The 144179-nt window shown below is 32.9% G+C and overlaps 9 protein-coding genes and 1 non-coding gene across 20 annotated transcripts; 9 read left to right on the top strand and 1 right to left on the bottom strand.

The window, feature by feature from the left end:
* Positions 1 to 18966: 18966 nt before the first annotated feature.
* Positions 18967 to 20319, top strand: LOC115699975 (uncharacterized). The gene is made up of 3 exons (XM_030627520.2): positions 18967 to 19352; positions 19449 to 19539; positions 19615 to 20319. Exons 1-3 carry the CDS (start codon positions 18967 to 18969, stop codon positions 20317 to 20319), a joined length of 1182 nt encoding a protein of 393 aa, XP_030483380.2.
* Positions 20320 to 49735: 29416 nt separating this feature from the next.
* On the top strand, positions 49736 to 52347 carry LOC115700593 (two-component response regulator ARR9). Its single transcript, XM_030628188.2, has 5 exons — positions 49736 to 50706; positions 50924 to 51024; positions 51156 to 51233; positions 51605 to 51675; positions 51793 to 52347. Exons 1-5 carry the CDS (start codon positions 50601 to 50603, stop codon positions 52097 to 52099), a joined length of 663 nt encoding a protein of 220 aa, XP_030484048.1. The 5' UTR covers positions 49736 to 50600; the 3' UTR covers positions 52100 to 52347.
* A 22131-nt stretch (positions 52348 to 74478) lies between these two features.
* LOC133030487 (uncharacterized) lies at positions 74479 to 76710 on the bottom strand. Its single transcript, XM_061103244.1, has one exon. The coding sequence runs from the start codon at positions 76708 to 76710 to the stop codon at positions 74479 to 74481; it is 2232 nt and encodes a 743-aa protein (XP_060959227.1).
* LOC115701773 (small nucleolar RNA R71) lies at positions 76031 to 76137 on the top strand. The gene has a single exon (XR_004008754.2). It is a non-coding gene; the product is annotated as a small nucleolar RNA R71 (small nucleolar RNA).
* Positions 76711 to 91596: 14886 nt separating the features above from the next.
* On the top strand, positions 91597 to 97747 carry LOC115700591 (uncharacterized). Of its 8 annotated transcripts, none has more exons than XM_030628187.2 (8): positions 91597 to 91806; positions 92326 to 92500; positions 92638 to 92743; positions 93532 to 93711; positions 95802 to 96338; positions 96809 to 96892; positions 97055 to 97135; positions 97379 to 97747. In XM_030628187.2, the coding sequence occupies exons 2-7, from the start codon at positions 92453 to 92455 to the stop codon at positions 97117 to 97119; spliced, it is 1020 nt and encodes a 339-aa protein (XP_030484047.1). In that variant the 5' UTR covers positions 91597 to 91806; positions 92326 to 92452; the 3' UTR covers positions 97120 to 97135; positions 97379 to 97747. The 8 variants fall into 8 exon arrangements, with proteins under 8 accessions (XP_030484047.1, XP_030484046.1, XP_030484043.1 ...); XM_030628186.2 differs by having other exon boundaries at positions 91600 to 91806; positions 92632 to 92743; XM_030628183.2 differs by having other exon boundaries at positions 91600 to 91806; positions 92632 to 92743; positions 96987 to 97135.
* A 14202-nt stretch (positions 97748 to 111949) lies between these two features.
* Positions 111950 to 116911, top strand: LOC115700737 (cystathionine beta-lyase, chloroplastic). The gene is made up of 13 exons (XM_030628370.2): positions 111950 to 112385; positions 112758 to 112935; positions 113037 to 113149; positions 113250 to 113320; positions 113441 to 113532; positions 113871 to 113958; positions 114042 to 114153; positions 114635 to 114731; positions 114830 to 114911; positions 114998 to 115115; positions 115507 to 115614; positions 115700 to 115802; positions 116446 to 116911. Exons 1-13 carry the CDS (start codon positions 112320 to 112322, stop codon positions 116619 to 116621), a joined length of 1404 nt encoding a protein of 467 aa, XP_030484230.2. The 5' UTR covers positions 111950 to 112319; the 3' UTR covers positions 116622 to 116911.
* Positions 116912 to 121240: 4329 nt separating this feature from the next.
* On the top strand, positions 121241 to 126297 carry LOC115701175 (tubulin-folding cofactor B). Its single transcript, XM_061102602.1, has 9 exons — positions 121241 to 121397; positions 122941 to 123088; positions 123180 to 123331; positions 123421 to 123539; positions 123994 to 124055; positions 124525 to 124566; positions 124677 to 124810; positions 125271 to 125340; positions 126067 to 126297. Exons 2-9 carry the CDS (start codon positions 122984 to 122986, stop codon positions 126112 to 126114), a joined length of 732 nt encoding a protein of 243 aa, XP_060958585.1. The 5' UTR covers positions 121241 to 121397; positions 122941 to 122983; the 3' UTR covers positions 126115 to 126297.
* A 6603-nt stretch (positions 126298 to 132900) lies between these two features.
* Positions 132901 to 135266, top strand: LOC133030486 (uncharacterized). The gene is made up of 2 exons (XM_061103243.1): positions 132901 to 133281; positions 133693 to 135266. Exon 2 carries the CDS (start codon positions 133944 to 133946, stop codon positions 135264 to 135266), a length of 1323 nt encoding a protein of 440 aa, XP_060959226.1. The 5' UTR covers positions 132901 to 133281; positions 133693 to 133943.
* A 139-nt stretch (positions 135267 to 135405) lies between these two features.
* Positions 135406 to 136860, top strand: LOC133030485 (uncharacterized). Its single transcript, XM_061103242.1, has 3 exons — positions 135406 to 136196; positions 136241 to 136764; positions 136814 to 136860. The coding sequence occupies exons 1-3, from the start codon at positions 135406 to 135408 to the stop codon at positions 136858 to 136860; spliced, it is 1362 nt and encodes a 453-aa protein (XP_060959225.1).
* A 3339-nt stretch (positions 136861 to 140199) lies between these two features.
* LOC115701388 (uncharacterized) lies at positions 140200 to 142488 on the top strand. Of its 4 annotated transcripts, none has more exons than XM_030629174.2 (3): positions 140200 to 140602; positions 141966 to 142057; positions 142165 to 142488. In XM_030629174.2, the coding sequence occupies exon 1, from the start codon at positions 140405 to 140407 to the stop codon at positions 140549 to 140551; it is 147 nt and encodes a 48-aa protein (XP_030485034.1). In that variant the 5' UTR covers positions 140200 to 140404; the 3' UTR covers positions 140552 to 140602; positions 141966 to 142057; positions 142165 to 142488. The 4 variants fall into 4 exon arrangements, with proteins under 4 accessions (XP_030485034.1, XP_060958583.1, XP_030485036.1 ...); XM_061102600.1 differs by having other exon boundaries at positions 141703 to 142057; XM_030629176.2 differs by lacking the exon at positions 141966 to 142057 and having other exon boundaries at positions 142160 to 142488.
* Positions 142489 to 144179: the final 1691 nt, after the last annotated feature.

The following is a 144179-nucleotide window of genomic DNA, read 5'->3' as shown; positions in this document are numbered from 1 at the left end:
AATTGGCATCCAAAACTATGAAAAATATATTTTTTTTTCAAAAAAAAAACCTTACCTTTGAATGCAATTCGTGGTGGTGGCGACGGGTCCTGCTCGTGGTGGTGGCGATGGCCTCTGTTCGGTGTCGACGACCACGGGTAGTGGTGGTGGCGACGGTTCGTGGTGGTTCGTGGTGGTTCGTGGTAGTTCGTGGTGGTTTCGACGGGCACGAGTGGTCGTCGGGTCGTCGTCGTGGGGCAGAGGCGAAGTCGAAGAGGGAACGACAGAGAGAGAGAGGGAACGACAGAGAGAGAGAGGGAAAGAGAGGGAAAGACGGAAAGAGAGAGAGAGAATAGGAAAATTAAATTTGAGGGGTATTTTGGGTAGAAATGAGTAATAGTGGAATTGTTTTGTATAAATTAGTGGAGGGTATAAATTTTGATATGAGGTGTTTTATTAGGGTCAAATAGTGAAATTTCCCTTATAGAATTATAATCCAACATACATGTTGGTAAATATAGATCATGGTAAAATATTTCCAACAGATACACAGATTTGTTACCCAAAATAATAAGGAAATTATCAGGAAACTAATACTAATTCCCATCAATTTCACAGCTATATAAAATCAATCCCACAAATATAGGATTTCTAAAATAACTATAATTATGGTGATATTTAAGGGAAATATCTTAGGAAATCTCTTAATGACGTATCCTTATGTGCGGATAGTGATGCTTTACTGGATACAAGCGTTTTTCTCGGAACAGTGCGAGGTATAGGACCTATTCGGATACTTTCTGCTGAAGAACTAGACTTTGTCAATTTAACCCTAAATTGTTCTGGACGAAAATTTTAGAGAGTATATCCTATCTAGGTCTTAAAATGAACTCAACGTGTCACCCTCTACGGAAAATATTATAACAATATCAATCAAATTATATACAGTATCTTTACTAAATGTCTATTTACATATTTGACATGAATCAAAATCACATGTCAGTCTAATAATCTCATGAATACCGACCAATCCAATATAACTTCTTCTAGCAAAAAGTAAGACTAAATTGATCATTATATCAAGAAAAGTTGAAAGAAAAATCAACTCCATCATCTTTTGGCTTTTTTTTTTTAAAAAAAAAAAATCAACTTGATCCATCTTGATAATAAGTGAAAGAGAATTTAAAAGAAACAACTTTTAGTGAAAATTTTTGTAGTCACAACATAATTTTTTTTATTAAATGTGAATTTTAGTTACAAAAAAAAAAAATTACTTGTGACTAAAACATAATATTTAAATACAAATTGTCACTAATTTAGTATTGTTACTAAAAAAATACATTTAGTCATAATAAATTATAATTTTTTTACTAATAACTTTAGTCACAGACTTTTTAGTCACATCAATCATATTTTTTTTCAAGAATTAGAACATAAGTCATCTGGTAGCTTTATTTTAGAAAGGGTAAATATTATTTTGGATCTTGTGATTTGTAAAAGTTTTAGATTAGATTCTATGTTTTGTTAAAATACAAAATAGATCCTGTATTTTCTAAAATGGTAAAAATAAGATCATGAACTTAATTTCAACAACTTTTTTTTTAATATAACCAACTTGAAGATAATTTCTAACACGAACAGATACAGAAAATGTAAACAGTTTTATCATAACACATTTAGATCGGATTATTATTAAATTTTATTATGACAAAAAATTTCAGGGTCCTATTTGTACGATTTAAGAAAATATAGAATCTATTTTGTCATTTAACTTAACAAATGATCCAATTAATAACTTTTACAAAATAATATTTACCCTTTTAAAAATTGAAAAAACTGCTGCCTCTAGGGGTTAACCTCTAAAGTGCGTGTAACTTTTTAACTTTTTGTTCTCATCGTCGTAAATTCACGACTTTGTATGATCCCGTGAAAGTTTTTCTTCTAGTAGTGAGGTGAGACGTGGCTCCACAATTAATGTAACTTGCAATAAATTTAATTGCATGAAGTATATATAACTTGCAAGTTACAACGATTAGTTAAAAAAATAATAGAATGTAATAATAATAATAATAATAATAATAATAATAATAATAATAGATGTTTTGATTGGGAGTGCCCACTTATCCATATGATGATGTATAGTGATAGCCAAAATCGACTTTTAGCCCACGTCGTTTGTATATTAGCCGGACAGGAGGGGTACATTAATAAGGGTCGTATGGGGACCAATATTTGAAGGCAAAAAAATTAGGAAGAAAAGCCTCATTAATAAAGCGAATTTGAGAAGGGGACCATATATCGTATATATGTAATGTACAATGAATATATATCACTATACTAAATTATTTTTCAACTCATAAGTTATATCAACCCAGCTAGCTAGGGGTCATGACAAGCCATGTGGTGCCAGGGCAACGATGCCTCTTTAACAAGATCAAATATATATATGCATTTCCATGACAATAAACAACATGAAATCCCACCATGTTACATGTTTTTTAATTAATTTCTCACAAGGGCCACAAAAGCAAAATTTGCAAGGCCAGCCAGCTAGTTTGATCACTATTGCTTTTTCCTTAAAATACGGCTTTGTCTTCACGAGTACATTGCTTTTGTTCAATTGATCAATACAACTTAAAAGAGAATAAAACTTTTTAGTTGATATTTGTGACGGGAGAAAAATAATTTAGTATTACTAAAATCTTAAGGAGTGGTACGTGGAACAAAATATACAGGACAAATAACTTTTTGCCCTTCTATAGTTTGTAAAGGAGTTATTATATTTTGTTACATTTTATTCCGTTTACAAGCTTGGTCATAAGGTACCCACTAGGACAAAGATAGAAATAAATGAGAGGGACAATTATTTATTTTTATAATGAAATGCTAAGGGACCTAGCACCTTTTATAATTTCACAAACTATTAGTGCAATTTAATATCGAATCCAATTTATTTTAACTTTTAATAATGATTATAGAAAACAAATAGCTATTATAAAGCGTCACCTCATAGTGGTACTAAAGATCATAATGCTTAATAATAATGCTTATTGTTATATTATGTGCTAATATTTAATAAAAATTATAAAATTGACCATAATAAAATATAAAATAACAAACAATTATGTTATAATATATTTTAGTGCAATCACATTTTAAATTAATTGCTAAGTTCAAATCTTAACAATAATACAAAAAGTAAAGTAAAAGGTGTGGATTTATACTTGTGACATCCTTAAACTTTAAATATAGATTTACTAATACATCAAACAATATAATTTAATAATATTTGTATAAAGGCTAAAAAAAATAATATTTAAGTTTAAGCCTCAAATAATTAAGAATCGAGTCAAATTTCACGTGGGGCCACCGCCCCACTTAGTATGTGACCAGGGTCGGCCCTATGTTAATTTGGACCTTAAGTAAAAATAAAAATTGGGGCCTAGTGAAAAAGTAAAACTATTAGAATTTGAACTCTCAACCTCTTAGGTGGCGTTTGGTTGCAAAATAAAAATAGTATAGAAATGGAAATGGTAATAAGAATAGGAATAGAATTTCTATTATTTTGTTTGGTAAAGACTATGGAATCAATAACTGAATATGAATTGCAATGATTGGTATAGTATAAAATGAAATAGAATTTTTATTATTTTGACCAAAATGTCCTTTACTCTTTTAAAATTTATTTTTATTTTTATAAAATTACCATTATGGTACAAAAAAATTATATATATTTATGAATCACTCTCAAATTGTATTTTTTTAGATCTAATTATCAAATAATAAAATATAAATAAATATCTAATTTAATAGTCTATTTAATATTTAAGTATCAACATAAATGTTATTCATATAATTAAATCATCACACATTGTTTATCCATATGATTATAATAATATTGATTTCCTATAATTATATACAAAAAAAAATATAATAAACACATTATTGTAATATTAAATGTTGTAGATATATATTTCAAAATAAAAAATGTTACCCATATATAATTATAACTTTAATCATTTATTTATGAGAAGGGTAGATAAGAAAAAATAATTTTTAGTTGGTATGGAATGGCTTTTCAAGTAATTTTATTTAGGAAAAGTAATTCCTTAGTTTACATGAATTACAATTCCTATGGAATGAGTTATCTAATGACAATAAACAAACCAAGCACTATAATCTTTCTTTAGGAATAGCAATTCCATTCCTACACTCATTCATGTAAACCAAACACTACCTTAATTGTTAAACTATAATCAAATTACTACTATGCTACAACATATTTAGCATTGAAATTATTATTATTTATTTTATTGCTAACTATATTTTAATTTTTTTTTTCGAAATGGGGCCTTGAGCGGTAGGGGGCCTAAGGCGACCGTCTCCTTCGTCTTAGCTTAGGACTAGCCCTGTATGTGACTTCGCTCATGGGTACACATGCATACAGTCGTATTTAATTAATGAGTAATGATATGTGCACACACAATTTACACCCAAACTTGACAAACACTTATGTGACAAGTAATTTCAACTAATTATTCTTATTTAGGATGAGTCTCACTTATTAAAAGTGACCTACCACATAAGAATATATTATGTTTGTGTGTAATTTATATGTAAACATCAATAATTGTTGAAGTTATTGAAATCAAATTTGCTAGCTCTAAATATACATAAATATCATATCCAATCAAAAAATATATTTTTAAAATTTACCATTAGATCATAATTTTTTTATGTATTTTTTACTATTTACTCTTAAATTCTTGTTGGGAAAAATGATAAACTTCAAGCACAACAAAATAATAAAAACAAATAAAAGTAATTGTATTCGGTCTGATAAAACTACGAAACCCACAAAGAGAGATATATTTTACTTATCACTTCAAAATTACATATATTTTCTATCTCAATCTCTCCACCTAAATTCTAATACACTCCTTTGCTTCTTTTTTAGTCTCACCACACAACAAACTCACACTCACTTTTATTTTTACAACTCACTCTTTCTCTCTACACACACCACACTTCTTCTCTCACACTATTGCGGATGAAAGAAAAACAAACTAAAAGTCTTATTGATTAAAAATGGTATGTACAAAGGGACATATATATACAGTGGGAATAAGCTGTAACAGACAGCCAAGAAGCCAGGAACCCAAGTAACAAACATAACCAAAATAACTACCCTAACTGCCAACTAACATAACAGAATACCAATTAACTAGGAGCAGTAAACAGAGTAAAAATAGCAGAGTAGTGTAATTCTTGTTACCCCCCCCCCCCCCCCTCAAGATGGAGCATATATGTCATGTATGGCCATCTTGGAAAAATGAGAATTGAGAGTAGTAGAGGGTAATGGTTTGGTGAAGGCATCTGCTAATTGAAGATTCCTACTCACTGGAATGAGACGAATGGTAGAATTGGCAATCTTTTCACGAATGAAATGGAAATCAAGCTCAATGTGTTTAGTTCGTTCGTGAAAAGGGGGGTTGTTAGCAATGTGGATGGCAGATTGGTTGTCGCAGTAGATGAAAGTCGGTGTGGGTTGTTTGATGTGAAGATCTTTGAGGAGATATTGGCTCCAAGTCATCTCACTAGTAGTGGCTGCCAGTGCTCGATATTCTGCCTCAGCAGAACTTTTAGAAACAGTGGGTTGTTTCTTGGTTTTCCATGAAATGAGGCAGTCGCCTATGAAGATGCAGAACCCGGTTTTGAGGGGTCCTAAGGTTTTGAGTTTGAATCTTGCTTGAAGAGAGTCTTGTAAATTGTGCAATGTGTGAAGGTTGGGGCCAGCAATTATAATGTCGTCAACATAGACGAGAAGAACTATAAATGTGTCATTAGATCCTTTTGTGAAGAGGGTGTAATCGGCTTGGGACTGAGTAAACCCTTCTTGTAAAAGTGCATCAGTAAGCTTTTTATACCACTGCCGTGAGGATTGTCGAAGGCCGTAAATGGATTTGTGGAGCTTGCAAACAAGGTTGGTCCCAGTGATAGTAGATGGGATTTTGAGGCCTTGTGGAATTTGCATATATACCTCCTCGTCTAAGTCTCCATTTAAAAAAGCGTTGTTGATGTCGAGTTGGAGAGTGTGCCATTGTTTAATAGTGACAATAGCAAGAAGAAGCTTGAAAGTAACCATCTTGGCCACGGGGGAGAATGTGTCAAAAAAATCAAATCCTTCTTGTTGTGTGTAACCTTGGGCAACTAAACGGGCTTTGAGACGTTTAACACTTCCATCACTGTTATATTTGATCTTGTAAACCCAACGGCACCCTATAGCACGTTTGTTTGGTGGAAGAGGCACCACGGTCCAAGTGTTGTTAGTGATAAGAGCCAAGAGTTCATTATCCATATCTTGTAACCAACGCTTGAATTGAATTGCTTGCTTGTAATTTTGTGGTTCGAATTCGGCTGTAACAGCAAGAATAAAGGCTTTGTAAGTTTTTGAAAGTTTAGAATAAGACATAAACTTGGATATGGGATAAGTAGTAGTAGTTTTATCCTGAATTAAATTGTAGCACTCAAAATCTTTTAAGTAGCTAGGTGGACGAGGGACTCGAGTAGATCTTCTCGGTATAGCAATAGGTGGTGTGTCAAGATCCTGCTGGTTGGCAGGTGCAGGATTGGCTGCATCATTCGATCTGCTTGATGTTGCAGCAGGTTGCGATTCGAGATCCTGCTGCTGGTGTAAAATGTCAGTATCTTCAGCCTCATTAGTTTCTTGCCTTTCATCAAATTCTTCCTGCAAAGTCGGGTTAGGAGAAAAAATGCAAGAGTCTTGTGTAGGATAATCATTAATATGAGTGTGAGTGACATGTGTATTTGGAAGGACAAGAAGAGAAAAAGGATCAACAGTATTGTGATCAGTGTTAAGTTTGTGAAAGGGGTAAACATTCTCATGAAAAATTACATTTCGTGAAATGAAGATTTGTTTGGATTGTAAATCATACAATTTATAACCCTTTATACCTCTCGGATAACCAAGGAAAACACATGCTCTTGCCCTTGGTTCGAATTTGGTTCTGTGTGAAGCAATAGTAGAGGCAAATGCTAGACAGCCGAAGCACATTAAATTGTCATATTCTGGGGGCTTACCAAACAACACTTCGTAAGGGGTCTGCTTTTGTAGATTTGGTGTGGGGATTCGATTAATCAAGAAAACTGCAGTGAGAAGACATTCGGTCCAGTATTGAATAGGTACTTTGGATTGAAAAAATGGAGCTCTAGCAACGTTAAGGAGATGTTGATGCTTTCTCTCAGCAACCGTGTTTTGTTCGGGCATTTCTATGCAAGTGAAATCATGTAAAATACCATGTTTTGCAAATAAATCTTTGAAGGAGAGCTCAGGTGCATTGTCAGACCTGAATCGTTTGAAAATGCAATGGTATTGAGTTTGAATATAAGCAATAAATTCAGGTATTATGAAAAGAACATCAGATTTTTGTTTGAGAAGATAAACCCAAGTAAATCTTGAGTGATCATCAACCAAAGTTAAAAAATATCTATGGTTAGAATGAGAAGTAATATGATAAGGGCCCCAAACATCACAATGTATAAGATCAAAACAATGAGAAGTAAAATTTGCATTATTTGGAAAGGGGAACCTTTTTTGTTTGGCTAAAGGGCAGATGTAACAAGGTTCATCATTATGTAGATTCTTAGTGTTACAATGCAAAGAATCTTGAAGTAAATCTAAGTATTTATTAGACAAATGGCCTAATCGCTTGTGCCATATTTCAGCAGAAGCAAAAGCATTGATAGAGACGGGTGTGGTATCCAAGATGTAGAGACCATTTTCCGAATCACCTTTGCCAATCATCCTCTTAGTGCGTGTTTCCTGTATGTAAAATTTATCAGTGAAGAACTTTATGATGTAATCATTATCCTTAGTTAGGCAACTAACAGATATGATGTTGAATTTGAAGTTAGGAACATACAATACATCATGAAGTATGAGATGATTATTAAGAGAAACATTACCACTTTTATACACCATGAGATGTTAATTATTTGGCAAAATTAGTTTGGTAGGGCAAACAGCATGTACATTTTGGAAAGAATTGATATCCGAACAAATGTGTCTAGTGGCACCCGAATCAATTATCCAAGAATTAGTTTTAGGCAAAGGAGAACAGTTTGTAAGAACCATACCTGACTTACCTGTTGATGTACCAGGATCGGCAGGAGGCAGATTGCTGGTTTGAGCAGCAAGAAGAGTTAACAGCTGCTGGTACTGAGTTGGAGTCAGCTGAGGTAATAAGGTGTTATTTTCACCTGTGTTGCTGGAACCGATTTCATTAGAAGTCTGTAGCTGGTTTGTTGCAGCTTCTTTGGGTTTATTATTTTTGTTGTACCCCGGTGGATAGCCGTGTATTTTGTAGCATTTTTTGATGGTGTGCCCATGCATATTGCAATGTTTGCAGAATGGTCTGCCTCGTTTTGGTGGCTGAGTTTTCGTTGGTTCAGATTTTCCCGAGGTTCTTTCTCTTTGAAAGGCAAAGGCTAAGTTGCCATTTGGATCTGCAGAAGTATTATGCCTTCCCCTTTGATTTTCTTCTTGTGAAACTAGATGAAAAACACGATTAATCTCAGGTAAAGGTTCCATCACAAGAATATTACCTCGCACTTGAGCATAAAGATCGGACAGCCCCATGAGGAAAGACATGATGTATTCCATAGTATAATGGTCTTGCAATTTCTTGACCCCTCCACATGAGCATCCATTGCAAGTACAACTTGGTCTGAAATTGGACAATTGCTCCCAAACAGTTTTGAGCTTTGTGAAATACATGCTCACTGTTTGATTCTCTTGCCTTAAGTTCATCAGATCTTTCCTGAGATTATAAATGTGAGCCCCATTTCTCTGTTGGAATCTAACCCTGAGGTCATTCCAAATTGCAGCAGCCGATTCATCATACAAAATACTAGATGAAATTTCTTTAGAAACCGAATTAATGATCCAAGAAATAACAATGTTATTGTTACGAATCCAGGCATTTAAAGAATATGATTGGATATAGAGGTTTAGAAATTGAACCGTTCAAGAAGCCCAATTTGTTTTTGACAGAAATGGCAAGTTCCATTGCTCTACTCCAAGCAACATAGTTATCCTGTCCAGTGAGTGGCTGAGACACCAAGACATTCCCAGGATTATCACCATGGTGCAAGAAGTACGGATCCGAAGGATCTTCAATTTGGTTTCTTGATCTTATCAGCTGCGTATTGACTCCTTCGTCAGCCATCAGACTTTGATTTTCGCCATCGTTGGTCTGATTCGAAGCTTGGTCTACCGCTGCTATGGTTTCTTGATCATTTGTCGACATGATCGAGGATGATAAAGGAGGATAGAAGAAATAGGGAAGTAGTAGTCAAAAGAGGAAGATGTCGATGAAGAATTCGGTGAAGAAACGAATTCTTCAATACAGACCTTTGATCGTCGACGGAGAAGAAAGATACACGGCAAGAGGACAAGAGAGGGTTTAGGATCGAAAGGAAGCATAGCTTCCTTGCTCTGATACCATATTGCGGATGAAAGAAAAACAAACTAAAAGTCTTATTGATTAAAAATGGTATGTACAAAGGGACATATATATATACAGTGGGAATAAGCTGTAATAGACAGCCAAGAAGCCAGGAACCCAAGTAACAAACATAACCAAAATAACTACCCTAACTGCCAACTAACATAACAGAATACCAATTAACTAGGAGCAGTAAACAGAGTAAAAATAGCAGAGTAGTGTAATTCTTGTTACACACACAATACATTATACATATTGTTAGAGATTTTATAATAATGGAAGAAAATCAAGATATTACAACTCTATTGCAATATAATACAAGGACCAACAAAGAGATTAAATAAATGTTACAACACATAATATATAATATATATACACTATATAAATATTATATATATATAAAAGGTAGAAGAGAAGATTACAACACATGTAATATAATATATGTATATATATAACAAGAGAATAATATATATAAACACTCACTCACAACTAGGGGTGGGCATCCGATCCAATCCAACCTTTTTTTCCTCATCCGATCCAATCCAATTAGTAATTGGATTTGGAAAATCATCATCCGATCCAATCCAATTAGACCTCAAAATCCAATCCAATCCAATCCAATTACTAATTGGATTAGATCGGTTTTTTAATTGGATATCCAATTACACACCTAAATTTTAATATTAGCTTAAAAATATAAAGAAAATTACGTAAAAACTAAGTATCACTTTTTATTTAAGTTTAATACTTCATAAATATACTATTCTTACAAGTGTATTGTAGCTAAAAGTTTTAAATAATTAAAATAATAACATTTCTATGTAATAAAATAGAACAAAACATCATGAAAATAAAGACACTAATAACAATCAAGTGTAACAAATTCAACATACAAAAAAATCTAATAAAAATATAATAAATATTTATTATATTTTTCATTATTTTTTATTATATAAATAATTTTTTGATATATAAATGTAATTGGATTGGATCGGTTTTTAATTGGATTTTGAGATTGACATCCAATAACCGATCCAATCCAATTAGAATCCAACTTTTAGCATCCAATCCAATCCAATTGTAATTGGATATCCAACTTTTTGTAATTGGATTGGATTGGATCGGTTCGGTTCAATTGGATTGGATTGGATGATGCCCACCCCTACTCACAACCTTGAGTGTAGATTAGTGGGGATCACCATGACTTGAACAAGGTATTACACCTTTGTCCAAAAGCTTATTTCCCATATCTTTAAGCACTAAGGGAACTCTCTAGGAAATAGCTTTGGGAATTATCAAGCCTTTTAGGGTTTTCTAGCAAATTGCTTTCTTGATTGAAAACTTCTCTTCCAAATGAGCACATTAGACTCCTTTATATAGTGTTTAGGATATCACCATTTGAAATTTAAATTCATAAGTTATAACCTCCATGGATGTTATGGACTCAATAAAGAGATGTAACTCATGCACATCATAACTCCTATAGTGTTATGAATTTCAAATTAAGATGTGTAACACCTTTTACACTCTTAATGTTGGTGATAATGGTGGAAGTTACTCATAGTAACAAGTAACTCTCCTATATGTTATAAAATAATGACAAATAATATAAATTGTCATATGTTACATATTATTAATTTATTACACATATTTAATCTATATATTATATTATTTAATAATAATATAACACATATATCCAGAGAAAAAAACATAAACTTGGGCACTAAGACATTCTAATGCTTCCTCCAGAGGCCTCTTCAAAATAGCCACAAGAATACTTTTCACATATTATCCAAAATTAATAAAATAAAATTAATTTGAGTCAAATATCTAACAATCTCCACCTTAACTCAAATTCTCTACTCACAACTCAAACCATCAATAAGAGTTATATATGCATTGAGTTCATACTTTTACTTGAGAACTTGTCTTCACATTCTTCAATTTTCACTGATATCTTTTTTCTTCAAATAACTTATAGCTGAAATTGGAGTTTCCTCCACCTTGTTAGATTCCTTTACTCTAACTGAATGTCTTTTGTGATTTGAATCCACCTTCACAACTCCACCTAAAATAGTCTTCCCGACTAATTAATAAAAAATTTGCTCTTTATTTTTACAATTACCAAGCAATCTTTCTTGATAGTTATTTCACCATCTTTTGCAAAATAGCCACAACCACGAGTATCCAAAGCTCCCAAAGAGATTAAGCTCCTCCTTAATATTAGAACATGTATCACATCAATTAATATTCTCACAATACCATCAAACATCTTAACCTTAACAATTCCTACTAGAACATCTTTAGAGCTAGAATCATAGTTTAAAATAGGATAACCATCATATGCCTTATAAGTGTCAAATCACTCCTTATATGGGCACATGAGGAATGAACAACGAGAATCCAAAATCTAAGAGAGAAAAATTTTCATCAACTATGACAGAGAGAACATCAGTCACATTCAAAACATTCACCAACAACATTTGTTGAATCTGATGTGTCTTCGCATTCTTGATTCCTCATTGCTTCAAGGTGTTTGGTCAACTCTTCACAATTTCGCCTAACATGTGCTTTTTTGGAACAATAGTTGAACTCCACTTGCCTCCAAGAGCGTGAATGAGACTGATTATCTCTTCTGTTATCATATCTTTATCTCAATGTACTCCTACCATGACTTGATTCTGACACTGTCACAAGAGATTGATAAATATGAGACATACCACTTGGTTACTTGATCATATTATCTGTCTCCAAAAGAGTAAAGCAGTCTTTCCAACTAAAAGTGTAGTCATTAGTGTCTCATATGATTTTGCTAATGAAGCCAAAAAATAATAATTTTATCTTCTTCATCAAATTTGACCTCTACACTTAGCAATTGAGTTATGAACTTATTAAATCTATTTATATGATCCCTACAATCATCTCCTTCAATCATTTTCAACTCATATAACTGCTTCTTTAAATATAATCTATTGTTAATTAAGAATTTTGACATATAAAATTTTTCTAACTTTTTCCATTACTCAAATAGAAATGTTTCATTTCATACACTATACTTTTATTCAAAATTCAAACTTAAATGAATAGTAATTATCGCTTTTTGCCTGTAACTCCTCACAATCTTCATCAGTCATACACTCATGCTTTTTTTCCTACAATGCCTTTTGGAGTTCTTGTTGTACCAACACGTCTTTTACTATGCTCTGTAATAAACTAAAATTGTTATTCCCATTAAAAATAAACTCGATCTCAAATATTTTGGAAGATACCATCTTCGATATTTTCAGTGTAGATCTGAACCTTGGCTCTGATATACCACTTGTTGAGAAAATTGATAAACTTCAAGCGCAGTAAAATAATAAAAAAAATGAAGCAAAGTAATTTTACTCCGTCTTTTAAAACTACTACACACAAAAAGAGATATATTTTACTTATCAATTCAAAATTACATATAATCTCTATCTCAATCTCTCCACCAAAATTCCAATACACCCTCTACTTCTTCCTCACTCTCACCACACAACAAACTCACACTCACTTCTCTTTTCACAACTTTTTTTCTCCACACACACCACACTTCTTCTCTCACATACAACACACATATATATATATAGAAAAAAATATATATATATAAACTTGGGCACATATTAATTATCCAAAATTAATAAAATAAAATAAATTAGAATTAAATATTTAACAATTCTAACATATTAATTAATACTACACCAATGTTACATTATTAAATTTCTTCAAAAAGAAAAAGAAGAGAACATATTAGAATGGACACATTTTCAAGATTTGTTATAGTTAATAGGCACTACTAGGGAAAAAAAAAAACCCTTTTAAGTTCATCAACAATGGACTAGATAAAAAGACATAGAAAGAGTTATTTTTTGCTACCTAAAAATTAGAAAAACCACATATAGGGCATTAGTTCGTGTGGAAAAGTGAAAATTAATTACATATTTATGGGATTTTCTTTTTATCTTTCAAAAAGTTGAATTTTCTTTTAATTAAATTTTATATGGTCTTTTTAAAAATTTAATTTTTTATGAGATTTTTTCACTTTAGTTTTTATACTATATGTTTAGTTTTTTTTCCTTCAAGAAATCAGTTTCTCAATATTTATGAATGCATAATAGTAACTTGATTCTTTTTTTGGTGATATAAGTGTATTTTATTTGTGTTGTTTTTCAATTGATTTTTTATTTAATTATTTTAGGAATTGGTTCTTGATTTAATTAATTCAAGAAATCGTTTGTTTTTCCTTGTAACTTGTTTTTGTGGGTTAGTCTTAATTTAGTTACTTTATGTAATCAGTTCTTTGTATCATATTTTTCATTTAGCTAATACATGTAACTAGTTTTTGTATTTTTCTTTATTTAACCAGTTTTTTGTTTTAATTTATCCTTTAATTATTTAGTATTTTTCATTTCAGTTTTTACTTTATTGTATTAAATAACTAGTTTGTGTGTTTAATTATTGGCTTTTTTTAACATAAGTTAGTTTTAAGTTTCAGATTTTGATTTTGTTATTTTAGATGACTGGTTTTTGTATATTAGTTTTTATTTTGGTTGTTTTACAGAACTAATTTTTTTTGTCTCTGATAACGTACGTCCAACTTCAATATCTAATTCTGCTGATTTTTCAGTAGCGATGACAGCTCCGGTGATTTTTCTAGCCATGATGATAATGTTGATGACTTTTTCAACAACAATGTCAAATTCATATGACTTTTTCAGGAACAATAACAACTCCAACGATTTTTCTAACTATATTTATTCTTAGAAATCTTGTTAACATTATTTTTGATATCTTGTTTGGATTTCCACACTACAAGAATTATAGTCTTTAGCGGCGGCCATATTAGCGGCGGAGCTCCTCCGCCGCTAATAATGGTCGTATTAGCGGCGGAGGCCATGTGTGGCCGCTATTGGGGGGCTGAATTATTTTTTTAAAAAAAAAAATTATTAGCGGCGGGCTCTCCGCCGCTAATGCCCACCGCTAATAGTAATAGCGGCGGGGTCCGCCGCTAATATCCCGCCGCTAAAGAGTGGGCGGGAAAATTCCCGCCCGTTACATTTAAATGTATTAGCGGCGGGGTATTAGCGGCGGACCCCGCCGCTAATAGTAGTTTGTTTTTTAAAAAAAAATAAAATTAATTAATTATTATTAGCGGCGGGGTCCGCCGCTAATACCCCGCCGCTAATAGGCCTATAAAAACCCCATCAGCCCCAACTTTACCATTTTTCTTTTCTTCTTCAAAAATCAAAAAATCAAACCCTAATCCCCTTTCAAACCCCACTCCGACCACTCCCAAACTATCTACCCCACTCCGAACCGTCAGCCCCCACCGCCTCCGCCTCCGCCACCGCCCACCGCCTCTGCTCGTATTTTGGTGACAATCGCACACTGCCCTTCAATACAGGTATTCATCTAAACTTTTTTATTTTTATTTGTGTTTGAATTTTTTTTTGGATTGGTTGTGATTTATTGTTACTGTGGTATGTATATTGGTTTTTTTTTTATTTTGTGTTAGAAGAGTATAATATTGTTGATTGTAGTATATATATAATATAATGTGTGTATATAGATATATAATTCATTGGGGTATATATATAAATTTTGTGTATTAGTTTGCTAAAAAAAAAATATATAATAATGATAATTTTGACAATAATTGGTTATATATTACACTGCTATAATTTTCGGGTATATATATTACACTGCTATAATTTTTTTCTTATTTTTAGAAAAAGGAACATTTTGGTCATGAACATAATTGGTTAATTTTGACGAAAATTGATAAAAAATAAGTATTATATATTATTTTGTGTATATATATAAGATTTAGGTATTATATAATATCATACGTGTATATATATTATATATGAGTATTTATTACTAAAAATAGTTTATATATATAATTTATTAACTGTTCATATAACATATATATATAATATAATGTGTATTTATACATATATATTTATACATATATATTTTATTAGGGTATAATGTAATGTGTATATTTATACATATAATACAATGTGTATTTATACATATATATTTTATTAGGGTATATATATATTATTTTGTATATATATAAGATTTAGGTATTATATAATATAATATGTGTATTGTTTGTATATTATATATAATAATGTTACTTTTGTTTATGTAAGTGTATATTATATATATATATATTATTTTGGTAATATTATATATGCTAAAAGATTATATTTTGTATAGTTTATATAAATATTTTATTAATGTTTTTTTTTTTTTACTTTTTAATTTATTTTGTGGAATTGTATGTATTTGTTATTGTTTATTTGTTGTTGTTATATTATAATTTTTATTTGATGTAATTAAGTTTGTTTGGTATGTTAAATATGTAATAATATCTTAATATAGTGAGAATAGTGAAAAAATTATCAAATATAATTTTAGGTTGTAAGTTTTGAAATTTGTTATTTTTTAAATAAAGAAAAATGAAAAGAATGAAAAAAATAAAAAAGTATAATATAACATAATAATATAAATACTAAAAATTAAAAAATTATATAAAATGAATTTTTTAATTTTAATATAAATTGTAATTAAATTAATAACTTTTATGTTTGGTTTTTAGAAAAAACTTGTTAATGGAATTTTATGTTGTGATAATTTTATTATTATTAAAAATTGAGATTAATAATAGAATTAAAAAATTATAATTTAATATTAATTATATTTTATAAAAATAAACATTTAATTTTTTAAATTAAATACAAAAAAATAAACTTTTAATTTTATAAATTTAATAAAAAAAATAAACTTTTAATTTTATAAATTAAATAAAAAAAAATCAAATTTGAATTTTATAAAATAAATAAAAAATTAGTTTAAATTATAATAAATTATATAAATTTTTAAATAATATATTTTTTAAAAAAATTAATAATTTGTAAAAAGAAATTTTTTATTTTTTTTAATTTAAAGCAATTGGCAATTAAATGTATAAATTTTTTTAAAATTAATTATTTAAATCTAGAAACTAAATTTTGTAAATTTTTAGTAAATTGTTTAAAAAAAATAATTATTTAAATGTAGAAACTAAATTTATTACTTTTTTTATATAAATGAATAAATAACATAAAAATTTTAATGAATAAAATTTTTATTTAAATGTGTGTAATTCATAAAATATTCATAAAATTTTATTAATGTTGAAAAGAATATCTCAATACTATGGTATATTTACAAATATATACCATAGCTTTGTTATATTTCTTAACACTTTACAAATCATTCAAATTTGTAACACTTTAATTGTCGCCTAAATTGTAGATGGCGAATATCGATAAATCTTGGACCAAAATCAAAAATCGTGGTTGTCATGAATTTTGGAATGGTCTACAAGCCTTTTTAGCAATGGCATCAGAACACAAGGATTGTGATGGAAGAATTCGATGTCCTTGTGTAAGATGTATAAATAGTAGGTTTGAAAAAATAGATAGGGTTAGAGCACACGTATTTGATCGAGGTTTCATGCAAGGATATGAGAAGTGGATTTATCACGGCGAGCCTGAGGATGTTGTCGATGATGTAGCAGTTGCCGATGTTGAATCAGATGATGAAATGATTCCTATTTTATAAGACTTCTTTCCCTCGACAACTGAGGAACCACAAGGAGAAGATGAACAACCAACCACAAACCCACAATTTGATGACTTATTTGAGGAAATTGAAGCTGAATTGTATCCCGGTTGTGATTGGATTTCATCTCTTAACTTTTTAGCAAAGCTATTGCATTTAAAAGTTAGGGGAAAAATTCCTAATAACATCTTTGAAGAATTATTGAAGCTTTTAAAGTTTGCGTTTCCGAAGGAAAATAATATTCCATCAACTTACTACGAGGCAAAAAAGAGATTGAAGAAATTAGGCTTGGGTTATGATAATATCGATGTCTGTTTGTACAATTGTTGCTTATTTTATAAGGAGAATGCATCCAAGGAGGCTTGTCCAGTTTGCGGAACTAGTCGTTGGGTTACTTCCGAGAACTAGAAAGGAAAAAAAGTTCCTTCCAAAGTCATGCGATACTTTCCGTTGACACCTCGACTTAAAAGATTATATAGTTCGAGGATTACTGCGAAAAGCATGATATGACATCATACTGGAAAATCAAAAGATGATGGGGTGTTGCGACATCCGGTCGATGGTTTAGCTTGGAAAGACTTTGATGCAAAACATCCCGAGTTTGCAAGGGACCCAAGAAATGTTCGACTTGGGTTAGCTGCTGATGGATTTAATCCATTTGGCAACATGAGTCTTGCATACAGCATGTGGCCAGTGGTGTTGGCTAACTATAATCTACCACCTTGGTTATGTATGAAAGATAATTATTTTTTGCTATCTACCCTAATTCCTGGTGCAAAATCTCCAGGTAAAGACATGGATATATTTTTAAGACCTTTGGTGGATGAATTAAAGGAGTTGTGGAATAATGGAGTAGCAACGAGAGATAGTTCGACCAACTCGATGTTCACCATGCGTGCTGCGCTTTTATGGACAGTGAATGATTTTCCTGCTCGCAGTAGCTTGTCTGGGTGGAGTGGTCAAGGTTATAAAGCTTGCCCTACTTGTAATAAAGACACGACGTCCATTCGAGTGATCGGGAAGACATCATATGTTGGTCATCGAAGGTTCTTGCCAAGTAATCATGCAATGAGAAGGGATACTCGATTTGATGGTAAAGTTGAAAGAAGACCTCCTCCAAGACGATTTACTTGTGAAGAAATATTATCACAAGTTAATGCTCTCGAACCCCAAATTCCCGGACATCATGAAAATTTTGGGGGCGTGAAACGTAGAAGAGTTGCAGAAAATTATAATTGGAGGAAAAAAAGTATTTTCTACGAGTTGGAGTATTGGAGCACGAATATTTTAAAACACAACATTGATGTCATGCATGTTGAGAAGAATGTGTGTGATAGTCTCCTAGGTATCATCTTGGATAATGATAAATCAAAGGACACAACCAATGCGCGCCATGATTTAAAGAAGATGGGTATTAGGGAATCGTTGTGGATTTATGAAGATGGGAATGGGAGGCTAATGAAACCTCATGCTCCTTATGTTTTGACTCGTGAGAAAAGACAACTTTTTTGTCAGTTTGTTAAAGGAATAAAGTTTCCCGATGGCTTCTGTTCAAATTTAAAGAGCAAAGTTTCTCCAGATGAGTCTAACATTATTGGGTTAAAATCCCACGATTGTCATGTCATTATGCAGCGAGTACTAGCGGTTGGTGTCCGTAAATTTCTACCTCGTGACACTGCAACAACTATTACTCACCGTGTAATTTTTTCGACAGTTATGCTCTAGAACTCTAAATGTAAAAGATATGGAGGATGCTCAAAATAATTTAATTCTGTTATTGTGCAAGATGGAATTGATTTTTCCTCCAGCTTTTTTTGACATAATGATACACTTGGTATTGCATTTGCCTGAAGAAGCGATATTGGGTGGCCCGGTCTTTATGAGATGGATGTATCCTTTTGAAAGGTACATGAAAAAATTGAAGAATTATGTGGGTAATAAGGCACGTCCTGAAGGGTCAATTGCAGAAGGTTATGTTGCTGATGAGGCAGTAACCTTTTGTTCAATGTACTTTAAAGGGTGTGAAACAAGATTTAATCGACTTGATCGAAATGAAGATGCACCTTCTGTTTGTCGCTATCTCTCAGTTTTTAATTCTCAATCTCGTCCTTTAACTAGCGGACTTATCAAGCCTCTTGATCATATCAGTCGTGAAAAAGCTGAGTGGTACATTCTTCAAAATTCTCCTGAAATCCAAGCTTACTTAGAGTAAGTTTGTTACATTTTTATAAATTATTTTATTAAATTTTTAGTTTTTATTTTCTATCTCCCTCTATTGTATCTTGACATTATCATACTTCACAGTGAACATTTGGACAAGATCAGGCATGAATATCCTAATGGTAATCACGATGTCTTGCATAGGCAAACTTTCCGTCCGTGGTTTCATAAGAAGGTATAACGACAAAATTGTAAAGTTTTAATTCAATCATTTATATTCCTCTCATATTAATACATTTTATGTATTTAGATATATGAGTTGCACAAGCTTGGAACTTTACAAAATGGTGATGAGTTACTCGCTCTCGCTTCCGGGTCCGATTACTTAGCAACATTTTACGAAGGTTGTGTAGTGAATGGTGTTCGGTTTATTGCATCAAAGCGAGACCAAAAGCGGAAGACACAAAATAGTGGTGTTACTGTTGCTGGAACTGAAGGGTTTAATTATTACGGCACACTTGAAGATGTAATCACTATATCTTATACTGGTGCATATACAGTGTCATTGTTTGAATGTAAATGGTATAACACTAATCCATTAAGAAAGAAGACAATCACTGAAAATAATATAACTAGTATAAATACTCGTGGACATTGGTATCAAGATGAACCCTACATCCTTGCTAACCAGGCGAAGCAAGTTTTCTATCTTGAAGATCCACTCAGAGGTCGCGATTGGAAGGTTGTTGAAGATATTAGCCATCGACAAATTTGGGACATTACTGACAACGAAGATGAGACTGATGTAAATGTTGTTAGTGATTCTAACTCTGCCAATTTTGTGTTGACGGTTGATCTTGGAGAGTTGATTATGCAATCGAATGAACCTCCAGTAATTGTTGAATCGTCCGATCAGTTAGTGGATTCTGAGATACAGAATAATGAACTTGATGAAAATTATGTTGCTGAAGAAGTAGATGATTTACTAGTTAACATGTGGAGGATGAAAATGTAAACTTAGTGAATGATGGAAATGATAGTGATTCTTCAGTGTAACTTTTATTTTGTAAACATTTGTTATTAAAATTTTTTACAATTAAAGGACTATTTAATTTCTTTCGCGTTAACATTTGTGTGATATTTCAATTATGTGTTTCACATTTGTGAATTCTTACATTTTTTTCCGTCTTCAAAGTAAAGTAAAATGTCAGCTACGTTAGCGACATACCACGGTGGGTACCGTCGTCTTGCGAAGCAGGTTTTCATATTTTTTTCAAATCTACAATTGTTCTGAATATAAATAGTAAATGTATGATTTACTAATAAAATTATTTTTCCCTCGAATATTTATAGTTCCACATCCGGTCAGAAAGGGTCGTGGGGTTGCCGCAAACGCTAATCTCGAAAAAAAAAGGAGAGATGCTGGTAAGCCCTTGCCGGTGGAGGTAGATCTTGAAACAGGCAAAGTTGTTGGCGCTGAAGCAAGCAATTATGTTCGATTTCTTGGCCAACAAGTAAGCATGTTGTGCCCGGGTGGTCATCTAAATTTTTCTGATGTACCCCAACAATACAAGGATCAAGTGCTCAATCGAATTAGAGTGAGTGACTTTGAATTATTAAAAGTTGTAATAATTTTATGTCCTCATTTATAAATTAACATTACTTTAAATTACTTTTATTACATAGTACTACTTTGATATCGATGGGAATCCCCATCGAGACCTACTTATGGGGACTTTATATTCGGTGATGGCAGAGCGGTATAGTGAGCGAAAGACACTCAGACACAAGCATTTCAAACAACATTACAAAAAACCAGAAGATTGGGACACAGTTCTCAAATTCCCCCCTGACTACTTGAATACCGAGACTTGGAAACCGGTTTGCGAATTGTTCGTTAGCGAGGCATTTTTGAATCGTTCAACTAAAAATAAATCGAATCGGCAACTAATGAAATATCCAACAACGCAAGGAACAAAATCGTTGGCGTCCATACGCCACGAAATGGTATGTATTAATTCTTTAATTGTTAAATGTTTCATAAAAAAAAATTCTTTAATAGTTAATAATATTTTTTTCTTATAATAAACTAATTTAATTGTTTATATTTGTATAGGGGGGTCCTCCTGGAGAGCATGTAGTTGAAGCATGGAAGGAGATCCATGTGAAAAAACCGTCTGGAACTTTCGTTAATGAATTAGCTGCAAAAGATTATGTAAGTGATTAAAATGATTTATTATTAAAATTTATATTTTATATTAATTACATATTCTAATAATTTTGATTTAAATAGGAGGAACTGATCAAGGAGCTTGATAGGAAGCGACTGGAACGACAATCTTAGAGTGATACTGGGACTGAATCTGAATCTGATACTGGTTATCAGTTTGACGTTATGGAAACAGTTCTAGGCCAAAGATCTGACTATCAAAGAGGCGTGGGTAAAAGGCTCAAGGGCAAAGGAAAGAAACCAATCCCTCAAACTCAATCAACGGTGCCTCCCCAACCAACTACTGAAATGATGGGCACTGTGGCAGATATATTCTCAGCTATGCGTGCCACTTGGGGGGGTAATTTGACGCCTGAACAACGTGCCCAAATATCTAACCCACGCTTTGACAATTTCATTCAAACGTATAGTCAGTCGCAGTCGCCTGGTGGTTCGTCTTCTCAGAGTCATGCCGCTCCTCCGGAACAGCAACAACAACCTCCTTCGCAACCACAATTTCAGCCTTCCTCGCAACAACAATTCCAAAATTTGTCACAAAGAAGAATTTGAAAATTTTTTGCAAAGAAGAATAACCCCAATCTTTTCCTCAAGAATTTCCTCAAGAAGAATAACAGTCTGCTCCGCCAATGGGAAATCAGTTCTTATACCGAACACCGTCAGAGTCTCCTCCGCTCGGCTCAAACTTTGCTGATTTTGGATTATTTGGGAGTTCATCGCAGGAGAATTAATTTTTTTCAACTCCCATTTTCAACCAAGCTGAGCTCGGTAATTTAACGCTGGGTTTATCATCAGACCAAGCGTATGTGCCTTCTCCGCCACGGGCTTCGGGGACTCGTACCGAAAATAATCCAGATCAAGACTTCATAATTAGAGACTTGAATGAAGATGTTAATGAATAATTTATTTATGTTTTGTAATAATTTAGTTTAATTTTGAGACAATATTTTATTAGGATTATTATGTTAAAGTTAATTACTTTGGAGACAATTTTAAATTATTAATAAATTTTATTAAATTGTTTTAATTATATTAATTAGATTTATTTTTTAAATATTCGTATATTAATTAATTATTTATTTATATATAAGATTAATATATATTTATTATTATTTATTATTTATTATTTATAAATATTTATTATTTTTTTTTATTTTAATGGGTATTAGCGGCGGGGCAATAGCGGCGGGACCCCGCCGCTATTGCCCTGTGTCAGTCTCGAAACACGAAACTGACACAGGGCAATAGCGGCGGGGTCCCGCCGCTATTGCTCCGCCGCTACTAATAGTATTAGCGGCGGACCCTGTTTTTGGCCGCTAATACTAGTAATAGCGGCCAAGCAATAGCGGCGGACCAATAGCGGCCGAGGTCCGCCGCTATTGCCCTTTAGCGGCCAGATTGGGGACCAATAGCGGCCGAGGGGCCTGCCGCTATTGGTCCTTAATGTTGTAGTGCCATTTTTTTTTTTAAAAAAAAAAAGTCACCATATTTTGTGTCCATCAAAATATAAATTAACTTTTTCCTCATATTTTTATAAATTCTCCTTTTTTATATAAAATTCGGCATAAAAAGTAATAAAAAAAAAGTTGAATTTGACTTAAATATTTTTTTATATAAACATATTTTTGATATAGTGTAAAAAGATATACTTTTTGATATTTTTTTAATTAAGTAGCTAAATTAAGCATAGAAATTAAAATTTCTCTTTTATTATTTGTTATCGGACCAAAATCTAATAATTTAATATTTTTAAAATTAATATTTATAGTTAAATTTGTTTATTACCCATTAATAAGTAATACTTATTCAGAAATATTTCATATATATATATTTATTTAAAAGCTAAGTAGCTACTCGAAAAATATCTTATGAAAGTATTATTGCATGGAACAATTTATGATCTATTTTAAGAAAAGGAACAATTGATGATTCTTATTCATCCACGTGAGCAATAAAAATAGAAATAGAAATTATTGAAAGAATTTTGGTATATATGTACTCATTTAATAAATTACTCTAACTATAAATTCAACACCTTTTGCAGATGTTTTTCTTTCATATTTTCAATATTTTTCTTCTCTTTTTTTAAATTTTTTTTCTTTGTTGAAATATGTAAAATTTATCATTGAAAGTGAAAGTGTTTAATATCAAGGTTACAAAACTTGAAAAAGAAGTATGAAAAGAATATTGCCATTCCATACTGTTTTATTATCTACTTCCCAATCCCATGCTAATTTAGGTAAATTATTATGTGCCACTGTGTTTGTATTCCTAGAAACATATCATAAATTAATTAACACCAAAAGAATAAAGACAACAAAAATCAAATGTCTCTAATAATACTTGAAAGGTTAGATAGATCTTGAACAATAGAGTTATGATCTATTGGGTAACACTTAGGAGTCCATCTCAACTCTCGCTTGAACTTATTGGATTATTGGGCTAGGACACCTTAAAATAGGCCTAACTAAGCTCGCAACGCTGGTTCGTAATATCTTGAATTTGTCTTTATAATTAGCTTTAGAGCTCCTATTTCCGGTAGTTCCCAGACATCCTGACCAAGATGACAGTTGTAGACTTGAGCTTCTATTCTTAGAAGTTAGGCATTCTTGAATCTTGTAAGGAGCTAGGCAAGAAGAGAGCTAGGGTCTAAGGAAAATACGCCAAGTTTTCTTAGCAAGCATAGTTTGACTAAAATGACTGAAAGATCTGAATCCAAGACCTCCCACAAAACATAGAGTTAAACCAAGTTCCAATTCTTCCAATGGATTTCAGAGTACTTCTGAAGTGAACTGTTTCCACTACAATTTTACCTTAAGAATTTCTACTACAAAAATTAGTAGGCAATATTGCAAAAGGAATGTCTTGTACAACAATCTTAAGAAGCACCTCTTTTCTAGTTGAATAGAATTTGTTACTCTGAGCAGCTAAGATGGGTCTTAATTTTGTCTATTAAGAAGGAAAAAGAAAGCTTTCTAAAGTAGTTTTTAGATTGGAGAAAATCAAAATATTTTCCAACAAAAGGGTTATCCCTAGATCACTAATAAAGTCTTGCTTGCACTGAGGAGAAGTGTTGGGAGAAAAATTGACAAAGGATCTTTCAAAATTCAGACTTTATCCTAAAGCCTGATAATTCTCAAAGGGCTTCCTTGATGGCCTTGCTAGAAGACCTGTTGACCAGATGAGCAAGCGGTGAAAGATGTTCTACACACAAAAGAAACATATAAGAAAAAGAGTATCACTTCCATATACTCCTTCTCGGCCGGATTCCTCCTTTTGGAGACTTAAGGTTCCAAGAAAATAAAGAAAAATTACTATGACTTCCATATAGACATTGGGTACGTAGGAGGTTCTTTCATTCCTTTTATTTTGATTTTTAAGTAAATGGAGTTGTTCTGCCCGTTTTCTATGCATGCATTGTCAGTAAATTTAGTACGTACGAGAATCAAACGTACATGTATGGTAGACTAGTGAGCAGTTACTTTATATATGTAGTTTAATTCTCTGGTAAATAATAAATAATAATAAAAGAAATGCATGTATAGGATAATATAATTATAGTAGGAAGAAAGAGAAAGAAAAAGAGAGACAGCATCCCGAGAATGATAGATTGGGATTGGGAAGAGTGGTGTGGAGTCAAAAATGATGATGAAAATGGGAAAGGGGAACATGCCAGGTTCCCTAGTGGGGTGGACAAATTAATCAATTATCTAACACTTTCTTCTCTTCTCTTTCTAATCCTAACCCAAGATTTCCTTAGCCCCACCTTCTATTCTATACAGTAGTAACAGTACCTACTAATTAATTAATTAATTATTCATATCATTATATATGCACATTCATTACTTAATTTATATTGGGATTAATGGTAGTTATTATCTTCTTGTACAATTGGACAGTTGTACTGTTATTTTTCTGTTTTTTAAATGCCGACTTTAGAATGATGAGTTTTGTTCTATCTCGTTTCATCTCACTTTTCTACAGTCAAGGTAGATTAAATGGTGGATTACTCGTCGTAAAAAATTTCAGGAAAAAAAATTTGTTTAAGGTTGACATATATATATTTTGTACCCTTATATATTCTCTAGGATATGTTTTATTTTATCTAATTTTATTTTCAATCACTTTCTTCAATCAATTCAAGGATTGACACACCTACACTACTTCCTCTAGAACAAAATAAAAAATTAAATGAGCTAAATTGTCATATACATGTATGGATATATTGGGCCAATGTTGCTGTTGAAAGGGAGCGCATGCAAGTGCATATATACATTATACATTTGGTTGGCATACGTGTGAATTAATACTCAAATGTGGACCATATATAAAATTAAGGAGCAAGAGTGCATTCAATGGTTTCATGTGCATTAATATGAATATATATATATATATATTTCACTAAATATACTAATTAAGATCGACTATATACATACCCCGCCTATATGAATTCGTCTAGTATTTTCATTAATTTCCAAATGCCTCTCTTTTTTCTTTATCTTTACTTATTTATACACTACTTTATTAATATACTTAATTATATTTTAGAGTTTCTACAAGATATACTGAAATATATTACTTTATTATATTTATACTGTAATCTGACATTTATTACAAATATACTATACAAACACTACATGAATTTTAGTTAATAGCAGCGGAGCAAATCTGCCGCTACTAATGGGACTAATACCGAACTTTGCTATTAAATATTATTTTTTTTGTATGAAAATGTATTAGCGGCGGACCCATGTACTATTTGCGATGAGAGTCCGCCGCTAATACTAGAATAAAAAAAGTGTTGGAAATTTCTTACTCAAATATTTTCAAAACTTTATTTTTTAGCAGCGGACTTTTTTTGTTATTAGCGGCGGACACCCGCCGCTAATAATAAGAAATCTGAAAATTTTATTATTAGCGGTGGAATCCTATTATTACCAGCGGAATGTTCCGCCGCTAATAATATCGTATATAAAAAATGCTATCAGATTAATTTATACCGTTGCTTCCTTCACTTTCTTTCTCTTCTCTCTCAAAAATTCCTCCTCTACCCACCTTCCTCAACCCTTCCCCGCCCACCCTAAACCCCTCTGCCCTGAGCAACACCACCATGTTAGAAAAATTAATAATAAACCCAAGATCTATTTGTATATAACATAGAACACAATAATAAAATATAATAATTAGGTATGTGTACCTGATTGATCCATAGCAATTATCTCTGTTTGATCCACAACAGTTACTCCACTTTGACAGTGCAATACTATCAACTAAGTCTTCCTCCCTAGATCTCTAAATCAGAAGCAGTTTATTTATCAGATTATCAAAAAGGTATACAATTGTGATGAGACAATATGTATTTATAGAGTTAGGGAGGGGACTTAGCTACAAAACCCTAGTTGGACTGGGCCTGCTCATCAAAGGCTTCAGTTAACTAGAAAAAGCCCACACTTCTGCTTCACCTAGACTTTACACACAGATGCTAAGCCCATTAATAAGTGATCACCAACAATATGGGCTAACACAGCAAAGAACTATCCAATCAACCCAAGTTTTAATAAAACTAATAAAACTTAATGTAAGCCCAAATAAAAAAGTCTAACATTCTCCCACTTGGGCTACATTAATTTTAATACATATATATATTATATTAAAATAATTTTATTTGAAAACGACTCATGGGTTGAACAACAGGAAAACATTTGTGGCCACTTTAAAAATGATAGTTCTCTGATAGCATCTCAACATACCGGTCCAATTTAACCTTTGATAATGAACTATGACAGTCATATTGTTTTTAACTCAACAAAAGACATTCATAATCACAAATACCAAAGTATTAAATCGACATGGTCAATAAGTCTAGTAGTGTGGTAAGGATTTATGTTCAACATGTGATCAATTTAAAATAACATAATATCCTTATCAGTCCTCAATTTCACTGATACAGTGATGCCTAATAAATAAGCCAGTGAAATTAAACATACACTACTTAATAAATAAGTAAGTGTCACTAAACTTGCTTAAAACATTAAGCCAACAAAATATCATTGTTATCAAGCAAATATACTTAAAATACAATGATCACAACAAGATATGAACTACATGCTTTCAATTCAATTATTCTTGAGAATATAACAAAGCCTAACTGAAAGCATAAACATCCAATAATCAAAAAAGTATTGACCCACAAAGTAGTTCATAACATCAACAAGTAAATTACATATAAATGTAATCTCAAAAGATAAAACAAGAAACTCCTACTAACCCAAAGGAACAAAAGATTATAAAATGCTCATATTCAAAACATATTTATCAAACAATATGACACTTAATCCTTTGGTTAGAGGATCTACAAACACCAACTTGGTCTTTCAATATTCTATCACAATGTCTCCTTTCTTGACCAAGTCTCTAATAGTGAGATACTTTATTTCCATATGTTTGGAAGCACTACTAATCTCATTATTCTTTGAAAAGAAAACAACAATATTATTATCACAATAGATTAGTATAGGAGAGGAAATAGAATCAACTAGTCGTATCTCTAAAAACAAATTCTTTAACCATAAGGCTTGCAAAGATGCCCCATAACATGCAACAAATTTAACATACATAGTAGATGATACGATTAAAGTCTATTTAACACTTTTTCAAGAAATAGCAGCACCAACAAAAGTGGAAATATAGCCAGAAGTTGACTTTAAATCATCTACATAACCACCAAAATCTGAATCTGAATAACCAACAATTCGAAGATTGTCAACATGCTTATACACAAGCATAAAACTCTTCGTTCTTTGCAAATATCTCAAAAATTTCTTGACTGCAACCCAATGATCATGGCCAGGATCAGATAAATATCTCCCAAGAACATTGACTACGAAAGCTATGTCAGGTCGAGTGCAAACCTGAGCATACATCAAACTTCCTACTACACTTGCATAAGGGATGTTCTTCATTGCTCCTCTTTCCAAGTCGTTCTTAGGACATTGTTGCTTAGTGAACTTGTTCCCTTTCAGAATAGGAACAAAACCAGCTTTACACAAATCCATGTTGAACCTTTTGAGCACACGATTAATGTAAGCTTCTTGAGATAAGCCAAGAACTTTTCGATTCCTGTCACGATGGATCTCAATCCCCAAAACATAGGATGCCTCTCCAAGATCTTTCATATCAAAATTGGTAGACAGAAAACTTTTGGTCTCATTTAGTAATGACAAATCACTGCTGGCAAGTAAAATATCGTCTACATAAAGAACAAGAAAAATATGATGACTCCCACTGATCTTCATATAAATACACTAGTCAAACTTGTTCTCGATGAAACCCAACAGTGTCACAATCTTATCAAACTTCAAGTACCACTGGTGAGATGCTTGTTTGAGACAATAAATAGATCATTTCAATTTGCAAACTAAATTGTCATTTCTATTTTCCTCGAAGCCTTCAGGTTGATACATATAAACTTCCTCATTCAATTCTCCATTCAGAAAAGCAGTTTTAACATCCATTTGATGCAACTCTAAATCAAAATGCGCAACTAAGGCCATAATAATTATGAATGAATCTTTAGTGGAAACAGGTGAGAACGTTTCAGTGTAATCAATACCTTCTCTTTGAGTAAAGCCTTTAGCCACTAAATGTAATTTATACATTCCAATGTGTCCCATTTTATCCCTTTAGTTCTTAAAAAATTCATTTGCAACCTATTGGTTTGAAACCATCAGGTAATAGAACTAACTTCCTCATATACATTATTTTTGTCCATGAAGACTTAATCCCATCATCCATAGCTTTCTATCCATTTTGAAGAATGTGGACAATTAGGTGCTTCACTATAAGTAAGAGGTTCCACAAAATGACCAGGATTACATTCACCTTCTCCAAGGTAAATAAAATTATCATCACACCTTATTGACATCTTTTGTCTTTGAGATCTCCATATAGGAGGTACTTCTGGAATAACCTCTATTTATTGACCATCATTTTGAATGACATATTCACAATTAGATTTCTCTAATAACAGGACCCTCATCAACAACAAAACCTTCTTCAATAATAGGTTCCTCATCAATAGTAGGACCCTCGTCATCTTAGATAGTAGGAGCAATATATTCATCAGCAATGGGAGCGTTATCAACTAGAGTAAGAATAAGACTGCTATTATTATCATCTCTTGAAAAAGACATAGGAATAAAAATTCCTTTAGATGACTCCCCCATTTCAAGAGATGGTGAATGAATATTTTCAGCAACATCAAAATTTAGCAGTCTGAGATTCAACAATTCGCGTACCACGAGTAGGATAGTAAAAGCGATAGCCTTTTGAGCGCATTGGATAACCAATGAAATAACAGCGATTTTGTTCTCGGATCTAACTTTTTCAAATTAGGATCATAAATCTGTACTTCAGCTGGACAATCCCATACACGAAGATGATTCAGACTAGGCTTTCGCCCAGTCCACAACTCAAAAGGGATCTTGGGAACAGATTTACTGGGAACATGATTTAAAATATAAGTTGCAGTCATAATTGCTTCACCCCATAAAAACTCTAGAAGATTTGTTCTACTCATCATGCTTCTCACCATATCCATGAGAGTGCGATTTTTCCTTTTAGCAACGCCATTTTGCTCAGGTGAACCAGGCATAGTGTATTGAACAACTATACCATTTTCCTGTAAGTACTCTGCAAAAGGCCCCATGTGTTGTCCAGATTCTGTATAACGACCATAATATTCTCCTCCACGGTCAGAATGAACAACTTTGATGACTCTTCCTAATTGTTTCTCAACCTCATTTCGAAAAATTTTGAATTTATCAAGGGCGTCAGATTTTTCTTTAATTAAATAGGTGAATCCATAACGAGAAAAATCATTGATAAAAGTGATAAAATACTTGTTTCTGCACAACGTGGTGGAATAAGGACCACTGATGTCAGTGTGGATAATTTCCAATAAAGATTGACTGCGGTTTGCAGTCTTCTTTCTTGTTTTAGTCAATTTTCCACGAGTACAATCAACACAAGTATCCCAACCAGAGACATCAACAGGAGGAAGAATTTTAGCTAGAAGGAATCGATCATTTTTGTTTAGAAATATGACCCGATATATCGTGCCATAATAATAAGGATGTTATCTTAATATAAGATTTCTTACCCACAATATTCACAACATTGAAAAAGGAAGCTAAGGAAGTCAATGATAATTTGAAAAGAATATCAGAGTAAAAACAGTTTCCAATTATTCGGAGTCAAACATAATGTTAACACTATAATTGGTAAAACGAAAAGAAAATTATTGTTTAACTAAACGCGGAAGCGAAACTGAATTACTTTAAAAGTAAGAATCAAAAAAGTACTGTTCAAAACAATCTGAACACTAAACTGTAATTCAAGAATAAATATGCCAACATAGATAACATCATCGCTAACATAAGTGCCACTTTAAGCTTTGACTCCTTCTCACTTATCTTCTTGAAATCCCTTAGCCTCTGGTTGTGGTTGTTTCTCTACATATTTTCTTTATCCTTTGTTGGGCTTGAGTTGAGAAACAAAGTGAGAAGACTCATTCTTTTCATTTTGTTAGCTTGCTTGTTTCAGCTACACACTGAGAAATTAGATCACTAAAACTCCATGTTTTATTATAAGTGTTTAGGCTGTCTTGATAAATCTAAAAGAGGTAGGAAGTTCATGAAGAACTTGAAGAATAGTGTAAAAGTCGGGATGAGAAATATTATGATCTTTCAACTCGGACTGAAGAATAATAATTTTCAAAATAAAATCTAGCACTCCTTTGATTTATCAAACTGAATGGTTGTCATTTTATCCATAAGATGTCCAGCTTCAGCGTTTTCACCAGTGTCATATAGTTTTTCTACAGCATTGAAAAACTCATTAGCATTTGTGGTGTTTGGCAAACCACCAAAAGATGTTCAGGAATTAAACGTTTCATAGCAATGAGACTAAGATGATTTGAATTTTTCCATTGTGCATGAAGAATTTTTGGGGAACAATTCTGATATTAGTATAAGATCAGCAGATTTTTCTTCTTGAAGGCATAAGTCCAAATCTATTATGCCTAAAGTAATTTTTACATCTCGTTTCCATGTCTTAAAGTTGGAAGCATTCAGAATTCAGATAAAAATGTTATTGTTGTTCGCAAAAAGGAGACCGAAAAATCCAAAAAATTAAAACTTGAATAAGCAATATGAGCAATGCATTAGAAAATATTGTAGAGTCAACTGGTCATTATAAACTCCCCTTTGGGGTGAGAATATAACACACACATGATCTACCTTCATGAAGTTAACAATAAAGAAAAAATACATATCATTTAAGAATTTTATTACCTTTGGGAAAATAAATTTCTTAAAAATATGTATTAATTCAAGCAAAAAATAATAATAAATTTATATATTTAAATTATTACCTTTGGGCAAATAATTAAAATATACACATTTAATATTAACTCACTTCATGGAATGTGAACTAATATATATAACTAATACCTTTGGGCAAGTAATTACACATATAGCCAACCAAAATAAATATTTTCTATAACATATGAAATTTGGTGATAAAATAATCATTAAAAATTTAATAATTTTTGTTGTCCTCAAAAGTGAGTGTTTTAATATTTATACTCGCAAGTGCACGAATCGTTTCGGAATATAATGTTCGTGTAAGTGCAAGGTCGAACCCATGGGAGTTGACTAACATCAAAAGAAACTATTTCAAACAAAATAAGAATATTCTAACCTAGCTCCAAATATTTGATGGGATTTTAGTTTTGCAAAATAAAATAAAAGACAAGTAACTAAAATACTTAAGATTAAAGATGAGTGAGTATGAAAATGATTCTCAAATAAGATGTGTAAAATAAGATTATTAAGATATTAGAATCCACAAAATGCAAGTTCAATAATATTTATAAGTATATTGATTCCCAAGTTCATATATATATATATAGTTGAAATAAATCACACTATATTTTCCAAAATATATTTTTCTTTTAAGTACAAGTTATTTTCAAAAATGTAGGATTTTTCTTCACTTATAAAATGTATAATTTCTAAGCATTAAATGTGTTACAATTTAATGAAACTACACAAAATCAAAGAAACTATGTTTAGGCAAAATATAACACTTATATTCTAAGAATTAGATGTAAACAATTTAATGAAAGACATTTAATCAAAGAGTATTATATTTTTACATAATGAAGAACTAAGTAGAAATATGCTTTAACAATCAAAAATACATGATATTGAAGATGAAGAAGACATATTTTTGATAGAAAAAATCCATGAACTTCATAGCATAAATGGGAAATCAACATACAAACATAAACACTATCTAGTTACATTTTGCTTCATCATCATCTTAATAATCTTGAAAAAAGATTAGAAGCTCATAACTAGATAAAAATTACAAAAGATAAACATACTTGACATGCTCTTCAAAGTGTAAAAATGATAGAAAGAAAATGGTAAAAATAAAGAGTGTGGAATGGAGAAGTGTTTTGGGTTGAAGAGGTGTTTAGGGGGTGAAGAGATGTGTTTTGACTTCCAACACCATATTTATAGGCAAAATTAGAGAATTAAATTAATCAAAATAAAATAAATAAAATGATTAATTTAATTAGTGTTGGGAAGAGAATGGATAAATAGAGTATGTGTAAGAGTATTGGAAAAAATAAATATTTGTTTGGATGGAAAAATAGTGAAAAGATAGGGTAAAAATAAATTAGGAATGTTTATTTAGGTGAAATAAATTGGGAAGAGTAAATAGGTATTTATGTGTAATGTGTGGGAGAAAATATTGGCATTTTGGCATTTTCTAATTTTTTTGGGCTGAGAGAAAAGCAAAATAACAATTCAATTTTTTTTCTTCTCCTTTTTCTTATGCAGGCGGACACTTGGCGTGCTCGGGTTGGAGGACTGGAGCTGACGGCTGCATGCGTGGCGCTTGCTGGTTGGCTTGGAAGGCTGACGTGCGGGACCCACGCGTGCAGGCTGGGGAGAAGGATTCCAGGCGTCACTTGCGCCTGCCTGGGGGTGAGTTGCACTCGCCCATCTGGGCCGTCGGATCACAGCACGCACGGCTCAGATCGGGTCAAAAGTATGACCGAAAGTGAGCTTTGCAAAGGCCTCATCAGATTTTCTTTTAAAAATTACACTTTTGGCTCCATTTCTCCAATATTTCTTCAATTTAATCCCAATTTTTTTCTTCCAAATACACCTAAAAATACATAAAATTAATTAGAAAATTAAAATAAAATTAAAAATAAATACCACATAACATATTATAATAAACTAATTATAAAAACACATAAAAACATATAAAATTACAAAAAAGCTAATAAATTCAAAAAATAATTAAAAACTTCCTAAATTAATTAAAAACTTAAGAACTAAGCAAATTTTTAGTAAAAAAAATGTGAAAAATAACTCTAATTTCTAGAGTTATCAATTTTCAACAAAATTTCTAAAAAGTTATATATAAATTGCTTGTAATATATTGATAATAAAAAATAAAGTGTCCACCATAACACATTATTTTTACATCAAACAATCAAGTTTTAAAATTTTAGAACAACAAATAATGGAAAAATGTGAAATAAAGAATATTGGTGGAGATTACATAGTCAAGATAAATTAAACAAGAGAGTGACTATGTCATATGGAACGAGAAGAAACCCAAAAAATTTCTATGATTGACAGATTTCGAAAAATCATCAAAAAATATTTTTAATAATTTTTTAACTACATAATTATCATTAAAATAATAATAATTATTAAACGGAGTCAAAAAATTAATTAAAAATCATAGAAAAATCAGAAATTAAATTTTAAGGACGCTGGAAAAAAAAAAGTCGAAAACGACACTTGGCGGTGCCGCACGCGCCCCCACGCGCCGGCTGTGCGAGTGGGCGTTGCGGCTGGACTCCATTTTCTTCCTCCAGCCGGGTTGGAGGCGGGTCACGCGACCCGGTTCGGCCCAGTCGGGTCTGGTCGTGTTTTCCGGCCAAAAAATCGACGAAAACACCAGAATTTGGATGGGTTTTGCACGGGATTGAATTTCTAATTGATCTACGCTACTAATTTCGGGTATTAAAGATTAAATGGGTAGATCTATTGCTAAAATCAATCCGAAAATTGAAAACTTAAAAAAAAATTGATTGTGTTATGAATTCTCGGTTGGAACACGAAATAAATTGTGTAAGAATATTGATAAACAATTGATAATGAGAAATCTATCATCAATTTTAGATCAAAAACAATAAAATCAAAACACACAAATTATCATTTCATATTATAATTATATAAACCCTAAAACTTTAAACTTAAATTCTCTTAATATACACAATGAATTCAAACATATAATATATCAATAGAACGAGAATTTAATGATAAACAAAACCCCTAAAGTTTTAAGATTTAAAAATAAAAAATTCAACATAAAATAATAACGAAATTAATATGTAATTATGGATAATTAATATATACAAATTAATTATATTAATTATAGGTTCTAAATCATATACAATAGGCAATCTGATACCACATGTTAGAAAAATTAATAATAAACTCAAGATCCATTTGTATATAACATAGAACACAATAATAAAATATAATAATTAGGTATGTGTACCTGATTGATCCATAGCAATTATCTCTGTTTGATCCACAGCAGTTACTCTACTTTGATAGTGCAATACTATCAACTAAGTCTTCCTCCCTAGATCTCTAAATCAGAAGCAGTTTATTTATCTGATTATCAAAAAGGTATACAATTGTGATGAGACAATATGTATTTATAGAGTTAGGGAGGGGACTTAGCTACAAAACCCTAGTTGGACTGGGCCTGCTCATCAAAGGCTTCAGTTAACTAGAAAAAGCCCACACTTCTGCTTCACCTAGACTTTACACACAGATGTTAAGCCCATTAACAAGTGATCACCAACAATATGAGCTAACACAGCAAAGAACTATCAAATCAACCCAAATTTTAATAAAACCAATAAAACTTAATGTAAGCCCAAATAAAAAAGTCTAACACACCACCCTTAACGATCTACCATCGGTGCAAGATTTTTTAACCGTAAGTTTTCTATTTTAACATTTATTATTTATATATATAAAAATATATTTTTAATTCTATAAATATTTTTCTATTTTTTTTTAATATTGTTAAGGTCTACTATCTCAAGCACTATTGGCCAAACTAAAAGTGCACGACCGATGCATATTTTTTAGTAGCTCAGTTTTTTCATCTCTTTTTTTTCCTTACAACTTATAATTTTTTGATAATAAAATAGTTATATATTTGATTATTTTTAGTGTCAACGTTTAAAATATATATAGTTTGGTTAAATGTATATATATGTACGACTAAAAAATCTTAAAAACCTAGTATTTTTTTATATTATATTTATAGTATATATATGCATGCATTCATTTATATGATTATATATATGTAATATAATAATAATCTCAATGCTTTATGTATTTATTATTTGATTATAATTTTGTGTTTTTTTAAATTTGGGAGAAATTCTTTTTGGGCTTATTTGGTACACCGTATAAGGGTCGTATTGTATTAAATAATAAATATTACTATATTAATTTAAGCAATGTATTTTTATTAATTATTACGACCAAATTTTTTAATACAATGTATGTTGTATTATAATATTTACAAAGAATTTGGGGTCAACACCAATCTCCGACACGGACCCGGACTAGGACCCCAAACCTCGGACCCGGACCCCGACCCCGGACCCTGACCCGGACCCGGACGCAGACCCCGGACCCTGGACCCCAAACTCGGACCCCGATCCTAACCCGGACCCAGGACCCAGACCCGGACCCAGGACCTCGGACCCCGACCCGGACCCAGACCCGGACCGGACCCGAACCCCGAATCCGGACCCCGAACTCGGTACCCGAGACCCGTAGTTGGTGTTTGGGATTGAGTGTATTAAAAATATATTATAACTTTACACAATCAATTAATACAAGTCAATATCGAACATTGTATTGTATTAAATAATACTAATACAATACAATACAACATAATTCAACACAATACAATACATTACAATACGGCGTACCAAACGAGCTCTTTTTGGGATATTTTGCAGCTTATTGGATCAGTAGTATTCACAAATTTATATTTGTAAAAGGTATGTTTTTAACAGTATAAAATTTTCTTTTCTCAGTCTAATAAATCTGATTTAGGTGTATAATTTTTTAAATTTGAAAAATAATTAATTAGTAATGAAATTTGTTAGTAATAAAATTATTAAAAATTTAAAACGTGATTTGTTTGTACATTGTTTTTGTTAAAATAAAATGTAACTTGATATGATGCATGTCATAATACTAATGTTATATGTTATGATATATTTGATAAATTTAAAATTATTGTATGACTATTCTATTAGGTTTAAATAATCATTTATTATATAGTCTTATTTCATTTAAGTATATTTAATAATAATGGTGAATTTATTGGCTTGTTAACAGGAGTAATATTTTTATCTACCCCAATAAATACACCCACAGTTTCGAGATTAGTTTAGGGACCTTGATCTTCTCTGTCGGCCACAACTCTAGCCACAAAATTAACCTTATATTTTTTGGAATAATTATGAACGAGACTAGTGATTAACTTTTGTATTTTTGTTATATTAAGACATTGTAATTATTTACTTAGAGAATATTGTATTAACTAATTTGTGTAATGACTATTATCATTTAATATTAAACTTAATTTTAATTTACGTTTATATTAATTATTTGACTTAAAGTTTATTATTTAATATATATTTTTTAATACAATATTATTTTTTATTTAAAATATATTGATTAATAATTTATTTTAAAAAAATAAAAAATAAAACATTAGAGGCGGATTGGCCCGCCGCTAATAATAGTATCAGTTTATAAATTTAACATTAATTATAATTAGCGGTGGGTGTGTCAGTCCACTACTACTACATATTATTATCGACCGGGTATTACATGCGAATTAATAGTGGCGGGCTCCGCCGCTATTAACCTTTACCGGTGGATTTTGCTATCATTAGCGTTCTTAGTAATTTTGTTGTTTTTTATTTTTTAGTAATGTTGAGCTAGTGATATGAGTTGCGTGTTAATTTCTAAGTTTGTATATTTATTTTATTTTGAAGATTGTCACTCTAATATAACTGTATTTTTTAGTTTGGTGTTGCATTGTTTTTTCAGTTTCGCTAGCTCTGGAGATAATTATTAATAATGGGAAGGTGTTTTTTCAATGTGATGTGGTGCAGTTTTGAAGACATAGCTTGATTGTCTAAATTTTCGGGGGCAGTTTTGTCCTATGTGGCTCGAGATAAGAATTTTGCAGCACATGGTTTGACAAAGCGTGCCCTTCGGTTAGACGATGAGTTATCCTGGTTCAAGGAGGTGTCTCAGCCGATTGTGAATTACTACTTTGTTAATCATGTGTGATTTTAATCACCGCGTCAAAAAAAATTATTTTAAATCCTTTATACTAAACGCCCTATACATACATAACTACATTATGAAAGAGCGTACACTACAAATTTTGATTGGTGTGTGACACATCGACGTGTTGGTTGGAGAGGAATGGATTCATGTCTTCCACATTAGATGTGATGTTTACAAACAACTCTTAAGTTTACATGTTTTTCTATTGGGATTTATGGTATTCTTTAAAATCTTATGACTTTAGAGACTCAAAATATGTTTTATTTTCAACTCTCGGATCTTAGTACATAAACCATTTTCTTCTATAAAGTTTATCTTTCTTAGTAAGTATTTATGTTACCACATCCGTATGTATTCAAACAAATGACTGTTATAGGTCGTTGACTTGCTTGGATCTTGCAGAAGTTCGTTGCGAGTTAACACAGAAAAATCAGATTGTCACATCTTGCCGTTTAGAAAACGTTTTAGAAGATTGTAGTTTGAGTTTGCAAAACTTTTGAAAAGGAAAATCGTTTATTAATACAAAAATATTACAATGACACTTAATAGGCATTAAATTGTATATTTTCATATTCTTATATGTATTAGAGCATCTCCAATAGTTATCGGGCCTCTTATTAGACATGGCTATCTAGAGAAAGGTCGGAAGACTTTGGACATGTTTTGACTTCCACATCCAAAAACTAATGCTCTAGAGAGTCTTGAAGTCTTCATCGCCCATAGCACAATAAAGACATCAAAAAAGGATTTAAATATTAATGTCTAATAATTGTTTTTTTTTAAAGTATTTTCACTCCTTGATATTCTTTATATAAATAAATATAACTTACCAAACAACTAAATGTTACTTTCCAACAAACATTTTATTTTATTTTTGAATTTTGATTCACCAATTTCCTCTCTCTTTAAAAAATAAAATAAATAATGATAATTATATCTACTCAACTACGACTATAACACAACGGTCTCATAATAATTGATCTCAAGTTTTAATTGGGTGGCCACGAGATCACTTGATGGAGGATATGGCTCGTACTAATGTACGCTTCTGAAATGGCAGTCATGAATAATAGATCAAGAAAGTCAAATTGGGCTTCTATAATTTTTCATTAATTTTAAGTATAGACCAAATATCAAGAATCTAATAGCATTAATTTATGTATCTTGAAGAGATTCGATATATAAAGTGTCATCAATATACTTTGGTACAATTTAAATGTCAACCTACCTTTTGATTTACACTACCATTATACTTAATTATTCTCTACCAATTACCAAAAAGGTCTACTAATTCACAAGTTTCTCAACCATATATCTCATTGGCAAAAATGATATATTGCATGAAAAGATGACCTGAAATTAATCATAACCAACATAGGTTAGATTCACTTTAATTGGAAGAGAGAAAAAAGAAAGAGTTATATTTATCATCACGTCCATTAGAAAATTTTCTAGCTAGTCATATCATTTTCATTCGAAATATATTCAATATATGTGACTTTGGATCTTCCTATTAACAAGGTTAGTGTAAAATGATATGACTCACCATCAAATCGTTGTTAGTGGTTGAGAATAACAAGTTCTCTACAACTGAATAATGATTAATTGATTATACAGTCATCTTGATCAAGGTGGGGCGGCTAGGCCGTTTCCAAGGCCCCTCAGCCTAAGAGGTTTCACAGCCTCTTTGTTTTTTAAGAATATTTTTCTAACATTAGCTATAGTAGTAGGTTGTTTTTTTTTTCCGATCAGGTTCGTTGACCTTTCACGGGCATAGGTGCGGCTTGACTGGAATTGTGTTTTGCAATTGCGATTTAATTTTTACTACTGTAATTAGTCTTGTCTATGTGACGTAGTTTTGAGTGTTCTAAAAAATTAGAGTTTCTCTGTGACATAGTGTATTATAGCTACAGTAGGTTGTCTTTTGCAGGTAAAGTGCAACTGATCCATTTTATTTTACTTGGACTTCGTAATTATTGGATGAGCATTTTTGCTCTTCCCCATAGTATCACAAAAGAGATTGAAAAGATATGTAGAGATTTTTTTTTGGGGAATGAATGGTACCAGGAGTAAGATTCATATAGCCTCCTAGGAGAAGGTGAGTCTCCCGAAGGCTTATGGAGGCCTTAGATTCAAAGATGGGATTAAATGGAATCAAGCTATCCTTGCTAAGTATGTCTAGGCAATATCCACTAAGCAAGACCTTCTTTGGGTTAAATGGGTGGATAATATCTACTTAAAATCCAAATGCTTATGGGAGTATGATCTCAAACTTGACGTCAGCTGTTATTGGCAGAAACTAGGCCACTTAAGGAGGAAATTTGAAAAGAGGAGAATTCTTAAAGCTGGTATAGCCTCTCAGTTCAAAACCATAAGCTTGTACAACAGCAAGTTGTCTCAAGATCCAGTCAACTATCATAAGGCAGTTTGGAGTTCGCTTAATGTTCCTAAACATAGGTTTATTCTCTGGCAAGTCTTAAACTCTCATCCTCTCACTAAAGACAATTTACTCCAATTTCATATTGAATTGGAGTCGATGAACTGTCCTATGTGTGAAGAAATTGTTGAGACTCATGAATACATTTTCTTCTCTTGTCTTGTGTCTAGAAAAATCATCGATGAGACATTTTCTTGGATGAATTTCAAAGGTTGGCCTAGTGATTTTAAAGGCTAGTATAGTTGGATCAATTTGACAGGTCACTCTTGGATTCAAAGGATCAACATCTCCATCTTGGCTGCCGTTATTAATTGATAATTATTAATCGGTAAAGTGTTGATGAGGTCTCATCGTACAGTTTTGTATTGTGATTGTGATCATTTGTAAATTGTTTTGTAACTACATAATTTAAGAAAAATTTACATAATAAACTAAAAAATTTAAAAAAAAATTATAAAAATACATTAATACAAATTTATTTTTTCTCTTTAAACTTTTTTATTTATAAAATACATCTTTAGTAAAAGTAATAAATATTTTTTTTTGTTTTATAATTTATTTATAGTTATCATGAAGTTCTCTTTTTATTGTTTTTAGTTGTTTTATAGTTTATTTATAGTTGATCTAAGATTGATTCTCCTTGTTTTTAGATATTTTTTTACATTTTGCTGAGCAAAGTGTATTTTTATAATTTAAAAACTTTACAAGCGTATTTTTATAATTAAAAAATTTAAATCGTAAAATTGTAAATAAAACATAAAAGAATAGTATTTTTAAAAATTCAGCTAATATTTTATTTGTGAGGACCCACTTAAAACTGTCAAACGGTTGTCAATCGATATAATCAAAATTCTAAATGTCTTGTCCTTCGTGACATGGTGTGAGAGTCTAGGTTTTCCTGTTTTTTCTGGTTTATGATTTTTTTCTAGCTTGTGATTGTTGCTGGTGTGCGATTTGTTCCTGGTGTGCGATTGTTCCTGGTTTAGCTTTTTCTAGTTTGCGATTGTGTTTCTGGTTTGTGATTGGTCCTGGTTTGGTTTTTTTTGGTTTGCGTTTGTTCCTGGTTTGGTGTTTTGATAGTCGGTTTCAGTCATGGCTTCATCGTCATCTCCGGTGGACCTTAGCTTGGAGCATGTATCGATCATTCCTCTGGAGGAGGAGGAAGAGCCTGCAGTCAGTTATGAGGGGCCCCTTATTGACGAGGCTGAGGTTGATACTCGATGGAGTATTGTGGGGTGTTTCTTGACGAATACGTCAATTGATTTCATGGTGATGCGAAACATGATGGTTGTGCTTTGGAAGCCTGGTATGGGCATGTATGTGAAGGAGTTAAGAGGTAAGAAATATATCTTTCAATTCTATCATGAAATTGGCATTCAAAGGGTGATGGATAGGAGCCCTTGGATGTTCAAGAATGCTCATCTCATCTTTAAATGGCTGAAACTAGGGGATGTTCCTCGGGAGGTTCCTTCGCATCATCTCGATATATGGGTGCAACTACATGATATTAGGTCGGGCTTCAAAACAGAGCGGGTTGTTCGGGATGCTAGGAATTATATTGGTAGATTTATTAAGTACGATGAGAATAATTTTAATGGTGTTTGGAGAGATTATTTACGGGTTTGGGTTCGTTTAAACATTGAAAAACCATTGAAGCGCATAATGAAACTGCAACAGGTTGGTGGCGACTGGTTTTGGATTAATTTTTAGTATGAATTTGTGCCGACTTTTTACTTTATATGTGGGGTGATTAAGCATACAGATCAGTTTTGTTCTCGATTGTTTATTCAACCAACCACATCAATCGTTCAACCTTATGGCACGTTCATGAAGGCAATGCCCCAACAAACTCAGTTTGCGATGGGGGCTAAATAGCTTCGATCTGGGGCACCTAGCTCATCCACTGTTGGTGGCTAAGCCTAGGCAGTCGACAATGAGTACATGGCCGGTTTTTTAGGGATCTGGTGGTGCTGTCAACCCGGTTGTCACGAATCATGGAGAAAATTGTGGGCTTATTTTTTCTCCAGCTATTTTGAGCGACAATAATGGGAGTAAAAGATGGGAGGCGGTAGGAGATAGTAATTCAAATTTGGAAGAGGTGGGAATGGTCTTTTTGGACTCTAAATGTAAACGGACTAGTAAGGAAGTTTCTATTGGGCCTGTTGGGCCGAAGGAGGGTGTTGCTGTGTGTATGGGGGATGCTCTTGCTAATGTTTCAAAAAAATGTCAATTTGGCGGGCTCGCCAGTCATTATGAGTACTCTAAGTTAGAATTGTCGTGGGCTTGGGAACTCAAGGACTATTTAATTCCTTAAAGATATGATTTATCAAAAGAAGAACATGTTTATTTTTCTTTGTGAGACGTTATGTTTGAAAGCTCGGTTGGAACTTCTAGCATCACAACTTGGTTATGAGGGTCTTTTTTCGGTTGATGCTCAGGGGAGGGGGTGGATTAACAATGTTATGGAAGGATAAGGATGATGTTGAGATGGTCAGGTATTCGCAAAATCATATAAATATGGTGGTAATGCATGATAGCTCTCTGTTTACTTGGGAGAAGATTAGGGGCACGGACAGTTGGATCGAAGTGAGGTTGGATAGAGCGCTAGCTTCCCCTTCTTGGATGAGTTTGTTTCCTAATGCACGGTTGATTAACATGGTCTTTTCCACATCGGATCATTGTCCTCTATTTTTGGATCCATCGTTTCGGTTCTAGGCAGCTTCTAGGAGGGTGTTTCTATTTGAGAATGCTTGGCTGCGTGATTCTAATTGTAATGTCATTATCCAGAAGCAATGGGAAGCTTGTGTATCGGGTAACATTGTTGACAAAGTGCGGCTATTCAGGGCCCTCTTGGTGTGTGGGGAAGGAGCTTAACTGATAATTTTAAGGAGAGAATTCCAAGTTGTAAGACCAGAATTGGTCTCCTTAAAGGCCGATTGGATGTAGAGTCTCTTTCTGAATATAAGGAGGCGAGAAAACAACTTGCTAAAATTTATCATCAAAAAGAAATCTTTTAGCAGCAAAGATCGAAGCAATTGTGGCTTAGGGAGGGTGACCAAAATACGAGGTATTTTCACGCTACTACTAGCTCAAGAAGAAAAAATAATTTCATTCATGAATTAAAAGAAGAGACTGATTCTTGGGTTCAGTGGGGTCGGGTCTGTCTTAGGTTATGATAGACTATTACTCTGATCTTTTTCATTCTATGGGGTCGAATTGTGTTGAAGTTCTTGATTTATACAACCATCCATAACATCTAAGGATAATGTTACTCTTTTACAACCAGTTTTAGAGGAGGAGGTAAGGCATACTGTCTTCCAAATGCACCCAAACAAGTCACTTGGGCCTGATGGATTGATGCCTGCTTTCTATCAGAAGTGTTGGCATATTGTGGGCAAAGATGTTGTTAAGATGGTTAAGGATTTCTTTCGATCTAAGTCCATTCCTCAGGGTCTAAATGCTACTAATCTCGTTCTCATTTCGAAGAAGAAATCTCCTTCTGTTATGGGTGATCTAAGGCCTATTGCTCTTTGTAATGTATCTTATAAAATCATTTCGAAAGTCATGGCTAATCGACTCAAAAGCTTATTATCGAAGGTCATCTCGGAGTTTCATAGTGCGTTTATTCCTGGTAGGCTCATTACTGACAATGTTCTTATTTCGTTTGAGATATTACATTATCTTAGACGTAAGCAATAGGGGAAGAATGGTTGTATGGCTCTAAAACTTGATATGAGTAAGGCATATGATAGGATGGAATGGTCTTTCTTACAAGCTATTTTATTACGGATGGGCTTTACGGAGGCTTGGGTTGACATGATCATGAATGTCTTCAAAGGATTTTGTATAATATTGTTCATGGTGGTGAAAGTTTGGGTCTTATTGTCCCATCTCGGGGAATCCGTCAGGGGGATCCGCTGTCACCGTATCTGTTTATCATCTGTGCGGAAGGTTTGTCTGCTCTTATTCAGTTGTATGAGGAGAGGAAGTGGCTTCATGGTTTTCGGGTGGCTAGCGGGGCTCCTTGTGTTTCCCATATGTTGTTTGCTGATGACAGCTTTCTCTATTGTAAGGCAAACAGAGAAAAGGCTCAACGGGTCCTAGAGTTGCTTAATACTTTTGAGAGGGCATCAAGCCAAAAGGTGAACCTTAGTAAGTCTTCTGTTTTCTTTAATTCTAATATCGACGTCGGGACTTGAGATTCTGTTTTGTCTACTCTTCATATGAGGGCGGCATATGATCATAGTTTTTATCTTGGGCTGCCTAGTATGGTGGGAAGAAATAAGAATGTCACTTTCGATTTTCTAAAATAGAAGGTGAGGAAGAGAATTCACAATTGGGATAGTAAGCTCCTGTCTAGAGCGAGTAAGGAAGTGCTTATGAAATTGGTTATTCAATCTTTACCGACTTATGCTATGAGTGTGTTCTTGATCCCTTTGGAAATTTGCAAAGATGTGGATCGGCTTATGGGTAGATATTGGTGGCATACGAAGTCTTCACAAGGCCAAGGTATTCATTGGAAGAGTTGGGATAAGCTTTGTCTACATAAGCATAAAGGGGGGTTGGGTTTTCGAAAATCTGGATTTTAATTTAGCTATGTTAGGTAAGCGAGGTTGGAGGCTTTTGACAAATAATAGTTCCTTAGTGGCTTGGGTCTTTAAAGCCAGGTATTACCCCCATTCCTTGTTCCTTGATGCTGCACTAGGTGCTAATCCAAGCTACGCTTGGCGAAGTGTTCTAGAGACAAAATATGTTGTTAAGATGGGTGCGAGATGGCGTGTTGGAGCCGGTTTTTCTATACTGGTTCTTCATCAACCATGGCTTCCATGCAAGGAAAATCCGTATGTTATCTCTACTCATGTGGCTCTCCACGATTGTAAGGTCAATAACTTATTAAAAGTGGGTTCCCTTGAGTGGGATCAGGAAGTACTTCAAGATTTATTTGTTCAAAGGGATATTGATTTGATCCGTCGTATTTCGTTGTCTCCTTCTTCGGTTGAGGATGCTTGGTTTTGGATGTTGGAGACTTATGGGGATTATTCTGTCAAAAGTGTTTATCGCGCCTTACAGGTAAGCAATGTTAAGTGGAATACTCAAGACAATTTGGGTTTTTGGAGGAAGTTTTGGAACTTGAAATTTCCACCTAAGGTGAAGAATTTTCTTTGGCGGGGTCTTACTAATTGTCTTCCTACTCTTGTGTCTTTGTGGTCTAAAAGGGTGCATGTGAGCGAATTGTGTCCAATGTGTAACCGGGAGGATGAGACAATTTATCACATAAAGGTTAGCTGCTCTTTTACTAAGAGTTGTCTTGATAGGGGGCTGGGAGGGCGGTTGGAAGGGTGAAGATGCTATTTTTGGCAGCTGGTTTGATAATATTTGTAAGTTTCAGTCTATGGATCGTATTGAGAGGCTTGCTATGCTTCTTTGGGGAGTTTGGAGAGCTCGTAATGACTTGGTGTGGAGTAATAAAGCTTTGTCGTTAGACAGGGTGGTGAATGCTGCAATTACTTACCTTGATTCTTAGAAGAATGCTCAGCTGGAAAATTGAGTTGGTTTGCCAGTTTTTGGTCCGAATACAACTGGGTGTGAGCAATGGGCTAAACCTTGTTTTGGTGAGACAAAGGTTAATTGTGATGTTGCTGTCTTTGAGGATGATAATAGTCTTGGTTTGGGTTGGATTGCTCAGGATCATAATGGTTTATTCATTGATGCCATAGCGGTTAAAACTTATGGTCAACCCGACCAGTTCATGGCTGAAGCTATGGCATTGAAGGAGGCGCTCAGTTGGGTGAAGGGGAGGTGGGTAGAGGGGGGCGTGCCTGCTGGTGTGGTTATGGAGTCAGACTCGCTGCTGCTGGTGCAAGCCGTTCAACAGAAGAAGTGGTTGTTGTCTCCGGTGGGGCTTTTAATCACGGACTGTGTTGCTCTAATACAGTCCTCTCATTTGTTTCATATTTCAATTAATTTTGTTAAACGGTCCGAGAACCAGGCGGCTAACTTTTTAGTTCGTTCTTTTGGTTCTATTACTGGCTGTGTTTCCCGCGGGGGTTATGTCCCTGCTGGTTTGGAAGCTACTGTGGTAGTTGATTTGATTGAATAAAAGTTAATTTTCTGGTTAAAAATAAAAATGTCAAATGGTTCAATATTTGTGATACATAAATTTACAGGATCAAATAGGATTAGGAGTGTATTTAGCTAACATTACTGCACTAGCAATGTGAGTTAAAAGGTAAAAAAATTACTATTTCACCAAAATAAAAATTAATATTTTGATAAAATAATATTAAAAGAAAAATCTATTGTCATTGATTACTTAAGCTGATTCTATTTCTTTATTGCTCCATTCCTGTTACAATATTAAAACAAGAAACAAAATACTTAAGTTGCAGCATTTTTGTCTGAGAATGTTTTTGGAATATAAATTTGAAACATAAGAGTATAACATTTCACAATCATATATATGAATATCTGTGTACTATTTCTTTCAATAAAATCATGATTTTATTTTAGTGCTCAAAATGATGTACTATTGATATATAAAAATGTATTAAAAATAAATGAGAGAGAAGAAGAAGGACCATCTTTGATTATCCTCTACATTTATGGGTCCTGCACATTCAATCAAGGAGAAAAGAGAAAAAAAAAAAAAGGAAGAAAAAATTATAATATATATGGTCCAAATTGGCCCACGAAATTTGTACCTTTTCTTTTTCAACTTCTTTTTGCTTTCTTTATTTCATTTTTTCCCATTTCTTTTTCCATGTGTTTGATTTTTCTTCAAAGTCGTGTTCATCATAAGTCCAGCCTTTAGTATATAGTAAGTACTTACAAGTAAGAACACAAAAGATTTGGAAAGATAGTGAAAATCTTAAAGTAATGATATTTTTGAAATACATGACATTTACATAAGTTGGGATTTAGTTGAATTCTTCTAGACAGTCAATTTATATCCATTACTTTGATGAGGTCTCACAAGTTCTTATGACAATTTTGAAGAAACTTCGTAACATTAAAGGACAAAGGTAAAAAAAAAAAAGAATCAATTTGAGATTTCATCAAATCTTAATTTATTTTTGCTAAAAAAAGAAGGGAAAAAAAAAAGGTCTTAGCCATGCAGTTTGAATTGCAAATCAAGTAGGTGAAAGTGAAACCTCAAAAAATATTTGTTACGATATTTGCATTTTATTCATATTCTTTTAATTATTTATACCTAATGTAAAACTTGTTAAGTAATTAAAAAAAAATGTAAAGTTAAGAAATTCAAAACATGTTAAGTACATGTTCATAATCATAATTTTTTTTTAAAAAAAAATGAAAAATGGAAATAGTTTGATGTAGTTAAAAAGTTGTTTTAGAATCTTATACAATTTAATTAGGTGAGTTGTTATTTTGATTAGGAAATAAGTGATGTTTCATAAACATAATCCTTGGAAATAAACAGCTTAATAAGAAAAGTAGTAATATTTTGATAATAATCTTTTTTCCTTTAAAAAAGAACATGTTTTTATCAGTGTAAAATATTCAATTTATCATCAAAACAAATATCTATTCTACATATATAACAGAATTCTTAGTTTATTTGGGTGATTTTTTTTTTAAATAAAAAAAATAATAAATTATTATGCTTTCAAATTTCAATGATTATCACTACATTAAAAATTATTAATTTTAAAATTATGATATTAAAAAAAACTAAAAACTAAAATAAAATTAACATACGTGACTTTGGCACGTAACATCTATCTAGTATATATAAATATGGTTGAGTATATAACTGTAAAATTTTTATTTTTAGACTTAAGTTAATTATATATTTAAAATAAAATATTTTTTTAGTTTAAATATTTAATAAAATATTTTTAGAAATTAATATTTATAATTTTTTTATTTAAAAAATAAATAAAATTATATTAGTATCAAGTTAATTACAAGTAATTTATTAATTATTTTTAATAAATTTTTAAATTAATTACAACCGTCTAATAATAATCTAATAACTAAAAATAAATATAATAATCATAGTTACATATTTGATGCACCTATTAAACTTTCATCCATCTATATAAATATTTTTAAAATTATATGTCCAATATCGTGTATATATAATGTATATAAATAAGTTTCATTTCATTTCATAAAGCTCTCATTATGTTTTAAATAATCTTATTATACCCTATCACAATGCATATTATCTGTCCATGCACTACCACATGAATGTAACATAAATTAAAATAAATATACTTTTATATGTTAAAGAAAGAAAAAAAAACTAAGGAAATTAAGTTGATAGACTTATTTATTTGAGTTTTACTTTGTTATAAATGTGTGTATAAATATAAACATATAATTGAGTTTTACCATTGCAGTATTTATATTGTTGACATAGGTTTTTTGTTTTAACCTCAATTTTCCTAATTATTTTTCCATTTCAGATTTTCAACTTTGTAAAATGTGTGGTTTATATTTTATTTTAATACTTTATAATTTTTTTTGAGCAATACTTTACAATATATATTTAAATCAACTACTTACAATATAAAATATTGTCAAAACAACACCATAAACATAATAATGATCAAGTATTTAAGAAACTGCTTTCCAATTTTCATCATATTTTTCTTCTTCTTCTTTTGAATGTGTCATAAGTTAGCTTTGAAAAGTTGTTATGCTCACTTCTATAAAAGTTGTTTAAAAAAACAAGAGAAAGAATATTAGAATAGTGAACCCAAAATGGGGGTTCGAGCTTAAATCCAAATTAGGGATAGTGGCTCTTTGATCGGTATCATCACAAGATTGAAATATTTTTACTGTTGTTTTTTTTTTCTTGCTTTTTCTCCTCTAAACAATGTCTGGCCAATGTGCCATTGCCAGCTCAAATAGATTAATAGGACAACAATGTTTTTATATAAAGTAGAAATAGCATTACTATTAGGCACCAGTAGTGCCTAACACAATTTAGGCATGTCGCGCTGTGATTGGCTAGCGATACTCTTTAAAAACTATTATATAAAATTATATAGGAACTTATACTTAGTTGGACCAGTGACAATATTGACAGATAAAAATTGCTAAGCACCACTAGTCCCTTTACCATTTCTAAGTATAAACTAAGAGAATAAGAAAGGAAAAAAAATATGGATACACATGAAATGGATGGCCATTGGCGATGATAATGGGCACATCATATCATATAAATAGATATAGTTTTGTTTTTTTATTGAATAAATAGACAGAATTAGTATGCATATTATTATTGATGATATGGGGATTGGGGCTATATCATATGGCATGTCATGGGAAGCAAATCTTAAAAGGGAATCAAAAGAAATTGCCCTCTCTTTGCCCACCACTCTCTCTCTCTCTCTTTCTCTCTTTCTCTCTCTCTCTCTCACCTGCTCAAGATATGGAAATCGCCACATGATTTCACACACCCCCACAGAGGAAAAAGGCACCATTGCTGACATCACCTGTATCTCTTCTCCGGATTTTCTTGGGTCCCACCTTTCCTCTCCTTTTCTCACTTTCATCCAAGACTTTCTTTTCCTCCTCTTGTTTATTTTCTCAGACATTTATTTTTACTATAATGCTATATGTATGCTATGGTCTTTTTTTTTTTTATGTATGTATAAAATAGATATTGTATATTATATATATATATAATAAAAAAACCCACCACCCCCACTACCATCTCCACCCTTCTCCATCACCCAACCAAAAAAATAATATTCTTTTGAGCTATTAGTTTATTTAATTTTTTTTGATTTATTTATTGGTTTATTGCCTTGCTTGCCCCTTAATTCAAAAATCAATTTGGAAAATTTGCAAGATTTGGGAGGAAATCTGGTCGGATCTTGCTTTGTGGGATTGTGGTTTTTGGTGGGTCTTTTATTTCAATACAAAACCCTCTCTCTTTTTCTTCCTTCTACCTCCTCCTACTTGCAATAGTTTTTGTCCAAAACCAAAACCAAAACAAATAGATATATAAGAAAGACAGAGAGAAAAATAAGAAAACTTTTTGTCTCCAACCATCAAAAAAAAAGGGAGGTCTTCTTCTTTCAGCTGCTTCTTCTATCTTTTATATTGTATTATTTGCATTGAGCTTATTGAATTCTCAGTTGGGTGAGAAATACACAATGGGAATGGCCACTACAGAGTCCCAGTATCATGTTCTAGCTGTGGATGATAGCCTTATTGATAGAAAACTAATTGAGAGGCTACTCAAAACCTCATCATATCAAGGTAACTATATATACATATAATTCTATATAATCAAGCTATTGTTCAAAAAGAAAAGAAAGAAATAATAGTTTTTGTTTTTTTTTTTATGGCAATTGTTATTTCTTTTTATTTTTATTTTTTGCCATCTTTAATTAATGTGGTCTAGTTATATAATTATATATGTATATTTTGGTTTCTGTATTTTGATTGCAATGCGCTCTTGTGTTTTCCATGACAGTTACTACAGTTGATTCTGGTAGTAAAGCATTAGAGTTTCTGGGGTTTCATGAAGATGACCAAAGCAATCCAGATACATCTTCTATTTCTCCAAATAGTCAGGTAGGTACTGTGATTTGTTTATTGTCCCCCAAATGTCACAGATTCTCAATTTTGCTCTTTCTTTTTTAGCCACTTTTCCATTATTTTAACTGTGTTTTCTGATAAATGTTTGGTTTTTTGTGGTTTTACAGGATGTGGAAGTGAATCTTATTATTACAGATTACTGTATGCCAGGCATGACAGGCTATGATCTGTTAAAGAAAATCAAGGTATCTTATTTTTCACCCTATTCATATTCATAATTACCTACCATGAAAAAAGTATTTACATAACCTTTCATGCGTCTGGTACAAGACTTTTCTTTCCAAATCTAAACTATTGAGCGGTTGAAAATTTTGTCTTTTTGGGTGCTTGTCTGACCACTTGGCTTTAAAATATCTGGTGAAAATCTCTTTGGGAATATTTTCTTACCTACTTTTCCACCAGAAGGAAAATTATAGCTTCTTCCTTGTTTAGATTATCATTTTCATTTATTTGTTGTCATCACACTAGATCCTTTGAGAAAACATTCATGAAGTAATTGATTTCTTTTTCTCTTTTCTATTCTTGGTATTTATAAGAATCTTTTCTGATACTTTAGGAATCTTCATATCTGAAAAACATTCCAGTTGTGATCATGTCATCTGAGAATGTGCCTTCAAGGATCAACAGGTAAAATTTTGAGTGAAAGCAAAGAAATAATTGTAAAGAAAAAAACTTTGATTAATTTGGATTTTTGGGTTTGGATTCTGATTATTATTGTTGGGTATGTATGATTGATTATTATAGATGTTTAGAAGAAGGAGCAGAAGAGTTTTTTTTAAAGCCAGTACAATTAGCAGACGTGAAAAAACTAAAACCTCATTTGATGAAAAACAAGTTGAAAGATCAAGAAGTTGATAAACCAGAGGAAATCCAAGAAAACCCAGAAGAAAATTTAGTGAAACAAGAATTTCTGTCAGAGAAAATTCATCTGCAACCAGAAACTCAACAACAACAACAATTGACAAATAATAACAAGAGAAAAGTCATGGAAGAAACCCTTTCACCTGATAGAACTAGACCAAGATACAATGGTATTGCCACTGTGGTTTGATGATTAATCTTTTTAAAGTTTACACCTTTTCACCTCAACATTGTAATTTTCATCACTTTTTTTTTTTTTTTATCTTTTTCTTTTTATAATCACTGCTAGTTTATATACTGGCTAAATAGGAATGTAGAGAGGGATCAGAGAGTTTTTTCATGTACACTGTTTTACATGGAAATCTTTCATTCAAAATTTTGTTGTGCTAATAATATAACATTAAAATCAATGTAACTATCTTAACTGTGATTAGTGTATGTTTTAGCCTCGTAGAGCTTAGATTATGCGGAAAAAAAATGTTTATCCATTTCTGATAATAAAGAATTGTAAAAATGCAAACTTTTTATAACTACAAAAATATAAGAGGCCTACAACCAGAGTTTTATTAGGCTCTTCTCACAACTTTCACATACAAGGAGTCAAACCAGCGTTTGTTCTTTTTTCTTTTGTTGACTTTATAAATTTCCATTATTAATTTTATTTATTTTTTTAAAGGGAAACATTTAATTAGCATCGTTGTATGCACATGATTACTTATGTATTATGTATCAGAGACAGCTTTGTGGAGTGGTATAGTACACAGTATACAAATTAACAATAAGAAGTGCTATTATTTATTGAAGGGAATCACTTAATTGTAGTTGTAAGACAAATGGAACTCTATAAAAAATGACTTGGAATATGTTAAATTAATGGTTGTTGAATACATGTAGCGAAAGTATGAAGAAAAAACTCAAAATTATCTTAAAAGAAAAGATACACGCAAACATATAATATATTCTTATTAAGTTTTTTAATATACCCATATCACAATATAAGATTTTCGGATCTGCAAATAGATATAAATATATTTTATTAGGATTACGATAACTATAACTATAATGATAATGATGAATAAATAAATGAAACGAATCAAATTGAAATAGTTTCTTTCCTAGTAAACGTGCACATGAAATTGTTGTCGAGTTCAATGTACTTAGATTGCTATAAACCAAATTGGTTGGTACTCTTAGGATTTTAATTGCCGATTTCATTAAAATAAGTTTTAGTTTTTAGATTAAAAAACAAAAGATATGTAAAAGTATATCATTTATGTTCTTGTAGAGAAAATAGCTGGAGAAATGGTCTCCAAAGGCTCTATATCTGATTATAGAGCAGTCTACAGTAATCACCAAGTTTGGTGTAGCTACAATAGAACAACTCTATTCATATATATAATTGTAATCTAATATTATTCATTTAAAAAAATTATTATAAATATCTTTTTTGTTTTAAAAAATAAAATAATTTATTCATCAACTTTCAATCAACAAATACTCAAATAATAATATTATTAAATATAAAAGCACAAACATAAGGTAAATTTTAGTTGTATAATTAGTATTAATTCTAGTGTTAGCTGAAATTTGACAAAATGGGACTATAGTCAAACACAAAGACAAGCCTTTTAGTGAGCCCGTCAGCGAGCCTCATGGCCACCTTCTCTCCTAGCGAGGCTCATGGCAACTCACTCTCCTATTAAAAAATTGGGGACTTTTTTAATAATATCTTTAAAATTAATTTTATTTACAGAAATACCTTTAAGAAAATTATTTGTACAAATACCGATGTGTCACGTCAGTATACATACCAAAATTCAAAACAATTACCAAAAATAGAAAAAATTAGAAAATTTCCGTTTCCAAAAAGTTTTGCTTTTTGGGAGTTTTGAAAAAAAGTAATTATTTAGTAGTTTTTGATGTGAATAAGATATCAATTAGTTACTCTTTCATTAAAATATTTATTTCAAAATTTTACACATATATAAATAATAAAATAATCATTTTAATATGTGAGAAACATCTATTTTCCTGTCTCCGAAAAATACGACTAATATTAAAAATAACTTTTTTATTTCTTTTTTATATTTTGTTAATAAAAAATAATAAAACTTTAAGCTTAATAATATTCAACATAAGTAATATTATAAATTATTGTAATTTTTTTATTATATTGTATTTAAAATTTACCATATAGTATACTAATAAAATATTGTGTGGTAACATTTTTAAATAAAATTAAAAAAAAAATAGTAACCTATGAAATCAGCTATTTATGTAAGATATGTTTATGTTACTTTTTAATAACTTTTCATATTAATTTTAATTGTATTTAATAAATTAGTAAATTGCAATCAAATATAAAAAGTTAGCATTCGCATTAGGCAATAAAATATTTATTTATATAAAAAGTTACCATTAAAATTATTAGTGTAATAATATATAGGTATTTATTATTTTGAAATATAACTTATTTATTTATTTATGGGTGAAGAAAAAAAAAATATTTTATAGTGTTTAAACTACTATTTTCTATTCATATAAATAATTTTTGAAATATATTAAAATTGCTTGAGGAATATAAAAAGTTTGATAGTTTAATTAGAAAAATTAAAATAATAAAAAAAATATAAAAAAAAAAAGTGAGAGATATAATTTCATTAAGAGAAAAAGACAAAAAAAAAACAACTCTCTTCTTAAAAAGAAAAAATAAAGACAAAAGGATAAAAAAAATTAATAAATAAATAAATCAAAGGTGAGTTATTAAGAAAAATAAGCAGAGTTTGAAAAAAAAAAAAAAAAAAACAACAACAACAACAATAGAGAGATTCTAACTCTCAATAAAATAAAATGGTTGAGTTTCGGTACACGTTTATTAATTTATTAGAAAGAGTTCAGGTATTGACAGCAATAAAATATTTGAGCATATTTTCATAAATATTTTAAAAAGTATGTATTGTGATGTAATTATTTCTGAAAAATTTAGGAATTATCTTATATACCAATTGTTTCTAGTAATTGCTTCAGATCCCACTCATAACTCAGCACATGAGTGGGATCTGAAACATATTTTCGTAACATAGAGACATGAAACACGTTGTGATTGCTGAAAGTGTTGGAGACAAGGCTAGACGATATGCTACTAGTCCAACCTTCTCGAGAATCTCGAGAGGCCCTATAAACTTAGGGCATAACTTGCCCTTTTTCCCGAAATGTTTGATCCCCTTCATCGGAGACACTTGTAGGAATACATGATCTCCTACCTGAGATTCTACATTCTTGTGTTTCAGATTTGCATAACTCTTTTGCCTACTCTGGGAGGCAAACATTCTGACCTTGATCATTTTCATAGTCTCGTTGGTCCGATGTATTGATTCTGGACCTAAGTATTTGTTGGGAACATCTTACCATGATCTATATTTACTAACAAGTATGTTGATTAACATCCTAAATATGAATTCTCTAAAACAATGAAAATAAACACAGAAGGGTTGAAGAAAACCTTACATTGATTGCAGCAGAATATAATGACTCATTCCGTTCAAGATCTCTAGCCCTTGATTCCTTTCTATAGCAGAGCATTATCAAGATCTGAACTTGGATCTTTTTCTCTCCTTCAAGTTTGGTTACCACCGTCTTACTCACTATGATTGAGTACTTGACTAGCTATGTGTGGGCATGGCACTCATTCACTATGGGTTCGAATATGGAAGAACAATGAAGGAGGCTGAAATCACTATGGAAGGAACTCTATCATCTAGGTTGAAGGCAATTGTAACGTCCTATTCCATAAGAACGCCACGTGTGTGATTTTATAAACTAATTTAATACTAATAGATTAATTAATTATTAAAAACTGTGAGAATATTAAAAACTTGACGAAAATAAAAGACTGAAAATGGACATTATAACGGCATAAAAAGTGTATTTCAGGGACCCATGTTATAAAAAGTTTTGCTAAAAAAATATATACGACAACCATTTAAGCACAAAATCAAAATACACAACAGATACAGCCAACCAAAAACAACTCCTGGCAACTCAGCACGCAGACCAGTGAGTCAATATGTACATTGTTGGAGAAGACAGTCACCTCATGACAGCTCCAACTTTTCCTTGCCCTTACCTGCACCACATAGCACCCGTGAATCACAAGAAAAGCAATAATAATCATCTTATAGTTTATTATTCAAATATTATCATTTATACACAATCAGAATCAAACCATTACGCATTGTTCATAAGATGAAATCGAAATCACTACTGGCATCTGCCATGAATAAACATCAGTTTACATATATCTGGTAATACAAAACCATTATACCAATAATAGGAATCATATTCATTTAAAAATATAAATTATATATATGTTACTTCATAAAGTAACCATCTACATTACATCACATTGCCTAATCAGGTAAGTCGATGCTTTAATCTGATAATCCTAAATTGTGTTGCCTAATCAGGCAAGCCCGTGTCATAGCCTAACACCATATATCGCATAACTTCATCACCTAATCAGGTGAGCTCGTGCCAAAAACTTGCACCCATATATCATATAATTGCATCACTTAATCAGGTGAGCCCGTGCCACAACCTGGCACCAATATATCGCATCGTCTAATCAGAAGAGCCCGTACCTACGCCTGGTACTTATCATATGTGACTGACGCTCATATCTACACGTCGCCAGGAGTAAACCCTACCATAACCTCGCAATTTTCATATCACTGATGTCGTATCTACACATCGCCGGGAGTAATCGCCTAATCAGACAAACTCGTGCCTACGCCCGGTACTTATTATATGTCACTGATGCCCGTACCTACGTCTGGTACATCGCCAAGAGTATCGCATCACCTAATCAGGTGAGCCTGTACCTACGCTCGGTACTCATATATCACCGACGCCCGTACCTACACCCGGTTGTTGGAATTATATTTTACCAGGATCTTAGATCTACTCACAAGTATGTTGATTTAACAACCTAAATATGAACTTCTAAAACGATAAACAAAACACATAAAAGTTAAGAATAACTTACAGTGATGGCAGCGGAATTAAGTGTCTCCTTCCACTCAGATCTCTAACCCTTGATTCCTCTCTGTAGCAGAGTATAATCAAGATCTGAGCCCAAATGTCCTTCAGTTGGATGTGATCCTTCACAGTCTTCCAAACTATGATTGAGGTACTGAGTGATGTGTGTGGGCACTTCTCTCTCACAAGAATTTTCGAAATTCTCTCTTCTTTTCTCTCTTATTTTCGTGTATAGTGATTGCATACAAAAGCACACCAAGAGTGAAGAGAGGGGCGGCTATATATAGGAAAAGGGAAGAGCTCAACTTTTCAAATAAGCAGTTTCCTCTTTTACTGTGTAATTGATTAACTGACTTATTTAGTGTGATCCACCACTTTCCTATTTTGCTAGGCTTTGATTAGCAATTACATGGCAATTAAAATTGAAAAATAATAATTGGGAAACATGCAAAGGGTGGTCGGCCGTGGTGTGATATGGGCCTCACATGGATTTTGCAGTTTCCTCAATTTTATTTCTATTTCTCCAAAAATGCCATTTTTCCAATTCTAATCATTTAAATGCCAAAACTAATTATTTAATAACTAAAATAGATTATTAAATAATATTGTCATTTAATATAATTATTAATTAGACATCCAAAGTCTCTCAATTAATAATTAAACCTAGAAACCCTTTTATTTACAATTTCATCCTTAAACTGTGAGAATTCACAAATTAGACATAGTCTAACTTTTAGAATTATAATTGATTAATCATAAATCAATTATAGAGTCTTACAAATAGTATAGTCTCAACTAGAATGGGGACCATGGATCTATATGCTGAGCTTCCAATAAGTTGAACCGATTTACCAAGTAAATCCCTAACTTATTAATTCCTTGTTGAATCCACTCTTAGAACTTGGAATTGCACTCTCAGACTTATATAGAGCATATTATATGTTTCACGATATCAATATGCTATCTCATTTAACCATTGTTATAATCTGAATGTGATTAATAGATCCTCTATATAGATGATTTACATCGAGATGGGACCAATTTATCGTTTATACCCCTCAATGTATTTTGCCCCTTAGAACACTTAGTTACCTGTAAATGATGTTGTAGTGATCTAATATATAGTCACTGAAACAAGAGCTCATCCATTTACTTCTATTTAACTAAGCTCGAAGGGAATCATCACTTTACTTCTATACACCAATAGAAGCTATAGATTCCATATTTATGTTCAGTACTTGTTGTGTTAAAATTAGATACGCAAGTGCACGTAGTCACAAATAAGTAATACAGTGATAAGTAATGAGTATCGTCTCCACAAGGACTGTGAAAATAAAATTTCTATTGCAAAAATTAATTACCAAGCAACAAGCCTAAAAACTAAAATTAAATGATTAATGAATCAACTAACGGAGTAAGAAAATAAGTAAATTAACTCAAAAGTAGATGCAAGATGAAAATAAAATTTAGTTGTAAGCTTTTGAAATGTGAAAGGCTTGAACTATTGAATCCCCCTATGTTTAGCAAAAACTGTGCGTTTTTGCTGCAGCAAAAAGTTAGCAAATCTTTAGCAAAAATCCCAGGTTAACAAGAACTCCATTAAAGTGCACAAAAAACTTCCAAATTTTATGCAATCAATCCTTGGACCTGTTCAAACATATTCCTATGCCAAGCAAGCTCAAGAATACCATTTCAAGCATAGTTCTCAATTGTTACACAAGGATGTTAGACTTTTATTTGGGCTTACATTAAATTTTATTGGTTTTATTAAAACTTGGGTTGATTGGATAGTTCTTTGTTGTGTTAGCCCATATTGTTGGTGATCACTTGTTCATGGGCTTAGCATCTGTGTGTAAAGTCTAGGTGAAGCAGAAGTGTGGGCTTTTCTAGTTAACTGAAGCCTTTGATGAGCAGGCCCAGCCCAACTAGGGTTTTGTAGCTAAGTCCCCTCCCTAACTCTATAAATACATATTGTCTCATCACAATTGTATACCTTTTGATAATCAGATAAATAAACTGCTTCTGATATAGAGATCTAGGGAGGAAGACTTAGTTGATAGTATTGCACTATCAAATTGGAGTAACTGCTGTGGATCAAACAGAGATAATTGCTATGGATCAATCAGGTACACATACCTAATTATTATATATTACTATTGTGTTCTATGTTATATACAAATAGATCTTGGGTTTATTATTAATTTTTCTAACATGTGGTATCAGATTGCCTATTGTATATGATTTAGAACCTATAATTAGTATAATTAATTTTTATATGTTAATTATCTAAAATTACATATCAATTTCGTTATTATTTTATGTGCAATTTTTTGTTTATAAATCTTAAAACTTTAGGGGTTTTATTGATCTTTAAATTCTCTTTCAATTGATATATTATATGCATGAAATCATTCTGTATATTATGAGAATTTTAAGATTAAACTTTTAGGGTTTATATATTTTTTTTATGAAATTAATTTTGTGTTTTTCAATTTTATTGATTATAATTGATTAAAATTGATTATAAATGGATGATTCTTTATTGTTTTATAATGTGAATACATATTTTAATTTCGAATTAAGTTGAAAATCAAGAAATTTTAGCATTTTTTTTTTTTTTTGGTTTGAAATTTTCGGATTAAATTATTAGATCTACCATTGTTTTGGATGTTTTACCCCAAATTGAATCCATAAGTAGATTAGATTTACAAAACCGATCCAAACCCCTCCTTTTCTTGAAGTTTTTGTCGCGTTTTTGGCCGGAAAACTGCTCCGACCCGCCTGCGCATGAACCGGGTCGCATGACCCGCATGTGGATCCGGCTGGAGGTTGAAGAAGGTTCCAGCCAGCGAAGCCCACTCGCGGCTGTCGGAGAGTGAGAGAGAGTGAGGTAGTTTCGTGACTCCGTTTTTGACGATTCTTTTTTCCAATATTATTAGAATTTAATTTCTGATTTTTTGGTGATTTTTAATTAATTTTTTGACGCCGTTTAATAATTATTATTATTTTAATGATCATTATGCAGTTAAAAAATTATTAAAAATAATTTTTGATGATTTTTCAAAATCCGTAAATCATAGAAATTTTTTTGGGTTTCTTCTCGTTCCATAAGACATAGTCACTCTCTTGTTTAATTTATCTTGACTATGTAATCTCCACCAATATTCTTTATTTCACATTTTTACATTATTTGTTGTTCTAAAATTTTAAAACTTGATTGTTTGATGTAAAAATAATGTGTTATGGTGGACACTTTATTTTTTATTATCAATATATTAAAAGCAATTTATATATAACTTTTTAGAAATTTGGTTGAAAATTATTAAATTTTTAATGATTATTTTATCACCAAATTTCATATGTTATAGAAAATATTTATTTTGGTTGGCTATATGTGTAATTATTTGCCCAAAGGTAGTAGTTATATATATTAGTTCACATTCCATGAAGTGAGTTAATATTAAATGTGTATATTTTAATTATTTGCCCAAAGGTAATAATTTAAATATATAAATTTATTATTATTTTTTGCTTGAATTAATACATATTTTTAAGAAATTTATTTGCCCAAAGGTAATAAAATTCTTAAATGATATGTATTTTTTCTTTGTTGTTAACTTCATGAAGGTAGATCATGTGTGTGTTATATTCTCACCCCAAAGGGGAGTTTATAATGACCAGTTGACTCTACAATATTTTCTAATGCATTGCTCATATTGCTTATTCAAGTTTTAATTTTTTGGATTTTTCGGTCTCCTTTTTGCGAACAACAATAACGTTTTCATCTGAATTCTGAATGCTTCAACTTTAAGACATGGAAACGAGATGTGAAAATTGCTTTAGGCATAATAGATTTGGACTTATGCCTTCGAGAAGAAAAATCTGCTGATCTTATACTAATATCAGAATTGTTGCCCAAAAAATTCTTCATGCACAATGGAAAAATTCAAATCATCTTAGTCTCATTGCTATAAAACGTTTAATTCCTGGACATCTTTTGGTGGTTTGCCAAACACCACAAATGCTAATGAGTTTTTCAATGTTCTAGAAAAACTATATGACACTGGTGAAAACGCTGAAGCTGGACATCTTATGGATGAAATGACAACCATTAAGTATGAGGAATTAAAAGGAGTGCGAGATTTTATTCTGCATTTTTTAATGTTCAGTACAAGTTGAAAGATCATAATATTCCTCTTCCTGACTCTTTCATTATTCATCGAGCTCTTCATGCACTTCCTGCCTCTTTTAGTCTTATCAAGACAACCTACAACACTTATAATAAAACATGGAGTTTTAGTGATCTAATTTCTCAGTGTGTAGCTGAAACAAGCAAGCTAACAAAATGAAAAGAATGAGTCTTCTCACTTTGTTTCTCAACTCAAGCCCAACAAAGGATAAAGAAAATATGAAGAGAAACAACAACAACCAGAGGCTAAGGGATTTCAAGAAGATAAGTGAGAAGGAGTCAAAGCTTAAAGTGGCACTTATGTTAGCGATGATGTTATCTATGTTGGCATATTTATTCTTGAATTACAGTTTAGTGTTCAGATTGTCTTGAACAGTACTTTCTTGATTCTTACTTTTAAAGTAATTCAGTTTCGCTTCCGCTTATAGTTAAACAATGATTTTCTTTTCGTTTTGCCAATTATAGTGTTGACATTATGTTTGACTCCGAATAATTGGAAAGCCGTTTTTACTCTGATATTCTTTTCAAATTATCATTGACTTCCTTAGCTTCCTTTTTCAATATTGTGAATATTGTGGATAAGAAATCTTATATTAAGATAACATCCTTATTATTCTGGCACGATAAATCGGGTCATATTTCTAAAGAAAGAATTGATCGATTACTTCTAGCTAAAATTCTTTCTCCTGTTGATTTTCTGGTTGTGATACTTGTGCTGATTGTACTGGTGAAAAATTGACTAAAATAAGAAAGCAGACTGCTCACTATAGTCACTCTTTATAAGAGATTATCCACAGTAACATCAGTAAACCTTATTCCAACACGTTGTGCAGCAACAAGTATTTTATAACTTTTATCGATATTTTTTTTTCTTCTTATGGCCTCACCTACCTAATCAGAGACAATCCAACGCTTTTGATAAAGTCAAAATCTTTCAAAATGTTCTTGAGAAATCATTGGGAAGAGTCATAAAATTTGTTCATTTTGATCGCGGAGGAGAATATTCTGGTTGTTATATAGAATCTAAACACACATGAGGCCTTTTGCTGGATATTTTCCAGAAAATTGTGTAGTTTCTCAATACAATATGTCAGGTTCACTGAGAAAAATAGCGTTGCTGAAAGGAGAAATCGCACTCTCATGGATATGATCAGAAACATGATAAGTAGAACAAATCTTTCAGAGTTTTTATGGGGTGAAACACTCATGACTGCAACTTATATTTTAAATCGTGTTCCCAGTAAATCTGTTTCCAAAATCCTTTTGAGTTGTGGATTGAGAGAAAGCCTAGTCTAAATCATCTTCATGTATGGGGTTGTCCAGCTGAAGTACGGATTTATGATCCTAATTTGTAAAAGTTAGATTCGAGAACAAATCGTTGTTATTTCATTGGTTATCCAATGCGCTCAAAAGGATATCGCTTTTACTGTCCTACTCGTGGTACGCGAATTGTTGAATCTCAGACTGCTAAATTTCTGGAATTTGATGTTGCTGAAAATATTACTTCACCATCTCTTGAAATGGGGGAGTCATCTAAAGGAAATTTTATTCCTATCTCTTTTTCAAGAGATGATAATAATAGCAGTCTTATTCTTACTCTAGTTGATAACACTCCCATTGCTGATGAATATATTGCTCCTACTATCCAAGATGACGAGGGTCCTACTATTGATGAGGAACCTATTATTGAAGAAGGTTTTGTTGTTGATGAGGGTCTTGTTATCAGAGAAATCTAATTGTGGAATATGTCATTCAAAATGATGGTCAATAAATAGAGGTTATTCCAGAAGTACCTCCTATATGGAGATCTCAAAGACAAAAGATGTCAATAAGGTGTGATGATAAATTTATTTACCTTGGAGAAGGTGAATGTGATCTTGGTCATTTTGTGGAACCTCTTACTTTTAGTGAAGCACTTAATAGTCCACATTCTTCAAAATAGATAGAAGCTACGGATGATGAGATCGACTCCATGAAGAAAAATGGTGTATGGGAGCTAGTTTTATTACCTGATGGTTTCAAACCAATAGGTTGCAAATGGATTTTTTAAGAACTAAAAGGGATAAAAAGGGACAGATTGAAAGGTTTAAAGCGTGTTTAGTGGCTAAAGGCTTTACTCAAAGAGAAGGTATTGATTACACTCAAAATTTTCTCACATGTTTCCACTAAAGATTCATTCATAATTATTATGGACTTAGTTGTTGATTTAGAGTTGCATCAAATGGATGTTAAAACTATTGTTCTGAATGGAGAATTGAGTGAGCAAATTTTTTATGTCTCAATCTGAAGGCTTCGAGGAAAATGGAAATGACAATTTGTTTTGCAAATTGAAATGATCCATTTATGGTCTCAAACAGGCATCTCACCGATTGGTACTTGAAGTTTGATAAGGTTGTGACAACATTTGGGTTTCATCGAGAACAAGTTTGACTAGTGTATTTATATGAAGATCAGTGGGAGTCATCATATTTTTTCTTGTTCTTTATGTAGATGATACTTTACTTGCCAGCAGTAATTTGTCATTACTAAATGAGACCAAAAGTTTTCTATCTACCAATTTTGATATGAAAGATCTTGGAGAGGCATCTTTAGTTTTGGAGATTGAGATTTATCATGATAAGAATTGAAAATTTCTTGGCTTACCTCAAGAAGCTTACAATAATCGTGTGCTCAAAAGGTTCAACATGGATTTGTGTAAAGCTGGTTTCGTTCCTATTTTGAAAGGGACAAATTTACTAAGCAACATTGTCCTAAGAACGACTTAAAAAAGAGAAGCAATGAAGAATATCCCATATGCAAGTGCAGTAGGGAGTTTGATGTATGCTTAGGTTTGCACTAGACCTGATATTGCTTTCATGGTCGATGTTCTTAGGAGATATTTATCTGATCCTGGCCATGATCATTGGGTTGCAGCCAATAAAGTTTTGAGATATTTACAAAGAACGAAGAGTTTTATGCTTGTGTATAAGCATGTCAACAATCTTTAAGTTGTTGGTTATTCAGATTCAGATTTTGGTGGTTATGTAGATGATTTAAAGTCAACTTCTGACTATATTTTCACTTTTGTTAGTCTTCTTTATTTCTTGAAAAAGTGTTAAATAGACTTTAATCGTATCATCTACTATATATGTTGAATTTGTCGTATGTTATGGTGCATCTTTGCAAGCTCTATGGTTAAAGAATTTTTGTTTTTAGAGATACGACTAGTTGATCCTATTTCCTCTCCTATACTAATCTATTGTGATAATAGTATTGTTGTTTTCTTTTCAAAGAATAATGAGATTAGTAGTGCTTCTAAATATAAGGAAATAAAGTATCTCACTATTAAAGACTTGGTTAAGAAAGGAGACATTGTGATAGAATATTGAAAGACCAAGTTGATGTTTGCAGATCCTCTAACCAAAGGATTAAGTGCCATATTGTTTGATAAACATGTTTTTGATATAGGCATTTTATAATCTTTTGCTCCTTTGGGTTAGTGGGAGTTTCTTGCTTTATCTTTTGAGATTACATTTATATGTAATTTACTTGTTAATGTTATGAACTACTTTGTGGGCCAATACTTTTTGATTATTGGATGTTTATGCTTTCAGTTAGGCTTTGTTATATTCTCGAGAATAATTGAATTGAAAGCATGTAGTTCATGTCTTGTTGTGATCATTGTATTTTAAGTATATTTACTAAAAGACAATAATATTTTGTTGGCTTAATGTTTTAAGCAAGTTTAGTGACACTTACTTATTTATTAAGTAGTGTATGTTTAATTTCACTGGCTTATTTATTAAGCATCGCAGTATCAGTGAAATTGAGGACTGATAAGGATATTATGTTATTTTTAAATTGATCACATGTTGAACATAATTCCTTACCACACTACTAGACTTATTGACCATGTCGATTTAATACTTTGGTATTTGTGATTATGAATGTCTTTTGTTGAGTTAAAAACAATATGACTGTCATAGTTCATTATCAAAGGTTAAATTGGACCGGTATGTTGAGATGCTATCAGAGAACTATCATTTTTTAAAGTGGCCACAAATGTTTTTTCTGTTGTTCAACCCATGAGTCGTTTTCAAACAAAATTATTTTGATATATAATATATATATGTATTAAAATCAATGTAGCCCAAGTGGGAGAATGTTAGACTTTTATTTGGGCTTACATTAAATTTTATTGGTTTTATTAAAACTTGGGTTGATTGGATAGTTCTTTGTTGTGTTAGCCCATATTGTTGGTGATCACTTGTTCATGGGCTTAGCATCTGTGTGTAAAGTCTAGGTGAAGCAGAAGTGTGGGCTTTTCTAGTTAACTGAAGCCTTTGATGAGCGGAGCCCAAATTCAACTAGGGTTTTGTAGCTAAGTCCCCTCCCTAACTCTATAAATACATATTGTCTCATCACAATTGTATACCTTTTGATAATCAGATAAATAAACTGCTTCTGATATAGAGATCTAGGGAGGAAGACTTAGTTGATAGTATTGCACTATCAAATTGGAGTAACTGCTGTGGATCAAACAGAGATAATTGCTATGGATCAATCAAGTACACATACCTAATTATTATATATTACTATTGTGCTCTATGTTATATACAAATAGATCTTGGGTTTATTATTAATTTTTCTAACAAAGGATATAACATATTCCTATGTTATTTCAAATCTAATCTAAAAAAAGATTAAGAACTTGTGTCATTCAAGCTAAGTCCATTACATTTAACATTTCCAGAATTAAATATAACTCAATAATCAAGCTATTGGTGGCCAAACAATATCAAGAAATTAGCAATACACACACTTGAATGAACATGAGAATTTTTACTAAATATTTGCATAAGAAAATTACTCAACTAAACATAGGGTTCTTCAACAATTCAAACCATTAAAAAGTTTAGCTCATAGCTAACTTAAGAATCCCCATTACAAGATAAAACTTAGACATGGAGTTTGAATGTTAAGTTAAAGAAATTAAAAGAGAGAAGAAAGAAATAGCAAACAATAATAGAGGATTTTTCTAAAAGGATGAATGTTGAATCTTGTTGTGCTTCTCCTCTTTCTTCTCTCTCTTTAGGTTTAGTACCTTTTTGCCCCAAATAAACCTTACACATGGCATGTTGATAGCCTCTCCATGTAATAGCTCCAGCCACCACTCTTATATTGCCACGTCATCTCCACAAATGCCACCTCTTTTAATGAAATGCCAACTCACCCTTTTTCTAAGAAAATAAAACACATCAGCCACTAATTTGTTTCTTTTCAAAGAAAACTTCACAGAATTTCAGCAAAATTAAGAACATGACTAACTTGCTATTTTCTTTGCCAATTTATGCACAAGAGTTATTGATTTTAACTAACAACTTCAAAATACACACACAAACATAAAACACTGAAACTTTCACAAATTAAGAGACAAACATAACTTAAATGACACACAACTACATAAAAAAAATGCTTAAAGTGATATCAAATAACTCTTTACTCAAGAGTTATCAAATACCCCCAAACTTATGACATTGCTCGTCCTCGAGTGATGAGAACAAAACCATAACAACTAGAACAACAAACAGCTCACAGAATTTCAAAACAAACGCCACTGAACTGAACAAAGATATTCAACAAAAACAGGATGCAACTTGTCTTGTCAATGCACACACCTAGGGGAAATAGCTCTCAGGAATAATGTTCTGCAAAAGGCAACTGAATGAAGATCTTGCTCAAGCGTTAAATCGAATTCTTTAAGTTTAAATGCCGCTGCCCAAAATAGGTGTCAAGTGCCCCTCTCTTTTTTTTTTTTTTTTTTTTTTTTTTTTTAAGCATAGCTTTTCCTAAACAATTTCGATCAACTAACATTTAAACTAAACATTGGTCCTCAAGTTCAAATGATGCCTCCATAGGTTACCTAACAACTTCCTCTCCACTAATGTAGACACACACCACTCCAAGGATCAATAGGACTTTGCCAAGCTTGTAATGATAGGCTAGGGTGAAGGTAAGATAAGGAAAATTAGTTTCGGTTCGAACCACCCTAAACACATTGATCTTTATAGGACCTAAGCCATGCACAATAAATTTTTCCCTTAAGAAACCCCACAAACCAAATATAACTCTTGCCACTAGCTTTAATTCTTTACTAATATATATATATATATATATATATACATGCATATATTTTTTTGGCACCCCCAAACTTATTTTTGACTTTGATCTCTCTCTTTTTTTTTTTTTTTTTTCAAGAAAGGGGGGACAATTTCTAAGTACAAACTTTTTTTTTTTGAATAATAAACTTATATAAACTAAATAGAAATGACATAAACTAGCTAGATAGACAGAGAACAATAAAGGTGAGAACCACTCCCCCCCAAACTTAAAGAACACATTGTCCTCAATGTTTAGAAAAAGAGAAAAAGAAAATTGGCAAATACTCACCTAATTGACACTCACTCACTACGCTCCCCACAACTCCCAAATATGCAATAAAAATTAGTATCTTATAAAGACCAATGCGTCTTGGGGTGAGGTGAAAAAGAAAATTTATGTCTAGCTAGGCTATGTAGTGGCGAAGAAAAGAGAATGTGAATATCAAGCTCAAGGGGGCAAAACTAGGGATAAAATATTCAAGGGTAGGCTTCAAGGTTCAAACGTTCCAAACACGGCCTATATCACTTCCTCGGGGTAGGGATGTCTAGGATTTCGCCTCAAGGAAGAATTGCTAAGTAATTCTAGAGACTTAAACTCTCACAAAGGTTTAGTTCAAACGAATTAGTGACACAAACCATTTAGTCAAGCTATGAGCACAATCAAGAGAGGCAAACTTTCAACAACGAAGGGCAACCAACATGTTAACTTAAAACAGGCAGCTTAAAACTTAAAAAGAAAAACATTCAGTTTCAAGAACTAAGTGTAAACACGACATCGTCATCGAGCCCCCCTAGGCAACACTAACAAAGACAAGATACAACCCGAACATAAAATAACAAGACAAACAACAACAACTATAACAGAAAAAACAAGAACACAAATAGAAAAGACAAGTGAAAAATAAATACTGAAGCTGAAAGAAAAAAGTACTCCCTTTGTCTATCCCTCGGGGTCATCCTCTGAAGTGCTAGAGTCTTCCGGAGTTTCTGGATCAGCCCATCGAGCAAATACTTCTTGTGGGAACACTGGGAAGTCAACTATTGGCCTTGGCGCCATTCGCTTTAGAGATTTTGCTAATGCAGTGTCACGCGCCTGAACATAGCGAAAGTAGGTAAGTTGCTTCTCCTCAAGGTGTGCTAGGCGATTCATGATTTGTTCTTGCTGAGTGCGAGGAAGATTGGCGGAAGTCGTCTGACTTCTAGATGGCTGGTGACGTTTGGGAGGAGCAGTCGAGGGTGTGAAATGAGTGGCAACACGCTGAATCGAGACCAAATCAATGCTGGTCCGCTCTCTTAGAAGTTCTTCATCGTCCCCAATAGCGGCATTACCCGCTAGGCAAATCTGAGTGATGAGAGCTGGGAAAAATAACTTGCCGCCTTTTTTCTGAAAACACTTCCAAATTTCCTCATAAATGATCTTGCCCACATTCATTTTCTTGCCTGCCAGGATGCAATACAATAAACAGAGGCGTGTCTGGCTCACTGTGGTGTCATGTGTTGTGGGCATCAAAGAGCACTTAATAAAAGCAAGCCAAACACTCGCTTCAGGCCGTAGAGATGAGTGTAACAAGGTGCGGTGGCCGGAAGACGAGATAGACCATTCAGAACCTGGGTGAGCAACAGCACGAAGCACGGCGTCATATGGAATAGAGGTTGGGTTAATCCTCCAAAGAGCAAACTCATCCTCAAGCGGAGCTCTCAATCCATATAAGTCGTTAATCACATCAGGAGAAAAGGGGACACTCTGACCCCTCACTCTAACGACATCCGGATACTTTGGATCAAGTGCAGCATAAAATTCAGGGGCAACCGAGGCCACAGCAGGCTTAGGAATTGCACAAAATTTCTCCCACTTGTGCTCCGCAATCAAATTTGTAATATATGCAGGTAAAGCTTCCGGGGCAGGGAGAAAGCCGCGCTCGGCCAACTGGCTGCGGGTTCGTAATATCTCAAACCGCTCTTGATGACGGACGGGGTCGGCTTTCGCTTTAGGACGAGTAGTGGGGTTCTGTTTAGGTGGTGGAAATGTGGAAGTGGTGCGCTTAGGCTTGGGTTGGCCCTTTGAGGTTGAGGGAGTGGCTTTGGCGGTTGGAGCTTTGGGTTTAGGTGAGGAGGCCTTACGGGGACGAGTACGGGGTGGTGAGTGTGTGGTGGAGGAAGGCAAGGCAAGGGTTGGTGGGTTTGGTTGGGTTGGTTGTTGTGGTGGAGGTGTGGGCAAGGTGTTGGCCGGAGCTTTACGCTTACGAGATTTGGATTTGGTGGTTGCCATGGCTCAATATCACAACAGTAGGCTCAAAATCCTGTGATAGGGGCAAAAATATCTGCTACACAATCTCAGGAATATCAACAGAACATCAACAACCAACAAAAACACATTGAGTTTAGCAACAAATCAGCCCAATTGAATATCACCCACGAGAATCAAAATCATTGTTCACCACAGTTAATCCTAAAGCATTTAGATATTCCTTCTTCTAAACAGTGCAGATTCTCAAAATGCCATTGCCCAACACTAGCTAAATCATCAATAACCAAAAATGGGCAGCATGTACAAAATTAATTTCAACACATTTTTGATGAGAAATCTACTCCAACCTTATCACAACCCAAATCTGGAAAGAGAAATAAAGAAAGATCTCACCATGATTGAAAATCCACTGAATGAAGTCTGAAATCAGCCCCGAGATGTTTTGGGAGAGGTTCTCATTGTTGAAACTCCTCCGATGGTGGTGGGAGGTGGTTTCGGGTCTGGGCAAACGGACAAAAGGGGCGGCGACTAGTTCTGGGCAGGAGGAAGAGTCGACTTGGGTGGTTTTTTGGTCGTGGAATGGGGGCGGGGCTGCTGGAGTGGAGGTCGTCGATTTGGTGGGGCTGACTGAGTTCGGCTGTGGGGTCGACTAAGCAATGGATGGAGATTGGAGAGGAGCGGTTCTGGGGAAATCGGAGCAATGGAGGTCGAATGTTTTTGGGGTTGAAAGGTGGGGACTGTTTCTGGAAGAAGGGCTGGGGAAGGTCTGGTTGAATGGTGGAGGTTGGGTTCGGGTTTGCTGGGGGTCGAATGGTGGTGGGCGGAGGTTTGGTCGACTGTAGGTCGACGGTGGAGCTGTTCGAAGGTGAAGAAGAATGGAGGTCGAAGGGGTCTGGGCAGGAGGAAGAAGGGGGCGTTGAAGATGATAGAGGCTGAAGGAGATGGGGCTGGGTGAAAGGTCGGGTAGGGTAAAAAAAATTTGAAATTAATTTTTTTTTTATGTAATAATAGGATAGATTAAAATAAATATAATATTAATATATATATAAAAAAAAAATTTCTGTTTTTTTTTTTTAATAATAGTATAAATATATATATAAGTAAAATAGGAGTAATATGTAATAGATGGACCTTTAATCTCGTAATGTGGGTGATATTACGCCTGTTGTAGCAAAATTTCCATAAAAGTTCAGCAAAAATCTTGCTGAGTGCTCTTTGAATATGTATTACTTTTGCTAAAATTTTGCTAGAAAAATGCTGCAGTAGGCGGAAGTTCTCCACATGAACGAAAATTCCTTTTGTGCTTCACAGAAATGCTGCAGCAAAAGTCCATCAAAAATTTAGCAAAATCTCTAAACTTCCAAATCACCTCCAAGGCTCCAAATTGTGTTCCAAAACCACCTGAAACATCAAACCAAGTGTGAAATCCACCCAAACACCTAAAAGAAAAATGAACAAAAAAAAATAAATAAAAATAAAAATAAAATAAAAATTAAGGAAAATGAAGAAATATATACTTTTTTTTTCTTTCTTTTCATTTTTTTTTTACTCTTTTTTTTTTCTTTCATATTTTTTCATTTTTTTTTTCTTTTCTTTTTTTTTTTTTCAAAAATATTTACAGTACGTGTTCTTTTTCCAACATTGGGTTGCCTAAAAATAGAATTGACAATTCGAACACAAGGCAACCCAACCACTTTCCGCTTCATGCATCCTCCAAAGTGATTGAGGTTTTTGCTCGATCGACCTCACCACCAAGATAATGCTTTAGACGCTGCCCATTCACTTTAAATTCCTTTCCGGATTGCTCATTACAAACATCCACAGCTCCATGAGGATAAACTTTGGTTATGGTGAATGGGCCCGACCAACGAGACTTCAATTTGCCCGGAAATAACCTCAACCGCGAGTTAAAAAGCAAAACTCGCTGCCCTTTCTCAAACACTCGAGGTTGAATTCTTTTGTCATACCACTTCTTGGTATTTTCTTTATAAAGTTTGGCATTCTCATACGAAAACAACCTCATTTCCTCAAGCTCATTCAATTGTAACTTTCGAGCTTCCCCCGCCGCTTGGAGATCCATATTCAACTTGTTCGTGGCCCAATAAGCTTTGTGTTCCAATTCAACGGGCAAATGACAAGCCTTACCATAAACTAAACGGTAAGGAGACATGCCCAAAGGAGTTTTGAAAGCAGTTCTATAGGCCCAAAGAGCATCGTCCAACCGTTGAGACCAATCTTTATGAGTAGGATTCACCACTTTCTCCAAAATTCCTTTGATTTCTCTGTTGGAAATCTCCGCTTGGCCATTCGTTTGAGGATGGTAAGCCGTAGCTATCTTGTGCTTGACACTATACTTAGCCAAAAGAGCCGCCAACACTTTGTTAACAAAATGAGTTCCCTCATCACTAATGAGAGCTCTTGGAGTCCCAAAACGAGTGAAGACATTCTTGTGTAGAAATTTCATCACCACCTTAGAGTCATTGGTGGGACTTGCAATTGCTTCCACCCATTTTGACACATAATCTACAGCCACCAAAATGAATAAATTTCCAAAGGACGGGGGAAAGGGTCCCATGAAATCGATGCCCCAAACATCAAACAACTCTACCTCGAGGATAACTTGCAAAGGCATCTCATTTCGGGCAGAAATATTACCAACCCGTTGGCATCTATCACACCGTCTAGCAAACTCATAAGCATCCTTGAACATGGAAGGCCAATAGTACCCCGATTTTAGTACTTTTGCAGCTGTTCTTTGGCCTCCAAAATGCCCCCCATAAGGTGAGGAGTGACAATGCTCAAGAATGTTTTGAACCTCTTCTTGCGGCACACAACGCCTTATTACACGATCAACACACTGCTTATAAAGAAAGGGTTCATCCCAATAATAAGACCTCACATCATGGAAGAACTTCTTGAGCGGTTGCCCTTTTAAATCAGATGGAGTCCTCCCACTCACTAAGTAGTTGGCAAAATCAGCATACCAAGGAGTGGAGTCTTGGTTTACTAAGCTCACCATCAATAAAGCTTCATCGGGGAACATCTCTTTAATTGGCTGCTCAACTTTCTTTATCTCATCATCACCTTCTAGTCTAGAAAGGTGATCACCACTTGATTCTCAGCTCCTTTTTTATCCCGAATCTCCAAATCAAATTCTTGAAGAAGCAACACCCAACGAATCTGTCTCGGTTTGGCGTCCTTCTTGGCAATGAGATACTTGATTGCGGAATGATCCGTGTACACCACCACTTTGGTTCCAACAAGGTAAGCTCGAAACTTGTCAAAGGCAAAAACCACAGCCAATAACTCCTTCTCTGTAGTAGTGTAGTTCAATTGGGCGTCAGCTAATGTTCTGCTTGCATAATAAATTGAGTGGAACACCTTCTCTCTTCTTTGACCTAGAACAGCAACAACTGCAAAATCACTAGCATCACACATTAGCTCAAAAGGAAGTGACCAATCGGGGGCTACAATAATGGGAGCGGACACAAGAGCTTTTTTTAAAGTCACAAAAGCTTCATGACAGTCTTTGGTGAACTCAAAAGATCTATTCTGCTCAAGTAAAGAGCAAAGAGGCTTGGAGATTTTTGAGAAATCTTTAATAAACCTCCTATAAAAACCCGCATGCCCCAAAAAACTTCGAATTCCTTTGACAGTAGTAGGAGGTGGCAGCTTCTCAATAACTTCAACTTTCGCTCTATCCACTTCAATGCCCTTGTTAGAAACTTTATGACCCAAAACAATTCCTTCTTGAACCATGAAATGGCATTTCTCCCAATTGAGAACTAAGTTCGTGTCTTCACACCTTGCTAAAACCTTCTCCAAGTTAACTAAACAAGTGTCAAAAGACTCCCCAAATACCGAGAAATCATCCATGAAGATCTCAAGAATGTTTTCTGCCATATCTGAAAAAATTGCCATCATACACCTTTGAAAAGTGGCGGGAGCATTGCATAACCCAAATGGCATTCTCCGAAAGGCAAAGGTACCATATGGACAAGTGAATGTTGTTTTCTCTTGGTCTTCCGGAGCTATGGCAATTTGATTATAGCCAGAATACCCATCAAGGAAACAATAGAATTCTTTTCCCGCCAAACGATCAAGCATTTGATCAATGAATGGCAGCGAGAAATGATCTTTCCGCGTGGCCTTGTTCAACTTCCGATAGTCCATACAAACACGCCATCTCGTCACCGTTCTTGTAGGGATCAACTCATTATTTTCATTAGCTACCACCGTGACTCCGCCCTTTTTTGGAACACATTGAACTGGGCTTACCCAAGAACTGTCTGAAATGGGGTAAACGATGCCAAAGTCTAACCACTTGATTACCTCCTTTCTAACCACTTCCTTCATGATGGGGTTTAGCCGTCGCTGCTGCTCTACAGAATGGTTGCACAAATCTTCTAACAGAATCTTATGCATGCAAATCGAAGGACTTATACCCTTGATGTCCGCCATGGTCCAACCAATGGCTCTTTTGTATTTCTTCAAGACATCAACTAACAAGCATTCTCTTTGGGCACCCAACATAGCAGAAATAATTACCGGCAAGGTCTCTCCATCTCCCAAATAAACATACTTCAAGTGACTAGGCAACGGCTTCAACTCCAACTCGGGTGGTTCTTGAATGGAAGGCTTAGGAGGCTTGAAATTGTTCTCTGACAACTCCAAAGATTCAAATGGCCTCCTAAACTTAGTGAAAGGCTGCTTTGACTCTACCCATGTAACTTTGGTTTCTTCATCTTCACTTAAAGCTTCAAGCTCTTCAAGAGAACTTATCATCTTTTCCTCTTTCGAAGCTTCCTTGTAAAATTTTTCAGCAACAATAGAATCATTCACACTTATGCGAGAGCATTCCTCAATCTCATATGGAAACCTCATGGCATTGAACACATTAAAAGTCACTTGTTGATCATTCACCCGCATAGTAAGTTCCCATTTTTGCACATCAATCAAGGTCCTCCCGGTAGCAAGGAATGGCCTTCCCAAAATAATAGGAACTTCTCTATCCGCCTCATAATCAAGAATGATGAAATGGCCGGAAAAATAAACTTATCAACTTGCACCAAGACATCTTCAATTTTTCCTTCCGGATGGGCCATGGAACGATCGGCCAATTGCAAAGTGACGGTGGTTCGCCTTGCTTCTCCAATTCCCAACTTCTTGAAAATAGACATGGGCATTAAATTAATACTAGCTCCCAAGTCACATAAGGCTCTACCCACATCTCTTCCGCCAATGGTGCATGGGATTGTAAAACTTCCGGGATCTTTCAACTTAGGAGGAATTTTGCTCTTCAACATGGCGCTACACCCTTCCGTCAAAGCCACTGTTTCAAACTCACCTAGCCTCCTTTTCTTTGTCAAAATGTCCTTCAAAAACTTTACATAGTTGGGCATTTGCTCCAAAGCTTCCACTAATGGTATGTTGATGTGGAGCTGCTTTAGAACATCAAGAAATCTTCGGAATTGACCATCTTCTTGCTGCTTTTTAAATCTTTGAGGAAATGGTGGGGGTGGCTTGCTAAGTAACTTTTCTGCTGCATTTTGATGAGGAATTGCTGCAGCATTTTCTTCAGGTTGCTCCTTTGCCATATTAGAAGGTTCAACATTTTTCTCTACTCGACTTTGGATTAAAGTGGGCTCATTTTTATCCTTAGCTTCTTCCTCGTTTGACTCCAGAACTTTACCACTCCTCAAGATTACCGCCTTGCAATGCTCTTTTCCATCTCTTCTTGGATTTTCAGTATCACTAGGCAAAGTACCTTGTGGCCTATTTCGAAGCTCATTAGCTAGTTGCCCAACTTGATTTTCTAGAGTTCTCATGGAGGTTGCTTGACTTTGGATCGCAGTGTCATTCTTCGCCATATAACTCTCAGTTCTTGTCATGAAATTTTCTGTCTTGGCCATGAAATCACGCATCATACTCTCAAGAGAACTTGTTTGGACACCTTGTTGTTGTCTTTGTTGAAAGGCTTGTTGAGAAAAACCAGGTGGAAAGTTGGATCTAGGAAGCATGGATGAATTACTAGTACCAGCCCCTTGATTTCTGTATGCCAAGTTTGGGTGTTGCTTGTATGTTTGGTTGTAGGCATTCTGACTTCCCATGTAAAACACAGATGCAGGATTGAATGGGCAATTGTCAAAGGTATGAGCCTCACTACAAAAAACACAAGAAACCTCCTCAAGTTGTTCCACAGGTGAGGAAACATTCTGTTGACCCATTTGTTGACCCATGCTCATATTTTTGATCATATTTGACATAGAAGCAACTTGGGCAGATAAAGCAGTAATGGCATCAACTTCAAGAACACCGGCAACCTTCTTCCCCAAAGGTACTCTAGTAGTGGGCCACTGATAATTGTTGTTGGAAATTCTCTCAATAATATCATAGGCCTCATTATAGGACTTGGCAAGTAAAGCACCATTTGCCGAAGCATCAACCACCATTCGAGTATGAGCATTGAGACCGTTGTAAAATGTTTCCATTTGGATGCAATGAGGGATACCATGGTGAGGGCATTTCCGCAACAATTCCTTGAGCCTCTCCCATGCCTCATACAAAGACTCATCTTCAAATTGTTGAAAGGAAGTTATTTCCTTTCGGAGCTTGGCATTCTTAGTGGGAGGAAAATACTTCATCAAAAACCGCTCCGCTAATTCTTGCCAAGTTGTGACTGACGCAGAAGGCAAGGAGTTCAACCAAGCTCGGGCTTGATCTCTCAAAGAATAGGGGAACAACTTTAACCTCAAGGCATCCTCCGTAACTCCGGGCAATTTGAAAGAATCACTCACCTCCATAAATAGACGAAGGTGAAGGTGAGGATCTTCGGTGGGTATGCCACTAAACTGTCCCACAGTTTGAAGCATCTGGAACATAAATGGCTTCAACTCAAACTGTGGAGCTTGAATTTCTGGCCTAACAATGCCCGGATTGAGCTCATTGAAAAGAGGTGCTGCGTATTGTCGGATGATTTGATCTCTATCATCCGCCATAATCACTGCATTTTGACCATTATTAGGGGCCATTTCCCCTTGAGCTCGTCGTCCATTTCCTTGGTCATCCATCATTTCTATTTCCCCTTGAGCCCTATGTTGAGCTCTTCTTCTCTCTCTGAATGTGCGCTCAATTTCGGGATCAATAGGATATAGATCAATATTAACAAATTCTTGGTACTCGTTCATATAAAATTTTCACCTGCCAATGCACAAGAGTCACCAAAAATGAGTACAAAATAATAGACTAAATTGCAAGCTAATTGACAATTACAACAAAATATATTTACAGTCCCCGGCAACGGCGCCAAAAACTTGTTGTGTTAAAATTAGATACGCAAGTGCACGTAGTCACAAACAAGTAATACAGTGATAAGTAATGAGTATCGTCTCCACAAGGACTCTGAAAATAAAATTTCTATTGCAAAAATTAATTACCAAGCAACAAGCCTAAAAACTAAAATTAAATGATTAATGAATCAACTAACGGAGTAAGAAAATAAGTAAATTAACTCAAAAGTAGATGCAAGATGAAAATAAAATTTAGTTGTAAGCTTTTGAAATGTGAAAGGCTTGAACTATTGAATCCCCCTATGTTTAGCAAAAACTGTGCGTTTTTGCTGCAGCAAAAAGTTAGCAAATCTTTAGCAAAAATCCCAGGTTAACAAGAACTCCATTAAAGTGCACAAAACTCTTCCAAATTTTATGCAATCAATCCTTGGACCTGTTCAAACATATTCCTATGCCAAGCAAGCTCAAGAATACCATTTCAAGCATAGTTCTCAATTGTTACACAAGGATATAACATATTCCTATGTTATTTCAAATCTAATCTAAAAAAAGATTAAGAACTTGTGTCATTCAAGCTAAGTCCATTACATTTAACCTTTCCAGAATTAAATATAACTCAATAATCAAGCTATTGGTGGCCAAACAATATCAAGAAATTAGCAATACACACACTTGAATGAACATGAGAATTTTTACTAAATATTTGCATAAGAAAATTACTCAACTAAACATAGGGTTCTTCAACAATTCAAACCATTAAAAAGTTTAGCTCATAGCTAACTTAAGAACCCCCATTACAAGATAAAACTTAGACATGGAGTTTGAATGTTAAGTTAAAGAAATTAAAAGAGAGAAGAAAGAAATAGCAAACAATAATAGAGGATTTTTCCAAAAGGATGAATGTTGAATCTTGTTGTGTTTCTCCTCTTTCCTCCTTCTTCTTCTTCTTCTTTCAATCTTCTCTTTTTTTTTCTGTATAAAGATGGCAGCCCAAAGTCTCCTTTCGTTCAGCCCCCTTTTTTTCTCTAAATGGAGGCTCTCCTCTTTCTTCTCTCTCCTTAGGTTTAGTACCTTTTTGCCCCAAATAAACCCTACACATGGCATGTTGATAGCCTCTCCATGTAATAGCTCCAGCCACCACTCTTATATTGCCACGTCATCTCCACAAATGCCACCTCTTTTAATGAAATGCCAACTCACCCTTTTTCTAAGAAAATAAAACACATCAGCCACTAATCTGTTTGCTGCAGCAAAAACTTCACAAAATTTCAGCAAAATTAAGAACATGACTAACTTGCTATTTTCTTTGCCAATTTATGCACAAGAGTTATTGATTTTAACTAACAACTTCAAAATACACACACAAACATAAAACACTGAAACTTTCACAAATTAAGAGACAAACATAACTTAAATGACACACAATTACATAAAAAAAATGCTTAAAGTGATATCAAAGAACTCTTTACTCAAGAGTTATTAGCACTCCCACTCAATTATGCTATCATGTTCCCAAAATATACGTATCACCCTGACCCAAAAGTAGGCTTAACTAATAAATCAAAGAACATGAATAGCACTCCTGAGATTGAGCCTAAGCATATCAGGATTTAGATTCTCTTAATCTAAGATCAACTTCTGATATTGACTTGGAAAGATACAACGGTAAGTTTATAATATCTTATCTAAGTTCAATATCGGTCCAGTCCAATGTATACTCCATACATTCGAAACTAGTATACTTTGCCAATGTTCTGGAAAGAACATAACACTTACTCCAAGTGTAAGTATACTTCATCGCTGATTATCACATCAGTGTAAATCCAAAACACTGATGAACAGGGACCAAATCTTTTGAATCATATAATCACAATCACATTCCACTGTATTGACAATACTGTAATTGTGAATAACTATATGTTCTGAATTTAACTGATTTTGTGCATATATCAAGTATATATTTAAACCATAAACATGTAACATACATGTAATCATAAGTCACTTCAAAATTCTAAATTGATAACTAATCAGATTGTAATGAGTTTTATTTAGGGCACAAAACCCAACAAACTCCCACTTGCACTAACATAAAACAAGTTGTGCATTACAATCAATCTTTTGCCTCGATCCTCTGATCAAGTGTAGTATATTTGAATCCACCCATATATCTAAAATCAGGTTCATAAAACTTATGAAACATCCTTAACTATATGCTTTACTCATCGGATACTGAAATCCTTACTGCCCATTAAGTACATCTGAACAAATAGAAGACATATCTCTCAAATTTTAAAATTTGGAATGCAGTGTAGAATTTTCTTCAGTAAAATAACTTTTTGGTAATTTCAAATTTACAAAGTTATATTTTCTCTGATGAAGCTTGAATTATTATAGATGGGTTTTTACACTCTTCTACAATGATTCCTGTACCCCCAGAGTAACCACTATCTCAAAATTCTTAATTAGTTGGTGTGGATATTAGGATCACTAATGCATAGTTCCTTAATATCTAACATATAGGTCACTTTTATAAATCTTTCTTGATTGTCCCCTAATGTTCCCCATTTGATTACATCTCAGATGGCTCCCACTCAATAGCAGATGTCTGCTTAAAAACTTTTAACCTTTTACTATTGTTTTGAGGGATATCTCGTTGTGATTTATTATCTTAGTCTGAAACTGTAAGTTTCTTTAAGACTATATCAACAACATAGTCTGAAACTGTAAGTTTCTTTAAGTCTATTATTATTATTATTATTATTATTATTATTATTATTATTATTATTATTATTACTTTCACCATATTTAAATTATTAATATTTAAATAAATATTAAAATATATATAAAAAAATATTTAATAATATTAGGATAATTTTTTTTCTAAATAAAATTTGCAGTACAGTTATAATATTTTCTCTGATCATAAATGCTAAGTACACAATTTATTCAATCAAAAAATTAATAAATTTAAACACTATTTTGCATTGTTACAATAATATATCTAATTTATCAATATATATGATATATATTTACAAATATATTCATCCCCTAATTTCACGAAGAAAAAAAGTTGTGCAATTCTAATTTTCCATCCTTCATAGTCAATCCATGTCGTATGTTAGCTGCACCATTGAAAAAAAATAAATAAATAACAGATTCATCAATTAAAGATAGCATATATACTTAAATAACTTACTTTGTACTGTCAACAAATATGTGATATTCATAGCAAAATCCAAATCTGTGAGACAAATAAAAATGTAGAATTGATTGATCAAAAGAATTAAACCATAAAAGTAATATGAATTAATTGAGTTAGTTTAATAAGCATAGAGATATACATATATAGCTTTCTTTGATTTCTCTGCATTAGAGTTTGAAGGAATAATGATTGTTGGAGAAGAAAACAATAATCACGATCGTATTAGTAGGAGAAGAAAATGACTTAGTGGGGTAATTACATGCAACACTTTCTAAAAAGTAGTTACCTCTTTTTTAATATCTATTTTAATTTTTTGTTAAAATATAATAATTATAATTAGTGACATTTTTTAAAAAAGCGTGATCGATTTTATTATAGTGCAATATGAGACAACAATTGTTTTAGAAGTGTTGCCTTATGACATTTAAGTTTGTTATTCAAATAAATATTTTTATTAACTTAATATTATTTGGTAACACTTATTGTATAGGTGTTTCTAAATAAGTATTTTAATAAATTCGTAACACTTTTTTCTCATGTGTTGCTAAAAAAGTGTTGCAAAATATTCTTTTTGTAGTAGTGATGTATATAATAAAAGCACAAATTAATTAATCTTGCATAAATTGAATTTCACATCTAACTTGACAGTATATCATATTATATATCATAAATCGACAAAATACCACTGTTGGCAGAATGCAGTAAACGACATACAATATAATAAATACACCAAAATAATTAATAGCCTAACTTACATAAGAAAAGCATGACTGAACTTATATAAAAGATACTATTAACTTTGGAAGAAAAATTAGAAGATGAAGAACAATTTAATAAATGAGATATGGAGATGAAGCACAAAAGAATCAATATCAATAATAGAAATAAGAATTACAAAAGCTACACTCTAATCTCACCAATATTACTATTCTAATACACTCATTTTTTGTCACTAAAATAAGTATAAATAAAATAATAATAAGAGAGAAAAATAAAATGCCAAAATAATTTTCTACTCTCTCTAAAATCTGATGCCTTTTTTACATTACAAAAGGTGATATTTATAATTGAAGCTTGCTGTGAAATGGGTGAAATTCGTGGACAGACTAATGGCAAAAGTGGCTCCAAAAACTTAGGGTAATGGGCCATGTATATCGATTTAATTTCCTGAAGCATTCAAATTAATCACTGATCGGTTGTTAAACATTGAGAAAGCTAAAACGTGGGACTCTTGCAACTGATGGTGGTGCACGTGCCTTGCTTTGTTGGAACATGAACTTCAACAAGTGGATTTGGCAACATTTTATTGTTGAGGAAATTACACTCTATACCATTTTTATATTATCCTCTTTTATTTTTACCCTCTTTTTTAAAGTCTATCATTTTTACTTCTTTTTTTAAACATTGTACCAATTTTGCCCCTGTCACTTCAAGATACTCTCCATGTGACTATCTTATGTCTGGGTATTTTGGGTACAATACATATAAAAAGAGGTATGTTTCAACTAAATATAAAATTAGAGGCAAATTTGCTTAATTAATTAATAAAAGAGTCATTTTTCAACTTACCCCTTTATTATTCCGTATTATCATGACCCACGTCTAAACTCAATATGGACTAGTGTGATTCTTCCTCTTGGGCTTTTAATAAAATTAAGGCCCAACTAATGATTTAAGAGATGCTTGACCTCGAGAAAATCATTGTCAAAATTACATGAAATATGAGATTTTGTAAAAAAGTTATAAAAATATGGCATTTATAGGTTTGGCACTCTTTTATGGCATTTTTTCATATTTAAGACTTTTTATGGTATTTGATATGCCATATTTTTGTAAACCTTTTATCCAAACCCATATTTCATGTTTTTGTTTCTAACTTAAATAGTTTTATTTTTTTTTTTAGTTTATTTTACATTTACATTTTAGGGTTTCTTTCTATTTGAAAAATTTACACCAAATACTATTTTTTTTTTCAAACATTACTTTTATAATTTGACAAAGATATTTTTACATTTATACTTTTCTTTATTTTTTTTTCTATTTTATTGTTTTTTACTTATTTAAATTTTAAAAAGTTTTTTTTTTTGTCTTTTTTATATATTTTTTAGTCAATTTTAGCTCTTTTTTTTCTTTTCATTTTTAAGTCTGATTTCTTTTTTCTTTTTTTTCTCTTCTCTCTCTAATTTTCTCTTTTATTTTATTTTTTCTAATTTCTCTTTGTGTCTCTCTCTTTTTTTTTTTCTCAAACTATTTTTTTTTCTCTTTGTATTTATATAAATATATATAATTAGTGTACATTTTTGTATCTCATTTTTTTATAGAAATTAAACTTGTTTATTTTTCTATTTAAACTACTATTTATTTATTTTTTTTGTTTGTTTTTTGTTAACAACTAATTATTTTATTAAAAACAGCAAAAAAAAAAAAAACCAGTTTAATCAACATCATCATGAAAAAAAAACAATATAAAAAATTATAATCTAAAAAGAATGCAAACTTTAAAAACTACTTTTATCAACATTGAAAATAACTAATAATTTCATTAAAAGATTAAAAAAAATAGTTTCATCAACAAGATAACGAAAAAAAAATTACAATCTAAAAACGATACTAACTTTAAAAACCAATTTCATCAATATTAAAAAAAAACTAATTACTTCATTAAAAGAGGCAACAAAAAAAAAATAGTTTCATCAATAACATACTGAAAAAATACACAATGCCTAATAACTAAACTTTTACAAACGATACTAAATTTAAAAACGGGAAATTTGATTTTATATGCTTACAAAATTAAAAAATTTTATTATTAAACAAAAAATCTAAACCCTTAAAAAACTATGCCTTTATTTTCAAAATCCCAAAAATATCCCCCTCACAATTCTCTCTCTCTGCATCATCTCTCTCTCTCTCTCTCTCTCTCTCTCTCTCTCTCTCTCTCTCTCTCTCTCTCTCTCTCTCTCTCTCTCTCTCTCTCTCTCTCTCTCTCTCTCTCTCTCTCTCTCTCTCTCTCTCTCTCTCTCTCTCTCTCTCTCTCTCTCTCTCTCTCTCTCTCTCTCTCTCTCTCTCTCTCTCTCTCTCTCTCTCTCTCTCTCTCTCTCTCTCTCTCTCTCTCTCTCTCTCTCTCTCTCACATCCCAACCGCCCACCCTCACCACCACCTCCGACCTCCATCCTCCGACCTCCGACCCTCACCGCGACCTCCGACCACTCGCACCAACACCCCGACCCAGCCCCACTCTCTCGGACCGCCCAAAATTCGCACCCCGAAATCTCTTCCTCTCTCTGAAATCGCAGAAAAAAAAAATTGCCACCAGGTCCGATGGTCGGACCATGGGGTCCGACCAATCGGACCCATCGGACCCATGGTCCGACCATCTGACTCCGGGAGCAATTTTTCTCTCGAAAACGCAAAAAAAAAAAAAATTGCCACTGTGTCCGATGGTCGGACCTCGGACCCCATGGTCCGACCATCGGACACAGGGAGCAATTTTTCTCTCTGGCAAAACGCAAAAAAAAAAAAAAAAAAATTGCTCCTGTGTCCGATGGTCGGACCCCATCGGACCCCATGGCCCGACCATCGGACCTGGGGGCAATTTTTTTTCTCGCGATTTCGGAGGAAGAGATTTCGGGTGCGACTGGCGGTCGCGTGTGTCTGGTTCGAGTGTCTGAGGTCGCGAGGATGGAGGTCAGTGAGGCTATGAGATATAGAGAGAGAGAGAGAGAGAGAGAGAGAGAGAGAGAGAGAGAGAGAGAGAGAGAGAGAGAGAGATGATGCAGAGAGAGAGAATTGTGAGGGGGGTATTTTTGGGGTTTTGAAAAAAAAGGCATAGTTTTTTAAGGGTTTAAATTTTTGGTTTAATAATAAAATTTTTTAATTTTGTAAGCATATAAAATCAAATTTCCCTTTAAAAACTAGTTTTGAATATATAAATTTTATATCAATACCTAATAACTAAACTTCTACCTTCATTCTTTATTTTGGCATTTAATTTTTATTTGCTTGCTCAAAAAATAGAATTAATTTAAACATACGTTATGTAGCGATATAGCAAAGAGAAACAGAAATTAAAATCAAAGAGAAAAAAAGAAACAAAGAAAATTAAAGAGGCAAAATGCAATAAAAACCATAAAAGAATAACAAAAAAAAAACAGTGGAATGTAAGAAACTAGTTAGTAAAACAACCAAAATAAAAACAAACAAATAAAAACCAGTTTCTTGAAATAATCAAATAAAAAATTGAAACTTAAAACTTAATTATGAACAACAATAAAAAAACTAGTTATGAAAACTAGTTACTTAGAAAAAAAAACCAGTTATGAAAATAATAAAATAATATGTGTGTCAGAAACTGATTATTTAAAATAAAATAAAAATTGTTGTTCACATATCATACAATAATAAAACTGGTTTTATACAAACTAAAAAAAATACAATAATATCATAAAAATGGAGCAACCCCATTACAGAACAATTAAAATATGTGAAACGAGTTTCGACCTATGAAACCAGTTTTGACGCTATAAAAATTCATAACAAAATACAAATATTAATTATAAAGTTAACTGAAACTAGTTTCATCAGACAATCAAATAAAAAAAAAATACTAATCACAAGTATAATAAAAACAACACACCATGCATACAAATATTAAAAAAATATATATAAGTGTAAAACAACCATAAAAACAAAAAAAAAAAACCATAAAACTCGAATAAAAACCATAAAAGAATAACAAAAAAAAAATAGTGTAATGTGAGAAACCAGTTAGTAAAACAACCAAAATAAAAACAAACAAATAAAAACCAGTTTCTTGAAATAATCAAATAAAAAATTGTAACTTAAAACTCAATTATGAACAACAATAAAAAAAAAAACAGTTATGAAAACTAGTTACTTAAAAAAAAAACCAGTTATAAAAATAATAAAATAATATGTGTGTCAGAAATTGATTATTTAAAATAAAATAAAAATTATTGTTCAAATATCATACAATAATAAAACTGGTTTTATACAAACTAAAAAAAATACAATAATATCATAAAAATGGAGCAACCCCATTACAGAACAGTTAAAACATGTGAAACCAGTTTCGACCTATGAAACCAGTTTTGACGCTATAAAAAATCATAACAAAATATAAATATTAATTATAAAGTTAACTGAAACTAGTTTCATCAGACAATCAAATAAAAAAAAAATACACACACACAAAAATACAAAAAAAAATATATATATATTAATCACAAATATAATCAAAACAACACACCATGCATACAAATATTAAAAACAAAATGTAATTGTAAGTTTCCAACCTAGAAACAAAATAATAAAAAAGTAACTTAAAATAAAAAATTTGTAATAACATAATGAAACTATTTTTTTTTATTTTTTTTAATGAAATTATTAGTTTCTTTCAATGTTGATGAAACTTGTTTTTTTTTTCAGGATGATGTTGATGAAACTGTTTTTTTTTCCTGCTGCTTTTAATGAAATAATTAGTTTTTAACAAAAAAAAAACAGTAGTTTAAATAAAAAAAACAACTTTAATTTCTGTAAAAAAAAACAACATCTACAGTTGAGATCATTTTTTCTTTATTTTAGTGTTTTAATTTTTAAAAAAATAAAAAGAAACACAAAGTTTTTTATAGCATTCCTCATTACTTTTTCCATAATTGTATATTTTTTAAAAAATGTCATATTTAGGGTAATTAAGTTTTTATGCCATATATATCAAAACATATATTCATTTTCTCATATTTTTGTAAATAGCCCAAAATCATTTGGGATATGATTCTTGACAATACATTTGTGTTAGAAGCATGGAAGGTTGTGTTGGGTTTTATGCCCTAAATAAAACTCATTTCAATATAATCAGATTTACTTATTAATATAGATCAGAAATAACATTTAATGTTGCATGGTTCACATGATTTATTTCATGATTATATGTACATAATGTATAAATTCATCTGAAACCTTTTTCACATACTTGATCGTGTTTATTGTGCCGTCAACACATTGGAAAGTAAACATGACTATGTGAATAAAGTTTTCTAGATTTATCAGACACAGGATTTTACTGATATGATAATCTACAACAAGAGTTTACTTGTATTTGGAGAAATACTATGTTCTTTCCAGAGCATTGGTTAAAGTAAAGCTCAGGTTGGATGCATGGAGTATGCATCGGAAGGGACCGATATTGAACTTTGACTTAGATTTATTAAACTTACCGTAAAATCTATTCAAGTCAATATCGCCTAGTTGATCCTAGATCAAATGATCTTAATCCTGTTATGATTAGGCTCAATCTTGAAAGGCTATTCGTGTTCTTTGAATTGTTAGTTAAGCCTACTTTTAGGTCAGGGTGATACATACTTTTTGGGAACACGGTAGTGCAATTGAGTGGGAGCGCTAGCATAAACATGGAATCTATAGCTTCTATCTAGTGAATAGTAAGCAAAGGATGATCTCCTTCGAGCTTGACCAAACGAAAATAAATGGTGGAGATCTCATTTCACATAAGCTGAAATATCATTTATACGGGGTCAAGTGTTTTAAGGATAAAATACATAGTAGGGTGTTACGGTAATTTAATCCCTTTACTGTGTAGATCATTCATATAGAGGATAATTGATCACATTAGGATTATAACAATGGATAACTAATAATGTGTCTATATGGTGGAACATATAGAGCATTCTATATACTGAGAGTGCAATTCTAAGTTCTATGCGTGGATTCAACGAAGAATTAATAAGTTAGTGAATTTTAGTGCTAAATTCTTGATCTACTTATTGGAAGCTCGGTTATATAGACCCATGGTCCCCCCACTAGTTGAGATAATATTGCTTGTAAGACTCATGTAATTGGTTTTGATTAATCAATTATAATTCTCAAATTAGACTATGTCTATTTGTGAATTTTCACTAAGTAAGGGCGAAATTGTAAAGAAAGAGTTTATAGGGGCATATTTGTTAATTATGATACTTTGTATGGTTCAATTAATAAATATGATAAATGACAATATTATTTAATAATTATTTATAGTTATTAAATAGTTAGAATTGGCATTTAAATGGTTGAATTAGGAAATTGGCATTTTTGAGAAAATCAGATACAAAAGGTGTTAAAATTGCAAAATTGCAAAAAGCAAGGCCCAATCCACTAAGTGTATGGCCAGCCACCTATTGTAGTATTTTAAGTTAATTTTTTCATTATTTTAATGCCATATAATTCAAATCTAACCCTAGTGGAATGCTATAAATAGATAGTGAAGGCTTCAGGAAAATTACACTTCACATCAGAAAAAACTGAGCCTTCTCTCTCCCTATCTTTAGCTGCCACTTCTTCTTTCTCTTCCCTCTTGAATTTCGAAATCCTTAGTGTATGAGTAGTGCCCACACACAGCAAGTGATACCTCAATCATAGTGAGGAAGATCGTGAAGAAAGATCATCAGCAAAAGAGTTTCAGCATCAAAGATTCAGAGAAAGAGATCCAGGTTCAGATATTGATAATGCTATGCTACAGAAAGGAATCAAGGGCTAGATATCTGAACGGAAGGAGTCATATTATTCCGCTGCACCCAATGTAAGGTTTCCTAAACTTTATATGTGTTTATTTTATCGTTTTAGAAAGTTCTTATTTAGGATGTTAATAAACATACTTGTGAGTAGATCTAAGATCCTGGTAAAATAATTTCCAACAGGTTGGACTTGAGCTTTCTTTAGTTTGGACTTATCATCATTCTTACTTCTATCCACTTTATGCTCCTGATTTGAAATTTAACACAAATTAGATTAAATCACTTATTTTCATATTAATTAATTTTTACATTCAAACTCATGAAAATATATATTATTTAACTCTAATTTAGTACTCAAATACACTTAAAAATATGCAATTTTTACACACTAATCACCCCTATACGAAACTAATTGTTTTAAACTTAAAATGAAATTAAACCTTACCTTAAGCTTTCTGGCTAGGAGAATTTGTTGTCCTGCTACTACGGGAGCTTAGATCACTAAGTTTTGAATTGAAAATTGAAAAAAATAGATTTAAGAGGAGAGAGAATTTTTAACGAAAAAGGAGGGTTTTGTTTTCATTCATCTGTTTTAAAAATTTATAACATTAATATATATAGGGATATGATTTTGTCCCGTTATTGTACTTTCACGGATTGTAATCCGGTACGGCAGCCGTCAGATGATGGAGTCATTTGATCTGACAGCTGAGATTGATCTAGGGGTAATTAGGGTTAAAAAATAGAAACGTACCCTAACACTCATTTAATGTACCCTGTGACCCATCTAATGTACCACGGAATACATTCCGTAAAAGTACATCACGGGACAAAATGATATCCCAATATATATATGTATATTATCAAAACGTACTCATAAGTTTTATAATAAAAAAATAATATTATAATAATAATATAAGATAATATTAATAATATAATAATAAAAATTTTATTATTAATAATTATCTTATTATTTTTTAGCCACTAAGAAATTTATACTTCTAGGGCGCTAAGTTAAATCCCACATACTCCTAATTACTTCAATACCCATATTATCAACTTATCATAATATTCCCATAAATTCTATCAATTAAATCCGTTATGACATTTCTGGCTCCCAATCAAGTCTCCAAGGTCGCCAAACCTGAAAATATTTATATTACACTGATAACTCATATTACATTCACATATACCATATAAATCTCTGCAATTTATAAATTATGTTTATTTATCCACTTATAACAAATTTAAAATTTATGTTGAGCTAGATTAGTAGGATCATAATCCCACTTATTACCTAATTAACCCATAATATAATTATAAACCCTAATTATTTACCATTAGGCTTATCGAGATATTACAACAATAGTTAAATTGACATTAGTTGGATGAGTGAGAGTATCATGTTCCTTTTATAGTGTTTCAACTAGGGCTTAGGGCTAAATTATATGGATTAAAAAAGGATAAAAAATTGAGCAAAATAAACTTAAGTGTCGTACACAATAATGGGATCACTTTCTAGTTACAATTTTGCCACTTTATTTTAACCACTTATCCTTCTTTCAATAATACCATATTTTCCAATTCAATCATATAGAGGCCAAAACTATTTATTTAATAATTATAATTAATTACTAAATAAAATTGTCATTTATGTAATTTATTAATTAGACCATACAAAGTCTCTTAATTGACAAATTGACCTTAAAATCTTTTTTCTTCATAATTAAGCCCTTGCTTAGTGAAAATTCTTAAATAAGACATAGTCTAATTTTAGAATTATAATTGATTAATTAAAATCAATTAACTGAGTCTGCAAGCAGTATTATCTCAACTAGTGAGGGGACCATGGGCCTATATAACCGAGCTTTCAATAAGTAGATCTAGAATTCACCAAGTAAATTCCCTAACTTATTAATTCCGCCTTGCGCCATTATAGATTTGGAATTGAATAGCACTCTCAATTATATAGAACGCTCGATATGTATCACGATATAGATTCGTTATGATTATCCATTATTACAATCCTAATAGTCAAGGATCCTCTATAGATGATCTACATTGAATAGGGACAAATTTACCGTTCACCCTTTAATGTATTTTATCCTTAAAACACTTAGCCACATATAAATGATACTTCAGTAAACTAATATAATTACTAAAATGAGGCCCCAATCATTTATCTCTATTCAGCCAAGCTCGAAGGAAATCATCGTTTCACTTCTAAAATACTTATAGAACCTATAGATTCCATATCTATGATCAGCGCTCCCACTCAATTGAACTACCATGTCCTTAATCTGTATGTCATGAGAAGATCCAATTGGTCGACTTTACGAACAAATTGAAGAACATAAATAATACAACTAAGTTGAACCTAACCATATCATGATTAAGATCCATAGACCTAAGATCAACCATTGATATTGACTTAGAAAGATATAACGGTAAGTTTATGATATCTTATCTAAGATTAATATCGGTGCCTTCCAATGTATACTCCATATATCCGATACTGATAAACTTTGCCAATGCTCTGGAAAGGACATAACACTTATCCAATGTGTAAGTATACCTTATCGTTGATTATCATGCAGTCTAAATTCAGTGAACTGACAAATCATAGGAATTAAACTTTTGAACATATAATCATGATTATATTCCATTGTGTTGACGACACTATAACATGAACAAATATATCTATACATATATTTACATATGTTCTAGACTTAATAGAATTTATACATTAAGTATAATCATGAAATAAATCATGTGAACCATGTAATATAAAAGCGATTTTTGATATTTTATTAATTAGTAAATCTGATTATATTGAAATAAGTTTTATTTAGGGTACAAAATCCAACAGTATTTCCTTTCTCCAGTTTCATCCCAGAGAATTAGAGATCTATACTTCATGCCATACAACATTTCATTAGGAGTCATCTCTATAGTACCCTGATAACGGTTGTTATATGAGAACTCTATCAGTGGTAGATATTTGCTCCAAGAGCCTTAAAAATCTAACACACACATACGTAACATGTCTTTTAGTATCTGGATTATCCTTTTGGACTGCCTATTAGTCTGAGGATGGAATATTGTACTAAACTTCAGTTTTATACCCATAACCCGCTGGAGACTCTGCCACAATTTTGAATTCTTTCATAACAACGAATTTTTCTTAATAAATTTTATTTTATTTTTTAAAAAAATGCTCTTATTATATTAAAGTTTTTTTTTTTTTATTTATATCTACCGCACTAAGGGCGGTTAAGTTATCTAATTTCCATATAATTTAAGAACTCCATAATTCACTAAAAGTTTATAGTTCTTTTATTAATTTTAGGGAAATTCTACAATGCACCCCCTTAAAATGGATACATTGATGTACCCTTGTCTGTTTTAGCACCCGAAATAATTTTTTTGTCAAATTTTTTCTCATGGTTATGTATGTTATAGTTATTTAAGACATCCTGCAAAATTTTAAAAATTTTGGAAAAGTTTAACATGCCAAAAACTACGTTCAAACAGTGTGTTGCACGCGTGATTATTTTATTTTATACGCGTGTAAAATAGACTGTTTGAACTTTGTTTTCTATATTGTAAATTATTCAGAATTCCTCAAAATTTTAAAAGTTATCTTAAATAGCTATAACGTACATGAATATGAAAAAAAAAATTAGACTAAAAAATTCTTCTAAATGCCGAAACAAGTCAACATCTCTTTTAAAAGAGTGCATTGTAGAATCACCCTTAATTTTATTAACTTAAAAACTTTGTTTGGATGAAAATTTGAAATGAAGGGTCAAACCAAAGAGTGTGACCCGAATTGACGAGCGGCGGCGCAGGTGTTCCAGCTTGCCAAGAAGTACAACACACACCACACCCATCTCCCTTCCCAAACAAAATTAGTCCCATTCACCTGATTTTCCTCTCTAAACCCACACGGGGCGGGGCCCACTCTTCCCGGTTTTAACACGTGTCGCCCTTATACTCTTCCACTACTCAGCTGTCAACTTTAATTAAAATTAAATTTAAAATATATATTATATTATATTATTCTCAAATGCGAAAAAGGATGTTCACTGTGACTAAAGTTTGATCATCATAATCAGAGTTCCATTTCCACCATTGAAAACACACACACAAAACTCAAAAGGGAGAGAAGAAAGTAAGGTTCTTTCTCTCCCCTCTTTCAAAGCTATCTCACTTTCTCTCTCTGAAAGTTCGTACACTTTCTCAGAATCTTATCGAATTCAGGTGAGATCGCCCTCTTAATTGGATTTTCATTTTTTTTTTTAATTTTTGTGATTTTTATATTTACAGCTTGATTTCGGTGGCTTTATCTGTATTTGATTTTTTTTATGTGTTTTGGCAAATTGGGATCAATTCTAGGGTTTCGTTTTGGTTGCTTATGGATTTTTTTTTAATCAAACCCTAATTCTCAATTCTTAGTTGTATTTCAGATAAGTGAATAGAATTAGCTATGTTAATTAGTTCTCAATTATCTTTGGTTGTTTGTTTGGCATGCAAGAAATTAGGTTTTCGGTTTGGATAGAAAATTTAATGGTTTCGGATGAGATAAGTTTAATTTTGTGATATTGTGGAATACCCCATTTTTACGAGTTAGCTTATTGAATTGTATGGCTTGTTTTTATATATTCTTGAATTTCCCACCCAAATTCCTATATATATATATATGTAAATATATATATATATGTCTGTACTATTCGAAAGAGCTCTTTTTTGTCATAATACCATTGAGATTGTAATTGATAGGTTCATGAGCTGAAGTGGGAACTGGGATTTTAGAGTGCAAATCATAAAGTTTTCAGGATTAGCCAAAGTACTGAAAGATCCTCTTAGTTTCGTATGAACGTATCTGTGTAGCTTGGAACTTCTGAGTATGACGAGTGGTCCTGTGAGACGAGTTTCACGTCAAGATATACAATTGGTATGTTAATAATTCGAGTCTCTACATTTGTTCGATTTCTTATTGAACTTAATCTTTCCTTTTCTTAAATCGTAAATATCTATTTGGTGTATATGCTATCATGTTTTCGTATCTTATGGTTCTTAACTAAGTTCCAGGTACAGAATCTTATTGAACGATGTCTGCAGCTGTATATGAACCAAAAGGAAGTTGTAGATACTCTATTGGATCAGGCAAAAATAGAACCTGATTTTACATCACTAGGTAACTATCTTGTCCCGTTTAACTCTAATTGATTGAGTGTTCATAGACATAGCCTCTTAGGTTCCAAATTCAAATCTCCCGAATCCTCTTAGGTCCTAAATTTGAATCTCTGAAAAGAAAAAAATAATACTAATAATAATAATAATAACTCATTGCAAGCTATTAGCCAAAAAAGATAAAATAAAATCATTGGCATTAATTATTTTTTAATCTTTTCCTCCTCTTCAATATTTGTTCATTCCCTGTATCCATATGTGAGTACCTAATCTGGTTCTTCTCATGTTAATGTACTTTCAGTTTATTTATTTTTCTAGCATTTGTGTTTTTTTTTATAATTAAAACTTGTCTGCGTGTAACAGTTAATGTGTACCAGATTAATCATTCATACTTTCACAGTTATATTCATTGCCTACCAATTATTCATATTCACTAGGCACTTAATTGCTTTCACCTCTTCCCTCAATCTTACTGCTTATAATCTAACAACATTATGCTAGCCTTTTACTCATTAACTTCTCTCAGAAGACCCTCATACATCCTGCAGTAGTTGATATGTTATAATATAAAAATATTTATATATATTTTCACAGCTGAAGTGAAATAAGACTTAAGGGAAGGGACTTTATAATGCATGTACATTTGGAATAGTTTTTTTCCCCTCTCTGAAAGGAATAGGTTATTTTTGTTTTTGAGGACATACAAACGTGAATTGGAGTTTAGTCATCTTGCGTCCATGAATTTGGTATTTGTATTCTCTTCATCGAATAAAAGTCTTGTTTGCATTTCAGTTTGGCAGAAGCTTGAAGAAGAGAATCAGGATTTTTTCAAGGCTTACTACTTGAGATTGATGCTGAAGCACCAAATATTGGAATTTAACAGGTTGCTTCAGCAACAGGCCCAATTGATGCATCAAATGCACCCAAGTGGTGTTGCTCCGCTACCTACATCTAATGGTGCCCACATTTCATGTAAGTATACTTTATTAAGTTGGACACTTTATAGGCTCAACATAACTTCAGCTCCCTTTGCATCAATCAGAGTTCAAGGATAATTTTGTATTATTGTTCTCTCAAACATTTTTTCCGTGGAAGAATGATTAACTTTTTTTTTTATTTTGTTTAGTGTATCAATGTTTGGGGAAATTTATTATTGAAGGGTAATGTTAAGAGAAAATGTTCAGTTGGTTTAACTCTTGAATAATCTTCAATTGCAAGTTTTCCTGTTTTGGTATGGAAATTTTAAGGATTGGTTTTTAACTTTCTTACCTACAACTGGTTTTGATCTAATCGCTTATGGCGTGTTTGGTTGGTTGGAAGGGTCATTTATGGACTCACAATTCCATTGGTCAAAGGAATTGTTGTCTCAATCCTTCTTCTAGTGGAAAGCATTTTCCATTCTAAACTACATAAGAAAATTTATGTTTCACCTAGGGGTGCTCATGGTCACTTTGGTTGGTTTTGAAATTCCAAACCAGTTACCAAATTGAATAAGTCAAACTTTATTTAGTGGGGCATATTTTTTATGTAAACCGAACCAAACGAAATGATAATTGAACCTGTATATTTTGAGCATCAATAAACTTTAATATCATACTTGAATATAATTATCATAAAGTATATAGTTATCATTTATTATCAATTTCATAATAATTTCTACTCAAGCAAATGTTACCAAAGTTAAAAAATGTTAATATGTGATTTTTATGTGTATATACATACATATATATGTAAATATATACGATAAGGTCTGTTTGCGGTCTTTGTTCACTCAAACACAAACTGCTAACTAATTGATTGTAATTTTTAACCCAAAAAAATAACAATTGACCAAGTCGACCAATTAATAGATAAAATCACTTGTTATAGTCTATATTAGCAGTTCATTAACACCCTTAATTAAAATAAATTGTATTATGTAATTAAATTATTAGTTTCTGAAATTTAGTGTAATATTGAATTAACTAAGGTAGTAAAATTATTTAATTATATAATGAAATGATTAATCTCTTCTGCTTTAGTATTATAAATTCATCCAATCACTATTTGCATTACTCTTACAATTGCATTAATCATTATTTCCATTACTATGTTAATTCAATTCCATTGAACAAAACATTATCTTAGTTCACTTAGGGTCCAATATTTCATGATTAACAAGTATTTTATGCGTATTAATTTAGTATGTTGATCACTGTTCAGTCACAGTTTAAGGAAAAAATGATAAAAATATGGATTCCGAAATTCGATCTTGTAGGTTGTTAGTTTCTTAAGTAGCATCACACCTTTTAGATATGACAATTGTCAGTTGTACATTTATTTACCAACGAGATTATCTCTACTTTCATTATCACTCAAAGCCAACTAACTTAACTTATTGTCTGGTATTTTAGTTAGTTTGTCCAAATTAATTATCTCAACATTTTAATGGCATGTTGAGCTTTATTATCTTAGCATTAATGTTACTAGTTATTACTTTCCGACGTGTCATGGTTTGAAAACTATTGAAATCTACGTTTTGAAACCCATTAGGTTCTGAGGTGTAGAAAAAAGTATCAAAACCTACATTTTTTTCTGAATTGTTCCAAACCTACACGTCAATTAATCGAGGCATCTGAAACCTACTTGGCATGAGTTTTAAATCAGGAAACTTGTTTGTCTTTGGCTGTTCTAACATTTGTCTTGGGCTTTCTTAAAAAGTAGTGGTTGTGTTTTTATCAGATTCTTGTGGGGCCACTGGGCATATTCGAATCAACAAAATATCAATAAAGACAAAACATAGAAATGGAAACATAATTACTATTCTTCTATTCTGTTCTAATTCAATTCTAGGTTTCGGAATTTTAGTATTTTCTTAATTTTGTGAACTTTGTATGCTTTCTTATTACTTTCTATGAACTAATGTTATTTTTTAATGCATATGAATCTATGATTATTAATTTTATGATTTTGATGTTATTTGAGACTTACACCTCAGTCCAATTCAAAACATACGTTTTGATTTGATCGAGGAAATTGCCTCAAATCCTGATTTAGCTTTTCTAAATCTTATTATCTGACAGTGCACCAGAACTCAGCATGCTATCCCCAAGAGCATATAGGACCAGCTCTGAAGCCAGAAAACATGCACCATGCAGTTGGTTCTTGTTTGTCCAATGCATTTACCAATGGTGGGTCTTCAGTGCACCAGGGTATGCACAATGCTGTGGATATGTCTGCTCATGCTGGTAGGATTGATGCTCCACAAAACATGATCTCAACACAGAACTCTAACATGGGACTGTTGCAAGGAATAAATGGTGGAATGATCAAATCTGAAGTTGGCAGGATGATCAAATCAGAAGGTGGTGGTGTCATTAAGTCAGAAATGGGATACCCAAGCACTTCCCCATATATGTTCGGTGCTGATAACAATGTCATGGAATCACGGCCAAATATTGGAGATGCATCTGTTGCTCCTTTCAGCACTGTAGATCCTAACCCGCAAGCCCTGAATGATTCACTTCTTGATGTAGACACTTCTTCGTATGGATTTTTAAGTCAAATTCCTAGAAGTTTCAGTTTATCAGATCTGACGACTCATTTTTCTCAAAGTTCAGGTATGTACATCTTTTGTCTGTGTCTCTGGGTTATTATTAGTTATTCTACTTTGTTCGAGCAGGATGAGTATGTGCATGAGCTTTTTCGTCATGTGTAAGATTGTTTTGTCTTTTTTAGCTAGTAACTATAATAGATATCTTAGGTTCAGACTGCACTTGACACGTCATCATTCTATTGGTTTTTCCCATACTATAATTTCCACCAGGTGGTAGCTCAAATGGTCAGGCATCAAGTTTTTTTTTCCCTCTCATGAAGTTTGATGTTGGACCCCTCTTGGGTAGGGTTTACTCTCTCAAATATTGTAGGATTAGGCTCAGAGTAGCAATTTGATAGAGGGTGGGTGTACATAGAGTTTTCTGGCTTTCAAATATTGTATGATTAGGCAGAGAGTGTAACAATTTGGTAGAAGATGTGTGCATAACTATTTTAACTGTTCACGAAACTGAATCCATGATTCTTAATTTTTCAGATATACTGGAGAGTTATTCTAGGTCACCTTACCTGGTACCAGATGCTGAGGACTTCCTGGATTCTCGTGAAAGAGATAATCAAGGTCACATCTTTCCCGAGTAGAGTAAATCTTGTTACTAAATAATCATACAATTCCATGTCTAATATATCTCCTGCTTCATTTCTTACCCTTACAGGAGACAATAAAAGATTGGACAATCCCAATTCCTTATCTAATATCTCATACCATTTCTTACCCTTACAGGAGACAATAAAAGGTTGGACACCATATCAGAAGGACTAAGTTATGACGATTTTGGGAGTGACTAGTTAATAAAGTTACAGAGTAAGTTACGTGTCATGTTCTAGGAAAATTATCCTTTTCTTCTTTAGAACTTAAGTTGTTAGCATTAGTATTAGATGGTAATGGATGGGATATAAACATGTAGCTAGGATTGTGAATGTGTACACACTTGAGAAATTGGACAAGAAGCAGATGAAAGTAAATGATTCACCTTTGAAGTGTTTGCCAAAAAAATGACTTGAGGTTTTACTAACTCGGCCTCGGCTGGTGGTTTTGTTTCTTCAGCTCTAATTTGACAGTGGAAATTGGGTGGGTGTACATAAACACATTATGGAGTTTGGATGTCTAAGCATTAAACTATTTTGAAGGTAATGGTTGTTGACGTAGTGATGAGAATTGACATTAGAATGGTTCTATGGAGATGGAGAACAAAGGACAAGGCTTTTCCAAAGGTTTTTGTAACAATGGACTACATAGACTTTATACTACCTGCTGTATTTGATAATTGTGGCGTGTTAGTTATTTGTATCCACAACAAATTTGGTCTTTTGTTGGATGATGATGATGATATTTTGTGCCATATTGTTTTTTTTTTTTTGAATAAAAAGAAAAAAGAAAAAGGAAAAGTAACTTTCTTAGAGTGTTCACACAAAATATGCACCAAAATATTATAATATTATTTAAAATTGTGGCTCTTCTTAATTAAAGTCACATGTGATTTGGCTGTGTAGAGATTGATAAGCTAAAGAGCAAGAGAGAAAAACAGAGGAAAGAAAATGAAGCCTTAACTCAACAGAGTAGGCCATTGCTTTATTTATATGTATTCAGTAAGTACATTCAAGAAGAATACAGTTAAGCAAGAAAACAGAAATCAACTAACTCTAACAAACTATGTAACAGACACGAATTAGTTATTTAGGTGACATCACTAAGTAGTTTGTTAACATCCCCCCTCAAACGAAAAGTTGTAGGAGACATCTTGAGTTTGGCAACCAGGTAGTTGAATCTGTCTGTTGAAAGAGACTTAGTCAAGGCATCAGCGATTTGGTCCACTGCAGGCACGTATCGAACAGATAGTTCTTTGGCAAGAATGAGATCACGAACAAAGTGTAGGTCGATCTCTATGTGCTTGGACCTAGCATGAAATACTGGATTTGCTGCAATAGCAGCAGCACTTTGATTGTCTACCCATAATATTGGGCAGTGAGTTTGTGAAACATGAAGTTCAGATAGTAGGGAAACCAGCCACTTAATCTCTGCTGCTGCATTTGCTAGAGCTCTAAACTCACTTTCAGAGCTTGAACGGGCCACCACATTTTGCTTTTTAGCAGACCATGACACTAGATTTCCTCCAAAGAACATTACATAACCACCAGTGCTTTTCCTATCATCAATGCATGATGCCCAATACGCATCAGAGTACCCCTGAATTGTTAAAGAAGAGGCTGGTGAGAAGTGTAAGCCGTGAGTAATGGTGCCCTTGAGATATCGCATAAGTCGTTTACATGCTTCCCAATGAATTGTAGTGGGAGCATGAATGAATTGACTTAGCTTGTTGATAATGTATGCAACATCAGGTCTTGTAAGAGTAAGATATTGAAGGGCACCAAGTGTACTTCTATATAAAGTTGTGTCAGCAAATGGTTCTCCTTCAGTTAAGGACAACTTGGTACTGGCACTTGTGGGATTCAAACATGGCTTTGCTCCTTCCATCTTTAGCTTTACAAGAAGATCAGTTATATATTTCGTTTGAGAAAGATACATCCCAGTTGTGTCTCTGAAAATCTCAACACCCAAAAAATAGTGAACATTTCCAAGATCTTTGAGCTTGAATGACTGATGTAGTTGGCTGATGAATTTGGTAATATGACTGTCATTTGGTCCTGTAACAAGGAAGTCATCAACATATACTAGCAAAATAATCAGTTGAGTACCCGAGCCATATGTGAAGAGTGAGTTGTCAGATTTTGAGACTTGAAAACCCCACTTTGTAAGAGTGTCTTTGAGAGTTTGGTTCCATGCTCGAGGAGCCTGTTTTAGACCGTAGAGAGCCTTATGCAAAAGGCATACATGATTCGGTTTGTTGGGGTCAACAAAACCTTCTGGCTGTGTCATAAAAACAGTTTCCTGTAGTGTCCCATTAAGGAATGCATTGCTAATGTCCAATTGCTTGACAGACCAGTTGAGAGAGACAGCAAGTGTGAGTATTATTCTGACAGTAGCCGGTTTTACAACTGGTGAAAATGTCTCTTCATAATCAATGTCGGGTGTTTGTAAAAAACCTCTTGCTACAAGTCTAGATTTGAGTCGATCTAGGCTGCCATCAGCATTGAGTTTAACTTTGTGCAGCCATTTATTGCTGATAATCGGCATGCCTGGTTGGTAAGGAACAAGAGACCAGGTACCTGCTCTTTTTAATGCAGCATATTCATCTTGCATTGTTTTGAGCCATTGGGGGCTTTTGATTGCAGCAGCAGTATTCTTTGGCTCAGAGGGAATGAGAGCTTCAGGAAGAGGAAATTTCGTGGCTAGGTATGATTTTGGTTTAGTTATCCCATTTTGGCTTCTGGTTTTCATAGGATGAGTCCTAATATTTATGGTAGATGGTGAGGGAGAGACATTGGTGGCAGTGCATGGTTGCAACACCTGTGTAGAAGGTTGAGTGGATATATCAGGTGGCAAGGTTTGGTTATTTGTGATTGGTATAGGTGGCTGGGGAGAGTCATTTGTGGTTTCTATTGGTTGAATGGTTGGTGGAGTTGATATATGTGGTGGGATAGTGGTGGAACTGATGTTGGTGTTTCTGGTTTGTGGGAGGCTGTCAACCGTGTGTAGGACAGTTGTTGGATTGTGGAGAACTCGGGTTGATGGAGCAGTGGGAGCATGCACATTAGAGGAAATATTAGGATTAGATTGAGAGCCATGGGAAGTGTGAAAAGTAAATGAAGGAGATGAGTGAGAATCATGTACCTGCTGGTTGTCAGCTACTGGAGACTCAAGTTGGGCTGGGTAATTTGTTTCATTGAAGGAAACATGTCGAGAAATGATGATTCTCCCATCAGGGTGTTCACACAAGTACCCTTTGTGATGAGTTGAATAACCCAAAAACAAGCAAGGTTGAGATCTCAGTTCCAGTTTATGATGATTATATGGCCTCATGTGTGGGAAGCAACAGCAGCCAAACGGTTTCAAGATATTATAGTCAGGTTTTTTCTTGAAGAGACATTCATAAGGACTAATATTTCCTATCACAGGGGTAGGTAGTCTGTTGATAGTGAAAACTGCAGACGACATTGCATGCCACCAATATTCCATAGATAAGCCAGCTTGAGCCAATAGGGTGAGGCCGGTTTCAGTGATGTGTCTGTGCTTTCTCTCAGCACGGCCATTTTGTTCACTAGTTCTTGGACAGGGGTGTTGGAAATGGATTCCTTGATCAATTAGAAATCGAGCAAATGGTCTATATTCTCCTCCCCAATCAGCCTGAATACTTTTGATTGGAACTTGAAATTGCTTCTCCACAAGGCTCTTGAACTTTATAAACACATCAAAAGCTTGATTTCGTGTGGTTAGTGGGAATATCCAGCAGTATCTACTGTAATCGTCTAAAAAATGCACATAATATTTGAATCCTTCCTTAGATTCAATGTGGGAAGGACCCCACAAATCGGTATGAATGAGAGCCAGAGGTTGATTGGCTCGACTAGTGGATTGTGTAAAAGGGAGTTTGTGGCTCTTCCCTTGGTGACAGGCATTACAGAAGTGCAAATTTTTTAAAGAACCAGTATATGATATGAGTGGGAGAATTTTGGTAAGGGTATTTAATGCAGGATGGCCTAGTTTACAATGCCAATTGTTAATGTCATTGATCTTGGTAGTATGAAACACTTGATTCGAATACTTGGTAAAAGAATCACAGGGATTTTTATTTATATCAGTGACATTACAAGAGGGTACACGGGTACTGGTGTGACAATTACAAGTACAAACATTGTTTACATCAGAATTTGTGTCCAGAGTAGTAAGATTGCATTCAAGTGTGGTGTTGGGAACTTCACCAAGTTGATATAAGCCATCCTTAGTTCTCCCTTTGAGAAGCACTGTCCCTGTTTGTTTGTCCTTAACAAAACAACATGATTTGTGAAACTCAAGAAACACATCATTATCCGTAGTTAATTGAGAAACACTTACAAGGTTCTTAGTCATGTGAGGAACATTGAGAACATAATTCAATTGAACTGGTTTAGATGGTAATGCAGAGGGAAATGAAGTATGACCAATGTGAGTTATTAGTAATTGCTTACCATTTCCTACTGCAATGGTTTCTGGTCCATTGTAAGTGGTTGCCATATCCAAGTTGGAGGTGTCGACAGAGACATGGTTAGTAGCACCCGTGTCGATATACCAGCAGTCATCATCTCCAATTTCAGGGAACATAGTGGTTGTAGCAGCCTGTGGATCATATGGAAAATCAGTTTCAACCAAAAAAGCTTGAGTTGGAGGATTACCATATTTGGGAGTGACCCAATTCTTGTCAAAGCGATAGTGACACACGGCTGCGGTGTGACCAGTTCGAAGACACACTTGACAGAGAAGTCTAGCACCAGGAGGTCTGCCAGTGTATCTATTTCGATTGTTGTCGTGTGCAGGGCCACGTGGATTAGCATTAGGGTGCCTGTATGGACCATTTCTTGCTGCAAGATTCGCTTGCATTTTTACAGAGAGATCTGTAACAGATTGATGATGCTCAATTCGTGTCTCATGTGAGAGGAGAAGTGCCTGGACTTCTTCAAATGAAAGGAAGTCGCTTCTTGAAGTAATTCCAGAGACCACTGGATCAAATTCTGGTCCAAGACCATTAAGTAGCTGCAAGATTAAATCTTGAGTGGATACTGGTGAACCTGCAATCAAGAGAGCATCAGCAATAGATTGAGCTTTATCAACATATTCTGATATCGTAAGGTTGTTCTTAAGGAGATGGGAGAATTGGCCTTTGAGCTGTAACAGACGGGCCTTTGTTTGGCTTGAGAAGCGTTGTTCCAACGCACGCCAGACGGAGAAGGATGTGTGGAAATTTGCTACAGATGCAAGAACAGGTTCTGTCATGGACGCACGAAGCCATGAGAGGAGAAGCTGGTCCTTCTTCTTCCATTGAGTATATTCAGGGTTCAAGCCACCAGTCACAAGATTCATTGGAGGAGACACATCGGAGAAGAGAATTTGGTCGAGGTCATGGCCGATGACCGTGGGGACAACTTGAGATTTCCAAGAAAGGAAATTGTTGCGGTCAAGTTTCAGAGTGAGAGAAGCAGTAAGTGAATTTGAGAAGGGATTCCAGTTGTGATTCAGAGTAGCAGCAGGAGCTGTATGAGGATCGGAGGTTGAAGACTCCATTGACGTAAGTCAGTTGACGATGATACCATGTAGAGATTGATAAGCTAAAGAGCAAGAGAGAAAAACAGAGGAAAGAAAATGAAGCCTTAACTCAACAGAGTAGGCCATTGCTTTATTTATATGTATTCAGTAAGTACATTCAAGAAGAATACAGTTAAGCAAGAAAACAGAAATCAACTAACTCTAACAAACTATGTAACAGACACGAATTAGTTATTTAGGTGACATCACTAAGTAGTTTGTTAACAGGCTAAAATCTTTCGAGTGTTGAGTGCAATGTTTTAGTGTATATACAGTATTTATGTGGACATGTCATTATTCAGTACTATATTTTTTTGGTTTGTGTTTTTTAATTATTAATTGATTTCTATTTTGATAGTTTTTTTAAAAAAAATATATATATTACAAATTTTTTCTTATCTTAGAAATTATTACATTGGAAAATACAAATTGTCATTTTATTTACAAATTTTTTTTCATAAGGTGTGTGGATAATATTTATATCTTTTATGTGTTTTTAATTATCACCCATTACAATTTACACAATTAGACGAATGATTTAGATATTTAGATATGGAATAATGGGGCTAAAAATGTTAGTTTTATCATATTAATAATTATATGTTAACAATTATGTTAAATGTAAGATGTATTATTTTTGTGATTCTAGTTGGGTAAATACTATTTTGGACCTTGTGTTTTGTAAAAGTTACCGATTGGACGCTGTGTTTTGTTAAATGACAAAATAGACTATGTATTTTTCAAAATAGTAAGGGAAATTTGAAATTCTATGCTTACAATACCCTAAATTTTTTTTCCCTAAATCCATAATTATTAAAATTGGTCATATATGATCACATTACTAATTTCCCACAAATACCCCTCCCATTTGAAAAACTAAAATCAAAAGGCTCAAAAGTTCTCTCTCTCCCTCTCGCACAGTACACCCACACCCACCACCATCGGCTTCACCTCCGACGACGACGGACGACCAACCACTGCCACCGATAGCACCGCACGACAACGCACGACGACAGACGACCACCCACCGCCACCAGCACCGTTATCGGACCACTCCGATCGAGACCCGCACGGTACTGCACAAAAACCAATTTTTTTTGGGTTTTTAAGTTCGGGTCCGATGGGCCCATCGGACGGGGCATCGGGCCCATCGGACGGGCATCGGGCCCGACCTTAAAACCCCAAAAAAAATGGTAGCGGGCCCATCGGACCTGACTTTAAAACCCCAAAAAAATGCCCCATTGGACGGGCATCGGACGGCATCGGGCCCCATCGGACCCGACCCCTTAAAAGCCCAGAAAAATTGAAAAAAAAAAATCAATGTAGAAAGTTTAAGTTTTTGAGAGAGGTATTTTGGGGTTTTGGAAAAGTGGTCATATATTTTCAATGTAGAAAAGTATTAGTTTAGGGAAAAAATATTAAGTATATGTAAATATAGAAAATCAAATTTCCCAATTGTAAAAATAGTATCTGAGCTTAATTTTTGATAACTTTTTTTTTTAATATAATCAACTTGAAAACAATTCTTAATACGAACAGATACAGAAAATGTAAATAATTTTGTCATAACACTTTTAGATCGGATTATAATTAATTATTTTTTTGACAAAAAATTAATTCAGGGTCCTATTTGTACCATTTTCAAAAATGCAGGGTCTATTTTATCATTTAACAAAATAGAAGGTCCAATTGATAACTTTTGCAAAATATAGGGTCCAAAATAGTATTTACCCATTCTAGTTGGTGGCGATGAAAAATGCAACGGATGGTTATTTAAGTCACATGAGTAAAAATGGAGGATTTTTATTTTAGTGAATTATTGTAAGTGGGTTCAAATGGTGATTTTAGTTGGGGTTGTGGTATTGAATTATTTTAACCTTAAGATATTTATTGAATTAGGTTTTGAAATAAATGTAATTTTGTAATTTCACTCCATGCATAGGTGTCCTCCTCCTAAGTTTACAACTGTTCTTTTTTATAAAAATATAATAATAATAAGAGTAAAAGTATTATGTAATTAGGAAAGTTAAAAAATTTAATGAAGACAAAAACTTAGACCTTTCTATCTTCTTCTTCTTCTTCCCTTTTTGAGCCAGCCTAAATTGAAGGACAAATCAGTGTCAAGCATCAAATTTTTCTATAGATTCCAGCTAGGGTTGAGGTGTTGTTAGTAGAGGTAAGCTCTAGTAATCCTATTCTTGATATTATTAAAGTTTTATTGGGTTTAGGGTTACATGCTAGAATTATGTTCTATTTGGTTAAATTTCGGTTGGAGATGTTCTCAGTTGATTCTAATGGATATTGAGTTTGATTGAGTTGTTTGTGTTGTGTGGTTTTGTGTTAGAGCAAGTTTGAGTTCTTAGAACTCAACTTGGCTCAACTATGGCATAATAAATTTTGGTGGATTTTTCTTGCTGTTTGCACTTGAAAATTGTTATAGAATGTGTGTACAGGTGTTTTGGAAAGTTTGATTGCATTTGGAAAAGTTTTGCCTGAGTTTTGGTACTTTTGGGGAATCCTGGTGCAAACCGGTCAATCGGTTTTACAGGACCCCCAGAAATTTTGATTTGTTGACTTGTGCTGGTTTTTGTGTTTTAGTTCAGTGTTTCCCCAATATTTAGGACAATACTATGTTCTTTATCATTGAGATTACCCTAGGTTATGGGTTTAGGTTTCTAGGAAAGTTCGTACAAAATATTTACCCGTTTATGCAAATGTGACATGGGACATCCGTTCAGCTCGTGAATTTTCCATTCAATTCGACCGGCACGCTTGAATCTGGAAGTGAGGTAAGATTAACATAAATTATGTATATGTACATGTGTATGTATGTGAATGCCTGCTGTTTTATGCTGTTTTACACTACTAACACTGGGATAAATGTAATACTGAGTGTGTTGGTACAGTCTATAATGTTTAAGGGAATGTTATGGTGTTACCAACACGAGTATGAGTGAGTACGGGTGCATGTGGCACAACACCCAGTAGAACCCGAAAGTACAATTTGGCCCTACCGACACTAGTACGAAGGTGGTACTTCAGTGCATGTGGTACAGAGATCATACTTCCATTAAGAACGTTCTTAATCATTTAGTAGGTCTTGTAAGTAGGCGTAGGAGGGCCTAGGTACAAGTTGGTATTACACATTATTATATTTTATGCATATCTTACTGAGTTTGTTGACTCATCAGTTTGCTACCATGTGTAGGTAAAAGAAAAGCTAAGACGGAGGAAGTGTGAGTTGAAGGCTCAACAATGATTGTACATATCGCGGCAATACAACTTGGAGGGTTTCGATCATAGTATATTTTGAGTTTGGATGTTGTTGTGTCACCTTGTGACGTGTGTAAAAAAAATAATTAAATATATATGTACATGTACGCATTGTATTTTTTGAAACGATTTTTAATGTGGGATCCCGACGTGCAAGACTTTATATGTGTATTTACATATAATTATAGTTGGTTTATGTAAGTAAAGTTTAAATCCAAGTGATTTTCAAGTTTGGGCGTAACAATTTTAGTATCAGAGCCACCAGATTGTTCACTAGACCATCAAAATATGTATAATTATGGCCAGTGGTGAGCTTCACTCACGGTTCCGTAAGCTTTCCCAGTGGTATCTAGTTTAATTTTTAGTAGGAAGTATGCTCCTAAAATCCATAAATGCGGTCTTGAAAATATATTGACCGGTGTCTAACCTATGGTTCGTAGGCTAAGTCTTAGATTATGGACGCCTAGCGAAACGTTAAAGGTTAGGGCGAAATGGTTGAGACTAGAGGTGGTCGGGGAGGTAGAAACCCCTAAAATTCCCGTGGATGCGGCAGAGGCCGTGGTCGAACTCAGAGGGGTGGCCAAGAGAATCCACCCCAGGCTCCTCTTGATTGGGAGTAGAGGTTTGCACAAATGCAAGCCCAAATTAATCAACTACAAGAGGAAATTCGAAGGCTCAGACAACGAGATGCTCCTGTGGGGCCTCCTCCGCAACCACCAACTGTTGTGGTTCCTGCGGTGCCAGCAGAACAACTTGTTGCTGGCAACCGTATGGAGCCTCTGTATGAACGGTTCTGGAAGCAGGCACCTCCAGTATTTTTGGGGGGTCCTGATGTTTTAAAAGCAGAGTAGTGGTTGACGGTAATTGAGAGAATTTTGAACTTCATGGGAGTTACTGGAAATGATAGGGTGACGTGTGCCACATTTCAGTTTCAAGAGGACGCCCTCATGTGGTGGGAGATGGTGTCCCTCACTCAGGACGTCACTAGAATGACCTGAGAAGAATTTCAAAATCTGTTTAACGCCAAGTATCATAATGAGGCTATTCTTTAGTGCCAAGAGGAAAGAGTTTATCGATTTGGTCCAGGGCGATAACATGTCGGTAACAGAGTGTACAACCAAATTTGATTGATTGGCCAAGCTAGCTTCGGGGATAGTACCTACAGATTTCAGCAAGAAAGAGAAGTATTTGGCTGGGTTGAATGCCAAAATCAGGCATGATTTAGTGATGACAACTAATGATAACACGACCTATGCAAAAATGGTTGATAAGGCTCTTCGAGTAAGAAGTGCAGTAAAATTATTGCAAGAGACCCAAGAGACTTCTAGTGTTGGTAGAACCACTACCTTTCCTACTTCTAGTCCTGGTAAGGAGAGTGGTGACTCTAGCATTGAGCAGAAGAAAATAACTTTTCCGACTACTGGTAGTTCGGGTCAGAGTGAAAAGTTTCGTGGGAACCAGGGCAAAGGGAGACAATAGACTTACTCCTACCCTGCGTTGTAAAAAGCATCATCCTAGAGAATGTAATCGAAGAACTTGTTTTAAGTGCGAGATGTTTAGGCATATCAGGAAAGATTGCCCTCTGTTGAAGAAAGAAGAACCTAAGCAAGAAGTCAAGCCCACTCCAACACGGGTATTTGTTATCACCCAAGCTGAAGCTGCAGCTAGCCCTTCAGTAGTTACAAGTCAGCTTCTTATCAACAACTCTAATTATACTATTTTGTTTGACTCTGGGGCTACACGCTCTTATGTAGCATCGAGGGTACTTAGTCAGTTGAGTAGGCCTAGTGACACCTTTGAGGTGGGGTTTGGAACCCTGCTACTTAATGGGTTAGATCCGAGCCAATTAAAATTGAGGACAGAGAACTAAGTGTCAAGTTAGTGGAGTTATCTTTGGTCGAGTTTGACATTATACTCGGAATGGATTTTCTGTCTAAATACTCGGCTAGTATTGATTGCAAATGAAAAATGGTGACTTTTCAACTAGAGGGTGAGGAACCATTTGTTTATGTCGGGACAGTTTAAGGTTCTCGCGTCCCAAGAATTACAGCTCTGAAGGCTAGAGATTTACTACGCGGTGGATGATTTCTAGCAGTTGTGCTTGATTCTGATAGGCCCAAGACACTTGGGCTCGAGGAGGTCAGTTATTTGTTTATGGGGTTTGATCCTTTGATTAATAACTTAAGAGATAATGATAAGATTAATTCAACTTAAAACTAATTAATTAACATGGGATTTACTACAAAATCCACTCACCACTAAAAATTAAACTAAGGCAAAATTACTATTTCGTCATTTTTCTTCACCATAAAGTAACTTAAAACTTAGGGGTATTATGGTCCAAATTCATAACTCCGAATACTCTCGACATTTTAAAATATCTAACTATATTGTCCTGCCAAAACCAAGATACTAAATCTTATCTAAATCTCTATAGGCCAACCACCGCATTATACTGTTACCTGGCATAAGAATATGAAAAACATAAAATTCATGTATATCATAATTAATACACCTAGAATTTAAATATATCTCCACCCTAATTATCTGCTAATTCTCAAAATAAAGCTAAGCGATCATTACATACTCTGTAACAGTAAGGAACAAGGGTTAGAAAATTGAACGAAAGGAGACATTTAATTTCGCTGCAACCACTGTAAGATTTTCTTAAACTTTTATGTGTTTAATTTAAATTGTTTTAAGGTTCCATGTTTAGAATGTTAGATTAGTAATAATTAACATACTTGTTTAGTAAAAGTAAGATCCTGGTTATATATGCTTTCCAACAGAGGCCTCTTTTTCTAACCAGAACCCTCTAACACATCAGATTCACTGGACCATCCCTTTTTTGCAATACCTTTCAAACCCATTGCGGGATAAACTTTCATCTTATCCTTGTTGCTCTTCAAAGGAACTTTTTTAGTTTTCTTAGCAAGTCTTTTGGCAAGAGATGGGGAATTAGAACATGAGTTTGTAGTGGCCATTTATACAATGGAAAAAGGAAAATCAGTTAAATAATAGTAGAGGAAAAAATAGACATCAGAGAAAGGGAGGTTAACCACGAAATGGAATCGTGATTGAATGGGTAGTGGGGAAATGTAATGGTTAGGGCTTCAGAAAGCTTCAGCTAGAGGAAAAAAAATTGTGGGAAGAAAGAGAAAGAAAGTCTGGGAAGAAAAAGAAAGCAAGAGAAATAGTTAGAGAGAGAGAGAGAGAGAGAGAGAGAGAGAGAGAGAGAGAGAGAGAGAGAAATGGGGAAAAATAAAATGAGTGCTGACATCATCAAGTTAGTATTTTTGTAATTAAAGACTTTTTAAAATTGAAAAATGTAAAAATGGATTTGTAAAAATATTTTAAAAAAAATGATAACTGATAAAAATGTAAAAAAACTTAGCCAATCTTAACATCTATTGTTAAAAAAAATTAGATTCTAAAAAACTACCTATATAAAATTAAAAAAAAAAATAGTTATTATTAATTTAATATCAAGATAAAAAATTAAAATATATAAATATGATTAGAATAAAAATAAAATATAATAAAAAAATTATTAAAATTAATTCATTGGGAAGCAAATATAGTACCCTTATCAATTCAAAATTATATACGCGCTAATAATTTATTAATTTTTTTATTTTTTATTATTTATTTTTGGTTTGAACCAACCAACAGTTCCCATTAATTAAAAAAGAGGTATAAAAGAAAAACAAAAGAGGAAGAGAATTTTATTTACACTCTAAAAACTAGTAAAAACACTCTATTTTAATAATTTTAATTTTATATAAAATTTATATCTTTAATTGTACTAACTTTTTTTAATTTGTTTCTTTCATTCATATTTTTAAAAAATATTTTTGTCAAATAAAAATAAATTATACTTTAAATATTATGATAAAAAAATTAAAATAAAAAATTATATAAATGTTTCTTAGAAAAAAATATATATACATAATTTAGAAAAAAAATAAAAATAAAATAAAATTAACATAATATAATTTATGCGAGGAAAAAATTTAAAAGTTCAATGCGGTCTATTTTTTTTTTTTTTTTGTTACAAAGTTTAATTTTGCCCTTATGAATTAGAGTTTATATAATAAAATATAATATTAGGGTTGGGGATAAGTGAGCTGAAAAGTGAAAATTACTTTAGAAATTAATTGCTTTAGAAAATATTAATCAAACACGATTTATATTTTATAAACTGTTTTTTTTTTTTTTTTATTTTTGCTCTATTTTGAAAATATAACTTTAAAAACAAAACACACACAAAAAAAAATGTCAAACATGTACTTTTTTTAGGACCCAAATGTTACCCTTTGTGAGTAGGACTGAACATATTAATCGGATTTGACCCGGACTCAGCCAATTTGCCCGGACCTGACCCAGTCAACCCGTAAAATTAAAAAAAACTTGTTTTGTTCAAGCGGGTGGGTCCAACTCGATACACTTTCGGAGGGGTTCACGGGTTGGTTTTTTATGGTCACTGGGTTCCGGGTTGAACCCGAACCCGCCCGCCAATCCAGTCACTTTTTTATTTTTATTACATATATAATATATTAAAAATAAAAAAAAACTTAAAATCAATCATATTATTTTTATTACATAGATAATATATTAAAAATAACAATGTACAATATACTATATATAGTTTAGAATTTGACTTTTGTACTTTAGATTTGAAATTAATGCATTCTTTATTTTATTTTAATCTAACGAATATAGATTATGGTGTTATAAGTTTATAACTTATATACTTATAGGATATTGGCAGTTAAACCACCTGAACTTTTAATTTTTTAATACTTAACTACAAAAATTAAAATTTTGATAGCAAAAACTACTAAACTCAAGTTCCGTTTTGCTCTACACACTTCCATCCAAAATTTTCAGTTAAGTGTCATATTGGACTATCCATGTGTACACAAATGTACACATGACAAATTTTTAGTGGTCCACGTAATATTACTTATTAAAATATTATAAAATTAAATAAATTATAAAAAAGTATTTTATTTTTTTTTCTTTTCTTTCCTTTTTCTTATTCATTTTTTTTCTTTTTATCTTTTTCTGTTGAAATTCATTCATCCTCCACATACCACACCCATCGAAACCCTAACCCTCATCTTTGTGCAGCATCCTTTCCCATGAGGAGCTATCGTCGGAAATCCATTGTTCCCCAACCTCAAGAAACCCAAACCCCCAATGATACTCCCTCTCGTGTCCCCAATCCCCTATTTCTTTTGACATTTCTCTCTTTCTCATCGATAGAAAGGGTGGACAAAGGTCAATGCAGGTCGACATAGGTTGGAGCTTTAGTCGGGCTTCGATCGACGATGGTGAGGGCTTCGCTTGGTGCTCTCCATCTATTATAGAAAGAGAACGAAGAGTTTAATTTTTTTCTAGTTTTGGGGTTTTTGACGGCACTGAAGCTTACACACGAGCTTCATCTCCGTCTGGACAGTGTTGCCGTAGAATAGAGAGAGAGAGAGAGAGAGAGAGAGAGAGAGAGAGAGAGAGAGAGAGAGAGAGAGAGAGAGAGAGAGAGAGAGAGAGAGAGAGAGAGAGAGAGATGAAATGGTAGGGTTGGGGGGTTTAGTCTCGCACGCAGGAGAAGAAGAAAAGAAGAAAAAGAAAAAAAAAAGAAGAAAAAGAAAGAAGAGGGAAAAAAAAAATAAAAAAAGAAAATAATATATTTTTTATAATTTATTTATTTTTATAATTTTTAAATTATTTTTTATAATATTTTAATAAGTACGTGGACCACTAAAAATTTGTCACGTGCACATTTGTGTAGACGTGGATAGTCAAATGTGGTACTTAATTGAAATTTTTGGATGGAAGTGTGTAGAGCAAAATAGAACTTGGATTTAGTAAGTTTTGCCGTCAAAATTTTAATTTTTGTGATTAAGTATTAAAAATTTGAAATTTATATAGTTTAGCCGCCAATATTCCTATGCATAATTTAATATATAGAAAAAATCACATAAAATTTAATTTTTTGTTTTAAAAAAAATAAACGAGTTGACCCGACCAACCCAAATTTGCATACTACGAACTTGCGAGCCCCAATTATTTCACGGATAGAGTTTGGGTATAACTTTTTAAACCCGAAACTCAATATGTTTAATCTTATTTATGAGTTTATATATCACAAGATGAATTTGGACATGATCGCGGTCGGTATTCAGTATTAGGAGGTAGGACTGAATGCGCGCATGAAACACTCCCTCACTCAACTAATCAAATCTTCTTCTTCTAATAACAATAATAATAAAGAAAAACAGACTAAAATTTAATAACGTAATTACCATCGAAATAAAATAAGAGAGCTTTAATGGTTGAAATTCATATTTCAAAGCCAAATTTCCAAATAAATAAATAAATAAATAAATAAAAATAAAAATAAAAATGGTTTCTTGAAATAAATTGGAAGATATATATATTGAAGTTGCATCATCGAACCAAAAATGGAGGCCCCCTACTACCCTGCTTCTTCCCAGCACCTAAACCCGAGCCCTAGCTTTTGTCTTTTACTCTAATGGCATCTTCTTCCTTCTCTCTCAGGCATTTTCCTGCCTCTCTCTACTCTGAATTCACCGACGTTGTAAGCCTCTTCTCACACTCTAATTTTGCTTTTTGTTTGCCTAAATAGAAAATGAAAATGTAGGAACAAACCAATGTTATGCTGCGCAATGTCATGCTACTGTGTATATACATAGGAGTTGCGTTCTTAGTGTAGTTATTATACAAGTGGTTTAATGGTTTATTTATTTTGCTTTAGTGAATCAAATATTTAATGTTGATTGAAGGAAATTATCTGAAAACAATAAAGTCTAAGAATGATTGGAGGATAGAAAAAAAAAAGGTGAAAAAAGTATTGACTTCCAGACTGAGAACTTTTGTTTCAGTATTTGTTTGTTGTGTATATTGTAGAATTTGATCGTCTGATTTCAATTTTGGGTTGGTGTTTTTTAAGGGTTTAACTACCGGGAGATTTTCAACCAATTTTGGGAATTTGGTGTTTTGCAAACCTGCATCACTAAAGAGAAATCAGCTGTTGCCTTGGGCGAAATTCGAATTGAATTGTTCAATTGATAGAGAGATGGACTTGAGCACTTCAACTTTGATCGATGGTGTTTCAGATTCCTTAAATGGTTTGTTTGTGGTTCTTGTGTGATGGTCCTGCAGTCATGCTCAGTATTTGTTTTGTCTAGTTTTTGCTCTTTTAAACTGTTATATATATAATCCATAACAGATATTGAGCTGAAAGAGCCGAGCATATCAACTATGCTAATGAATTTTGGAGACAAGTTTGATCCTTATGAAGCAATCAGTACTCCACTGTATCAAACAGCCACTTTTAAGCAGGTATATCTAAAAGAGTAGAAAATTCATTATTTTTTATTTTCATATAATTCTTACTTTCTAAGCTTCATTGTAACTTGATTGTTCTGTGCCTTGAGTGCAGCCTTCAGCAACAGAAAATGGTCCTTATGATTATACTAGAAGTGGAAATCCCACACGAGATGTTCTTGAAAGGTCTGATTTCTTTTGGTACTAATACGAGTCGAAATAATTGTGGTTGTGATCATCTCAAATAATGCTACTTTTTCCTTTTTCTGGGAGTTGTTTTATGCTGAGCTTTATTCTATTGTATAGCCTTTTGGCCAAGCTCGATAAAGCAGATCGTGCTCTTTGCTTCACTAGCGGAATGGCTGCTCTGTCAGCTGTAGCCCATCTTGTTGGAACTGGTACATCCCTCCCCCCCTCTTTTTCCGTTGGTATCAAAAGCATGTCAATTCTTTATCAATTTTCAAAATATTAACTGCGAAAAACGCTAATATGTATGTTCCAATAAATTTGACATGTTTTTAATGATTAATGTAGCACAGTGGATATATTATTGTCTAACATATGAGCTTGATTTGGTTCCTTTGCTTTATATAACAAATTTACCATGAAGAGGTATCTCTTGGGCTGTGGATGGTTTATAATAGACTAGTTTATCGTTTATGCCTTTATGGCCCTTGGTGGAATTTGTAGCTGTCTTATTGAACTTTTTTCTTAAGATATAATAATGTGATTTTAGGTGAAGAGATTGTTGCTGGAGATGACATTTATGGTGGTTCTGATAGGTTGCTGTCCAAAGTAATTCCAAAGACAGGGGTCTTGGTGAAGTAAGTGCAGCTCACTTTCCAAATATATTATGCAGCTCAAGCCTCAGAGTAAAATCTGAAAGTATCATGCTTATAATGTGTAGACGAGTAGATACAACTAATTTAGATGAAATAGCATCTGCAATTGGTCCCCGCACAAAGCTTGTCTGGCTGGAGAGTCCTACAAATCCTCGACAAATGGTTTCTAATATTCGTGTAAGATATCTGGCTACTATATTTCCCAGTCCTTTTATTTTCACTCTTTTTTAATGTTACTTTTGGTAAATGCTTAAAAGAAACAGAGAAGTAAAATCAATGCCCAAATATGGCACTTGTATCCTTGGCATTATATGTATCTGGGTTTGTCATTCTCAAAAGGCTGATATATAATTACTCGGATATCTATTGTAACCCAGGTAGAGAACAATCTTTTCCGGCTGTCAGATATTGCTTAGACATTAAACTTGTTTTTGATAGAATCAATAAAAAGAATTAAGTTGTTATTCAGTTCTTTGTTGCCAAAAATGTCATACGTTTTAAAAGTGCAGTTATTTTTCCTTGTTTATTTTGTGCATGTTCAAGAAATAGCTAAAATGGCTCATGCTCATGATGCTCTTGTCTTGGTGGATAATAGTATAATGTCATATGTTTTAAAAGTGCAGTGTTATTTTTCTTTATTTATTTTGTGCATGTTCAGGAAATAGCTAAAATGGCTCATGCTCATGATGCTCTTGTCTTGGTGGATAATAGTATAATGTCCCCTGTACTGTCACAACCTCTGAAACTTGGAGCTGGTACCAATACAAACTGTGAACTTTAGATTCTACAAATTACTCTTTTTTCTTTTCCTCTTTAAAATTGCTCAATCCTGATGCATTCATCTTTCCTTCAGACATTGTTATGCATTCAGCTACCAAGTTCATTGCTGGGCACAGTGATGTGATGGCAGGTGTACTAGCTGTAAGAGGGGAAAGGTTATGCATGGACATTCTTTACTGTTAACTTTATGATATGTTTTAACATGTCCCCAAATCGTTATTATAATTTTTTTCTTTTTCAGATTAGCAAAAGAGCTGTACTTTCTACAAAATGCAGAAGGGTCTGGGTTGGCTCCATTTGATTGCTGGCTCTGCTTACGAGGAATTAAGACAATGGCATTACGAATTGAGAAGCAGCAGGTAAACACTTCATGCTTTTGACACTATAATTTTCTAATAATCTTTCACGCTTTTCTGACTTATTAAGATCATAACTAATTAATGTTTGGTTCTTGTAGTTATGAGGTACAGCCTCATTGATGATATACAGTATCTTGAATTCACTTAACTTATTCAAAATGATATTTGTAACTCTGTTAAATGTGTACAAGAATTTGTGCAGTGCATCTTGTGTAAGTTTGAATTGCGTTAGTTGTTGATGCTTTTTACTTCTAACTTGACACGAGATTCTTCGGATGCAAATATCTGCTGTACCATCTGTGCTCTTTCTTACATTAATTTTTAAGTTGTAATATTAATAGTTTTGTGGAGTACTCTACTTTATATTTTAATGCATTTGTTCCTTTGGCAGAGTAATGCACAAAGGATTGCTGAGTTTCTGGCATCCCATCCACGGGTGAAGAAAGTTAACTATGCAGGCCTTGTTGATCATCCTGGACATGCTTTGCATTTTTCTCAGGTAGTAGCATCAGATGTAACCTGAAATTGTTTCTGCAATATATCAAACTAATTTAGTCCAATACTTAATTGGACATGTTTTTCAGGCGACGGGTGCAGGATCTGTGTTGAGCTTCTTGACTGGCTCAGTTGCACTATCAAAGCATATTGTTGAAACTACCAAGTACTTCAGCATAGCTGTCAGTTTTGGTATGTATTCCTTTTGTCACATATGATGGAGCAAAGGAACGTTTATTTCTTTATTTTTTCTCCTTATAAATGTCTAATCCTCATGCGATTCAAGGGTACCACACTTTCCTTGTATTGTTATTCCATCACCATCAGTACAAGTATCATTCCGTAAAACAAAATTATGGTTGAGCTAAGGAAGATTTAGCTAAGGTTTGAGATTGATTCAGGTTCAAGGCATTTTCATCATGCGAAATAAAGCAAATTGCTCAGGTTTAGTATATGGAAAAACTAAAAACACTTATTTGAAACCTAACTTATGCATTTTAGAACAATTTTGCTGGGGCACACACTTTAGTCGAGGTGCTTGACATGATTGAGACAGAGCGGGGAGACGAGGCGTGTTTGAAAATAGTGGATATAACAATTTATACTGTCTATAGTTCCATTCCAAGCACAATACTTCATTTATTTTTTAAAATTTAGCTCTTGCTCTTGCTCATATATGAACCTATCAATATTTAAGGTCAAACTATGTTTTCAAAATTTAATGAGCAATTACTTAAAGATGAATAAAATTTCGGCTTTGAGTTTGATATATGCTAATTTCTTGAAAATTTTGCTGACCTTCAGTGCTTACAATGTAGTTGCCATCTGTTAACAGGTAGTGTGAAGTCTCTCATAAGCCTGCCCTGCTTCATGTCTCATGCAAGCATACCAGCCGAAGTGCGCCAGGCCCGAGGTCTAACGGAAGATCTTGTTCGTATATCTGTTGGGATTGAAGATGTGAATGATCTGATTGCTGATTTAGACCATGCACTCAGAACTGGACCTGCATGACAATCTTCAGTTTCTGGTCCGACGGTTAAAGAACAATGACTTGCATCTGCCGCAAAATGCGTTCGAATATGATGCAATTTATGGAAGATGGGTTTTAGCAGCAATTCTTTGTATGATGTTTTGCAGTCATCTCCCAATTTATTTTTGTAGCTTTGGATGACATAGCAAATAGTTTTGAGTGAGATTCATTTTGAACCGACTTCATGGCTTCCCTAATGTGTGTTTATATATGTTATCTTGCTATAAGCTTCCATCCTAAAAAATATTTCCTAGTCTTTTGTTGGTTTTTAGTTGCAGACTTCATTATTTTATATTATTGTTAGGTCCCCCAGCATTTTTAATTAATCAATTAGGTTTGAAAAGTTGATTATTTATTAGTTTAATCCCCTATCTTTTCAAATTGTAGCAATTAGCTTTGAAAAGTTGATTTTTTACTCTAATATTGTGTCAAATTGTGATGCAAATTTAGTCACATAACAAAAAGTAATCCAAATTTAAATTATAATATAGCATATAATAAGTATAATGCTTTTATATTTACCAATATGCCATTTATTAAATTTTAGTTAACATGCTTCTTTACATTAAATAACTTGCATTATTATTACATATGATATACCTTTAAATTATTATTATTATTACTATTTTATATTCTTAATAATTTATTAAGTGATCATTAAATGACATTAAATTTTATATCAAGATTTATAATTATCCATTGGAGCGCAATAATAAAAATTGATATAAAAATGTCACAAAACTACTTTTTGTGCTAAATATAGTTCAATTTTTACAACTCTCATTGAAAATAATCTTAGTTATTAAATATTAGAGTTTCGATTAAGAAGCGTCAAAGATAAAATAAATAAAACAAAAAACAAAGAAAAAAACGAAAATGATAAATTTTCCAATACGTTAAATTACTTTTGTGCTTTCAAAAAAAAAATATTACGTTTTTTGGAGATATAATAATAATTAAGAATTTATTGTAAATAATTAAATAACCAAGATTTGGGCATAATACACCTTCTTAAAGTGACCTTATAATTAAAAAATATTTTTCATATTACGCACATTACAAAAATATGCTATTATTTTCTTAACCTCTCTAAATTACCCTTCTCATAACCTCATCTATCTCTCTTTAACTTTGCAACCCAAAACTAAAGACTCCTAATACTTTCAGCCTAGTTCACCGGCGCGACACCCCTGGCACTCTGGCAGCTCGACCACGACAAAGCAAAGCCCGACCTGATGCTACCCATTTCTTTGTCATTCGCTCACTCCTCTTTTTCTCTCCTTTTCAGCTATAGCAATGAAAATTGGCATCTCCAAAGGTAGGTCCAACCAGAAACAGTCATGGGCTATGGCCAAGATAACTGTGGTATAGTCCCTCTAAATGAAAAGGTCTTAAGTCGAGTCTTCAGGGAAGCTAGTCGTCGTTTGGAAAGAAGTTCCTTTAGGCTAGCTTGTTCATCTGGTAGAAGTTTTATGAAAAGTTGGTCATCGTCCGAAAATGAGTTTCGGAAGCTAGCTTGTCCATCTGGAAGAAGTCCCATGAAACTAGTTGTTCCCTCCAAAAAAGGGTTTCGGATAGTTTGTTCAGTAGGCTTTGTGCCTATTAGGGACGTCCTTCCAGATTGCGCTTCATCAGTTTGGGACATCTGTTCAGGAAGCGTGATACATGTCTGGAGAGAGCTCGATGCCTAATGCTGACTTAGAGATCTCATTGTAAGTAGGGTCGGCCCTGAAAAAATAAAGGCATAAGACAATATAAAATTTTGGGCCCCTTAATAAATAAAAAAATTAACTTAAAAAATTAGGAAAATTATCCCATATACTATTTCTTTTACTTTTTTTTTTTTTTTCAAATTTAAAGTTTAGGTTGCTCTGGTGGTTTCTATGTAGGTTGCTATGTGGATTTTGGCTTCGTTAGTTGCTATGTGAGTTTTATGTGAATTTTCATAAAAATATATATATAAAAAAAACTACTTTAAAGTGTAAAATTGAAGAAACCTAAAAAAAATTATATGCTACATTTCATGACATAAAAATAAAATATATATATAGATAAATCTGAAAGAAATTCTAAAGTATCACAAAAATTAGCAGATTTATATATTTTAATTTGTTCTATCAACCATGATAATATTTTTATCTTACCAAAATTTTAATGATACAATAACTCAAAATTCTAAAAAGAAAAATAATGATAATAAAAAAACTATCAAATTTATATTAACCTATAGCTAAAATAATTTCTATTTACGTATTCATTTTTTTTTTTTGCTATAGTTATTAAGTGTATAGTGGTGGGCGCTTGTAGTTATTTAAACAATTTTATTTAAAAAAAATTAATACTAAAAATAGAAGTTTGGTTGATGTTGAAGTTGAACTCAAGTTCTCAACTAATAAGAACATAAACCTTACCCTTATTTAGGTTGCCACTACGGGCCTAATTTGACTAGTGTTAATTTTGATAAAATATAATAGTTAAATAATGAGGTCTTAAAATTTTTAATGGGCCCCTAAAAAGTGTGGATCCTAGGCACGGGCTTAGCCCGCGTATGTCTAGGACCGAGTTTGATTGTAAGGAGCCAGTTAAGTCAGTTAAGCCTTAATCAAATTAACTACTTAGTTGTTTGAAGCTACTGCCTTTGAAATTCATATCCTCGATCTATAAATACAGCTATCCTCTTCATTCGAAATATAGAATACGAATCGCTGGAAGTAAAGTACGCACGTTCTTTGAGAGAGTTTTTGATTGAGAGGTAGAGAGAGAGAGAAGCACAGAGAAAATAGAGGATTGGGTTTTGGATTTTGTAAAAGGGAAGCTTCTGTAGATGAAGAAGCTTCACAAGAAAGAATGTTAGAGAGAAAACACCTTGAGAGAATCTAAACAGAGAGAATCACACTTAGCTGTATTGTACCTGTGTTCTTGCTCAATCAATAAAGAAAATTTCGGTGGTGTTATAGAATTGGAATAGAGCTATAGATCATATCGATCTATCAGACTTGAACCAATATAATTTTTTGGTATTATTTTTTATAGTTTTCTTACATTATTTATTTATGGTCTTATCGTCTCTGTTATACTTTGTTATTCTTCCAATTTTTGAATTATATTTGGTTGATTTTGTCATTACTAATTATTTGTTGGTTCATTTTAAGTTAGTTTGATTCTACACAATAGTCGAAATTTCCCACAATAACATATAATTCTTCTTCATTCTCCATTTTATTAAGTTGATTACTAGTTTTTTTTTTTTGTAATATTTATGAATGTTACAAATGGAAACCATTTTTTCAACATCAAATATATGTTTGGCTATGTATTCAGTTTTTAAAATTATCTTTTGTCTTTTCAAAAGTGAGAATAGAAAATATTTTTTTTGTTGTTTTAAAAATTTAATATTGTTTGACTAATATTTTTTAAAAATTATTTTAAGATTTTTTTTTACTAAAAAAAATAATTAATATTTAACACCATACTACGATATGAATTTAGCCCCACCCCAAATTAGTCCTCAACCCTGGTCTCAGGCAACACAGACGTAGACCCGCGAGATCCCAAGTTCGACCCTAGACTTTAGACCCCATACTCTGCACCTCAAACCCTAGATTGAAACCCCCAATCTCAATCCCACATCTCGGCCAAACCCAGACTCATAAATATGATAGACAAAAAAATAAAAGTTATTTTTTTTTTAAAAAAAACACAACATTTTAATATTATTTAATTTTTAATTTTTTAAAATTGTTTTTAAAAAATTTCACCCATACAATTTTTCTAATTTAGTTACAAAGATAAACACCCCTTTATTTGTAGCTATAGACTTTTCATACTATGCATATCTTCGCGTAGTCTTGTGCTACTTTCTCTCTCGCACTAAGCATGGTAGCAAACACTTCTTGGATTGAAAATTCACCCATCACCCTCTTTCTCTATTACTTAAGGGCTCGTTTGGAGCGTCGTATTAAATCGTATTGTATTGTTTTATATTATATTGAATTGGAGATATATATATATATCATATTTTTATACTAAAATATTGCATATAATACTAAAATATTATATATTTAAGTGCCTATAAAAGTTAATACCATATATAGTTTTACATAAAAATATTGTATAAAATACAATTCAATATAATACGGTGTAATACGGCGTACCAAACGAACCCTAAATGAAATAAGAATTAAAACTTTTAAATAAAAGTTATTCACATGCTAAATCCTTTCTTTCCTTCCTCTCTCATACTCAATCTTATACCCAAATGTATTTATCTTATCGAGCATTTCTATTGGGCACCAGTGGTGCCTAACACCCTTAAGATGTGTTGTCTTACGATTGGATAGTGATACTCCCTAAAAGTTATTATATTAAACTATATGAGACCCGATACTTAGTTAGACCAATATCGATATTGACTAGGAATGTCAATCTGGGCTATTTTCGCGGGCCGGGCCGGGCCCCCGGCCCGACGGGCCGACCGTGGCCCGAATTATTCGGGCTCTTATCGGGCTTCTGGCCCGGCCCGGCCCGGCCCGGTATATATTATTTCGGGTCGGGCCCGGCCCGGCCCGGTTTTAAATATTAAAAAAAAAAACCTAAAACCCTAAAAAAAAATCCCTAAATCTCAGACTCTCACCTTCGACTTCTCTCTCTCCGACGACAGAGCCCAAGCTTTGGAAGAACTCTGCCATTTCCAAACCATCGCCAAGAGGCCTCGTGTTCTCAATCTCATCTCCTCTGAGATTCGCAACTTGGAAAAGGTCTCTTCTTCTTCTTTTCTTTTTCTCATTTTCATTTGGGTTAGTTCGTATTCAACCCAGTACTGTCTTTACTGGTCTTCTTTTCTTCTTTTCTTTTTAATTTATTTTAAGGAAGTTGATCTGTGTTGGGTATTTAGGGATTTTGTGGTTTGTTTTAGATCTGGAGTGGTGGGCATTGATGGCTGACCACCACTTTGTGTACGTACATATCTGAAGCGAAGGAGAGTTTTTTTATTTTGTTAATATTTGATAGTTTTTTAGTTGGGTTTAGATATTTGGCTCTGGTTAGTTAGCTCATATATGTATACTCTTATTTTTAATAATTTTTAGTTCGTATTCACTCTTTTTCTCTTCTTTTACTCATATCAATATCATAAAGCTGCTATTTTTATTTTTATTTTTATTTTCTGTGTTTTTCTTCTTCTTTTCGGTACCAGATTCTAATGGATTTTCTAGGGTTTTCATTGAATTATCTTTTGCAGACTCACATTACTGGTTGTAAACCACAATCATCGTCGTTACGTTGATCTTTTGTGTTTTGTATATGGCCAATGAACACTGATTTTAAGCTAATTTGCTCATCATAAAGAATAAGGATCATTTATGACTGAAGTGATATGTAGTGTTGTTGTTGTCCAATCTTCATTGTCCCTTGGCATAAAACTAAAAGAAAGTAAATTTCAATGCTTGTTTTGGATTGAACATCAATGATCAATTGATTTTGCTTATAGGGAAAACCAATTAATTTGTTGTTTTTACTATTTATTCTTTTGGATTTTTTCTTTTTCCCTTTTTTAATTATACTGTTCTTGATTAATGTTGGTTACTTAAATTGATTGGTAGCCATATGTTTGCAACTCAAGATAGGAAATCTTGCCCTGTATCCTGTTATTCTTAATAAAAAAAAAAAAAAAAAAAAAAAAAAACCGGGTCGGGCCTAACCCGGCCCAATTATCTCGGGCCGGGCTTGACCCGCTAGGCCAAAAGAAGGAGTCGGGCCGGGCCGGGCCGGGCCAAAGTGATGTCGGGCCGGGCCGGGTTTGTGGCGGGCCGGGCCGGGCCCGGCCCGACTGACATTCCTAATATTGACACGTAGGAGAGTGCTTGACACACCACTAGTGCCTTTTAGCATTTCTCTTATCTTTAGAGCATTTCTATTAGCCACCAGTGGTGTCTATCACCTTTTCGATATGTTACTTTGGCTAGCGATACTCCTTAAAAACTATTATATTAAACTATGTATGACCCGATACTTAGTTGAACCAATAGCGATACCGACATATAGGAGGATGCTAGGCACTATTAGTATCCTTTAGCATTTCTCTTTTATAATCATACCCAAAAGTATTTAATATAAAGTTTAAACCTCGAAATCAGTTTATAGTGTTAAAATCCCAAATCATATAAATAATGAAATAAATAATAATAAATAAAAAATACCCAGACAAAATCACATTTACTTAATGTTAGATTAGATAAGTACAAAAGCTATAGTTAAATAAAACTATGCTCCTCACCAAATTCCTCCTCTTTTTGGGTACAGAAAGCCTCCTTTTTGCAAGCAAGTGACTAACAGCAGAGCAGTAATGGCGTCTATGTTACAGAAGAACGACGGAGACAACTCGGTTCTTCTACGCGTCACTCATGCCAATCTCAAGAGTTTCAACGCTGACGTTCGTTTCTCCCTTCAGGTTGTCCACACAATACTCCTCGCCCCCGCCCTTTTTCTTTCCTATTTCAATTTTGTTTTTAAATCAATGTTCTTTTTTTTTTCTCTTTCAGACTACAGTGGAGGGTGTCAAAGAGAAGCTATGGCATAAATGTGGGACTTCAGTGACTTCAATGGCATTGGAGCTTTACGATGATAACAACTCCAAAATTGCTATTTTATCCGATGATTCTAGGCCTCTTGGATTTTACTCCCCTTTTGATGGGTTAGTCTGTTTGTCATACAAACTTTGTTATAATATGCAATAGATTTGAACATTTTTCCGAATTGGGTGTTTTGGTTTGGTGATGAAAGGTATCGGATTCATGTGATAGATCTGGATCCTTCGTCAGTTACATCCGGTGGATGGCTTGAGGACACTTCACTTGTTGAGAAGTACACTATTTCAGATGAAGCTTACAAAAAACGTGATGGTAAATTTCCCAGGAAATATAGTTCAGTTTTAACTTAATATGCTAAACAACTGTTGTTTTTCAAAATGGTATTGTTAATTTTGATCAAGTAGCATCGAATGTATTGAGTTAAATAGAATAAAAAGCTTTGTAGGATTGTGAAATGGATATTGAAGAAGAAACATGGCGTCTTTTATAAATGAGTTTCATTTTCACGTCAAGAGATTTTGAATGAATGTTGTCTTTCAACTTTGAAATTCTTAAGTTGCACGGTATTCATTGTCTTACAAAAAGGGAAAAACAAAAGAGAGGTGGGTGTTTCCTTGTGTGATTTGAATGAATAGATGTTGATGAATAAAATATCAGCATATGGAGTTTTATGATTTTAAGAATTATTTAAAATTTGAGATTTTATCACCTGGGATTTTCTTTTTCTTTCATTTTGCTTGTTGCAATTTTGTTTTGGGTGTTTCAGGAACTTTCAGAAAATTTAAGGAAAAGATGGTATCGCAAAACCCATCAGCATTTGAGGCAAAAGTAAGCCTTTGATGTATTGTGTTTTCTGTTAGCAAGCTGTTCTTTTTATTTTCGATAAATCGGATTTGTGTAATGCTCATTAAAACCAATTTTACAAACTACCAGCACTTTTTATAAAAATTAAGCCTGACAAAATGACAATTATTACAGCCTTCTTAACCAAATCAAATCCTATTGTTTAATATTCTTAGGCATAATATGATCAATTATATATTTAACTTCTCTTTTCACACTCTATACAATTGAATTTTTCATTGCCACTTTTTGATTCCATAAAACTTCATTACGATTCCTCCGAAGAGCATAAACCAAGCAAGCTGTTCTTAATACTAAATATTGTTCGCTGATGTCGAACTTTGTAAGTTGAGGCTTCTGTGAACTGTGTTAAAGTGTCATAAAATGCTTAATGTCTACGGGTCTACTAGAAGGAATCTAGCTTGATTATTTGTTTACTGAAATTTATTTACAGATAACAGACAGTTACATGGAAGATCTGTGTGCAAATATTAAGGTTAGCAGCCTGGGTATTTACTGCAATACCTGTCTCTTTTTTTAACTCCTAATGTGAAACGATAGTTGTGACTTGTCCTGACATTTCTTATTACATTTGACTATTTAAAGATAGGAGATAGATGCGAAGTCGACCCAGGGGCGAAAAGAGGTGTTGTTAAATTTGTTGGCCGAGCAGAATCTCTGGCACCTGGTTTCTGGGTTGGAATCCAATATGATGAACCATTAGGAAAACATGATGGCATGTGAGTAAGCTCTTACATTTCTTTTCTTTTGTTTTTCTATAAAAAACTTTATGGTGTTTAGTGCCACAGATTACCTTCCAAGCCTAAGAAGCCTTTTTGTTTTGTGTTTGATGCGTTAGTTATTTTTAGAAATTATTTTTGTTTTCAGTGATTTGCCAAGAGAAAGTGATTATTTTCCATTATAGAATATATGAAGCTCATAATTTTTAGCTTTATTTGCCATGAATCTTCTAAGATCTACTTTATTGCATAGAGGTTTGATCAGCATGCAGTTACTTGTATTTTTTTTATAAACCCACATACGACATATGTAAAATTTGTAAATAGTGAATACTTGTTTTATGGTTTTGCTTTACTTGCGTGAGGCATTTAAAATTTTAGAATTACATCCCCTTGCTTTGTAGACTGTTATGTTTCTTGTGCATGAATATTAATTGAAGTTATTTTATTCGTGTACTAGGGTAAAAGGAACACGTTACTTTCAGTGCCCTCTGCTTCAGGGTGCAATGGTTAGGCCAGACAAAGTAAAGGTTTGTAAACAACTTAGCTTTTTTGATAATTCATCGGCTGGATTATTATTTTTAAAGCATTTTGTGTTTGATGGCCTTGATTGATTGAAGGTTTCACTGTTCGTATTGTTCCTGATTTGCTTGTGTCAATCTTTTGACTTTCTTTGCTTCGTGCCTCTATTAATTGAACTGTGTCCTAAATATCCATCAATTAGTTTACTGAAAAAGCCTTCTTTTCAGCCAAAAGAGCAAGTTTTTGCCTGGTGATGTCTTGACTCAACTTAAATCAAAACACAAATGAAACTTTTTTTTGAAGTTAATTGGAGTTGAGAGTCTCCTCAAGTTTGCATTATTTTTCTTTTAGTTTAGCTTTTTAGATTGAGGGAGAGAGAGAGAAAAGAATCCTCTTTTATCTCATATAAAAATATAAAGTTATTTTCTCTTAAACTTAATAAACTTATTACTTATTAGCGTGCAGGTAATGCTTTTCAAAATGTGATATAATATAATGTAATGAAATGACAATATTCTTGTGTTATAACATAATCATTTCCCTACATTTTATTGTATTTGTGCATTCAAATGTAATATTTCAATATGCATTTGTACATGTTTGTCTTTGCGGTTTACATATCTTTCTATGAAGTCTTTATTGCTCTGTGGCTTCTGGCAGTTTACATACATTAGTTTCTTTATATTTGCTTGGTTTTATTAGATTTGAATGATTTTACAAATTTATCATCTTAGGTTGGTGACTTCCCTGAGCGAGATCCTTTTGAGGAGGAGGAAATTTGAGCAGTAATGGTACAAAAAAACACTGTTTCGAATGTACTTCTAAAACCGAAATTGGGAAAAAAGATTAGACCTTTTCTTCTAGTTTTGAGGATTTAATGGTTAATGAGAATTGTTGAATATTCATGAGGATTACACTTTACTTTATCAATGAAGTGAAGTCTATGAAGTAAGTATTGTGCCATACACGAGTAAAATATTCTGGTTGTGAAATTTTTTCTTTTGTTATCTCAAATGAACTAAGTGTTATATTATTTTATAATATAATAATAAAGTAGATTAAAATGTGATAAATATATGTGAATAATATATATTAAGTGTATGGTAAATAAATGTGTAACCTATGATTTTATAACCTACATGTTATAACTTGGAGAGGAGTTACAATTTGTTGTCACTTGTAACTCATGTGTTGATCACACATTATTAGTGTAATAAAAGGGTTGTTACACAATTTGATGATAGGATTCAAATGGTATGAAATATAGTTGTTACAAACTATATTAATACTCATTTATATGAGAAAAATGAGTTGTGTATTTTGAATTCTAAGTGATCACCTATACATTATAAAAGGAGGTCTTTGGTGCTCATTTGTAAAAGAGATGAAGTTTTCTATCAAGAAAGCACTTTGCTAGAAAACCCTAAGGCTTGATAATTCCCAAAGCTATTTCCTAGAGAGTTCCCTTAGTGCTTAGAGATAGGGGGAAATAAGCTTTTGGACAAAGGTGTAATACCTTGTTCAAGTCATGGTGATCCCCACTAATCTACACTCAAGGTTGTGAGTGAGTGTTTATATATATATTATTCTCTTATTATATATATACATATTTTATATTGCATGTGTTGTAATCTTCTCTTCTACCTTTCATATATATAATATATAGTGTATATATATGTATTGTAACATATATTTAATCAATCTCTTATTTTAGTCCTTGTATTATTTTACAATAGAGTTGTAATAAATCTTGATTTTCTTCCATTGTTATAAAATCTCTAACAATCAAAAGCTTATCCCTTTTCAATGGAAGAGGAGATAAATCAAGATTTTGAAAATACAAGGATAAGAGATTTTATGTGAAAGCCATTCATGGGTGAGCATGATGGTGAATATTATGTGATTTACTATTTTATATGATAGTAATATATATGAGATATATGAGCTATATATATGTGACATATATGTGATCATGTGTTTGTATCATATTGTTATATATAGTAATATAGAATATGATATTTAAATTATGTGAGATATATAATATATAACATGTATATATGAGTAATATATATTATATATATGTAGAGCATGTGATATAATATATATTAGTGAAACTAAATATGTAGAAATAATTATTTTTATGTATTTATATGAGACATGCATACATAATATATGTTATATATGTGTATATAATATATATCATGTATATTAATGTGTATATATATGTTATATATGTGTGAGGTATGTAACATATATAGTTGTATAATTAATATATATTATGTGTATATGATATATATGTATATTATAGTATATATGTTATATATATATGAGATATGTAACATATGTATTTGTAAATTTAATATTGATATTATGTGTATGTTACACATAAGATGTTGTTTAGTAACATACATATTATATTAATGTATGAGTTATATAGTATGATAATAATATTGATAGTAATAATATAATATTGTTTATTGCTATTAATGTGGAAATTATTATCATCTATTTTGTGAATAAAGAATATTTTAAATTCTTTTTCAATTTAGTAGTGAACATCTCACTTTATGAGATAATAAAAGATGGCTTTTGAGAAGTTACATCTTTTATTGGGTTATAAGAGATAAGCATCTCATATTTGAGATAAGAAAAAGTGGACTATGAGAGTTACACTTTTATTGGACTTGCATTGTCATAAGCAAGAACAAATGGATTAAAAGTGAATCCAAACTTGTGAAATGAGCCATAAATTGGAAGAGCAATTTTGGACTCAAAAGTAAATGAATCAATGTGGATTCAAAAATAGTGAAAAGATAACAAAATTGAAGAAGCAATTTTGAATCTTAAATGATCAAAGTTGTGAACAAAATTGATGAGAATTTTGTTAACTTTGGTATAATTTTGGGCTAATCTCAATAAGGAGATAACCTTAAAATTATGAGTAAAAATAATCACATTATTTTGTAAGTGGTGATATGAGTTTGATATTTTAGTTTTGTTGAGAAAACTAAAAATGTCAAATGGTATTTTTAAAGTGGCCTTAAAGAGTCATTTGAAGAGGAAAATACACAAAAGTGATATTTTATATACACTTTATGGTAAAAATGTGGGGGTGAGCCACAAATTTAATCAAAATGTGTTGAGACATTATTGATTAATTTATTTGATTTTGAATTCAAATTCTAAATCAAATTTGGCTATGTGTATATGTAAAATTTTGACATATTTTGGTGTCAAAGTTAAGTGAAAATAATTTCAAGAAGGAAATTAATTAAAAGAGTTATAGAGACAAAGTGGTCTTCTATATTTTAAAATCAAGATATTGTCTTGATAATGAAATGTGAAAGTGTGGGGGTGTATACTCTAATATTAGAAAGTTTAGACATACTTGGTGTCTAAAAATAAAATATGAGAATTTAAACATGTTTGGTGTTTAAATTGGTGTATTTTTGATATGTTTGGTATCAAAATTATTGAGAATTTGAGTTGTGTGAAAATTAATCTTTTATGATTGAATTTTCAAAGCTTAAGTACTTAAGGAGAAAAGTGGTCACAAAGTGAACACTATATTTTTGGCATGCATGATTCACATGGAATCAATAGTGAGAGGTTATAACAAATCGCTTAATCTCCGTACAAGATTAAAGCATAAATTTTCGAGGGATGGGACCTAAACTCCCTTAGCGTTTTGCTCATTGATGGTAACCTATCTTAACACTAGTAAAAATCTAGTCTTAAGTTCAATAGGTAATAACAAGTCAATAGAGTGAATGTGGTACTCAATTGTCTCATCTATGAATGAGTACATGTGGTGAAAATTGAGGGTTAAAACCGAAAGGTTTTTTAATGGAGCTTAAGCTTAAGAAAACTCACTTAAGCTTAAGAAGTGTCTAAAGAGTGGTGAGACACTAAAACTCCACCTATATGGACTAGAGGTGGTGCCGCCTCTTATGAGAATTGGGAGTTATTCTCTAGAGAGTCCATGAATTGGAATTTTGCACATGACCATTAACGGTGCAAGAGCGAGACATGCGGTCTCAAGTGAGCATTAGCGAGGGTGTGTGTGTTATCACCGGTTTGTATTAAAGGGATAGTGGTTCAATGCTACGGCAACCAAAATTTCATCAAACTTTGTGGTAACTACACTAAGGTAAAATTCAAGTCGAAAGACATTTTACCTAATGCACCTAAGCAAGACTTCTTTAAAAGTGTATATTTATTCAATCAAAGTGGGGGAATGTTATACTTTGATATAATATTTTGATTGATTAAATAAATGTTACAAGTGTGTCACACATTTTAATCTAGTGGGGGATTGTTATATTATTTTATAATATAATAATAAAGTAGATTAAAATGTGATAAATATATGTGAATAATATATATTAAGTGTATGGTAAATAAATGTGTAACCTATGATTTTATAACCTACATGTTGTAACTTGGAGAGGAGTTACAATTTGTTGTCACTTGTAACTCATGTGTTGATCACACATTATTAGTGTAATAAAAGGGTTGTTACACAATTTGATGATAGGATTCAAATGGTATGAAATATAGTTGTTACAAACTATATTAATACTCATTTATATGAGAAAAATGAGTTGTGTATTTTGAATTCTAAGTGATCACCTATACATTATAAAAGGAGGTCTTTGGTGCTCATTTGTAAAAGAGATGAAGTTTTCTATCAAGAAAGCACTTTGCTAGAAAACCCTAAGGCTTGATAATTCCCAAAGCTATTTCCTAGAGAGTTCCCTTAGTGCTTAGAGATAGGGGGAAATAAGCTTTTGGACAAAGGTGTAATACCTTGTTCAAGTTATGGTGATCCCCACTAATCTACACTCAAGGTTGTGAGTGAGTGTTTATATATATATTATTCTCTTATTATATATATACATATTTTATATTGCATGTGTTGTAATCTTCTCTTCTACCTTTCATATATATATAATATATAGTGTATATATATGTATTGTAACATATATTTAATCAATCTCTTATTTTAGTCCTTGTATTATTTTACAATAGAGTTGTAATAAATCTTGATTTTCTTCCATTGTTATAAAATCTCTAACACTAACTACTAGTTTAGTTTCATGGTTGAAGTTATACTTTGCAGTAAAACACAACTGGTTTGTTCATGGTTGGTAATAATCCAGTATAAACACTGGAATGGTAATGGATTGTAATAGGAATAGTGGAATACTAAGAACAGGGCCGGCCCTAACTCTTAGTGGGCCATAGAAAAAAAAATTATTTTGGGCCCTTATTTAGAAAAAATATGGTATTTTTGAAAATCAGTAAAAAAAATTGTATAATTTTAAAAGGAGAATTTTTTTTTTTGGGCCCCTGGGATAGGTGGGCCCTAGGCACAGGCCTAGCCCGCCTATGCCCAGGGCCGGGCCTGACTAAGAATATTATTATGTTGTTTGGTTTATTTTTAGAATGTTAATGGGAGTGAGTGGTGTATTGATAAAATTATCTTTTAATTCTTTTGATAATGGAATGGTATAAAATAAGGGTTTAAGATTAATTTTATTTTTATCCAATTCAATCTACAATATTTTGTTCATAGTGCATTTGATCCGTACTAAGTACGAATTTTGTATTTTGGATTCAATTCAATTTGTATAATAACTCAAATTCAATTTAATCCAATTTGTAAAAGTATGGATTAGATCGGTTTTATTTTAGATTGGCTACTTTTTAATATTAAATTATTAATATTTATTATTTTAATTCAATTTATTTTTTTTTCCACATAATTAATAAAAAAATAAAATAAATTATTATTTTTTTTTGTCTCTAATAACAAACTAAAATAAATAAATAACAAATTTAAAGAAAAAAAAATTACACTTAGAAAAAAATATTTAATTTTCTTTTAAATTGTATGTAAAAAAAATTATATATAAAAATAGAATATATTAAAGGCTAATTATGATTTGCCACAGTTTATGTCTTATGGAGAGAGATAAATAATAGGATGTACAAGGGGGAGGCAAGAAGGCTCATCTAATCCTCTTGGAGTTCTTCTACCTAAGGCTAACAATAATAGATGGATATTGATTTCCATGGTCCCATAGGCACTTTCGCCCGCCCCTGAATAAGCAGTAAGGCGTGGGCGCATTGGAACGATCTCGCTTTGAAAGTTCCACCTTTTGCTTCCTGAACTTTGACATGTACCAAATCATGTCTCCTGAACTTTTAAGATCATTGAAAATGCCCCTTGAACTATTGATACAGTTCACTGATGCATGTTCTTTGGTGCAAGTAATTTTGGTTCAGATTACGGATGTAGTATGACATCAAAGTGAATGTACTGTATATAATAGAGATTATATATGACAAGGACTGATATGAATGAAGTTGTCTTTATTAACATGTCGTTTATCATAAAGACCTAATTCATATCATAACGATGATCAATAGTAGATTGGCCTGAATCCTAAGTAACCATGAATTCATGTTCATGTTATAAGTTTCTTTGATTCACTCCTTAAAATTTCTCAGAGAAGATAATTTTTACAACTTCTATTTTGGGAATCTAATAATGTGGATGGCTGGAAACATGATTTACAATTATGGAATCCTGACTTTCCTAACGGATCGAATGCTGGTTTTCTTTAAGTATTAATTCTAGAATTGGAATGTTGTGCACAAATTTAGATGAGATCTAAATTATACTTCCACTAGTGAATTAATGGTACTAAATGATAAAGAAGTAATTAGAAGGGTAAAACAGTAATTTGGCCAAAACTAATTACGAACCAACACATGGAGGACTAATAACTAAAATTGATTATATCAGTAGACACTGCAGTAAAATTCAGTAAATATAATTCTATAATTACTAAGAGTTCAATTCTATATTTATAGTGGAGTAATCATAAAATTAATAAATAATAATTATTTGGTTGATGAGACTCAATCAATAATCTAGTTTATTGGAGCTTAGAATTATAGGACCATGGTTCTCAAATCGCCACCTTGAAACATTATCAATGGTAAAGATAAAGAGTTGTATAATGTCATTCGAAAAAATTTATTTTAAATTATAAAAATAGTAATTATTTATTTTTTGCAATAAATAATTTTTTAAATTAATTAAATAGAGAAAAGACAAAATTGTTAAGATAAAATTTGTCAGTACACGATTTATTGAGACAAAAGTTGTCAGAACAAAAGACACCAACCTTGTCTTAAACAAGACAAGGTGGTAGGCGTAGCCTGAATTTATCTTTTTGGGTTAATTAATTATTTAATTAATTCAATTAGATAAATATTTGAAATTAAAAAGTGGTGAAGATATTTTAAAGTTGTTGAGAGATTCCCTCGTAAATATTAGTAACCAAATTCAATTATAGATATTTATGGGATAATTGCGGCAAAAGTCCCCAAAAACTTGAGGTTGATGCCGATTAGTCCTCAACCTCAAAAATTGGCGGTGAAAATACCCAAGGTGGACAAAGTTGTTTGTCCGTTCATACTCAGTCCGTTAGTGAGACTAACGGGACACGTGGACGCACCAGATTTAATCCCCTTTTTTTTTTTCCCCTAAAATATAAAAGTATTAATTAAAAAAAAAATAAATAAAACCTAAAAAAAGAAATAAAACAAATTAATATAACAAATTAATTAAACTAATTAATTCAAAACCTGAAAACATTTCAAAAAAAAAACAAACTTCATTACAGAAGTAAAAACCAAACACTGAAGAACACGAAATCGAGGCCCTCTGTCCACACCCAAACCCTAATCACGAATTTGAAACTAAATCCCTCAAAATCGAAGGCGAACACTGTGTATCCATTAAAATGCAGTCGATTTTTTGAATATTGACCCCATTCGAAGAGCATTCCTAAGCTAAATCCCTAAAGGTTGAAGATACAGCAAAGGAGGTCCCCAAAAAACCAGTCGTATAATGGAGGACGACGATGGTGAAGGTACAATCCCATTTTTCATTTCCTTGCTTATTCATAGTTTATTATGTAATTTTAGTGAAGAAAAATTGTTTGCAGTAAATAATTTGTCTATGGTTTTACTGAGAAATGGTTTGTAACTTTTACTGTGTAAATTTTTTTTCCATTTCCCATTCACTGTATGGAAAAAGTGTGTAGATGATGGCAGTTTGATATTTATATAGGGTTGAGTATAATGTGTTAGGTGTACACATTTAATTGATCTATATTGTTTTTGTTGGGACATGATAAAGTTGGTATTAAACTATTTTTCAATGTTGTGTGGGGTATAGGCTTTGACTAGTGAGCATGTGAGCATGTGAGCATCTTTGCACATAGTTTTAGGCTCTATGTCATCAACTTTATTGTAAATTGGCCTTGGTTTGTTGCTGGCAGGTTTGTATTTTAGTGTGAACATGCACCATGGGGGTTCTTGGTGCACTAGAAATGGGTTGAAACACTATGTGGGTGGCACTACAACCGAGTTTGATAAGTGCCATACAGATTTCTTCAACATGATGGAACTTGAAGGGATGCTTTTGCAAGTATAGTGGTGTCATGGTTCCCCTCTGTATTTCTGGTTTAAGCCTAAAGACAAAGAACTACATGATGGATTTGAGCTTAAGACTGACAAGGATTTGTTGGCTATGTTTGAGGACATGAGACAACAGAGATATAGGAAGGTGGATGTTTATGCTGATTTATCTGGAACTTTTGGAGGCAACAATGGTGAATTAGCAATTGTGCCTGTTGATGCAAATGTCAGTGTTGAGAATACACCACCTGCTGGAAGTAAGCTGAAAAGATGCATAATAGAGGAGCTACCAGATGATGCAAATGTCATTGTTGATGCTCGGGTAAGTGCTAGACCAGATGACTATGTTATGTCCAAAGCAGCAATGAGGGATGTTGAAGAGGAATTGGCAGAGAATTTACAGGATTCCAGTGGTGATTCTGATGATGGGGTTGATGAGTTTGTTGTGTACATGCCAGATATTGACATGCCAGAGTTTGACATGGAAGATGGTGTTGGAGGAAGTGATGAAGACACTGATTCTAGTGTCCAAATTATTGAGACAGTGGTGGATATTGAGTCTGAGAATGAGGGCCCAACAGAGGAAGCCCATTTACACCCCAATACCCAAACACATGCCCAAAACATATTTGAAACACCATCCAAACCAGAAAAAGCCCAAACCAGTAAAAGAACACCAAAAACCAGATCCCAAACACAAGGCAAAACTGGCCATTTAAATCCCTGCACATCACCCAATAGAAGGTCCCAATTAACATCCAAAACACCACTACCAACCAAGAAAAAAAGTTGCCAGACTGAGCTGTTCCAATCACCCAAAAGTAGGTCAAACACTCCATCCAAAACACCACCCCTAACCAGGAAAAACAAAGGGCAGTCAGACCTCAACAAACCACCCAAAAACAGAGCTCAAACAACATCTAGAACTAGGAAAGGAGAGGGTTGTTCGAGAACACCACAAACCAGATCCCAAAGAGCTTCTACAACACCTCAAAACAGTGACACATTAGCCCAAACACCACCTTGTACCAGATCCAGTAATGTATCTCAAACACCACCCCAAACCAGATCCAAAAGTGTATCTCGAACACCAGCTCAAACTAGACAGAGAGTAAGAGAAACACCATCCAAAACACCAACCCAAACCAGAAAAAGACCAAGAGAAACACCAACCAAAACACCAACCCAAAGCAGAAAAAGAGGAAGAGAAACACAAACCAAAACACCAACCCAAACCAGAAAGAGACCAAGACAAACACCATCCAAAACACCAACCAAGAAGAAAACAAACCAATCAGTGGAAGAGGAAGATTTTTTGGAAGAGGAATATGCTCCAGATACCCAAGATCCTGAATTAGCAGAAGAAGGAGCAGCTGACCCTAGCCAATGGTGGGGGTCAGTCAATGATCTATGCGATCGAAGCTTACCAAGATGATGATGATGGTGGGGGATATGAAGAGGATGATGATTTGGTCGGCTTGGTCGTTGATGAAGAAGATGGACCAGTGCTTAAAAAGAAACACATTGAGTTTGATCCACACTTCAAGCCTGAGAACATCAAGTTTGAGTTGGGAATGGAATTCCCTACTGTTGAGCACTTGAGGGAAGCATTGAAGGAGCATTTCATCAGCATTGACAGGCAGTACAAGTATATTCACAATGACAGGTTAAGAATTAGAATTGTATGCCAAGGAGAAGGCTGCAAATGGTTAATGTATGCTCGAAGGATGAGAGCTGATTGCACTACAATGAGAATCAACAAATTTGAGGAAGAACATAACTGTGGAATTTTATGGGAGAACAGGCTGGTAGATGCTAATTGGATTGCAAAAGAGTTCTTGGAGAAGTTCAGAGCAAATCCAGCCATGTCTTTTGGTGATTTCAAGAAAGCAAATCCTGAGGGTAAGTACTCCAAACTTTCCTCCTGGACTTTTTATCGAGCTAAGAACAAAGCAATGGCCAAGATACATGGAACCGTTAAAGATCAATATGCTATTCTGCATGATTATTGTGCTATATTAGTGAAACTGAATCCTGGTAGCACAGCTTTCATCAGAACAAGCTTAGTGGATGATGTAAGGTATTTTGAGAGGGTTTACATATGCCTTGCAGCATGTAAAGCTGGTTTCAAGTTCTGTAGGCCCATCATCGGGTTAGATGGTTGCTTTTTGAAAGGGTATTGTAGGGGTATGTTGCTTGTAGCCATTGGTATAGATGCAAACAACAGCATGTTTCCTCTTGCATATGCTGTTGTTGAGAAGGAAAACACTGATAGTTGGACTTGGTTTGTGCAACTACTGAAAGAGGACCTGGATGTACAAGACACAAAATTGTTCACATTCATTTCAGACAGGCAGAAGGGGCTGTAGCAGAAATTTATGAAGGTTCTGAAATACGTTTTTGTGTTAGGCATCTTTATGCCAACTTCAAGAAGGAGTTCCCTGGATTGTTGTTGAAGCAACAATTATGGGCTTGTGCTAGAGCTACAACAGTGGAAGAATTCAAAAGGAGAATGGATGAACTGAAGGAGACTAATGCAGCAGCTTTTGAATGGTTGTCCAAAAAGTCACCATCTGAATGGACCAAGTCCCACTTTAGGACTTTCAGTAAGTGTGATATGTTGCTAAATAATCTCTGTGAGAGTTTCAACTCAGCCATACTAGATGGAAGAGACAAGGCAATCATAACTCTGTTAGAGTATGTAAGATACTGGCTGATGGATAGAATGAGAAAGCAAAGAGAAAGTGTTAGTAAGTGGACAAAACCAGTTGGGAAGAGAATCTTTGATATCCTGCAGAAGAATAGGAAGTTAGCAATGAAATGTCAGTGTACAAAATCTGTTGGAGGCTTGTTCCAAGTGACAGTGTCTGCGGCAGTGGAAGCAACAAATTTGGAGACCAAAACATGCTCTTGCAGAACTTATGACCTCACAGGTATTCCCTGTGGTCATGCATTAGCTTGCATATGGTATTCCAATCTCAGTGAGTATGATTTTCTTGCTGAATGTTACAAGAAAGAAGCCTTCTTAGCAACTTATGAAGGGTCAATTGCACCTATGCCTGGTCCTGAACATTGGCCTAATAAAGGCCTGAATCCAATCCTTCCACCACGAATCGGCTCTACCTGGCAGGCCTAAGAAATCAAGGAGAAGAGAAGTAGATGAACCTCCACCTGGTGCAACTAAAATGAGGAGATTCGGGCAGTCTAACAACTGTTCTAATTGCAAAAAACCAGGCCATACAAAGACCACTTGCAAACAACCAGTACAGGAGAAGGTATATTATTTCATTAATGTCAATTAACTTTGTATTGATTTTTCCATGGTATACATATAACCTAACATTTATCATGGTATCAGGAACCTCCTCAGAAGAAAAAGATGGGTCGTCCTCCCAAGAAGAATCCAGATCCTCAAACTGTTAAGAGGAACATGAGGAGAACCAAGCAGCAACAAAGGGAATCAAGAAACACTCAACCACCATCATCTGCAAATTAGTTGCTGCACTACTCAACTTTTGTATTGTATTTTGGATTATGTCATAGTAATTAAGGCCATATTTTGTGAACACCTTAGATGGCATATTATTAGTAGTGCTTTGTGCTTTGATGACAGACTTAAAACATTGCCTTTGTGCATTTTTAATGGTATCTGTAGAATGTAATATTGTATGATCTTTTTGATCACATTGCCTACTGCTTTGTGCTTTGATCAGTAAATTAGAACATTGCCTTGTGCTTTTTTAAAGGGTATTGTCTTAATACTTCAATATTTTGTTGTATGAAGTTCTTCATTACAGGTTTATATACTGTTTTTGTGATATTGCATTACCCAAAATCAAATTACAGGATTTGCTTCAAATAACATAGTTCTAATTGTACCAAAACTACAATTTCAGTAATGCATTGCCATAGTGTCTGAAAAATACATTCCATTAACAACTTTTGTTGTACACACACCAAAACCAGTACCACATACTTGACAAAAATACATTCAATTAACAATGGCAATACAAGTGCCATGTCCATTACATAATACCATTACATATTATACCAAAACCAGTACCAGTACCACATATTGTACCAAAAATACATTCCATTAACAATGGCAATACAAGTGTCATGCCCATTACATAATACCATTACATAAAATTGAAAATTGCCATTACATAGAGATTAGCACTACTTCACCAAATAACTTACAAAAACAAATACACAAGTAATCATCAGAATTTTTTCCAATTTCTCAGTACCCATATGTGCCCACAATCACAACCATGAACCTTCCCCAAATCTTGATTTGCTTGCAAATGTTCATTTGCTTCATACAACATCAATTGATCTTCAAGTTTGCTTATCTTTCTCAAAAGTCCTGGAATTATTTCTCTGCACCTTCCACAAGATTCAACATCCATCCATTCAAAGAACTTACATCCTCCATCAGCCTGAAAAAATAATGACAAATAACTACTGAGTGAACACAAGTGAAGACAGTTGAATTCAAGTGTATTACATATATTTGTACTTAATCTGGCTAAACCTTTTATTTGCTATATAAGCAACCCAACATTCTGCAAAGTTCAATTGCTCATTTTTAACTAATTTAATATATTTTGAAAGTAAAAGTAAAATATAGATGTCGTGGGATCAAGTAAAAGATCCATTATTCACACAACACTAAATTTTCACAACAAAATACATATTATGTCTAACTTGATCAACTTCAAGTTAGTGTTGCTCTAAAGTTGAACAAAATAATATCGAAAGTTCAAAAATAAGCTGCTGCACACATAAGGTTCTAAGTTCAATTTATATGATGTAGGGATAATTCAAAAATTAAATCCTTACACTTGAAAATCTGCACCTCCTGAAACGACGACCTGGGTTTGCCTCTGTGTTCGATGTTCTTGAAATCCACGGGATACCACAGTAGCAATTTTGAGGTTCCCTTTCATGGTTTGAACCACCAGCTACTCTCAACCTTCTATTATTGACACCAGAACTGCTGTACGAACCTTCCCCATCCATTCTTCTCAACCTTCGTCCAAGCTTCGTTGTTGTTAAGCTTCGTCCATCATCGTCGTTCTTAAACCTTCGACCTAGGGATTTAGGGATTTAGGTTTCATTTAGGGCTTCGTGTTCTTCAGTGTTTGGTTTTTACTTCTGTAATGAAGTTTGTTTTTTTTTTGAAATGTTTTCAGGTTTTGAATTAATTAGTTTAATTAATTTGTTATATTAATTTGTTTTATTTCTTTTTTTAGGTTTTATTTATTTTTTTTAATTAATACTTTTATATTTTAGGGGAAAATAAAAAAAAAAAGGGATTAAATCTGGTGCGTCCACGTGTCCCGTTAGTCTCACTAACGGACTGAGTATGAACGGACAAACAACTTTGTCCACCTTGGGTATTTTCACCGCCAATTTTTGAGGTTGAGGACTAATCGACATCAACCTCAAGTTTTTGGGGACTTTTGCCGCAATTATCCCGATATTTATTTATTAAAATAATAAAATATAATTTAATTAAAGGGTTTTAAGAGAAATCAAACTAACACTTTGTCATAGTATTTTTGAAATACAGAGAGGAAAAGAACACAATTATTTTATCTCAACTGTTCTTGCTCATGTGTTGAAAACTCAACAAGAACAACTCTATATACTTTATCATAATAGCCGACACTATTCTTTGTGTGTGGTGAAACAATTTGGAAGACACTAGTGTGAGTTCCAATTGCATCATTCTCATCACTTGGATTAAAAGATACAACATACAAGAAGTTTCGAGGATACCCTAATAGTCACGAGAGTTATTTATTTTAAACTTACTATATATTATTTTAATTTGATATACACACAAAGATCTGCAAAATCCTTTTTTGTGTATTACTTTTATGAAAAAAAAATTAAAATCCATAAAAATATAAAAGAAAATGTAGATTTGTGAAAATGTAAATTGTTATCATTTTTGAGTATTTATGAAATAATCCCAAATGTTTTAAGGGACATTTTCATAAATACCAAAAAAATAAAAAAAGTTACAAAATTTTTAAATATTTTTACACTTTATAAGTTTTTATTTAAAAAAATACATATTATTTTCGTTTTCGTGTTATTTTCGTATTATTATTTTTTTTTTGATTTTTTTGTTATTTTTAATTGTAATATTGTTTTTTTTTAATATTTATACGCTGTTTTTATATATTATTTTGATATAGGACACCCTAAAATTATAATTTAAAAAATTAAAATTATAAAGTTGAATGTTTTTTGCCAAAAATATTCCTTTCGTGTAAATTCGGGAAGATTTGCGTATAAAGCCTAAATACCCGGTCCCATTAGGCCCCTCAGGCCAGCCAGGAACGTGAACGGTTTAAAAGCTTCTTATTGAATTATCATTTATTAACAATTAGACAATCAAATTCTCTCGCTAACAACCAATACCCATCATGAATCTTTCTGATTCTTTTTCTTCTTAAAAATAGTAACCAAAAAAAAAAAAAAGTGGGTGCAGATCTCAAATGGGTTCCCTTTGAAAATTCTAAAAGAGTTTTTGTTTTATTGGGGTTGAGGAGTAATATGGCTATGCCATGGGGAATGACTCTTTGGATGACGAAAATGGTTTGGCTTGCTTTGAGTGGTTGGGTTTCTTCCTGCCTCATCGTAGCTGATGAGATCGCTACCTCTTTCCGAACTGGTGATATTAGTCCTTTTCATGTTGGCTGAAGATTATATAATACTTACTACTATTCCAATATTCACCGACCCTAAACTCTGGTTCGTCTCTTCACAATCTATTTTTTGTTGCAATTTCATTGACAACCCTTTTAAGTATAATTAAGCTTAATGATTATTTGATTATTTGCTGTGATGGGCCTGTGGAAAATATGTTTCATTTTTATGTGATTTTTGCTGACTGATTGCCCAATATTTTGTGCAATTCTTCTACCAGATTGTAATGCTGAGTACTGATTCTTTTCCAGATGAATATCATTTATTGAAATAGAACACAATTGTAATCTTGACATGTATGGTTGTGTTTGCGTATCAATCAATGTTTGGATTTTTTTAGCTGGAAAGAAGATTAACTAGACTGGTCCTTAACTGATCTTATTTCCGAAATAAACTTTGCTACCTTAATGTAATTGATTTTTTGTCTTAGTCTTTGGTAGGAGCTTTCATAAGATTCTAGGTGCTGACTTATTTTTAAGGTTCTTGGCTTTCTAGTTTATCTAAGCTGCAATCTTTGGTGTATATAGTCAGTGAGGGAACCAGAATTAAAACAGAGGGGTTTCTACATAAAAGATTATACTAATATATGTACAAAACATAGAAATATATAAAAAGAAATTATTGATTTTAGAAGGGCCATATACATTTTCACATAATTAAGTCCCTCTTAGCTCAGTCATTGTATATAATCCGTATCTTCACGATCTTATCACTTATTTCTTGGTAGACGATTTGACTAGGATCCCAGTGAGGTCCATAATCTGGTTGGAACTTGGAAGTCAGGCTTATAGTATGCTAGTTATAGAAATTTTAGAAGCTTGAAGACTAAGTAAATCTGTTGCAATAGTAAGTATTTGAAGTTTGAAGACAAAAAAGACTAGACGCAACTAATATGTGCCTAAATCTTAATTTTAAAAAGAACCAGGGATTGGATATATTCTACTATGACCATACTATATTTCAGCTGATATTTTAGTAATGTTTGAAGTTATGGGAAAATTGTATTTGCAAGTCTTGGGAAATTTTATTCACATAATTTTCTGAATTACGATGCAAGACATGATTCTTCATCGATGATATTCTTTATAATGTTTTGCTTGCTCTAATCATTTAGTTTCATAAATTGGTATCTTGTATTCTTTCAGCATGACAGGCCCTATGGCTAGTGTTCAAAGAAAATTCTGGCTTGTGGCTTTACGGCACTAGCATATTTTTTAGCATTTGCACGCAAGAATAGGGGGTCCTTAAGCTGCTCAAAAAATTGAGTTCCAGTTCAAAGGAGCGACACCATTAGGGTGACGACTCAAATTATTAGTTTCAATAATACCCCACTCTGATTCTTCTTTCAATTGATATTATTATCAACAAGTAGTTTCTGTTTTTTTTTTTCCTCTTTTTGAGATCACAGTAGGTACTTGCTGAATCTTGTAACTTGGTGTATGTGCAAAATGCAATGTCAATTACTTAAAGATTGAGTGTGGTTATATATCCATTTCAAGAGTACGTACTAATGTTATTGTGTTTTTATTATGAACTAGCACAAATAGAGTTTTTGACTTGTAAGTACACATATTAAGTTTTAGGATTTTGTCTTGTTTCAAGTGCAGGTTTGCAGAATGCCAAACTAACATGAAGAGTGTGCAGAGTTTATCAAAGTGTCCAAACTGTGATGGTTCTGATTGAGATGTTAACTGGGAAATTTGGGTTGTGTTTTGTTATAATAGGATTATACTTGTAAATTTGATCATATTTAAAAGTAATATTGAGTGTATGTGGCAATGGGTTGGTGTTATTGGGTGGTTTGTAACATTTGGGGCATTGTCTTGGGTCTAACTAGGCGGCTTTACCAGTCCTCCATTACAAGATGAAACTTTGAATATCTTACCAGGTAATTATTAACGGACAAAAAAAGGAGTTATCTATTCAGTTTATTCACATGATTTAGAAAGAAAAAAAAAAATAGGAAAATAAAAGAAGTCAATTTTATTTTTTTTTTCTTTTTAGGAGAAGGTCCCAACCACCAAAAACTAAGGTGGCGTTTGGTTGGAGGTAATGAAATGCAATAGAATGGAAAAAAAATAATTTTTATTCCATTCCTTTGGTTGCATTTAAAACTATCAGAATACCATTCCAATGGAATGGCCTTTCTATCCTTTTAGTAGAATGACTATTTTATTTTGAAATGAAAGGAAAGATCATTCCAATGCAAGATTTGAAAAAATTTAATAATTTTTTTATCAATTTTTTTTATGCATTTTAAATTTTATTCCATTCCTATTCTAATTCTCATTCTCATTTCTATTCCTATATTTTTATTCTTCCCAACCAAGTTCTACCTAAGAGCAATAATCACTCTAAAAAGGTGGGAGTGGAGATTTATTCAACTGTAGCATTTACTATTTTTAAATTCTGAATACAAGTAGAGTCCCTAGCCACTAATTTACACTTTTTCCAAGTCAAATCAATTTCGGCCAAAGAATAGGCATGCTATTACAATGTACAAAACTAACATCTTGGAACTTAATACAAAGATTGATAATGTCATCTAAAACAAGTCATAAAGAAGTAATAATAAAAGTCTTATTTTTTAGTTTAATCATAATACTTGAGTAGTTAGACTCAATAATAATATGCCAAAGAAGATGCATTAAAGAAGCGCGTTGTGGATAGCTAAGGCTTTAGCTACTTCAAGAACAAAGCAACCATCCAAATGCCAATTTGCCAAAGCTAATTTCCAAACTGATCACGAATCACCATACTCAAGCCACTACAATTGTTAAGAGAACAATTAACATCTGTATTGACTTTGAGAAAACCAAGCGAAGGGATTTCCATTTTGGATACACATAAGGAGGGAGTATCTGAGGCACTAAGCTATCAATAGAGACGTCCACCACCGACTGACAGGTGGAAGGAGACACCGCTGAAGTCTATTTGTTGTAAAACATCCCAAGGTAATCACAAGCCTAATGCACAATGAGCACAAGAGGTAATTCAATGTTGTTATGGACCGTTTTATTATGTTTGAATCAGATGCTCTACAAAATCACCAAAACCAATTCAATCATCTCCTGAGAACGGGTATCAACAAATTTATAAATAAAGTGAAGAAAATTCACACAATGAACAAGCAGATTTCCTAACACAAACTCACAAAGTTTTCTGCAATGTAACAACGAAGAATACCCCTAAAGAGCATGATGAGTATTATCTTCTTTAATCCACACAAAGGGCATAACCCATCAGTTAACAGACCATGACGAGCTAGATTAATTTTTGTAGGAATCCAATTATGGGACGCTAGTCAAGTAAATAGTCCAATCTTTGGAGGAAGATCAAGAGACCATATCTTTATCCACCAACTAAACAAACCACCATAAGAAGAAGAACGAGGAGCGACCGTATTGCAAAGGCCAAGCCAATAACCACTTTTAACAAAATACCAACTTGAATTCTCAAAATTCCATATTATTTTATCAAGCACATCTAGTGAGGACCAAGGAATGGAAAGGATAGCTTCAACTTCATGAGGGAAAAAATGGATCGGATTAACACATTATCCCAACCACCTGAAGCATCTCTTAACACTTTTTGGTGAACTTGATTGGAAACAACCCAGGTT

This window comes from Cannabis sativa, chromosome 8 (assembly GCF_029168945.1).
Source record: "Cannabis sativa cultivar Pink pepper isolate KNU-18-1 chromosome 8, ASM2916894v1, whole genome shotgun sequence".
Taxonomy (NCBI): domain Eukaryota; kingdom Viridiplantae; phylum Streptophyta; class Magnoliopsida; order Rosales; family Cannabaceae; genus Cannabis; species Cannabis sativa.
This window is presented reverse-complemented; position numbering and strand designations above follow the sequence as displayed.

What these genes read in the sequence shown, in the direction of transcription:
- LOC115699975 (XM_030627520.2), top strand. Translation starts at nt 18,967, where the DNA reads ATGATACACTTGGTATTGCATTTGCCTGAAGAAGCGATATTGGGTGGC. An exon ending in GAAATCCAAGCTTACTTAGA is followed by an intron (nt 19,353 to 19,448) that starts GTAAGTTTGTTA and finishes CATACTTCACAG; the next exon opens with TGAACATTTGGACAAGATCA. An exon ending in GTCCGTGGTTTCATAAGAAG is followed by an intron (nt 19,540 to 19,614) that starts GTATAACGACAA and finishes TTATGTATTTAG; the next exon opens with ATATATGAGTTGCACAAGCT.
- LOC115701175 (XM_061102602.1), top strand. Translation starts at nt 122,984, where the DNA reads ATGGCGTCTATGTTACAGAAGAACGACGGAGACAACTCGGTTCTTCTA. An exon ending in CATCAGCATTTGAGGCAAAA is followed by an intron (nt 124,056 to 124,524) that starts GTAAGCCTTTGA and finishes ATTTATTTACAG; the next exon opens with ATAACAGACAGTTACATGGA. An exon ending in ATCTGTGTGCAAATATTAAG is followed by an intron (nt 124,567 to 124,676) that starts GTTAGCAGCCTG and finishes GACTATTTAAAG; the next exon opens with ATAGGAGATAGATGCGAAGT.
- LOC115701388 (XM_030629176.2), top strand. Translation starts at nt 140,405, where the DNA reads ATGGCTATGCCATGGGGAATGACTCTTTGGATGACGAAAATGGTTTGG.
- LOC133030487 (XM_061103244.1), bottom strand. Translation starts at nt 76,710, where the DNA reads ATGAACGAGTACCAAGAATTTGTTAATATTGATCTATATCCTATTGAT.
- LOC115700737 (XM_030628370.2), top strand. Translation starts at nt 112,320, where the DNA reads ATGGCATCTTCTTCCTTCTCTCTCAGGCATTTTCCTGCCTCTCTCTAC. An exon ending in ACACGAGATGTTCTTGAAAG is followed by an intron (nt 113,321 to 113,440) that starts GTCTGATTTCTT and finishes TCTATTGTATAG; the next exon opens with CCTTTTGGCCAAGCTCGATA. An exon ending in ATGCTTTGCATTTTTCTCAG is followed by an intron (nt 115,615 to 115,699) that starts GTAGTAGCATCA and finishes CATGTTTTTCAG; the next exon opens with GCGACGGGTGCAGGATCTGT.
- LOC133030486 (XM_061103243.1), top strand. Translation starts at nt 133,944, where the DNA reads ATGTTTGAGGACATGAGACAACAGAGATATAGGAAGGTGGATGTTTAT.
- LOC115700591 (XM_030628183.2), top strand. Translation starts at nt 92,453, where the DNA reads ATGACGAGTGGTCCTGTGAGACGAGTTTCACGTCAAGATATACAATTG. An exon ending in TCATTTTTCTCAAAGTTCAG is followed by an intron (nt 96,339 to 96,808) that starts GTATGTACATCT and finishes TTAATTTTTCAG; the next exon opens with ATATACTGGAGAGTTATTCT. An exon ending in TCGTGAAAGAGATAATCAAG is followed by an intron (nt 96,893 to 96,986) that starts GTCACATCTTTC and finishes TTACCCTTACAG; the next exon opens with GAGACAATAAAAGATTGGAC.
- LOC133030485 (XM_061103242.1), top strand. Translation starts at nt 135,406, where the DNA reads ATGGAATTCCCTACTGTTGAGCACTTGAGGGAAGCATTGAAGGAGCAT. An exon ending in TCAGACAGGCAGAAGGGGCT is followed by an intron (nt 136,197 to 136,240) that starts GTAGCAGAAATT and finishes TTTTTGTGTTAG; the next exon opens with GCATCTTTATGCCAACTTCA. An exon ending in CAGAACTTATGACCTCACAG is followed by an intron (nt 136,765 to 136,813) that starts GTATTCCCTGTG and finishes TTCCAATCTCAG; the next exon opens with TGAGTATGATTTTCTTGCTG.
- LOC115700593 (XM_030628188.2), top strand. Translation starts at nt 50,601, where the DNA reads ATGGGAATGGCCACTACAGAGTCCCAGTATCATGTTCTAGCTGTGGAT. An exon ending in CTATTTCTCCAAATAGTCAG is followed by an intron (nt 51,025 to 51,155) that starts GTAGGTACTGTG and finishes GTGGTTTTACAG; the next exon opens with GATGTGGAAGTGAATCTTAT. An exon ending in ATCTGTTAAAGAAAATCAAG is followed by an intron (nt 51,234 to 51,604) that starts GTATCTTATTTT and finishes CTGATACTTTAG; the next exon opens with GAATCTTCATATCTGAAAAA.